This window comes from Manacus vitellinus, unplaced genomic scaffold (assembly GCF_001715985.3).
Source record: "Manacus vitellinus isolate BGI_N305 unplaced genomic scaffold, ASM171598v3 scaffold_5_pilon, whole genome shotgun sequence".
In the NCBI taxonomy this organism is placed as follows: Eukaryota; Metazoa; Chordata; class Aves; order Passeriformes; family Pipridae; genus Manacus; species Manacus vitellinus.
In genome coordinates, this window is record NW_021940682.1 from 10,324,004 (window position 1) to 10,468,182 (window position 144,179).

Consider the following 144,179-nt stretch of genomic DNA (forward strand, 5'->3'; position numbering starts at 1 on the left):
TGAAGTACTGAGCAGAAAGCATTCTTCACCAACCTTTTAGATGAGAAATGCTTGCAAACCATCATCAACATATGGAATAGTTGCCAGGCACTAGGTGTGGATCTGTGGACTTCTGAGTCATTATTTTTTTCCCCCGAAAAAAATTGGAGATCTCTCTTCCCTTTGTTGAGAATGGGTTAACTCAGATACATGGCACTGACAGTTTCAGAGTCAGCAAGACGGTGATGGAAAAAAGTCTGGCCTGAGGAATTCTGTGAGTAGCCAAACTCATTTCTATGGGGTTTGCTGCTACCCCAGTCAGCCAGACCGGCACCGGACGGGCAGGTGTTGGGGTGGGCTTGTCCTGCAACAGCAGACTCTCTTTGTGATCTCTCGGAGAGACAGCTGCAGGCACCGGCAGCTTTTCCAGAAATTTCATTAGCAATTGCTTTTCAGGAACCAGCAACAATTCAGAAGGATCAATTGCTTTTTGTAACCGTATAAATAATGCATTTCTTCTATGTACTCAGATGTGTACTGTCTTTGTCTCTGCCTGCAAAGCTGTTAGCTCAAGTGATCTTTTCATCATAATGTATTTCTAATTGATTTTCTTGTGGTGCTCTTAGAGCTTCACAGCATCCCTAGCTTTAACACAGTTGATTGCATATTCATGCAAGTGTTCTAGGCTTTCTATTAAGTAACACCTCAGCAAGTTTTCAGGCTTTCTTTTAATTTACTGGTGCCTAGTTTGACTTTCCAGCATTTGTAAGAAACCTTTTTAACAATTTTGAGAGAATTTATTACAGGACAGCTAAACTGCAGAAACACAACGCTTGATTGAACATGCTGAATGAGATGTTATTTTCCAAAACACTTAAACTTTTAAAAATCAACCTGAGCCCCATAACCTGGCACAACCACTGTATGGGTGCCAGGTGAAGAAAACACACATATTGTTCTTGGCATGACATGCTCAACAATTGCATTATTTAACAAGGCTGTTTCTAGTTCGAGGGAATAATTATCCCGAATCACTGTGTAGCTGTGGTAATGATGGGGGCTGAGGATTTGGGAAAGGGCTTTAGAGGCCTGCAGGAGACAGATCTGTAGGAATCAGACTCTTATGTCTGAGGGAACAACTTTTTCTATTTGTTCCTGTTCTCTTGCAGTCCTGTTTCTTTTGATGAAGCCTGTTGTCTGGCATGTTGAGTGCTAGGCGCTATTTCCCAGAGCAGCTCAAACTCTCTTTACAGAGTTACTTTTACATCTTGCTTACAAATGGGAGCAATAGGGAAGGCTGACCTGGTTCTTATCCATCTGTTCTTAATAAGCTTAGATTTTCCTTCCAGATGGTTTGCAGGAATGTCAGAGGGCCTATTAATTGGTGTGCCAGTGCTCAACTTAAAAATACTTGAGAAGTATCTACACACGATATCCCCACCACTGGAGGAAGCTCTGTCTTTACCCATCCCCAAAGAGAAGATTTATTTCAATGTGTGTTCTCTGAATAATTTTTCTTTGTATCTTCAGCTTTGGTCTCCTTAGGTGAACATGGTTTTCTCTTTACTAAGTCCAAAGGAGATATTGGAAATCCCACTGGTCTCTGCTTTAACACTTTGCTTCACTCTTGCTTCTTGCAGGCTTTTTCTGACTGCATTTTGCAGATAGCCCCTTGCACCTTCCAGTTGGTTTTTCTTTTGAAAATTCTTGTAAGTTTATGGGGATTTTTACTATGTTCTGCAGATCCATCTCAAGCTGTGATCCATTCTTCTGTCCTGAAGGCCAGCTGACCTTTATTTTGCCTCTCAGCTCAAGCAGGTTCTTCTAAAAGTCTTTTTCCATATTCTTTTTCCTCTTTTATCCTCATACAATCTGACCTCATTTTTGCAATTACACAACCTCTGCCTTCACATAACTTATTTGACTAAATGTCCTCATATCTATCATAATGTCTTTAAAAAAAAACCAAACAACTCCCTTTTTGTTTTGCTTTATGGTGTTTTTTGTTTGTTGGTTTGGTTTGGCTTATTTGTTGTTTTGTTTTTTTTTTTCTTTTTCACTGAGCAAATCAAATTCTTTACTAACAGAATTCTCTCTCTTCATTTCTTAAGTCAGATATGTGATTAGTTTCACTGCATGAAACTGTAGGCTGCTAACTAAACCTAAACTTTGTGACAGTGCTACCAAAAATACATTTCTCCCATCAGGACCTCCTCCAGCTGCTGCTATTTCTGTACAGTCTGAGTAACTCCATGATGTGTCCTGCTCACCGAATTTTCTTTTCTTTCCCAGATTGACTTTTGGATTGTTTTTCTTTCCCCCTCCCCCTCAACTTTTAGTTCTGCTTGCTCCAGTTAACATATGGCACCTAGGCAGTTTCCTGAGCTGAAACATGATTAATAAGACTCATAAGTAATGCAAAAGCTTCATTACACAGCTGGGAAGACAATTTGCAGGACTCCTGTCTATCTAAATGTTATCAACTGACATAAAAATTAACATAACCCTCTAACGCCTGTGAATTGAAGATCATTGTGGAAGTTTTTGTTCTCCAAGGGAAGCAGCTCCTTGCAGTGAGTAGTACCAGGGCCATGGACTTGGTAGCTGGGGGATCTAGTTCCACATCTGCAGAGGTTTTTTGGGGGAACCCAGGCAAATTCAGAAGTATTGACTTCTACAGGTGAAACATAGATAACAGCCAAATAATACTATTGTTATCTAAACAGGGTCAGGCGTCTGCTCAGTGTATGTGGGCTGGCATATTCAGAGGGCAGAAAATTCCATGCCTGGGTTTGAGCACAGGCAAAAAGAAAATCCAAACCTTTTAGGACTTTTTTTCTTCCCTGAGGATTTGGAAACTGGACAACTTTCTGGGCTGTGAAATGATGACAACAGTCCAGGAATTCCTGCAGAGTTCGAGTTTCCCTGTCAAGATTACTGTTAAGCAACCTGCCAGAAGCTGATAATCTTTTTCTTCTTCCTCCCTTTCCGTGTGCTGGCCTCCACATTGGGATGCCATTTGTTTCACTCCTTGCATGTCTTGCCTTGCCTCAGTGTCTCACCAGGGTGCACGGACATTTTGATGTATTCAGCAGCCTCTCATAATTTTACTTGTATCACTCAGGACCATAAGAGGTTGAGGTCTGACTGCTGTTTATTTTTTTGACCAAATCAGAGCCTTTCAAAATTGCTTTAATTTATTTTAATTTTTTTTTAACGCTGTGTGTGCATCTGTGAGGAGAGTGTTCTTTTCTTTTGGAAATCCTAACAACTTACAGCAGAGGACAGTACCAGAAAGCTGTCCCACAGGCTGATGAGGACCATTTTGAGAGCTGTGGTGATGTTCTTCAATCCTGTGTGAAGGGCCTGAGGAGAAGGCAGCAAGCACCACAGACTGCAGAGATGGATGGGACTCTGGGAATACACCACCCTACCGGCCCTCAACCATGCATGCTGTGATGAGGAGGTAGCAGTGTCCAGCAAACACTGGTGGGGTTTGGCTGGGGTGCACTGGGAAACTCCAAGTCATAGGCCATTACCCCTGGCTAGCAGATAAAATGCTGTTCTGCAGGCCCTTTAAGCCAAAACTTTTTTTTTCTGATGAATAATTCATCTTTTTCTAGTCTCCAAACGACTGTGCTGCTCCTTTAACCTCTACACAGGCAGAGAAGACGATTCAGGCTGACCAGAAAGGCAGTCTCCAGTTTCAAGACGTGTGTTCAGAATCATTGCGATAGACCCTGAAGATGGAAATAGAAGGGATAGAAGGGAGAAACAAACTAAGGGTACCCCAAAGAGAAGGTGACCCGAACTTCCACGCGTTGCTGCCGGTGCCGACGGAGAAGGTGTCCCGGACGCGCTGCCAGGCAGCCCGGTCCCTGTCCCTAGGTGGCAGTGCCAGCCTGGCCTCGGGAGCCTGCGGGAGCCCGGGAAGAGCCAGTCCTGCTCTGGACCCCTCGGGCTGGGGCACGGCATGGGGATGGGGGGAGAGATGCGGGGGTCGCGGTGCATATGGGGCTGAGCGGGAGCGGGGGGCACCGCACACGCCCAGCGCTGACCGTCAGCAGCCGCAGGATCTGCTGGGTCCTGTTCCTCACGGGCGTCTGCACCACAGCCCGGTCAGTGCCCCCGCCCCAAAAAGTCACGGTTTAGTCACGGCTGCTGAGTACTACGTGCGGATTAGTGCAGGGCAGGACGCACCGCAGGCAGAGCTGGAGGAGGATGTAAGAGGCAGAGCACGCCGAAGGGTAGCTTTTGGGAAGTGTAAATGCTTTTGGGACTGCCAGAAACTCATCTGCCTCATTCATTGCCCGTGCTTATCATTCTGCACTATCTGTCCATCACTGACAGGATGGAAAGCTGCCGGTATCGGCTGGATGGGCACATGTGGATGATTCAATATGGGAAGCAGGTGAGCATCTCCCTTCTCATGCCAGCACTCCATGCCAGTCACTCCCTTCCTGCTCTTACCCCAAAGTGTAGGAAAGACTGTAGCGTACCAGGACAAGAGCTACAGAGAGCCCTTATCATACTCATCACTGAATGACAGAGGCGCCCAAAACCATCATAAGCTCAAGGCAGACCTGTAGCAATACTTTCCCAAAATGCTCTCCCTACCTCCAGCATTTTTTGGCTTGGGAATCTCCTGCATCAGAGTTGGTATCTATATATGTAATAATCCCAGATGCGTTCTTCTTTCAGTAATTATTCCATTGCTTTTTAAATTTATATAAAATTTTAGCTTCCACAATATCTTGTGGCAAATATTCTTGCAGCTAAATGGGATATTTTTTGATCGAGACTCTCCTTTGCCTTGCTTTGAACTTAGCACTTGCTCCCAGTGTTTTCTTCATCACCTCGCACATTTTTGTCATTTTTTGCTGATTTTCCTCAATGCTACCAGGGAACTCAGCTCTGAAAAGAGACTGCCTTTACAGATGGCTTGGGAATTTTTTGAAAAATCAGTTTAATTTGAAAGTTCTGTGTATGTGAGAAGGGATCACTTTCTGCAAACTTCTGCTGAAAAACAAATTCCAGAAAACCACCTGCTTTTCCCACCAAAGCCCCTGGGAGACACCTCCATCTATAAGCTGACTTGGAAATAATTCCAGAGCCTGAAATCACAGCTCCTTCTTCTGGGGAGCCTCTATTCCACCCTTTGAGGACAGTCAGAGGAGAGTGAAGGGCTTTTGGGAGCAAGGAGGTTGGCACAGTGCAAGGATGGTGAAGGGAGGTGACACTCACAAGTGCTCAGACTGCACTGCAGCCACCAGCAGTCCTTGGTGGGAGACACAGAGAGAAGAGGTGGACATGAGAGAGCCCCTCCAATCTGCTGTGGTGCAGGGACTGGCAAAGGGGATGTAGCGATAGGACAATGTCTTTGAACTGAAAGAGGATACATTTAAATTAGGTATTAGGAAGAAATTCTTTAGTGGTGAGGGTGGTGAGACACTGGAACAAGTTGCCCAGAGAAATTGTGGATGCCTCATGCCTGTAAGTGTTCAAGGCCATATTGAACAGAGCTTTCAGCAATCTGGTCTAGTTGAAGGTGTCCCTGTCCATGGCAGGTTGTTGAAATTAGATGATCTTTAAAATCCCTTCCAACCCAAACCATTCTGTGATTTCATGATTCCATGAAAGGCATCAGAGAGACCCTGATGTAGCTTGGAGATGAGTCCATGACCTGACTGGTTTAAATCACTGGCTTTTCCTCATAACTTGTATAGATGCTAAATCCAACCTGTCTGTGACACCACTGTGGCTCAAAGCCAATTGCTAGCAAATATTTCTCTCCCGTGTCCAGAACAAGGTGCTGCCCCTATAACTTCTGCAGGTGTGGAGCCGTGGTTTCAGATTCATCTGTGCACTTCTGAATTTCAAGTTGGTTCACAGAAATACGAGAAAGATATCAAAGGTAAAAAAATCTGTGTGCTTACCTCTTGACATACTTACAGGGGAACTAACTGTCATGCAGCTTCTTTTGCAAAATGCCATTGAAAATCCCTTTCTGCTTGAATGTGAAAGCAATGAGGGAATATTTCATGGAGTACAAGCAGCCTGTCAGCACAGGAAGAAGGGGAAGGAAGTGAAATATAAAATATAATGTAAGCAGTTTTTGTAAACTAATCAAAACTGGTGGCTGTGGTCTGAATAGAGACTTTTTAAAGTAGTGTCTGTGTCTCCTTGATATTATGGCACGCTGAGCTAAGGTTGTAAATATGGGAACCTTCTTTATGTATTTATAACTAGGAAATCAAGGGCTGAAATAAAGATAAAAGTATGTTGAAGGGAATGATAGTGGTTAAGTCATCACAGATATGATGTCCCTCTTGTGCACACACAGAGTAGGTGGTTGTTGTGTACATTGTAATTTGACTTTTTATATGTATTCAATTTACACTGGCACACAGTGAGCATGACATGCTGACATCTCTGCTTTCCCTTGGCTGTGACTGTGCCATGCAGCTAAGCCTTTTCCAAGCAAAAAAAAAAAAAAACACCACAAAAAAAAACAAACAAAAAAACCCCCCACAAACTGGTGTGACTATTGCCTTGGGAGAGAGGAACAGGGAAGCAAAAAGTCAGGGGCATAATAGCTTAAGCCAACTGTGGACTGTATTTGAGTTTCTATGGTATATATACATCCTATGCAGAGCTTAAAAAGAATAATGTATACAGTGATGGTTGCTCATGATATATCATATTTGAAGGAGGCTGTAAGCTGTGGAAGGCAGCCTTGATTAAAAGATTAAAAAGTGTTTATGTCATGCCTAGAGCAGGTAGTGTGCATCACCATACAGGATCTTCCAAAACTAGTTCAAGGGAGCAAGAGGGTGGTAGGATGTCCCCTTCTTATATCTGGGGCTGGAAAAAGAGTGTGGCTTCTCTGATGGCTTTCTTCAGCAGCTGAAAAAAGAGAGAAGTTTGTTCGAGGTCTCTGCAGGGCAAGTGAGCTGTGAGCTGACCAGGGAATCAGTGCTCAGACAGTGCCCAAGCACTGCCTTGGTAGTTCCTTCTGGGCTTTACCTTCTCATAGCTCTGCTCCATTACTGTGCTCTGGTAAGTGAGTGTGTGGAGCTCTTATCCTTATGTCTTCCCCAGCAATAAAGCTGAGCCTGAGTCATCCAACATAATCTGGGCACGTCACTGCATGGGAGCTGGTGATTCTGGTGCTCACCAGAGGGGCTGCCAGGCTCCTGAGGCCTCTGCAGGCAGCACACTGGGCTTCCCCAGCCTCTGAAGCATCATCCTCCGCTGAGCTGCTGGCGGGTGGGCAGAGCCAGCTGCCAGGTTGTGGGGAGAGGCAGGAATTATCCTGAGCATCTCCGGCAAGCAGAAAAGAGCGCCTGGGATGGGGGTTGAAGTATGAGGCACTATGTCACATCAGTGGAAAACAGAAAAGATGTAGTGCAAGGCAGAGTCTAGATCCCTGGAGAAGGACTACATGTTTCAGAGGAGCCTGTTTTTGTGATAGAGATCACACCACTATAAATGGATCAAAATGTTTGCTGGGTATCACCACCTGGAGTGAGGCACAGTTAAAAGAATGTCCACAAACCTCCACAAAACTTTCACAGGCAGCTCTTCAAGTGCCTGTGTGTTTTCCCTCTGCTATCATCACAGGTTCTGAGGGGAGAAGGTCTCTTCTCTCAACACCACAAGAGGAGCTAGTGCTGGTTGGAAGCCAGGTCAGCAACTCTCAAAGAACTCAATGACTTTGGAGACAGATGCTGTGTGAAGGGAAGAAAATATGAAGCTGGGATAATCAGCTCCTCAGTCAATCACTACAGCATGAAAAGACTACACAGATCCCTCCTTACTGATGGCAAAAGACCTGAAGAAGAAACAGTGGGGAGCAGAGGAGGGGCTGGATGTAGGAGCAGCACGAGCACTGTGTTGCACAATGACATCTGCTCTCTTGGGCAGCATTCCCAGAGAACAAAAACCTCCTTTCTCATTCATAGTACATTTATTTCTCTTTCAAAAAATGGTCCAGAGACATCTGAATCCTCAGACTGATAAAAATCTGCAGAATTTCTAGTATTGCAATGTGTGGCAGTAGGAAGCAGGACAAGGAAAGATATGGGATGTCATGCTAATTATTTTCCTAGCTGTGGAAATAATGTCTGTTTATTGAGTCCTCTCCTGCTTCAGAATGACTCATTTATCTGCTGATGTAGACTTGGTGCAGGTAGGCTGGGCAGTGGGTTTGACAGTGTTAGCAGGCTGTCACTGTGACAGGCATGCTGGAAGGGGAGTGCACTGAGGAGAGATCCTCGTGGCCTGGAGACTGCCAGGGCAGCTTTCCACTTTATGCTGAAGAAAAGTTACATGGCTGGGGGTGTTCAAAGAAGTCTGATGGAGATGGAAAAACTCCACTGTAATGGAATTTCTACTGTTGTGTTTTATATTCTTCTATTAAGGCTGACACTGGTGACAAGGTGAAATAGCAGGTCCAACTGAGGGATGCATAGTCATAGAGCCTGGAGAAAACATAATTTTGGTTTGCCACACAGCCTGCTAGTGAGCTGGGAAAATCAGGGAATAAGGTTGACATCCTGTTTTTTGGATGCTGTATTCTGGAGCAGGAGGAAGAGTGGGACTGGAAGAGCAGAGACATCAGTTCAGGGAAATTTGTGCAGTGTTGTTGGAGCAGGGATGGGTAGAGTCTTATAACAGTCAAGAGAAATAAGAGAAGAAAATGAATTGATCAGAAGAGGTCAATATGGCCTACTGGTGGTAAGGAGAGGTAATGCAGGGATCATGCCTGTAGAGCTGTTGGTACTTACTTTAGGCAGGTCTAGGATATGATATTATTAGGTATGTTTATAAGCATGTAGCCAAGCAAGGATGGAAAAGCTAAAAGGCTTGGTTGAAAGCCTAGCGTGATGCATCTTGCTGTAAAGCATCACTGTTACATACATGGACATTCTCTACTTGTAGCTTGCATTAGTAAGAGAGAACAATTTATACAGAATATAAAGACAGAAGGTTTTCTGAGGCAGTCTCTGAAATATGACCAGGAGACTCTCTCGTGGAAATCCCTTGAGTTTGTTAATCTTGGTCAAACTTGTTTCAAACAGTCAGTCAGATGCTGTTCACATACAACATTTCCTTCGGACTGGGGCCATTCAGCACTGCCTGAAATAGGATGAGGTAAATATCTGTTCACACCTGCTCACTACTTCGGGAAAAATTGTACTCTGTAACAGCTTGCATCAAATAATCTCAAATACATGCCTGAGTCCAAGAACTAGTTTTGTTAGCTTACAAATGCATCACTCCAAAATGTACAGCAACAGAGAGACAAGGATGGTTGTTTAGAAGAGCTTTGCTGGGGACACAGTTTTGTCCATTTACACCATAGCACTGTATTTTTAAATGGCCAGTGCACAGAAATGTTGGTTTATCCATTGTGCTTTTGTTTTGACCTAAATGACAGCTGATGATCTGATCTGGACATTAAGCCTATTCACAGGACTGTTTCTCCTTTAAAACACTGTCACGCTCTGGAATTTCAAATCAAAGCATGACCATCATCTCATTTAGTACTGCTATAATAAGGTTTAGGTCTTGTGTGTTTTTGAAACATCAGGCAGTGTGATTATAAATAAAGTTGCTTTGATGACTCACTACAGTAACACCAGGGCTTGTCTATAAAGATGAGTCAGAGTGCCAGAAAGTTAAGTGTGCACTTGATATAGAAAAACAATTTCACCTTCTCTTTTCCAACTGGGCACCTGTTCTGAACTCCCAGTGTCTTTGCACAGCTTTGCTTCTGCTTGTTTAGGACTGCAGTGTGCTCTGGGCAAAAGAAATGTGCTCCATAGATTGCAATAGCTCCTTTCCATTATGGACAAGCTCTCAGAGTAGGAGTTTAGAGCCCACTGGGACAAGAGTGAGAGAGAGGAAAGGAGCATGAACAGGGGAGAGAGGGCTCTGAAAAATCCCAGGCCACGATTGCCTGGTGGGTGTTGGCTAGGCCCTCGGGAGTGACCAGGGAGGTGTGACTGAAAGTGCTGTAACACATTTGTTTGTGTTGCGTTAACATTTTTCCAGCTAGTAGCAAATAGAGGGAAATTAAAAACCAGTAAAGGATTACAGCATCCTCAGGCTCTGGAGGACTCAGAGCCCAACGCTTTGGCAATTTTTCCAGTTGTTTGTGTCCACTTTACTTCATTCCCCCCGTGGCAGCGGAGCCATTCAGATAATGGCTGGGCCCCCCTCCCATTCTCACAGCATGTGGGTGGTTCCCCCTTGGCAAAAGGCAAACCCTCTTCTGTGCAGCCCCGTATCCCAGGCACATTCCTCGGGAATGGACCAATCTGATCCTCTGATTTATGATGGAAAAATAACCAAATCAAAAAATGGGAGGGGAGATGACAAAAAGGTTGGGGCCTGTGGAATTAGACCCGGGTTTATAGAAAATTTATGTTTTAATTAGGAAAATCCAGCAGCTGAAGAGGTTTTTTGTTATGATGATGGCTTTTATAAACCTGGGGTTTATATTCAGGGTGCATTCAAATTCTGTTTTGTAAGCCTGGCTTTACATAAGCCATATTAAAAACTGTCAGATTCTATGACATTTTTTAAGGAAAAAACCAGCAAACCCAGGCATTATAAGTTCAAGTTATACATACCCTCCCTGTTGGTAGAACAACATGATTTGGAGAAATGTTTTCTTTACTGTTTGGCTTCTTGCAACTGCGATGTTCTCATTCAAAATGGAGAAGGCCAGAGTTTTATTTGTTTTTGAGAAATCTGAGAGGTTGATTAACCACAGCTGGAGGAGTGGGTGGACTGTTTCCCCAGGACATGGGAGACCTACATTTAATCCTATACTTGAACTGAATCTGAAGCTCCCTGTTTTGGGTGCCTACAACTATCATTTCACAATTGGAGACAGGATAGGGTCACTTGAGCTCAAGTGTAGCAACCAGAGGTGCCAGTCCAGCTTTGAATTTTCCAAGTTAAAAACAGCACCAAAACTGAATGTTTCTGGAAAAAAAAAAAAGTGTGGTTCCAGTTGGCATGAGTATTTTCTACAAATTCAGAAAAAACATTCAGTCAAAACTCTAGTGGATTGGCTCTTTGTTTAGTAGGTATAACGTGTGGTTTTACACATTTTCTTGCGTCAGACTTGGCCATGACTGAATAGAGCATGAGAAAGTAGTAGACAGGTTTGATTTAAAGTGATAAGATAGATATAAGTGGTTAAATGAATTTTACCCCTCTGATAGAGAGTGGAACTGAAAATGTTTCAATACATCTAAAGAGGTGACTGCTTCAGTTCTTGTTTGAGAACAGATATACTAAATTTGTAGAAAATGTGGTCTGCTTGCTGGCCAGTGTCTTATCAGAAAAATTGTGGTCTGAGACCAAAATTTAGAGTGCTATTTCTATTTAGACTTAGAGTTTAGGGCTGCAGAGGAGCATGAAAGAGCAATCTTTGGCCTGTGGCCTATTGTCTTTATCCCTGTATGAGATGTCACTATCAGCTATTTGCTATATATCAGAAACTCAGTTTTCTTCTTTTAATTCTCTTCTTCCCCATCGAGACAACCTTGTATTTCTGAAATAGTTCCTGTTATGTTAGCAAAGTTTCTTTTAAATATATCTGAAGCACAATGGAATTTTTTTGTTTTGCAAAGACACAGGGATTCCTTTTAGCCCCAGCTCCAAGTTCCCTTGTTGCGTCTGCTGGTTTTGCAGGGAAGAAGATCTAAGACACTTTCCTTAGGGTGGAGGTCAGGCAAGGAAAAGGCAGGAGTCAGGAAGACCACTTGTCACACATTAATTATCTTGGCCTTTCTGGTGGTGATATGAACAGGAAAGAAGAAAACTCTTGTTGAAGGCCAGCTAAGGATTAAGCCACCCCTTCAGACATGCCATCAGTTCCAGCCATCTAGCTCCGTGTCAGGCCATGGTCTACTGAGATCAGATCTAGCACCACAGAAGAAAGAGATTGCTTTTCTTATTCCCCAAGTACACCCTTTTTCTCTGTTGAGGGATTTTTGCAAAGGCGATGCTCAACAGAGAGTAGCTGTGGGCACTGGCACACCTGCCTTCTCGTGGCACGCAGGAAACCACCACCAGCCAGCTGACTTCAGGTGGAAGGTTTAACCTGACAAGTGAGAGGGGAAGGCTTGAGTCAATGTGTGCAATATGCATGTGTTTCACCACACACTGCGATATGGGTCGTATGGCCACACCGTTTTTTTTTGTTCCATGTACCATGTTATTTTGCATCTGGTGGAAAAGTGGGTGGAGAAGGCAGCCAACCCCTAAAGATAAGTGCTTGTGCATGGGTGTATATGCATATGCTAATCCTCTGATATGTTTTCCTGTAGGCAGAAAGAGCACATGGAAAAGAGAAGCCCAGGACAGGAAGTCAGTGAGCAACTCCTGTTCCACAGTATGAATCCATCTCATATACCTGTTGTCTGTAAGCAGAATTTTGGCTGGAGGTTTTGTGAGACTCGTGGGACAATGTATGGAAAAGGTGTAAGGGTGTGGGCTGGACCTACATCAAAATTCTTGGGGAGGTTTCAAGAATGCAGGGAAAATGCTGTGCTTTCTACTGTGTGGGTCTGATCCTAGCTCTTTAAACCTTTCACAAGCAGTAAAGCAACAAAAATCAGTGGTGAAAGCTGCTAGATCAGCCCCATCTGTTGATGGCTTAAAATAAACTCAAACAGAAACACCTGGCAAGGATACGTTTAGAGCTACCTGGATAAGAAAGAAAAGAAGGTGCTTGTTGAGGAGTTGGCTGCCAAAGTGCAGATAGCAGGTTGTTACTTTGGTTTATGCATTTTTTACCCATGGTTTTTCTGGTCCCTAGGAAGCTGCTTTGCCAGAGATGCCACTTATTCTAATCAATACCATCCACTCCTGTGTGGAGAGACCACCATAGCATGTTTGTAACTGAAGTTCTTGTTGGAGATTTTGTTTCAGAGAAATACTGTTGCTCTCCAACTAGACCTGGGATTTCAAACAGACTTTTGAACAGCTGTGCAGGTAATGAAAAAATATCCTTTCATCTTTGTCATCTTTGAGAAACACCAGATTTACCTGGCATATATCTTGGAGGATACACATTCATTCTGATGAAGATGATGTTGGAGGTAACAATATCTTGCCTGGAAACAACACTTTAAAGTTTGACTTTTTTGAGCTCTGTGTTGCTTGCAAGAATCTCATGTCTGACATTCAGTTATACTGCAGCTGTTTCACTTACAGGAATGAAACTACAAGTACAGTAACTTGGGGAATGGCTGGGTCCTCTAAGAGTTGTTTTCCTCCCAAACTGGCTGGTAGCAGTTAAATCTTAATAAATAATATAAGCATAACAACATGGTGATGATTTGGGTACAAGTGCAATATAGATTTAAATGTGAATTGTGGTTAATTTCTAAAACTAATTGCTTCCATGTAAAGTATGGTACATAAGTAGATGTTTTTTAGGACATGGGGAAATGAATACAGAAAATGGGGAAAATAGAGTATAAAAAGCATGTTTGAGGGGTGACTCTCTAGAGTTGTTTTTCCACAGAAAGAAAATCATCAGTATCTTGTCAGTGTAAGAAAAGTAGACAATAGACTCTGAGCTGTTTTTGTCCTGTGGTTTGGCTGCTTTAAATTTTGTGGCAAGAAAAGGCTTTTAGATCATATCCTAAAGGACTGTTACATCATGTTCCTTAATTTCTCTGCTGGTCCCATTTGGTTATCTTGCAATAAGAATCATAAGGGCTCCAATTCAGATGGAAAAAAAAAATGTATTCCTGGATAACAAAGAAGCAAATGACTCATTGGTCTTCCTCAGTCTGCCTTGGCCACTGACTGTGTGCTGAAGCCAGAGTGATGGGACCCATCTCCCTATAACCCTTCTGTGAGAGTGGGGAGATGCCTCAGGCTATACTGCAGTCCAGTCATACCACAAATCAAAACAACAGTAATTTCCTGCTCTTCTAGAAAGAGCAAAGTTGTTATTTTGAGCTGTCTGTGCCCTCCTGAACTGCAGGATGGGCTGAGATCTCACTTTAAGCTTATGCAACCTTCCTATGCTGTAAGATTATGTAACCTTCCTCCCAAAACTCGAAGTATGAGTATGAAACCTTCCTTGGGTTCACACCAGGATATCATAGTTGACTTTTCATAGGTGTTGCCACACAGGTGTGCAGCAGCCTGCTGTGTGCTTGGCCCTCCCATGCTGTGGGCAGCTCTGGCATGTTTGGATGTTAAACTAGATCAGGGAAGGGGGAGCAGAGCGGTGGTGCCTTTGCAGACAGCTGTTGCTCAGGTTTTGCTCATGGTGAGGAAAGAGCAAGTAATGTAGAAATGAGGAGACAGCAAGCTCTCCTGTGCTTGCCTGAGGATTGGTCATGGACCAGCTGGAAGCAGCTCCCTTGAGTTCTGCCCTGGTGCCTGCCCTTACACTCAGCTGTCCTCCATGTGCAGCCCTGGCCCCTGTGGGTCTCGAAACACTTCAGCAGACCCATAAAGGGGCCAAAGGTGCAGGGCATCATGGCTACTTTCAGTCGCATTCTCTCTTCTGGGGATGTTGTCTCCCACTCTTGCCCAGAGCTGAGTTTGGGATTATAATGTCAGAAACACCTGAGTGCTGGTGGCCCCATCCTGACTGTCCACTGGGAAACACCGTGAGGAGTTCTGCAGCCTCCATCAGTGGGACACCCTGGGAATGTAGGATGATGATGTTAGAAAGCATCCTGGGAACCCCCTAACTAATGCTGGAGATGGAGTTGGCTTTATTCCCTGATCACTGCCAGGACTTCTCACCCTGTTTTTCTGTGTCAAGTCGACCTGTCCCGCTGGTGACACCCTATCCCAGACCAGAGCTTCCCTGGGCTTGCCTCGAGAGAAGCAGGGATATTGCAGCTTCTGAAGTTAGATCTCCACTATGCCATGACACCAACAGTGAGGAAGTCTATGGTGAGCTGAATAATGGCACATGACAGCATCCCATTGGGGCTGTACAGCCAGTGGCTGCAGCAGTGAGGGGTGAGGTAAAGGGGCTTTGTGAGGGGTTGACACTGGCACAGCCACCCCCTTCCCACCCTGCAGGCTGAATCTGGCAGTGATTATTTGGAACTACCCTGTTGCTGCCTGGCACTTCTCTTGATGATTGAGAAGTTTCCCAGTGATGTGTGCTCTGACTGGGATGGATGGGAGATTGTTCTGAACTTTCAGCTTACTTAATATTTTCTGTAGGAAATCCCCAAAGTAAATTAGCCCCTGGACCAAACCTTTGCATTTGGTTTGGTTCCACTGTCTTATCTTTCTGAGGGGAGTTGGAGGATTTGATCAGAAACTGAAGGTTTTCCTTAAGCAAACTAGAGCTCACCAGGAGCATTTTGGACAGAGGATGTGGGTCTCATTTATCACAGTTAAGCACAGGGCTTTTGAAAGCACAAGGTAAAAGTACATTGGAAGGGGTGATATTTACTATACAACAACTCCAGTTGGTGATAAGGCTGTTCTTTTAACTGTCTCTCCAATAAATAGCATACCAAATCCAAATCTGTTCTTGTTCTAACCCACCTATCTTGCTTGGTGGTGTTGGGGTTTGCTGGGATGTAGGTGCTTTGCACTGCACATTAATCAACTCTTGTATTCGTAATCCTGAAGTGTTCCTGTCTGTATGGATAGCAAACATTTCTATGCGTGACACTCTGAGGACCCCATTCTACTGATTCTCTAGTTTCTGACTAAGGGCTGGAGGTGCAGATGTGTGGGTGTCTGAGATGGACTCTTGCCATTACTGGGTACAAATATTTTGTCTGCGATGCAGAATACCCTCAGGGGTTTTTAGTTAACTGCTGTCTGTGACTGACTGCACACACACACACACACACAGGAGTCTGCTGCTATGTTTTTTATGGAAGTCACATTCCAGATTCCCAGTTTAACAAAAACACTCTGCATTGACAGGCTTGTAACAGAGCAAACACTGTTAGTTAAATCACATACTTGCTTCCTTCCTGCTCTGTTGTTAAACCTTGTAACTCAAAATCCAGTCATCTCATTTCAGGCTTTTCTGAAAGTGAGGAGGGAGATGAGTATACTTTAATTTTGCAAAATGCTATTGCATAGAGCATTTTGTACTTTTCAGTGTTTGAAGACTTCTTTGCTAATGAAGTGCTGGAGAACTGAATGTAATATCTTGCTGTTTTGCTGTGCATCTTCCTCACTCTCCGGAAAGCTTTCATGTGAGGGGTACCACAGCATTGGAGGATACTGTCCTTCCATGTGGTCAAATCTGAAAGGGACTATTAAAAATGTATTGTTATACTTTGATTCGATTATTGTGTGATAAAGTTAAACAGTGACTTCTGTTCATTGAGGTGCAGGAGGAAGTGAAAGAGGTGAACTTTGATTGGTACTGGAGAATACCTGCTGACCACAGATGGCACAGCTGGTTCCAATGTATTTACTGGAAGAGGGTTTGGTGTTTGACAAGTAGATAAGACGTTGTCTAACCACCTGGAAAGCCCCATGTAGCTTAAAATGATTACTTATTTACCCTGCCAACAAATAAACTCACTGTCCCTATAATAGAGAGGTGACTGTGATAAGTGTAACTATTTTCACTTTGTGGGATTTATAACTCTCATGGGAAATCATTACTTTTTGTTCCTGCAGGCCTAGATAAGTTTTCTGCAAGTCTAGATAAGGTTAATAGAAAATGTTCCAGTTTAGTATTAGGGCCTCATAAAATTGTGTTACTTTTCTGGCACCGAGTATAGTTTGGAAGTTCAAAAAATACTTTAAAACAATTAAAATTTTCTTTAAAATAGTTCTGGGTAAAATAATAATAATAAAAAAAATAAAAATTGTACTTACAGACCCAAAAAGTAAGGCAGAAAGAGAAATAAAACCAGTGGTCTTCCTGTGGATTTCAGAATTCCCTTCGCACTCTTTAAATTGTCTTTTTTTTTTTTTTTAAAACATGTCTCAAGCCCAAAACCACACAATCAACAATTCCCCAGTCATCTTTTATAGTGAGGTGGCAGCCAGAGCAGGGTTAAGGTAGTTTAATGTTATTCCTTTCTAATTTAATGACTGTTTATTATCAAATACTCTGTTGTTTAAAACAGAATTGCAACTTCAGTCCATATTGTTCTCTCAGAGGGAGTTAACTTTTCAGGGTAAAATTAAGCTCCACTGATTGAGGGGTTTTTTTTGAGTACTTTGTATTACAACAGGAAGGAGCAACACTAAACCCCTCAAACCTCTGCCCTCTCAAAATTGCTAGCAGGTTAGAAAGCTGACTCAAATGTTGGGTTTCACCCAGAAAGCTGACTCAGGTGGAATTGCTGTAGGTCAAAGCCTTTGCCAGGATGCCACCTGCATGAACAGTACCAATTAGATGTTAGATCTTGTGTGAATTACTCAACTCTCATTTGCTGGTGTTAAAATGTAGGTGTTGAGATCGCTATCATTGATACCACTGGCGTGGAAGGTTCTTTGAATATAAAGGCTAAATCTGCAAAATTGAAGTTTACAGCAGCAAATTTTAGATTTTCAACAACCCTCCCTAGTTTTCAGAAAAACAGAAATCAAGTTTTTTAAAGCCTAAATTGAATAGTAAAAAAAAAGTTTTCTCAAACCAGCCAGAGGCATTTATTTGTTCCTTGACATTTATTTACATCTGGTCCTCTCCAAAGGATCTTGGAGACAGAGCTACCTAAATGCGAGCTGTGATCTGAGGTCTGAGGTGCATCAAACACATTCATTAATATGTCATTGTGGCTGTTTTATACAAATTTGCTTTGCCATCAAATTTTATTTGATGTCTACTTATTTTCAAGTAGACATACTGTAAATACAAGGACAAAACACTGCCTATTTCTCAGAAGGTGCAAGGTCTGTAAAGACAAGCACCTCAGATAAGTTAAGCAAGACAATCTAAATGTCAATATTTAAACTCTAGAAAATGTATCTCCACCAAATACACCATGTTCCTTCAGAACATCTAATAAGCCAGAGCAATATTACTCTTTGAAGTGCACCTCTCAGTCTCTACTGTTGGTCAGGTTGGTTCATTGTTCAGAAATCTTTGAATATTCCATGAAGCAGAGGCTGAGATTCAACAGACCATTGCACAGGAAGGAGGGCACGGTCTATATAAACCTCAAATACTTATAATATTTTATGGAGACATATTTTCTAGAGTCTAAATATTGACATTTAGATTATCTTGCTTAACTCATAATAATATCTAATAAAATCCAATCATGCATAGTTTTCTTTGCTATGTACATAGTTTTCTTTCTTGTCTCAATGGTTCTGCAAGCCTTTCTGTCCTTCTGTGAATATTCTCTGTACGCTGTTTCTTTCTTGCACAGGTTACAAATGTGTTGTCTTTACACAACTTTTACTACTCCATAGTTATTACCAGAAGGAAAGGGAAGGATATTTAAACACACACTAAAAAAGTGCTGGTTTTTTTTTCCAAATATCATTTGAACATATTGAAAAAATATGGCAATTTACTAAATTAACTATGAATTAATTAAAAACAATTTTTATTTGAATAAATTCTGGAACTTTAGTTTCAGAGTAGCATACATATGTACATAAGCATGTGAAATTCTTCAGCCCTGACAGGACAAAATACCTTCTGGCTGAAGAAATGGATCATTCAATTTTCAATTTTTTTCTCCATTCTTCTTATCAAGCATTTAACAAAGTGCAGACCTAAATAAGTGACATAGACAAACATCTGACCTTAAATAGCACCAATTCCACCTGCCAATAAAATTGTTTTTCTTCCACCACACTGGGCCTTGAGTTCACAATGCAAGGGCTGAGTGAGCAGATGACAGCACATAGAAAGATCCCCATTTATTGAGACTGGGGATTACCATCTGGTTTTCTCCTCCTGCTACAAATTGAGTCTTAATAGTAGAGGGGGTGGGGGTGGGGGTGTGCTTAAAACACAGAAAGAACACAACATCATTTCTCTACCTGAGCAGATCTTGCAACGATTTTTTAATTAGTATTTTAAAATACTCAATCCCTTTTAGGACGATGTATTTGCATCTTAATTGCTCTTGTTTTGCAAAGTTGCGTGAGAACAAGTTCTGTGTCTCAGGTCACACTCATCTGGATCTTATTTCTTAATGTTTCTGAGAAACCAATTAATGAGTGCCTCCTTACTGAATGAATTAATGAGGATTCCCAGTTCATTATACATTTATTGAGGTAATAGCTATGTTTGCTTTGGGTTTCTTAGTGTGGGCAAGGCTCCCAAAAGTGATACTACTGGTCTGAGGAGTTCTGTGTGCCATTACAGTGATGCTCCTGCCACTTCACTTGCTATTTGTTTTAGCTGCTTAGCAACTGTAACAATGGTCCATCAGATCGCTGGTAACTCCAAAGGTTTTGAAAACTCAGTAGTTTGTAGCTGCTGGCCAGAAACGCTTTATTACCTGCTGGCCTTTCTAGGCCTTTAGAAATAAACAAAACATTATCTTCGAGTTTCAAAAAGCTTAGCCTGTGGTGCACCTTGTCTATCTTCCAGAGGCATGTTTTGAATTTTGGTGTGTCAGCACAGTGCTATTCCTTTTATTTTAGCTCCTCTCTAATCTCTAGAATCAGACACTTTCTTACCTCTCTCCCTCCTTCCCTCTCTTTCTTCTGCTCAGCATGTTTTTATTTTTTCTGTCTCCTGGCCCTTAAAGATATTAATTTTATTAGATTAATTCTGAAACTTTGTATACAATGATAGGTACTCTTGAACAAACATATATAGATAAGCACAAATACAGTGTGAATGTTAGTACATATTAATACAAATTTTTATGCAAATGAAAAATGAGCATTTTTTTATTTGCAGATTTATTAGTCAAAAATACATTTACTGTACACTGTTAGGACTTTACATTTCTGTGAATGAACCTGAGATTACCCGAGGACTTAGAATAAATCTTGCGATAAGGGCATAAGACAAAACAAAGAGGGTGACTTATGTTACTTATGTTTTAAATGTTATATGTTTAAATGGAAAGCTCCCATCCGCAGGGGTCAGTCATCCATTAGCCTCTACCCAGATCCCCCTCCTAGGAAGCATGCCCAGAGTGCTTTCTGATGGATCACAGTGCTGTTCTCTCTGCCTGCAGGGAAGCAACTCCTCAGGCTTGGGGGCTATTTTAATGAAACAGCTGAAGAGGGCAGGCAGAAAACACCTTCCACAGTCCTTACTTCTCTAGAAACCCTCTGCCACCTCCCTCCCCAGCCTCCCCGCAGCCATGGGTTTGCATCCTGGAAGCAGGAGAAGAGAGTACAGCAAGGGCCTGTCCTGCTGCAGTGTGTTTCACAGGAAAAGAAGAATGAGACAGACAACAATAATTGCAAAATATCCATGCTCTGAAATCAGGCAAACTGCCAGAGAGCTCTTATGCAAAAAAAAAAAAAAAAAAAAAAAAAGCTAGAAATTCAGCTCTCCCATGTAAACAGCTTCCTTTCAAAGTCAGAGTCCGGAGCACACAGGCACACATTCATATAAAGCTTGTATTTTCTGCTGTTCCCCAGCAGTCTTTAGACATCAAGTATGTACCACCTGTCCAGTGTCAGCATTGTTTCTGTCATAGTCTCCACCAAAGAGTGCAATTGGGCACTGCAATAGATCTGTTTGTTTTGAGTAATTAATTAATCTTCCCACGTTCTGTCTTCCCATGCAGGAGGAAAGGAATTGTTATCAGAAGGTAGTGCCTGCCAGAACACAGGGCGCCCTCTGACAAGCAGGACCTCGGCCCCACCAAACATCCCCACGCCCTCAGAACAGAAAACTCAATGTTCTGTATTCTTAAGGCTTGGAACAAGCAAATATTTCATCACAAGCTGTACATTTCTAAATTGATCTGTCTTGCACAATATCACTATGCATTCAGGCAGTTCACTCTAATTACCACATTACAACATTTTGCATCTGCTTCTGTTAAGTCACTGAAGTTCCTAGTATGTTTTCTTGAGTTGTTTTATTTTTAAACAAATTGTTTCTGTGACTGTCTGTCAACAGCTGCACTGTTCATTTTACGCAGTTTGAATACACTAATTTTCTGCAGCGTGTCCTGATACTGCAGCTCAGCTTCAAACCTGAACCCACAGAATTCTTTTGATGGGCTGTTGATTAGGTTTATGGGTCATCTCTAATTTCAGTTTTTCCCCCAGACTCATAGAATTTGCTCTTGAATAAAAAATAATACAATTTATGCCCTGACAGAAGTATAACAATGGTTAGTGGGTCTTTTACAAGGTTTTCTCACGTGCCAGAAAGATCTCCAGCCTCAGCCAGAAGCAGGCTGGTGCATGTGGGTGAGATGTTTCACTCTTTGGAGCTAGCTGGTGTCACCCACTGCATCAAGGTGGTGGTTGGTCTTTTCTTCCAGGTAACAAACAACAAGACAAGAGCAAATGACATTAACTTGCACCAGGGAAGGTTTAAATGGGATATTGGAAAAAAATTTCTTCACTGAAAGGGTTGTCAAGCACTGGAACAGGCTGCCCAGGGAAGTGGTGGAGTGACCATCCCTGGAGGTATTTACAAGATGTGCAGATGTGGCACTTAGGGACATGGTTTAGTGGTGGACTTGGCAGTGCTGTGTTAATGATTGGATTCAGTGATCTTAGAGATCTTTTCTAACCTTGATGATTCTATTGTAGATTCCATCCCATTTGGAGTAAAATAATGGAAGTTCAAAGAAAAAACAGAATAAAAGTACAATACTTCTAAAAAGTAAGTTTATTTTTATAGTTCTAAATTAAATGCATTTTCTATGATATATTTCAATCATTTTTAAAAATAAGTCAGTATCCAATGGAAAAACTGTCTAATATATCTCTGAAGAAATACCTGTTGAACAGTCTACTGCAAAGTTTCTGATGTTCATGTTCATAGATATCGTCCTGGTTTCTTTCTTTCTGTGGTTCATCGGTGCATGTTGTTAAGTGTGAATTTGTTAAATTTAGTGGGTTCTTTCCTCCCTAGATTGTACCAATAGTAATTTCAGATGGCACTACATTGCCACAAGCTTGGGCAGACTGGCATCCATTAACGGTGACGTGCTGAGACTGGTTGAGGTGCTCAAATTGATGAGGACACTTGTATGGTCCTCCATTCTTCTATTGGTGTTTAAGAACATTCAAGTCAACAATTAAGCAATTAGATACATGTCAGTATTTGTTTAGTCTTCCAGAGAAAATACCTAGGCAGTATCAGTTTGGACAAAACTCAGAGATTAAATACTCCAAGTGAAAAAGATGGAAATTTGTATATTTATTTATGCTGGCATTCTCTCATGTTTTTCTGTGTGACAGTGTTATTGCTGACAGCAACATCAGTTGTTCATCAGCAGCCAGCATCATTACTGTGCTCTAAGCAGTAAGGCATAAGCAAACCACCAGTGACGTATATTGCATTTAATAATTTTCAGCTGCAAGCAGGACTCAGACACCTTGATTTTAAGGTTTAGCTTTGGTAAAGTATTATTTTGAGACTGCTAAACAATAAAGTCATAAGTTGTCATATCGTGGTGGGATTCCACACTTTTCATGACTAGGTGGGTGACAAAGATTGCCCTGTCCCTGACAGGTGGTGTGTCCGGAAGGCTGCGATGGTGCGTGTCCCTCGGGCAGAGAGGGTTAAACCACGGAGACTGCCACTTTAAACAAAGGCTTGATTCATGTCTTTTCTTCCTTGAAGGGAATGAGAGAAAGAAATGTAAGTAAAATACAGCAAAAGCTGTTGTGAAACAAGCCCGTTGCTGTTCTCTGAAAAACAAGTATGTGAGGATTCATTTTTAGAGGCACACTGAAGCAGCGGGACACCAGGGGGTGGCCGCAGCCACTCTTCCTCCAGGGGCTGTCACTGCCTTGCCAATGCCAAGGACTAAAATTGTCCGGCTTCTTAGAAGAGGACGTGGTCCTGACTGTGTGCCACAAAAAATGTCTGCTGTGCAAAACCACAAGCTATTTCCCACTCCAAAGCAAAATCTTTAATAGTAGCTGCTCTTGCAGTAATTGGTAGATGACTGCTGTGCAAAGAGGACTCCTTTCTGTCAGCATATAGAGGCTTGCAGAGTCTGAGGGGTGTCTGCAATCTCAGACAGGTGTTTTGTCTGTGAAAATGAACATTTATTTCATGGCCAACTGAAAGGTCAGTTTTCATCCAACAATTAAAAAGTCAAAAAAGCAAATGCCTCTATGGAAAACAGCTGATAATAAGTTTCTGTGGCTCATAGCAGTGTTGACAAATTTTACCACAGACAATGAGTTTTTTGATTCTGGCAGCACTCCTTGACCATCAAGAAAGTAGCTATTACTGAAATTTTTGGCATTGATTTATTAAGGGATTTTTATTTAGAATTTGGACATTCAGAAGCGTGGGACTGCACTTCTTGAAACTGGAGGAATGTTATGAAACTGCAGTGTATTGCTCTTACCTGCCTACATGGTTGTCAATACATGCATCTTAGCATACAGCTCCAACAGTTTCTTGCAACTGCACCAAAATGCACTTCTAAATGAAAGTCTGGAAGTAATAATTAAAAATTTCAAATAGCGCTAGGTAAGATCGTGAAAAATAATTTTGAACATAGAGAGCTGTGGACTTTATGTTTCATTGTATATACATATGCATATCTATGTATATATAGATATGCATAATTGAAAGCTGCTAAATGAAATCACATTTCATTAGGCAAGTTCTGTAGGAACACGGAGGAATATATGCCTTCATACTTTGAAAAAATGTGTTTGTGATACTGCTACATCACAACTTTTAAAATTACTTTTATTCTGAAACACACAAACTTTAAATGAGACTTTTCAAAACAGGATTCAACCTTTTCAATCCAATTGCAACATGTTTTATTTGAATACACATACTGAAACACAAAATGATGACAATAATTATTCCTGGAATGTATTAAAAAGTTGATCCGTATGCATAAATTGAATTATGGCTCTGGCAAAGGTGCAATATAAGCAAACAGACATAGTATAAACACTTAATACTCCTCTAGCATCTACTGCCAAGGTCCTCTAATGATTTTAAATCAGTTCAGACTGTTGCTGTTAGATAGCCTGCCTGTGCTCGATTACATATGCACAAAAATAAGAAGATTAAAGAAAATTTCAAGAGGACAAAAGGGATTTCTTGAAAAAGTTAGTGAGGAAGGGCCAGGAGCAAACTTAGTGAAGATGGCACCGGCTGCAGTTTCAAGGACTGACTGTTCAAATTCCTTGAGCAACACAGAGAAACCAGAGGGGAACCCAGCTGCCAAGAAGTCTAAAGGCATTTCAACAGCACATTTGTGAGGAGTAATTTTGCAAAGACTTATAAACTGACCACACTGGGCAGGTTTTCCTGGGATTAGCAAAAGACATGGTCTTGCCATGAAAACTACTGCTCTGCCAGACCTGATGTTCTGCTACAAAGCATAGTTTTCCTCATGGAATAGATGTTATAATGTTCCTTGGATATTAACGTTGTTAAATAACAACAATAACCACAAGGAAACAGCTCTCCAACATGGAAAGTTTCAATATTTGCACAGAACAAAGCTAGCTGCAGTGGAAATCAAGGTGTTACAATGGCAGGCATGAAGCAACCCAGTAGTAGTAGTAGTCAGTGTTGTGTCCTCCACCCACTGCAGGGACATACAAGTGTGTATGTTTTGTTGCTATGCCAGCTACAAGTCAGCACTGAAAACTCACTGCTCATCTACAACTGCGTGCTTCTAGTAAGTAAAGACAATTAAAAAAAACTAATGGAAAGGTCTGTCATAAAGTGGGGTCACTGCTTTGACCCAGATGAATGCCGTGGGGGTAGATGCATTCAAGACTGGGAGACACATCCATCTTGCAGTAATAAGGAACCACCAAAGCCAATGAGAATGGCCTGGACTGTCAAAGCCTCCTTGCCTCTATCAAACAAATTGTGTCATTCAAATGAGTGTTGATCTTGTCGCAGGACTCAACGACTTGATCAAAAAAAAGGGAGATTCCCCCAGACACTGAATTTAAATAACATGATGGTCAGTTTGTGAAGAACAAGGCGAATGACCTAATACAACTTTTTACCTTCAGTTTGTGTGAGGTTTACTAAGAATGCTGACAGAAAATGTAGGATGCACTGTGATGTTCCTGGCCTGGGAAAGAGGCTTCAGTTACATTTTGTCCCATGTCTTTGGAGTCTTTCTCTCTAGGACATCCTCCACAAACCATGTCCAGAGTGCCAACTGCATGAAGAAGAAGAGGGATCCTTGGAAACCATATACAGATGGGCTGAATCAGTGACAAAAAAAGGGAGAGAAAGGACAGACAGCCTGTAGGTGATGGAGCATGTATTCTAAAGATCTAGACTGCCTTAAGCTAAAGCAAACAAAGCAAGCTGGGGAAAGTTACAATGGTTTAGATTTTCTAAGTACAGTGATTTTTTATTTTATTTTGAAACAATTTTCCTTTAAGGAATGTCCTTTCGTTTTAATTTGCAAAAGGCTGACAACTCATCCTATGAAAACTGTTCCCTTTTGCTGGAAGGAATTAATCTTTTTTTTTTTTTTGGCTAATCCAAAACGTTATTTTCTGCTCTCGTATTCATCACCCACCTTTCAGTATAACTTCCTCACCATTTCAGTCCGGTACTTGATGGGTATTTAGAATAAAATTTCTCCAATGGACAGATTTTCTCATATTTGTTCTCTTATTATTTTTACCAAATAACATGATCTGATCTGACATAGCAGTTTGTGTGCTTTAGGAATATAACTTTCTGAAGTGCTCAGATAACATGAAATGGAAATGGTGTCTAACTCAAGCTGCTCAGTGCCAAAACACAGTGCTGGAGGGAGAATAGGCAACTCAGAGATCCATCCTCCTGTGCTAGCAAGCTGTAGATGTTCATTTTAAAAGTCTTTGTAGAGCATGCACTCCAAGCAGCTCAAAAAGCTTCACAAGGCCCTCAAGAAAACCTGGAGGTCTGTGGTAAAAGACCCAACAACTTCCTGTGTTATTTGATGAGAACAGGAGAGAGTGAGGGCACCCTGACCAGGACAGTTGAGTCCCTGTCGGGCAGAGCAAGAGGCAGAGACTGTGAAGGGCAGTAAGAGAAGATTTGGTTTAGACTTAGGTAAAATGCTTTGTACCAATAAAGACAATTCAGCCCTGCTACAGATTACTGGGGAGTGAGGATCCCATTCAATAAACTCCTTAAGAATATCTGTCAAAATGGTATGGTTGCTTCATCTGGAATTGGATGTTCTTCCATGGTCCTGTTCAGATTCTTCTCTGCATTTTTTCTATAGTTCACAAACATTATTAGCTTTTTTTTTTCCTCTCCTGCTGTGATTTGTCTACAGTACTTCTGAAACAATTTTCAACTATTTTCTCTGAAAAAGCATTCCCTGAATGTTAAAACTCTAAACCTCTAACTGGAGGGAAAAAATAACAGCTGGAATATCTCCTGAGATTGCATCCACAGGAACAGGAAACCCTTAGAAGCTACATGGACCCTGGGCATCTCCTGAAACTATGGCTTTCAAAGAGTTTAGCTGGATCATGCCTTCACACCTCATCTCTGTAACCATCCGAAATTAGCCTGGGGGCCACTTAACCCACTTCTGGGAGCACATCTGTCCTAGCCATGCTCAAACCTGTCCCTCTATCCACAAACAGATTCTCCAAAATCTTGCGTTGATTAGCAGTTCTCATAAAGGTGGAAAGTTTCTGTGATGCTTGATCCAGGAGTGTGTGTTTGCTAATGGACATAAGGCCAATGTTTGGGGGCTCATGAGTGCCAGTGGCACAGAAGGGACTCCCAAGAGAGTGTAGACATCCACGTGGTGCTGGAGGTCGGTGCAGGCAGAGCACAGGCATCAGCTGCAGCCCGGAGAGAGGCATTACAGTGTTTTGCTCTTCTGACACTAGCAAACTGAATCACTGAGGTAAAGTTTGAGATCCATTTGTGTATTTTGCTGTGAACAGGAAGAGGAGTAAGTAAATAAGACTGGATGTGTTATGGCTAGCTGTCTTTCATCCTGTTTGATCACTTGAAAAGACAGATGACTGCTTACTTTAGGCTATTAGGCATGTTTGTTACACATAAAGATTCATGGGCTTTGTTATGCCTTTTTTTTTAAAACTTGCTAGAATTATACTGAGTATTAATTAATGGGGAATGAAAAAAGGGTAAGTATCAAAGCACTAGTTCTCTACACCATGCTAATATAATGCTTCCTTATATTAAATGAAAACACAAACTCACAAAAGAGAAATGTAGATAAATAAAGTGATAATCAATGGCAGATTTAAATATTGATATATGCATAAAGAAATAAAATCTCAAAACTTTATTATAATTTATTGCCAAAGCAAAAATATTGCCAGAGGAGCAGTTTTTCATAGGAGGTAAAAATACTGTGGAGCTGTAACAACATATGATCAACCTTTACACCTTGTTCATAAGAGGAAAATTTTATTAAATTACAAAAGGCCAAGTAATTTTATTCCATTAATAACTAGAAATGCAGAAAACAACAACTCTCTGTGGGAAAATCCTGAGAACTGACTCATCTCAGAACTTGTTCAGAGAAATGATCTGAACTAATTTATTCACAGAAGGTTCACATTGAACATCACACTCAGTAACTAGCAAAATACATTTTTAAATTATGATCACTTATGGCATAGAAAAAGGAAACAGTTGAAAAAAATAAAAATAAAAAAAGAGGTCATTTTGCACATAAATATCTTTTGTGCATCTCTCTGTCAGGACCTTTCAGCAAAGGGCAACTTGGTGGGGCAACTGATCCCAGCAGGCACGCAATCTTCGGGAAATTAGACCAGATGGGTGGAAAGTCCCATCTTAGTTCATCATAGTAGTTACAAATAGGCAAGAACAATTGCTTGTAGGATCCTGGGAGTGCTCTTTGGGTTTCCTGCTATAAACAAGAGACAGTTAAAGGCAAGCCATCTTTAAGCTTCGTGATGAACTGAAGCACTGAACTGGGTTGCTCAGAAGGCTGCAGGGGTTCTCTGGCAGAGGCTGTCGAGATTTGTCTAAACCATGTAACCTGAAAAAGAGCTGTGGAAGCACAGGTTCAGCAGAGCTCCTGAAACCTTATGGGAGAGCACTTCCCCCAAAAATGTCAAGGAGAGCAAACATTTAAGGTCAAAAAAGGCTGTAAACCAAGGTCTTCTATGCTCTTGCTTAATGCTCTGCTCTGTTTATTGACAGGAGAAGTGAGTTGGCTAAAAGGTGGTGGAAATTCCTTTTGTTCTTCTCATTGAGTTTCTGAAAGACCAAATACTTATCCTCTGGATTTTCAGAGGGAAAACCTTCATGTTCTTCTTGAGAAGCAAGGTACACTGGAAATGGAAGCCTTCCTACAACTGAGACATTAGTGTTTAATTCACTCTGGAAATGGACTGAGGCTTACATGCCTTATTCTGACACCCGTGCCCCTGCAGGATCCCTCAAGTCCTGCTGTCCACCAGAGCCAACAGAACCTTTGATTCACAAATCCTGTGGGACCAAAAGTCAGTGATGCAGCATTTAGTACTACAGCATCCAAGGCCCTCACCCTGCAAATTGAGATTGTAACTGATCTTCCACCTACTGCTCTCCTACAGTGGGTAGGATGGCTCACAAGATCATATCTGAATGGCCCTGTGCAGAGCATGGATTTATGCCATGTACCCACATGTAGGAGAAATATAGAGTGTTAAAAGCTATCTGTCTCAAGCTTCTCTTTTTGCCTTTTCTTACCTGCCTGCTTTAATTTTCAAAATCTAAGGGACCTGCAAATACAAAGACATCCCAGCCCCAGAGGCGGGGGATGTGTGTGAGGTGTGCCTGTACTGTTCAGTGCTTACAGGCATGGATTCACCCACTACCTCCTGATTCTGTGGGGGCACATCCAGGCTGATGACCAGGCGATGGGGCTGACAAGGCTCATGAGCACGAGCTGCCCCCACCTGCATGAGAAGCAGAGCTGTGCTCAAGTTGCTTTCCTGCAAAGCTGCCTGGTGAGACAGTCGATGACCAAGACATGCTCACTGCTGTAGGCTTTGGCTTCCTCAGCTTGGGAAATACAGGAAAGTCAAGGGGGGAGGGAGTTACTTCACCGCAATGCCTGCAAAGACAGTGATTTGTTTATTTATTCTTCTATGATCACCCTAGGCAGATGACTAAGGCAGATCTGCAGACTGATGACCTAGAAAGAGTAGAGATAAATTTCATATGTAGGGAAAAGATAAAATAAATTAAAAGCCATATACAGACTGTTCCTTTCCCAAGTTCAGTGGTTTACCTCTCAGCCCAAACCCTGGCCAACACCAGGAATATAGCACAGAGGCTTGCTCAGAGGCTTTTTTTTTTTCTACCTCTTTCTCCTCTCAGGGTGAGGTAATTGAGGTTATCTACACCTGTGACTTCTGAAATTAGCAGTACATAAGCTCATTACAACTCTGGGTCTCTCAGGTGGGAGTGTTAGGGTGACTTTTTTTTTTTTCTTGCTGAAGTTCAAGCTGCTGAGATGGAGGTTCCTGGTTTTACTGCACCTTTTCTTTCCCTCAGGTAAGACATTTGTCTTTGCAGTGGTGTGGAAAGAATGGAAGAGTGTCAAGTGTAGTAAGTCTGCTCTGGTAGCTAAGGCTGCTGAGCTCCTGCAGGGGAGGCAGGAACCTGTGAGGTGGCTGCAGTGACTTCTGAGGAACTGAAGGTAGACTGGAGGGCTGTAGGGGGAAAAGTGTTTCTTGTTGTAGCTTCAGGCCTATTTGTGAAAAACCTTTCTGTGAACAGAAAACATCAAGCTACAAAGCAAAGTGGGTTGAAACAATCTACTGTAGACTAACTGGTTAAACTGTGACTAATATCAACCTGGTGCTAAGCTAATGCAAATGACTTTAGTATTTTGTTTGATTTTTTTATTGATTTTTGACTGCAGTGATATTCCATGGGAGGCTCTCGGTGGTGCAACTGTTGTGTTTGGGCTGTTGGGCTGCTCTCAGCCTGTGATTCCTTGGTGCCAGTGAAGTGTCATACATGTGGCTCTAGGACATAGGTTCTTTGGGTGTCTGTGGAACCTGCTGTGCCTCATCCCAGCACCTGCTTGTGGAAACGTGTCAGGACTCTGCAGAGGGCAGGATTTCTGGTCTGTCTGTGTGTGCACGCCCATGAGAGGCTGCAATCGTAAATACCCTCAACCTCCTGGCTGAAAAGATCCAAATAGCTTTTCTAGCTTTTTATCAAATGCAACTTGAAAGTATTAAGCCCTGAGCAGCATGTGACCCTAGCACTAGACAAATCTCTTTAGAGTCCTCGGTCATATAATCCTATGTGCAGCATGCAGGGCAAGGTGGGAAAATTCTCCTCTTCCCATCACATTCATTTCCAGCTAGCCAGGCAGTGTCTAACATGGAGGTATTGGCCACTGTGTTCAAACCCCAACACCCTTGTTTGACTCTTTAATGACTGTAGCCATGAATTCCTGAAAGTGGCCCTGCATAGTTAAAAAGTCACATCATGACCAATCATATGCTCTTTGATTTCCTCTTTTTTTTTGAGGAATATTTCCTAAAATATGTGACTATTTCCTTGTTCCTATACCATGATATAGGCTGTAAATGTAGAGGCTAATGCATCTCCCTTATTATATTGTTTGTAACAGAAGAATATTGGCTTCTCTTTCTACCACACTAAACAAGCTAGTCTTCATAATCCATCATCTGGCTTCCTCGGATACCCCACCACAGTCTTTACTCCTTTCCAGTCTTGATTCTGCCAGAGACTCTGTTCTGTGGAGTACCTTAGGCCTTTATTCCACACAAAGTTCATAAACCTTTACAGGGTCAAAATTACTGAAAGGCATATAACGTGTTTTCCTCGTGCTTTCTCTCTTCTAATTAGTTTTGGTTTGTAACTCTCATGGTCTAGCACAGCCTATCCACGTTTACACCATAAATGCTACAGAAAAGGCATACTTTACACCCAGTACTTTATTTAAATGCTGAGTTTTACCAGAGCTGGGAAATAGCTTAGGTGAGTGACCTTTCCCTGGAGATGGGTCACATCAGGGCCTCTTTCCTCAATGGACAGGAGAAATCTAGAAGAATGAAGACAAGTGTCTGAGCAATCTTTGCAGGGACTGACAGTGGAAACCCGTGCTAAGCAGTCAAGTTTGACTGAATTAGTTGTTCATGCATTCGACAAAGTGAAAGTTTGGAGAGCAGAGAACAAGAATGGATGTATTTAGCTGTAAAAAGGATCAAGGGATAAGGTTTGGAGGAGGCAAAGGTAATCACATGAGGTCAATCACTAATGCCTCTGGAGTGCTGGAGCAATTGGGTGAGAACGAGGTGCAAATCAATGTCTTAATTCAGTTGTATCTGTAATATCTCTGTGAAGCCTGCTGGGGTATGTGTTTGGTCAAGGGATGCTGTAGGGCTTGCTCTTATTATAGTAATAAAGCCTAGAAATGCAGTGAAACTCACATTTACACATATTGTGATGGAAGGGGTATTCTTCCAAGATGGAGAATCCTCTCTGATAATATAACTGGTGTTGTGTCCAAAAGAAACAGCAAAGAGAGCAATTTGCATGGTATAAGGAGGGAAGGTTTTGATCCCTGTTCTGCAGGAGCGTTTTCCTGTCACCAGTGACCAGAGCGAGGTCTGGACTGCAAGTGACCTCCTTCTGAAGAAAGTACATTAAGTTTCTCAGCTACCAAGCACTTCCCCCTTTCACCCCAATGGGTCTATCATTCAAAGTTGAAAGGTTCAGTGGGGTGGATGGAGCCAGATGCCTTCCAGAAGACTGTATTGCTTGGTAACTGGATAAGGTGAGACATGCAGGTTTAAACCACATAAACATTTGAACTTGACTTGTTGCATCACTTGGTGGTGCTCTAACTGCTAAGGAAAAGGAGCTATAATGTCCCTCACCCTCCAACCATGCTCTCTGAGAGTGCTTTTATGGTCTCAACATCTTGTACACCCAGAGACCAATTCTGGGAATGCAGGAGCTTGAGCCAGGACAGATGCAGATTGCCAAGAAACTTCATGACTGCTGGTGTGCTCTAAATGCCACAAATAGAAAAAAATTAGTAGAAGTCCTAAATCATGTGGATATTTCTAATGTCACCTCCTACATTCCTGCTTTGTTGGAGGGTACAGCAGGAGGGTACTCCTGCTGTGAGGTACAGTTCTGTACCCCACAGAGGACCAGAGAGGTAGCACTGGCTTGTTGAATGTGACTGTGGATTTCTGATCCACGATTTAGAAGAACCCTTTTGAATGTTGGAGATTTCTCTTTGAAGTTTATCAAGTACAGATCAATATAGTCAATGAAATGTAAAGGTGATCTTCTTATCATCCTGTAGAAAAGCCATGCAGGACTGCAGTCCCACCACTGTGGAAAAGCAGGGATTAAGTGTGCAAAATATGCTGCCTAACAGCTGGTTTGGGCTACTCTGGACTGTCTTTGTCCACCAGTACTGAACACGTGGGATGATGGGGTCACCTTGCTGGGAAACCTCCTTATTTCACATGGGTGGCTCTGGGTGTCACCCTGTAGGTGGAAGCTGAGCTACAGTGGCATGAGGAGCAAGTAGTTTTCCTAAGAGATCACAAAGTTCTCTTGGCAACCTTTCCCCAGCATCTGTCCTGGCTTGGGAGAGCAACACTGATCAGGCTATCTGGGGGAACAGAACACTTGGGATGAGTTTCCTTGCACTGAGGGCATGTGGCCTGTGTTTTGTTCATCTGTACCTTGTGTCAGCAGAGTCAGTCCTGATTTGTATGTGCTGAAATGTTAGCAGGATCCTTCCCAGAGTCCTCAGCACCATGCACTTGCAGGGACTTTTCCTTGTCATGAGTGAGGTTGCTCTGAGACATGTTCTAGGTCATTATGAGCTCTCATTTAACCTTTAATTGAGTTTACATTTGGTCTGGTGCAGCATTTTGTCTTTGCTATGTTCAATGACCTTGGACTGATCTGAGACCTCCATCCAGGTAACTCTGCAGTGTACAGAGCAGAAACTGAGCAGCTTTATCCAGTGGTGCCCCTCTGTGTGCATGTGTAAGTGTTTATACACACATGCATCCTCTTTCTTTGCAGCTCCTTCTCTCCTTCTTTTTCCATTTGGTTCTACTTTGCATTTTATTTGCAATGTGTTGTCCTGTTGTGAGTATTGCTCATGCATGTTGAGTTAGGGTTCCCTGAGGAGTCTGACTGGCACTGGAAAATTAACTTTTTTGGGGGGTTTTGCACTCTCAAAGCCCTTTCTTATAAGCTAGAGGTTTTGCTCTGGGGTAGTAGGATGTTGGGAAGAGCTGAAATATGGCATTGCTGAGAATCAATTAATGTAAAAACTGCACTAGTTCCCGACTGTGTGCTGATTGCTCCATCCCAAAGACAAATGTGTTTGCAGTTTAGGTCACAAGTGAAATAAGCATGTTCAATCTCATTCTAACATGTCACTCTTACAGACTTTCTTCTCCACCTCAGTGCTTATCTCTAGACTTGTGAATTGTGTCTTGTTGAGAGCTGTGCAAAATACGTTTTGAAACTGCAGATCCCTCCCTTCCCCTCCCCAAGGAAAATAAGGAAATTGTCTTGCAAATATCAAACCAGTTCTTTCAAAGTGTTTCAGTTTGGCAACACTGAACAAGGCAACAAGGAGATTGACACTACTCGCAGTAGAAAGGGGGTATCTCATCTTAAATCTACAAATTGAACTTACTTCTACAAAACAGATCTGAGTTTGTCCTCACTGCTCACTTCAGAGATCTGAGAAATGTCTTGTGTATCTCAGGCACGTGATTTATTTTCCTCTTAGAGTCCCTACAATACTGGCTTTGCTTCTGCACTTAAATGATTCACACTTTAAATTGAAGAAACAACTCTGGTTCTGGTTGTGAGATGATCTTAATTAGTTAAGGAAAGTAGCAACCTCTCTGCTGTTGAATACCTTTGCACACAGCAAGGATATAGTAATGGTTAAATATCCTGCCAATCTAGAGGTGAGCAGCTTTCAGACTTGATCAGATACAAGAAAGGAATGAAGTGAAGAAGCCTCATCAGGTGAGGACCCTGCTGTGTGTAACCACAGGCACTGCCTTTCGTGGCCACCTACCTCTCCGAATGTTTGCAAAACTCACTTTCTGTCCTCCGTTGTCATTATGTTTTGACCAGGAGAAGAGATCTCATTTTGAAAGCAGAACACCCAGCAATTTGGCATCCAGGCCTGAATGGCAGGCAATGGAGGAAAACTATAGGAGGCACTGTCTTCCTTCCCCCTGTGTTCTGTTCTGTCTACCCAAGATTGCATCCTAATTCTAGCTGATGGCTTGATACGGCTACTCCCCCCTTCCTCCACAGGACACATTATACACTCTTGTAAAACCTCTTGGGTAGCTTTGTGGTACAAAAATATGTGACATAAATCCAAAGGGCATTCTTTAATATAAGACTGTAAAATGTACACAATGCCGATCCCACTTCGCCTCTTACTGTTTTCCTTAGTCCTCTTATGGGCACCTGGATAGTATTAGGGAAAATTGAATGCATGTCCCTTCTGAGATAGGGTCCTGTTCCAGATACGTAGTCTTGCAGAAGATGAAGCTCTGCCTCCCTGTGGGGAAACAAATTTAGCTAACCACACAGTGTAGGGTGGGAGTGATGCCAGCCTACACACCATAACTCTGTGGCGGTGCTTTCTTGTCGCTTCACCGACTAAACATGAGCGTGCACATGTCCAAGGGCCTGGGTGCTGCAGCTTCAAAGCACTGGGCTCTGCCCTGAGCTTGTGTAACAACAGGGAATGCCAGGTAAGCCCACGCTCTAACAAACAGCTGTGGCAGCTGCTTTGCTGCTGTGGATGTGTGCGTGTCACCTGGCTTTCTGACTAGACCAGAGCAGCTGCTGGGCTGCTAAAAGAATCTAAAACACTGCATCACTTCTTGTTCTCTTCGCTGAAAATTCGCTTGTGCATAGCTGAAGCAAACATCTTTGGTCTGGATTTCACTTCATTTTGCAGCTATAGGAAGAGGCACAAATGATGGGTTACTTACTATAGAAGCGAGTAAGTTTTCCCAGTGCCCAGTTGTCCTTGGATGTATTGTCGTGTGTGAGTGCTATCACAGCAGGAGGTGCTGGAGCCCTCTTTCCTTGCTGATCCTTCCAGCTGGAGCAGGGTTCTATGCAGCCATTCTAAGTGATGAGTTTCACACCAGGCAGCGAATCCAGTAGGACTCTGAAATGTGCTAGATGGAAGCAGATTTTACATGGGGCCGTGGTCTGGGGTTTCTCTCTCTCTTTGTGCAGCTGCTGGTGGAATGGGTTTCCCAATTTCCCATTTGTAGGCCTGTTTATTTCCCCTGTCCAAACATTTTCTTTGTAGGGCAAGTTGGAGAACAATGGGTGGTCTGAAATTGTGCAAAGATGGGGGGGAAGTAGGCTATACATCTGAAGCAGTCTCATAACTAATGGGAGTATTTGCCCCTGGGAAGAGGCTGAATCTTTTTTCATCAGATACAAATGAGGCAATGCAAAGGAGGAGGAGAAGGATTCTATTAAAATTAGAGGGGGGAGGAATTTGGTGGTATGACCTGGGCTGGAAGAACTGTTACAATTTGTCCTGCCTTGTTTAATCAGTATGGATTGAAGATTTGATTATATGGTATTTCCTGTTAGAGGGGTTTCAGCATATCATCTTCCTTACTCACACTTACAAGGTCACCTGATTTATCAGAATCTCAAGTGCTGCCTAACCTCTGGGAGAGGGCTGTCTGGAAAGAGCAGTGAGCTGTGAAGGGGCTGGTGTGAGCATTTAAGCTTAGCATTAGTTGACATTTGCAGTTGTAGACAGCAAGAGCTTTGCCAAACCTGGCCCGAACGTGGGCTGTGACTGGAGACTTGCACCTGGTCAAGTTACAGTGCAAAAATTTGTACAGTGCTACTGTTAAGCAGTTGAGCCCTGTGAGCTCTATTTAAGGCTTGTACTTATGAAGCAACTGGAATAACACATTGGGTATGGTGGTAACTGCTCCTCTCTGGCACTTGAATTTAGACTTGGATTGTTCAGACTTTTGACCAGGACCTCAGCTGTTCGCAAAGGGTCAAAGCACGGCTTTATATAGTGGTTCTGAGCCCCTCTGGGAGTAGAGCTCCACCTGACCTTAGGATTGCCCTTAGATCTACACCAGCAGATTTGTTATGTGTCTTCTTCCTCCTCAGCTATCTCTCCCCCTCTTTTTTTATATTTCCCCTTCTGGTCTAAGTGGGTAATGGAATAAAATGGGAATTGTCCTTGGATAACCTCCAGCAACCAAAATGTTCCTTTTTTTGGCATAGTTTCAGGGATTTACAAATGCTATGTGAAGGCCACCCCTGTTGAAGGAACCAAACTTCTCTAGTGGTGCCCACTGAGCTCATCCAGGGATGCATTTGCACTAGACCCATTTGAGAGCCTTTCCTGTTTCTCCTGTGAAATGCTCATCCCTGTCCCTCTTTGTCTTGGTTCTGAGGAGCACACCATGACCAAACAGAAGTGTCTCCATGAACTGTACACTCTGGCATTTTCCTGTTCCAGTCAGGGATAATAAATAGCAATGGTAATAAATAAAAACAGATGCTATAGACTGAAGTTTGTGTATGACACATTTTCCAGTGGCAGTACTCACGTTCTAGTACATGAAGTACTCTCTCTGTGTGTGTGTACATTTTAGTTTCTACTCCAATATCCCTCCAATGTACCCCTTCTATGGGAGGAAACTGGGGTGCTTGGACACAGGAGGGAGGGAAAGTAGCCTTCTGGAGATGTGGGTGTAGGCTGATGCACCTATAGGCTGCAAAACCTGTTGAGCAAACAAGTGGTCTAAAGAACAAATTCATGCTGAAGGAGTCAGTCTTGCTTACTCTGGTGTCCATCCTTCTGCCTCCCTGTTTCAGAGAGCTGAGGACAGATTGAAGGAAATGTCCAGGTTTCAGCCTGGCTGTCTCTGTCTGATTGGTACCATTTCTTGGGCCTGCCAGTGTTCTGCTGTCTCCAAGCACGGTAAAAAATTGTATTTTTTAGATAACGTTTTCTCTTTCTTTGAAAATTTAGCTTCTTAATTCAGTATTGTCTTGGTCAGGATTTTATACAAAGTCCATGTGAACTTTGAAGTGAACAGAAATTTTATTGGGTTAATATCAATTTGTGGAGCAGGAAAGAATTTTAAGGGGTTTTTAATCTTGAGATGAGGATCTCACTAGTGCTAGCTCCAGGTTGCATATGTGATGCTGTGCAATACCATCCTTGAATAGCAAGTACAGTGTAACACAAGTGTCATACGCTTTTCCTATGTTTCACTGAGGCCCTCATCTGACAAGTGTGTGTGTGTGTGAATTTGAACATGCTTATAATGCTTTATAATGCTTTATTTACATGTGGAGCCAGCTGGGGTGTTCCTATGGAAAGACACTCATATATGCAGCTGAAGAATACTCTGGTTAGAGTGAAATGGGCTTCACTGCGTGAAGCAGTGTACATGCCTATCTAATATCAATAAGCATATGTTCATATATGTCAAATTCAGTTAGTTTCTCACTCTTGACTTTCCGTTACTTTAGCTGTACAAGAAAATGATGTTGGGTTGGATCAGGGTTACCTCACTGTGGTCTCCTCCAACATTATCCATTCTGTGATTCTGATTCTCCTTCACTCCAACTGAAATGGAATGTCTTGTTTCAAATTGAGTGAAGAATGTGCTATTCAGTGAAAATGATTTGGTTTGAACTAATTAGCCTGTTTTTGAGAAATCTTCAGTTTTACCAGCTGTCAGTTTTGAAGCTTCAGTTTTCAGAGTTAAAGCCTCCTAAGCCAAAACCAGAAATTCAGTGGATTAAATAGATTTGGCCTTCAGTAGCAATAAGAGACTGACAAGACAAGAAGTAGTAAATGTCATGTATTTAATGCTCGTTTGAATAGTCTCACATGAAGTCAAAGCACCAAAAGTTGAAGCTTTCTCAGCGAAGCCTAACAGCATTGACTGTCCAGACCCACCTTGTTTTCAGTATTCATCGCTGAAGGGATACTCTGGATGGTCACGCCACCTGTGGACAGATCAGATTGAACAAGTGAGTTCCTTGGGTGAAGCAGAATATCACATCACTGATGCAGTTGTCTTGTGCCTAACAAACCTCTTCCTTGCAATATATATGTGACCTTCATGGAAGGCTCTTCTACTTATTCAGAAGCTGCCTGCTCTGGATAATCATCCCTGTAGAATTGGAAGCAAACCTCTGCATTTAAGGAGGTGACAGTGAAGCACCATTTTTTGGGCCTACTTTAGAGAGAGATGGGGAAAAAACAACAAGAGTTTGGATGTCAGGTATTGTCATTATTTAACTCAAGCTGATAAAGTGTTTTAGGAAAGGGGGATGGCTTCACTATGTGTGCATTGTGGAAGGCAAAGACTTCTTTGTTCAGATGTCTAGAAAGACCCCTAGAAATAAGGGATAAATGTGTAAGTGTGAAGCAGAGGTCAAAACATCAGACTGTACTACTTTGTCTTATGCCCTGAGCAGGTCTGGGTCTTGATGATGCTTTCTACAAGTGACTGCCACATCCAGACTAGGTCTGGCTGTCCTCTAGCTCAGTCTACATGTAGATGCTCTACCAGGTTAATAGCATCAGGGGCAGGGAATTTACAAAGAGGCTTTGGGGTGACCCAGTTCAGGAGACAAAGGGATGTTCATGGCTGCATGTGACCAATGGTAGAGATGTTTCAGGCTTCACTTTAGAAACTGCATGCTCAGGGAAGATGCACAATCCAAGATATTACTAAAGGCAAGAAGAAAATTCCCAAGGTCAACTTCTGGTGAAAAAATAACACTGTGTTTACCCATTATTGGCAGACTTGAGAGAGGTAGTTGTTTTCTGTTGTGGATTTTATTTGTTTGAGAAGGTGATGCTAAGTCACAAGCCCTGGCTTGTCAAACATTTTCCATTAGCAAAATGAAAAATTTCTGAAGAGCATTCTCAGGTGTACCATGGCAGCTGGCTGCCTTGCCTTACAGCAGAGCACAACAAATACTGGCATTTGTCCCAGCTGTGAATCGCTCCAGTCTGGGAAGGATACATTTCACAATATTGAAGGTAACTAATTGGAAGGCATCAAACATTTTGAATTGATTGTGTCAAAACATTTCATTCCAATATTCAGCCAAGCTCAAGTGTTAACACATTAACAGATTGATTTGGTTGAAAAAAAAAATAAAACAAAAAAAACAAGCCACAACACTTTGGCTTGTTTGACTCCAGTATAATTTGATGATGTCTGAGTTGCCAGTGTCATAATCTTTACTTTCCATCTCTGGAGGATGCTGGCTAATCAGATCTCACATACTCAATAGTCTGAATCTTTTAAGTGAAAATTATTCACTTGGAGGAGTCAGTGCAGCTTGGAATAACTGGTAAGGAAGAACAACTGTAACAGAGAATTGGGAGCACAAGATAAATCAAGCAGATAGATTAATGTAAAACTTGCCCTGCACAATACGTGTAGATTTCTCCAAGTGGAGAAGAAGCAATTTCAGATTAAGATTTCCTGAAGCACTCATATTTTTACAAAACCTCCATTTTCTTCTCAGATACTTATCTTGCTAATTCATTCCACTGATTCCAATATCCTGTTTGTATGGGCTTACTCATGCCGTCAGAACAACAGATTTGCACATGGGACCCATATGATATTTGATAATTGGAAGAGCCAGAGAAAAGCTGGATTTCTCCATTCTTGCTGGCATTTGCATCACAGCAGTCAAAGGTTTTGCACAAAATTGATGAACCAAAAGTCTTTCTGTAACAGGGTTTGACTTTTTCAGATACATATTGCTGGATGAAAAAGAAATGTCTTTAGACTGGTAACTTATCTGTTGCAATGTCAATTCCAGACACTTCAGTGTGAGAACACACAGTAGGCATACATATATATATATACATACATACATACATATATATATGTGTGTATATATATATATATATATAGCTGCTCCTTACATGGCAACATCACTTTTCCGATAAGGTTTTTTTCACAGAGGAGATCAGACTGTATTGAAGCATTTTCCTCAAACATGGCACTCCTGTGAAAACTACAGCTGCCAATGTGCATCCTGTTTTCCTTATCCTCAGTGGCCTCCTGTGACCAAATTTAGTCTAATAAAGCAAATCATTTTGTTTAGTAGTTTTTTGGATTGTTGGCTTAGAAAGTTCTTCTTCTGTGGGCATTTGCATCCTTTCCTGGAAAAGACTCTTGCATTTGCACCAAGATTACATTTTGCGTATATAATCACTAAAAGTTTAAATGATATTACTACTCAATTTAGCTATGTAAAAGCAAATTATTTTGAATACCAAAACACACATAAGAAACTCCTAGGCCATTTGTGAGGAGCCTTCTGGAACTAGATGCTGCTAATTGATGGAAGGCTATTTTAAGTTTCAAGAAACTAAAGCTTCGGAGCACTTGATCTTAAATCTTAAAAGTTAATCTTGAAAGATTAACTTCATCATGATGCTTTTAACTTAGTGCATATCTTCCATAAGTTATGCAGCACAGTAAGTGGTTTATTTGTTTCTTTGCAACATTTCCTCCTAACTTTTGAGCAATGGTCAAAGTTTTGGAGTGCTATTGATGCTGTTATCCTGCTTTTCATTATTTTTAGTGCTTGAGCATGCTACAGTTTGGCAGGACACAGATAATCCAAGACAACAAGAGAAATGCATGGAAATGAATCTCTAGCATTTGGCTACATATTGAGTGCCCTGAAAAGGGGAAAACAAGTTTAGTCATAAACTGTAGGTGCTCTTGAGCTGAAGGAAAAACAAACTGCCTCATCCTCTGGAAGAGGGGATGCTGGGTCAGTCTGAGCCTTCTGGGATAATGCAGCCTTCAGATGAAGCAAAACTACATTGGGTGGCAAGCTTTAGGTGACAAGCAGCAAGAGATCAAGCCTTGTTAGTTCTGAGAGGAGATGGTTAGAAGTGGTTTAGCAGTCAAATGAGCTGTGTGGTTTTCTATTTTCCTTAGAAGAAGGTACAACTCCCCATGACAACAAGGCAGGGAGATTGCTGTAGAAGATGGCATCAGAGGAAAGGACAAAACAAAGTTTCTGACTACTTGTGGTCACCCAGATGTATCAGCTTTTATAAGGAAGTGAGAAGGAGCAGAGCTCTCCCCAAATTAGCCCTGTTGTTTCATGTAGCAGTGTTCTTGATTCTTAGCCTCCTCTGTGGTAATTTAGGACAGGTTGCCTCTTGAAACACTAAGTTTACAATCCATAAGGCCTTGTACTTGAACAGCAAAGTGGCTTGCATAGCACTGAAGTGAGGGTAAGACACGTCGGGGAAAGACAAGAAAGTGCCCCTATTTGAATTTCAGCTGAGATGTCTACACTGCTAGACAGGGATGATGCTACACCTTATCACTGCCTGAAACTGTCATGACCACATACAATAGAAAGAGCTTAAGGAAATAGGGTAGAGATGAAATAGCCAGATACAGTCACTTTCTACTAGGTGGGCTTTTGGCACCTGAGCTGTAAGGAAGTATTTTACACTTCTTTTTGCAGTGGGTCCAGGAGCATATTCAGGCTGCATTAAAGACCTCCCATACTTAAGCCTTACCTTTAAAATAAAGTTGTTTATACAAAAGATAATATTAAAAGGAAGCTTTTTTTTTTAAATCCTCTGAAAAAACAGGAATGTTCTGTGAGGATCTAGAATTCCTCCTGTACTTACATTAACAGTTCCACGTAACGAACGTTTTTGTTCAGGGCTTCAATTTCTTTCATCTCTTTCTCAGTGAGGGAGAAGTCAAAGATCTAATGGAAGGAGATGTTAGGAATGAGTTCACATTTCTTGTCATAATCAACCTTCACATGTTCCAGATTTCAGAAGTACAATCCGTCCTTCTCCCCGTACCTCTCCCACAAATCCACGCACTGGTTGCATTTATAGTAAAGTCTCGAGGACATGAATAAGCCCAGTCACATTTGCCTACACTCTTTTGCAAGAAGGGGAAGGTAGTCTGGCAATGCTGAGCCACCAGCTTTGAAAGCAGCATGTTGCCAGGGAAAGTAGGGAGTAGTGTGGGTACTGAGTGCTGCAGGGGACACGAGAACAAATTCTTCATCTTTTTTGGGTGTGGTGGGTTGTGAATCTTTCTGTCACACTTGTATGCAGCAATCCTTCCCTAACAAAGCTGTCCCATACCTGAAGACTGGTCAGAACAATCAGTCATTCCTAAGTACCTGCAACCTTGGGCTACTGAGGTACTGAATTACTTCATCTTGCTTGTGCTGCTCACTGCAGCAACTGGTGCTCTGGGACACACCAGCTGGAATTTTAGGTACTCCAGAGAGTTACAAGACACCAAAAGTTCCTCTCTGCTTTGCTCTGTTATTGTCATATCATGTTACCTTTAAGTGAAGGGGACAAAAAGCATCAAATGTGGCAAAGCTTGCTATTGGTTAAGTCTTGTGTACATCTACAGAAAGAAATGGAAAAATCGCCTTCTATAGGGGCGAAGCCAATGTAAGTGGATTCATCCATGTACCACTGGAGTATGAATTTACCTGGAAATTCTCTCTGATGCGTTGTGGATTGAAACTTTTTGGGATGACCACCACCCCTCGCTGGACGTTGAAACGCAAAGCAACCTGTGCAGCAGTCTTGTTGTACTTTTTGCCAATGGCATTCAGCACAGGATCCTTCAGTAAAGGAGGGGAGGACACATTTACCCTGGAAGAAATTGGGGAAGAAAAAGAAACCAAAAAATCCCTCATCTTTAATATAAAATCATAGAGGCATCTACTTCTTTGTGAACAGAACACTGCACCTTTTAACAAGTAGCGTGAAAGATGAGAGAAAAGCTTTGCCACTTAAGTTGGCGGGCTGTCAAAGGCAACTTCCTATGCGATGTCCTAACGTTGACTTAGTTTCTACTTCCTCACCTAAGCCTCACACGTTCCCAGTTACAAACACTTGCTTTCTGTTAGAGGAGACCTAAGGCAACCTCCTTTACAGACACCTGGCATTCTTTGATGACAGCATGCAGCAGGAGTGTGGCAAGTTTACATTCACAACTGTAATATTTAGACATTGAAGTTCAAAACTACTGTGAAAAATGGGGACAAAGGTATTTTACACAGAGACACAGCAGTGGAGAACTATATTATTCTTTTCCTGGATATTGTCCTTCTGTTAGAAAGTGACATGAAGACTTACCATGATTCATCCCTTGAGGTTCCCAGTGGGCTGTACCCAACAATAACAATGTCATGTTGTCTGCAAAATTCTGAGAGTTTGGGTTGGGTGAAGTAGGGGTGGCATTCGACCTACAGGAGTAACACAGAAAGAACAATTATCAACAGAACCAGATATAGAAGCAGATGGTATCTCAATATTTGTAGAGCTGCAGAGCAGCTGATGCTTTCAGGAAAGGATATGTGTAAATTAGGGAAACTTAATCTGTGGTTACTGTTCTAATTGTACATTGCTGGCTGATGGATTTTTTTTCCTTTTTTTGTGGACAGCAGATCAACATCTGTGACTATAATTTGGCTGCAGGGAACTTCCATTGCCTCCCAGTGAAAAGGTGGAAATAAGTGGAGGTGATGGAGGTGAGGGAAGCTCACTAGAACAAATAGACTGAGAAGGCAGTCCATCTCATTTGGGTCAGTTCTCTATTTCTCTGCCTCTGGCATTCAGGATGTCTAATCTGACGTTGTTTTTAGGGAAGTGTTGGCACAAGCTGTCCCAGATAGAAAGGTGAGGGGGGCATACGCAAAAGATGAGATTCTGACCTTGTTGTGAGCTCTGCCCTCCCACATTGCAAATATGGTTCCCTTACAGGCAGGGATTTTCTGGCTGCGATCTCAGATTCTGGGAAAAGGATGTCTACAAGGTGACAGAGCAACCACTGTTTGCAGGGCAGTCTGAAGCTATCTGGCACATCTATGCTTGCTGGCTAGCTGCCCTAAGCTGGGCTTAATCTTTTGCCCAGTTTCCCTCGACCCCAGGAAGCAGCAGCAATGCTCAGCACGGTCTTAGGGCACGCCAGAAACAGCAATTGCATTTTGCACCCGCTAGGCATGTTAATACCAGTGAAGAGTGCTGGAATTTCCTCCTGTCACAGGCTGCCTTTCCCGCCAGGACAAATACAGAAATGAAGGCTGTGGCCAGCCACCCTGCCCTGCTCCGTGGCAATTCCAGCCCTCCAGCCAGGCACTGAGACTGGGAATTTGGTCCTGGTTGCTGGCCCCTTCTCTGATACTGCTAATGTGGATATCTGTTTGTGCCAGATGAGTCAGAAGAGCTTCCCAGTGATTTCTAGGAAATGCAGTGACCTGCCAAATGCTAGAGCCAAAGGTATTGGGCATTCAGATGGGTCGCTGCCACTTATCGCCTTCTCAGAGCCCTACTGCTGTAATTTAACTCAGACGTGCCTATCATCTTCATGGGCTTGTTCAGCTCAGGTCAGTCACTTAGTGGGGTCTCCTGTAATTGAGGTTTTTCTCTAACTCTTAAGAATGTCTTATAGGAAAGGCAAAAGAGAGCAAGTGCAGAAAATTTAGGAGTCAATTCTAATGGCTTTTAAACTCGAGAAGCTTAGAGTAACTCAGGATCCCCGATACTTAGTGTTGGGTTGGTGTCAGCTTCATCGAGGAATGGTTAGCTCTGAATGGTTTGTTGTGGGAATTTTTGGACTTGAAGTAAGGTACATGGCAAAGATTTAAGATCTGCATTGACTCAGTGTTCAACCTCGTTACGGAGCTTTGGCACGGAGGCACCAGTTTTATAGTCCTGGAGCAGAAACTGAGGAAAGCGATTGCTCCGGCACATTCAAATGTAGATCTTTAGCCTGGATAGGAAGAGTGATATTTTCAAGCTAGAAATGGAAGTGTGACAGTATGGAGGGCAGTGTCTGTGGCAAAGTATACATCACATTTCTGTACATGGCGGCCTAGGCTACGTGTGTGCCTCTGCATTCCCTAAAGGGTAGTGGCACTGTGGCAGGTATTGCTCTTGGCTTGCAGTCTTACCTGGTTGCTGACAGGTTTGTACTTAAGTCCTGGCTTGTTCATGATCATCTCCAGTTGCCTGCGGTTGAAATTGGATACTCCAATAGACTTTGCCAAGCCTGCATCCTTACATGCCTCCATAGCCTGCAAAGAAAGCAAAGACAAGAGGAGTCTCACATGTTGACTTGATTCCTCGTAGCACGCGTTTTAGAGAGAGATGGAGGATAGGCCATTCTTGAGACTGCAGAAAACCCTTTGCTGCAGCAGAAGTAACAGCTCTGTTAGCATGAGGGCTGGTGTTGTCCAGGTAGCCCAAACTCCTGTGGCAACATCCAACACTACTGTGTTTATCTGCTTTCCAGACCAAACCCTAATTTTTTATACCTCCTGTGAAGATAGAATCTGTCTGGAGAGCAGAAAGATTAACCCAAGATATAGATACTTTAATGCCAGGCATGTGCTTTCAAAGAGTTTTGCTTAATTTACGCTGCTTTAGCATAAAAGCTGGAGAAGGAAGAGTGAACAAAACATATTGCTTTCCTGATAAGTCAATTTACTCCTTTAGATTGTAAGACTCTTTTTCATATGAAGTGTCTATCTGGTGAAATCCCCTAAATGTCTGGCAAGGCAAATCACAAAACCTTAACAGAAAACATCAGTACAGTATAAAGTAGAAAAAAAAAAAAAAAGAAGGGTTGGGGGAGAGAGGCATTCTAGGTATTTTGCATTTAGACAAATCCTAATAGATGAGAAATCCTTATGAATACTGGATATGAATAGGTGCCCTGGTCTTCATTAGCTTCATCTGCTGGGTTGTTAAAGGAAAAGGGGGTCCTTTCATATGGTCTTCCCATTTGCTCCCAGAAACTCTGCACACAAACAATTTAGTGACTGTTTGAGGCAGAGCAGACCCCACTGTGCAGCTGGATGCCCCTCCTACTGGTTTTGTTATTCCTTTCTGTCTCACAGGAGCTGAAAGCAGGGAGGTAAGAGGCACTGTGTGTTTGATGACCTCTAGTTGGCCTCATATGCTTTATATCACTTGGTGACAAGTCAGCAAATATAGTCATCTGGAGCCATTTTTGCCTGCTAGCACCATACTGAGAGAGTGAAATTATCTGGATTCAGTTGAGCCATTTTTATTTAGATTGATGTTGCTATTTGCAGGCACTCACCACCACCTTTTTTTCTCCAGGCTTGTTAGCTGAAGAGAGTGGCCTGCTATAGCATAACCATTACAATAAGCACCAGCTCAAAGATAAAAACATTACAGTGCTGTGAGATCTGTTGCTTTCAACATTTGAGCAACCAGCCTGTGAAAAAGAGAGGGATGAACTGCATCAGTCAAAGACAAGAGTAACATAAGCAGCTAACTTGGAAGTCCCTGTTCCCCCTGAAACTCAGTCTGGATGGCTCAGCAGCCAAGGGAAAGCTCAGTCCCACTCCAGGCCTTCTCCTGCTGAAATTTCACTCAGTCTCACCATTCTCCATCTCTTTCTGCTGTACCTTGGGTAGAGCTAAACTGGCTCACGACTATCCAGATCTAGACAGTACAAGCTGAAGTGGACCATTTAGTAGCACCTATTACCTCTCTTAGTGTGAACTGGGCTGAATTAGCGATGCTTTTTCAACAGACCTGGTGCAGAAGGAGAGCTGAAGAGCTCTGGCCATGAACTAAAGAATGTCCACGTTCTTGAGAGAGAGAAATGTGAGGAGATTGCTAATTGCACTTTCTGCCTCACCCAAAATACTGAGACCAAGTGGCAGCAGGCTTAAGGAAACATTTGCCTACAGGTCTACAACACATCACAAACAAATTTAGGATGCAATCTTTCAGGCAAATGCTACTTCCCTCCAAGTTTTCTAACCAGAAAAATCTTGTGTTCCCATCTGATAGGTAAATTTAGAAGTGAGTGAACTTGTTCTAATGGCAAGTGATGGCAAGGTCTTGGGCTTTGGTGGTTTTTTTTGAGAAGGGAAGAGGTTGGTTCTTTTTTTTCTTTCTTTTTTTTTTTTTTTTTTTATGTTGAGCTTCAGGGCAAATTCTGTTTTTTCTTGAAGGTGAATTTTTTTTTTTTAAGAGGATCCAGTCTTTTCTTATGGCTCCAATTTTCTTCTTCTGTAAAGATCTGATAAAGGGGAAGGATTGGTAAAAACCTAATGATAAAAGCCTCAAGAAGTGAATGTAGAGTGCACTCTCTGAAAGAAGCAATGTGGATGTTGGATATTTCAACAATGTTCTGTTTTGTTATAAAAGTAATTAAATGATAGAAAGAAGCAACATCCTTAGGGACAGAAGTCAAATTCATACATAGGAGCTAATAGAACCTGATCCTTTTGCTCTGGCAAATGCTTCAACTATGTTTATGAAAACCACAGGTAAAATTGAGAATGAGAATCTGGGTTTTAAAGCATATATGGATGGATGTTGTGTTTGCTTACCTCCCAAGTGGCACATAAGTCTGTCTCATGGTAGATAAATTTTCCATTTTCATCTCTTGGGTAGAGTGCATCTCCAGGCTGAAAAGTAAAACCACATTTTTGTGCTTTAAAGAAAAGTTTTTCACCCCTAAGTGCAAAGATTTTTCCACAGACTCCCTTTCTACTAGCAAACAACAACAACAAAAAATATTGAAAGGCTTTCTGAAACACCCTGAGTTCAACAGGTCATTCATGCTGGGCTTACCACATCCTTGACTGCTGGATTGCCCTTGGACACACTCCTGAACTGTCACATGAGCATACACTCAGCAGTTCCCGGATAGCCTTGTTTTTCAGTAAATTTTGACCTTCATGTTGGGGCATCCAAAGCACTAGTCTCCTTCCAAAGGGCTGGATTAGAGTACCAACCTGTATTCTCTTCTACTTCCCTCTTTCCTTCCTAGCCCTTCCCCTGATCCCTACTTGTGTCCTAGGCACTGAGAAAGAGTGTTGGCTCAGTCCAGTTCCCAACAGCTGGATGGACCAAGAGCTACTAGGAGTAAAGGGTTACATGCATAGCTAACCTCTTAAGTGCATTATCCCCTTTCTTTGGGCACTAGAAACTCTTTCTTCTGATCTCTATACCCTACAGATTTCAGAGATGAGTTATGAGCTGTTACCTCATGAGGACAACTTTCTCTTATTTGCTGGTCATTTCACTGTTGTTGCAGGCAATGCATTAACACGTCCCTCCCTATTGTCTGATCACAATTTCACTCTTTTTTTTTTTTTTAACAACAACTCTTCATTGATGTTTGACATCTGATCTGACGTCAAACCGCTACATTTCAAAGGGCTGGGTACAAGATGTTGACATGGTAACTCCTTGGGAACGTGCAGCTGTGACTAATATGATCGGTAACTGGCACCTCCCAATTCAGTCAAGTTCAAATTCAAGGCATTTAATGGGAAAAGTGAGCATAAGGAAAACAGACTCAGATTTCAGAGGGCCAAGGTCTAAGTTACAGGCATAAGGCTCTATCTTCCAGATGTGCTGGTTTTCCCAGAATTCGACAAAGACAACTTGTTGCTTTTGTTGCTGTGTCTTGCTGGAAAAAATATCTTGACTAGAAGGAAGTAGGTGGCTGTTGGGTACCTTTTTTCTATTAGAAGGCAAAATTTGCCATCATAATGTGAGGTGGAGAAGCCCTTTTTACACCTCCCCCAGCCCTCCCCCATGGTATTTTGGAACAAACCATTCATCCCCATGATACTCCAGCACATTCTCCAAGGACTGCAAGTTCAACATACAGAAATTGTACTTCTTAAAGTTCAAGGGATGAGTCTGAATTCAGGACTTTTTTACTCTGTTCCACTTCTAATTAATTAATTTTTATTCAACATTTTCTATATGGTCAATATACAGCAATCATATTAGCTAATTTATCATCCTCTCTTTTTTCTCTATCGCTTGTGTTCTAACAAATGAACCAAGTCAGGATGAATGGTGCTTGAAGATGAACTTCCCTTGACTGAGATAAGTGGTGTCAACTATTGTGGATTTCTAGGGGGATCAATAGGTTTTCCTACCACCATAGAACTGTGCAAGGTTCTGAAGTACAGTTGCCTCTCCTCAATGGTCTCCAGGCAATACTTTCTCTGCCAAGCTACCTTTTTATTCAAGGGAATTCCTGAATGAAAGAACTGTTTGCAGATGCATAAAGTGCTGTGAGAAAGACTGATTTGACGGTGGTAGGGTGGTGGTTATGGGGTCTTTGAAAAGGTCTTTCAGAAGTTGATAACCTTTCTTAGCTCTAGGTTCTCATGAACTACACCATACCAGTCATTTCCACTAATGTTGTTGTCTTCTCTTGCAGTTCTCTTGGAGGTAGCTTCACACTTTACACTAAATGTAAGGTGGCTTCCTAAGATGCTGCCCCATGAGCACTGAAATAATTGTGGCAACACTGTACAGTCACTGCCACTATGCAGGGATCACATCTTATCATGTCATGTTCAAAGTCTGGAGGCACTCCAAAAGATATCAGACAACCTACTTGCCTATTTAAAACACAGCAGTTTTAACCACTGAGAGGAAAAGCCCTGCTCCCATTATAAAACTTTTCTCACCAACACAGATGCAGGAAGGCAGGTCTGCAAATCCCATTGCTTTCATAAAATGGTCTTTGACAAGCAGGCTTTCTCAAGAGAGCAATTTCAACAACTTGTGAATGCCTATTCTATAAGGAGAAGGCAATACGTAGTCAAATAGTGAGGCCGCTAGTCTCTCTCGGGTTATTCTTTCAAAATGACAAGATACTTAGATGAGACTTTTTCAATGTAAGGCTAAAATACCTGCTTTTCTGCCAGATCATGGAATAATTCAGCTGAGAGGGATTTGCAGATCATTTAATGCACACGTACCTGCTTACTAATAAATCAGTCATCTGAGCAGAGTCTCCTACAAAATCTGCTAGTGGGTATGAGCTCCCCAGGCAGAGGGCACGTGGTGGCCAGCAGGAGACCTGTTTCTGCTGGTCATCTACCTTGCTTGATTAGAGGGGCTGAGCACCACTGTTGCGGTCTAAAGGCAGTAAGGACAAAAAGTCCTAAATGGGGAATCTACATGAGGGAAAAATACAGGGAGGTGCAGGCTAATGTTGGTAGGTCAGTGAACAATGTCACCCCAGGCCATTCCTGAGCCACTGAAAAACGCTAGCGTGGTGGGGCTTTCCTCCTCTGAGTGGTGCTGTCTGAAACCAGATTGCTCTTACTCTGCCTGAAAGTCCCTATGACAGCTTGCACCAGTGGCTGGGCTCTGCAGGGGCATGTTTCTTACTGTTTTCAGAGCAGGACTGTAAATTCTGTCTCAAGTACTTCACTGGTTCCAAGCAGAGATTGCTTTTGCTAGAAGGCTTTGGGAGAGACAGGAAAGCACCAATGTTTGCAGATTAGAGGAGAGCAGGAGTTTGTTAGCATCACACCTGCATACCAAAGGCAAGCATCACACACAGGATGGGTGTGTTTGCGAGAGAGGGAGCAAAGGAAGGAAACCTGTCACCATCGCAAAAGGATGGGGTTTTTTCTTTCTGTATTTGGCACAAAAAAATGTATATTTCTCAGGCAGAAAGTGACTTCTTTTTTTCTCTCCTCTCATGGGGGACATGAATGAATCTCTAGGTCTGTTACTCCTTCAACAATTCAAGACTGTTGATACAAGCCTCAGGGAGTCAGATGTACATTACTTTAAAGCCAGCTGTCTATGTCTTTATATTGTGAGACAATGACCTTCACTATGTGGGAGAATGAACTACCAGAGAATACAAACACAGGCAAAGGGAAACAGGAAATTGCTAGTGGTGGGAAATTTTCAAAAATGTACCCAAAAGGATTCCATACATGTGACTGTATAAATAAAATTTTAATATTAGAGTCTGATTACTCCTATACAGGTCTTAATAGGGTATGGCTTCCTCAGGGGAAAAATACTGCAGATCTAAGGTGATAGCCTCGTTGATAAATTTCTTCCTATCTGATACTTCTGGTAGTTTGGAGTCTGTAGCAAAATATGATTTTAATAATCAGAGAACTACCTTCCTTGCAAAAAGAGGCCAGTTTAGAGCTTAAACATCTCTCAGAAACAATTAGCCAGCTAATTGCCTGACCTTATTCTCTCTAAGAAGAGGGATTTAATTAGTTCAAAACCACTTAAATATTTTGAATATCATACTTCTCATTTCACTATTATTTCGTTTGCCTTTATATCATGTACTTGTAGAGGAAAATTGTAAAGCAAGTTACAAAGAGCTGTGAAACCAGAGAGTTTGTGGACTTACAAGAGCTGGTTGCAAGGCAAGAGGCATAAAACTCTGATGTGAGCTCCTTGCCTTGAAAGGTTTTACCTACAAGTTGCCCATAGCCAGCAGTATGAAGGGATATCAGACTAACTTTTGAGAGTGAGAGATGGACAACCCATGTTTGGGACCAACTGTGGTCTAGTGAAGCTGTCCAAGAGGAGGAGCACTGCAGTTACAAAGATTAAGATCATAATCATGATTTGCCCAGTGGCTTTAATTTGGGACAGAGTAAAGAAACCAACTTGGTGGGTTTTCCCCCTTTTCCTGCTCCAAACTTTGCCCCTTGTATATTGCTGCTTTGTATAACTTCTTTCCTCCAGTGACTTGCTCCTCATGGCTCAGAGAGGATTCGGACACATACACTGTTCCAGCTACAGTATTTCTTCAGCATAGGAAGCGCTCTAACCCCAGTTAGGAGACCTGTCCTTCCACAGAAAGACTCTATGCAACAGCTGTCATTTACTGTTCTCACACCACCCATGAGCCCCTCTTTGTGTGGGTAGCACAGAGAAATACATGCATGCAGTATACACGAAGCATTATCTGGTCAAAGTGCTATTGTCAACATAGGCTGGAAGTTGCAAGGAATACGTGGGATGGAGACCCTGGCAGGAGCCAAGTTCATGCATTTTTTTCAAGCAATTTTTCTTTTTACCTTGAAAGCCATTGGCAGCTCAATAATGTAGAGGTCGACGTAGTCCAGCTGCAGGATCTTCAGTGTCTTCTCCAGTGTGGGACGCACCAGCTCTGGTGGGTGGCAGGTATTCCACAGCTGGAGAGGCAAGCACAGGCTCTTTTCTGGGTGCCAGCAGGAACAGTGAGTAGCTGATGCCCCCCAACACACACTCAATCCTTCACTCCTCAATCCCTCTTGTCCTCCTGACAGAGCCCATTATGCACAGTGCAAAGACATTGTGGTTTACATCACTGCAAGGCAAAGGTGAGGGGCCTTACCCTGTTCTCTGTCAGAGCCAGGTGCAGAGGTCAAGACAGGAATTCCTGCCCAGGGCTGATGTAGTGTTGACTCAGTAAAGCCATCACACATTTGTTTATTACAACACAAGTTCTTCTGAGCTGAGTATATTACAAACTCTTGCTCAATGAACTTAGGAAGATTCCTTTTGTTTTCCAAGCATATGCTTTCACTAGAAAACTTAGTTCCCACAAGGAATCTGTGGTCAGTTTTATGCTTGAAGGCAGAAGTTCAGATCATGTGAGTTAGCTGTTGAACAGCCAAGCACCCAGCACAGAGAGAATCTCTTGGTTGTCTCCTGTGGTCATGGAGCCCAAGTGACTGCCTGACCTAGTGAAGTTTTTGTTTACTCCCCAGTCCTCACCAAAAAATGTATTTGTGTTTAGTCCTTGCAACGCAGGTGTGACTAGTTAAAGCAGTCTAAACCTCTTTAATCCCACTTCTTCCTTTTTGGGTTATGGATTGTGCTTAGTTGGTTACTGTTCAGTACTACCTCTAACTGAACTCTGCTGATGCAAATCTCTTGCAGGAATAAAACCATAGCATGGTAATTAGTAATCAAGAGCCCTCTGTAAACTGATTGTTACAGTCAAAATCCACAAAACTCAAAATTAACACACAATAGAAGGTTTAAAGTGCCATTTGAATGCATAAAATAAGATGGACTATTTTAATTTCTTTTTTTTTCAATACACAAAACTGATATGTGGAGTCATGTTGAAGTTTTTGTCACTTTTGTTTGCTGGAACAACCTGTTGTTTGCTGGTGTGATGATTGTCTAGTCAGTTCAGCCTCCAAATCTGACAGCCACTGAATGCCAAGGTATAGAATGAATTTGTTCCTAAGACACAAAACACTTGAATTGCCATTTTTGGGAGAAGATGTTGATTATAGGTCCTAAAGGGTATAGCCTGGGTAAGTTTTAAGGTATTTAAGATGCTTGGCTTTGTTTTCTTTTGTTCTGTTTCCAATTGAGTTATAGTTATTCCCTGGGAAAACCACCTGCTACTTCTGCCAGCAGAGGCAAGAACACATTATCTTGAAGTTAAGTTGTACTGAAAGTAGCACATCTGACCCTGCCCTAAGCTGACAAACCAGAATAAGGTTTGGCACCTGGGAAGTCATACTAGGCCTTCCCTAGTTGTATCCTGCAAGGTGTGAAGAGTTTACAGTTAATAGACAGTGGAAAGAGACTGAGGTGTACTACAGTAAAGGGACCGAGGTCCTGTTCTCAAGTTTTAAGTTGTGCCACTGGATTTCCTGAAAGATTTTGGTCTATGTATTTTTTAAGTGTTTACATGTAAAATGAGCTTCACTTGTATTTCAGTTAGGAATTGTAGACCCTTCATGTTCAGTTTGTTTTGTTACTGTGGTTTAGAAATTTGATAACCTGAGGTATATGCTAGTTTAGAAGCAGTTTTTCCGAGTGCCCTTTCTAGCTCGGTGCTATTGAGCTCAGCACTTGCCAGTGAATATACTTCCCTTTAAAAAACTGCAGAGTTCTAAAGAAACAGCCTTTAAAAACAGCAAACATTTGTACTATGTCAATACATTGATGCCATGGAAACTTGAGAGTTTCATAACTGTTTTCATGATTTGTACAAGTTATTGTATTATCTACCTAAGTAGAACCCGTGTAGATGTTAGAGCAGTAGTCAAAGCTGCCAGCTGGCTTTGGCATTTTAGGACACCACATTTCCTGGAAATGTTACTTCTAGTTTAATGAAAGAAATATCCTGGGATGAAAGAGGAGACCAGAAAGGTCTTGCTGTATAAGCCAAGTGAGATGCTGGCAGTTGATATAAAACCTCTAAAATTTCTGGATGCTGAGCTGCTCTGCCTGATCAGCCAGCAAGAAGTGAGAGCCAAGTGCAAGTGCTGATGATTTCAACTGGCAGATGCAGCCCGATCACACCAGGTCACTGTTCCAGTAACACTGCCACTCAGCGGGGCTGCTCTTGTTAGTCCCTGCTGACACATCAGCCTTCCGTCTGCGTCATCTTTGCTTAAGGAAAGGTCTGCATGAGGGGCTTGAGTGTGAAGGGTCTTGGGAATTTCAAGTACTTGTGATGTCAATAAGGCAGAAAAAAACCCCAACTTCTGTTGTGCTTGACTGCTTCCAAGAATGCAACAGCTCGTGTCAGTCACTTACCAATCAATGCCTGATGTATCTACTGGTGGTTTGATATTTGCCAGTAATTTGTAAGACACATAAGTTTGTGAGGTACATAAAACTAAAGATACATAAACACATAAGGCAAGGGACATCCATTCCCACTCTTCCTGGGAAGTTCAGGGCTCCTGCGAAAGTGTTCAGTGAAACCTGTGAAAATCCTGGATTGTGATGGATTGAATAGGTTGAAGAATATATTCCACTTCTGCCCTTGAACTCTAAATTTAAAGACTACAGAATCGCTACAATGAACTATTATCCTGAGCACCTGAAATTTTGTCAGGCACAAACAGGACACAACAATAAGGTAAATCCATGTGTGTCCCATCTCACAGAGACAAGGCAGGCTGGGACCACAGGCACTGATTGTCATGTTACTCTGTGTTGCAGCCCTAAGGCTTACAGGATCTGCAGTTTTGCAGGTAACTCAATGTTTAAGTAGTGATTATCAACTAGAAGAATCATCTAGTGATTAGATCAGACAACTGAATATAGAAAGGCTTAATAATAAAGTAAGTTTGGAAAATTTACTGGGAGGTGTGCTTTTACAGACTTTAAAGGTTGATATGGGAAAATAAACTGCAGGGGAAGAAGTTGAAAAAGTTAAAATACTCAGATTTGTTGGGACATCTGATTCTAACCTTTTGGCATGATTTTGTGGTTTTGATTTGAAATATTACTGCTAATTTGCAGTAGTGAAACTATTAAACAGTCAAAACCAAATATTTTCATTGATCCAAATCAACATATTTGACATACGAGAGACTGACAAACTTCCCTGATAAAGGCAGAAAATTTGAGGACACGAAGTTTTTCTCAGGATGGCAAGGTTGCTACCAGCAGAATCAGGCAGGAAACTTGGAAAAGAGTTGCATATTTTACAGGTTGGAAATTGCTGTACTTGAATATTGTTCTATAGCTGCTGAAAATCCACTTGGTCTGTAAACTACCCAATACAAAGCTTAGTTTCCCAGATGATAGAACTTAACCAAATTGCTCACAGTGTTTTATCTCATGGGATCTTTCACTCTAGGAACAGTGTTTATTTGCAAGTCTGTTGAGTAACTTTTGTGCATTACGTCTTATTTGGGAAAGGAGAAAGGGAAAATATTAGGCTAATATGTTCAAAGAAGCACTGCAGGAAGGGCAATTTGAGGCCATAAGCTCCCTTAAAAACTGGATGGGAACCATCAACCCTTATTCGACAATGTGCAATGAGCTTTCTTGTACCTGGGATATAGTCATTGAAGTTGTAACAGCTTTTGTCAGACACCTCATTGGACAAGGGATTTGATTCTTCTAGGAGAAAGTAAATTTTTACAGCTAAGACTGTAAAGTATTAACTAGTTCATGCATTACTCCAGCCTTGTTGCTCTAGAGCAGGAGTGTAATGACATCTTCTCTCCAAGTAAGTTGATTCATCATCGTAGAACTTTTTAATGACAGGTGATACAGTAACTAAGGGTGTAGCTTGATGAGTAATTTTCTGGCAGTAATATCAATGTAAGCACTTGCTGTTCTCCCATACTTAGACACTGGCATGCACATGCTTGCTCCCACCCCTTTCATTGTGCAACCTCATGGCAAACCTGTACAGGGAATCACTCTGACAGAAAATAACTCATTGGTAGGATCATTGTCCATATCAGGCTCAGTGTGTGGCTATAAAAATGTGCATGACAGCACAGTGTGTGGTACAGTAACAGTTTAGGCAACACGGCTGAGTGTAGCAATGGTCTTAACTTGCAGGTACCTACAATACTAAGCAGAATGGATGTTGCATGGTTCCCGTTGCTATCAGAGATTTAAACAGAGAACAACAGTGATTCCTGTGCCTAACAGAAAAGCTAGTGTTCATAAAGATCTGAGGCATTATGGTAATGCTAGGAAAGAAAAATAAAGGATGTTGGATCTGGAAGGAAACATGCCAGATGTTGACCACCGGCATTCTTAAGAAAGACCATTCACGGAAATCCTGGATTTAGTGTAAATAATATGAGCACAGCTTCTCACCTTGCCACAGTAAAAAATGTCTTCTCGCTTGATCTTTCCTTCAGCAATCTTCTCCCGGATGGCTTGTCCCACTTCATGCTCATTGAAGTAGACAAAGGCACCGTCGATGTGGCGGTAGCCAGCATCAATGGCAATCTTCACTGCCTCCAGACAGGAACCCTTGGGGGTCTGGTGGGAGAAGAATAAACATAGCTTCAGCCTCCTGCTCACCTTCCCTTCAATGCTATAGAGTCACTGAGATAAGCACAAGATTCATGCTTAAATTCATCCAGTCTGACCATCCCTTACCTCCCCAGATATCTGTGTTTCAATTTCTAAATAAAAAAGTGCTGTGCACTTTTCCTCAAAACTGTTGTGAATGTGAAATTGGACTGGAAAAAGCAGCAAAGCAAAAACTTTTCTGTGTTGTGAAAGAGAGAGTACTACAATCCTCAGAAAGTAGAACTGAATGTATTTTATATAAAAAATTATTTCAGAAATTGTCACCTAGAGAGCAAGGACTTTCCCACAACAGCCATTTGATAAAATTCCTTACTCATTCTTTACCATTGGTGGTAGCACAATCCTAAGGGTGATAACTCAGGACTGTCTACTGATATTCCCAGTTCTGGACAGTTCCTTTATTGTGTAGTTAAGAACCAGTAGTTGTCTTAATATACATTTATATACATTTTATTGCTTCAGTTTAAGATGAGCCCAAGAAACCTAAAAAGTCCAAGTGACATTTTTGTACTGTGTACTGCATTTATATTTACTCATCACTGCCAAAATTCAGAATAAGCTTGTTTTTTCGTAACAGTCATATTTTCCATTAGCCACTGTGGCAAGCAAAATTACACGTAGGCTAAACCAAGCAAAAAAGCATAAAACTGGTTACCAAAATTATTTGTTCTGGACACTGGAATTGTACTGAAAACATCTTATTGTTCCTACACTTTGTATAATGAGAGAGCAGCTCTAAGGTGGTCAAGGGCTCTCAGCAACATGCAGCAAGACTATTCTCCCACTCTTTTCATGGGCATTGCTCTCCTATGACAGGGACATCTGATTCACTTTAAGAAACAGAGAAATAGGGGGAGTCAACTTGCTCTGCTGTGTTGTTGTCTGTCAGCAACAAATGCCAAGAGTTGAATTCTGCTACCTGCAAATGCAGGGCCAAAACCACATGGCTTCTCCTATGAAGAAAACAGATGTCAGAGACATCTGGAAATGAGAAGGTACAAAGAGAACGTCAAATTTGTTGGTTTTGCTGATGCCAAGGGAAGACGAGAAGCAGGACTGGCAGTAAGTGTTGTTAGGAAGGACCACTTTTCACCACAGCAATGGCTCTCTCTCCTCTCTGTCCTTTTACAGCTGCCACTGGCTTGGCTGTCCAGGAGTTTGCCATGAAATAAACAGCTGTTCTTCCATCACCTGATGAATTAGGTGTGAAACTCATAGCTGCTATAGGATGTTTCAGTGATCAAGGACATTGGTCTTCCCTTCCATGTTCATGTGAGAAGGATTCCTGCTGACACATGAGGGTCAACTTCTCTCTTTCAGTCCTAGAGCTGTGGGCTGGTGACAGACTATTCTAGGATAATAGGACTATATTCCAGCCTGCTTCCTCTGCTCTTCAGTGTCCCATCCCAACTGACTGCTGTTGGACACAAATGGACCAACTTCTGTTTGGGCCTGTGGGGACTTTCTGCTCCAGCACACAGTGCCCAGAGGTTACTTAAAATGCAAAGCCGCTCACGCTTGCCCTGATTTATGACAAACATGAGCGAGGGCTCAGAGGCAAAAATGGCACAATTTGGCACTCTACAGTATTTACAGCAGTGATGATGCAATGCTGTTTGCTTAATTGAGAGAGACAATGAAACACTTGTTTCAGTGCTTTGCTGCTTTTATTGTGGGAGCCTCCCAAAAGCACGCTTGGCCCCTGCCAGGGCCCTTTCCTAGTTGTTAGTAGGTTGTAATGGCAGCCAACAGCCTTTCAGGACGAGTCAATGGCTAGTTTTCACTTGGGGCATGTTGGGCAGCATTACAGAAGTGTGAGGCATGGAGTAGTGACAACCTCCAACATGTTCGCTGCTTTGTCCCTGCCTGAACCTGCAAGGAAAGATTTGAGAGAGGCATCAGGAAGAAAGCTCTGACATGAGTATTACAAGCCTGCTGTTACTGATGACAGTAACCTCAGACCTCTGCCCCAGCAATGAGCTGCACAAGGCTGTAGCCGCAGTTGCAAAGCTCAGACTGATTAGCACAGAACAACAGGACTCAGCTTAAAGGTCTGGTGAGCTCAGGTTTAAGTGGTGATTAGTTGTCTGAAAGAGAAATGTATTTCCAAATTGCGGTCAGTGTTTCCTCTCTGAAACCTGATTTTTGAAACTATGTGACTTTTAGATTGCTTCAGCCTGTTTCACTTTTACCATTCAAGTGTATGAAAGCAGAATATTTAGAGGAAAGTGATGCATTAACCTTAATGCAGATCTTAAGAATTTTTTTTTTTACATTTTCCATTTGTTGAAGAGCCTGAAAATGAGGCGTGAACCTGGTACCAGAATTTTCTCTCTTCTTTTCACATGCTTGAGAGATTGCATGAACACAGCTCCCTGTTGTTTCCTGAACTGTAAACCAAACTCCATCAAGTAAGGAAACATTGATTATTGAGTTGCGTCTTTTCTTGGACACCAGGGCCACTTTGGTCAGTAAGGAAAGCAGAAGGAATAGGTCGGGAAAGGTAGAGTCTCACATATAAGGGAACAGCACAATTGCAAACTTGGGAGAAGAGTAGAATAGAGAAAAATGAGAAAGCTTACAATTACTGCAACTGCTTTTGGCTGAAGCAGTTGACTCATGTTAGAGCTGAACTTCTACGTGTTTCTTAATTTTTGCATGGGACTTACATCTGTACAAACAATCTTGTGAAAGACTCCTCCATCTCAAGGAACAATCTTATTCTTCAGGGGCTTGGAGAAGCTTTTTTTGGATCAGACCTTGATTACCAATGGCTAGAGATGGGTTTACATTAAATATAAATATTTTCATTGCACCAGTTCATTTAATCTGATGTGGTGTATTAGTTCTGACAGATTCTGGTCTAAGGTGCTCCATATAAAAATGCAAAACAACCTAGGGAACAGTTTTTGGAAAATTCTGCCTCTATTGAACCATCCCAGCTGAAGGTCTGAGACATCTGTGAGTCTGGAAACTTTATACCATATGTTAACTTTCATTGTAATGGAGAAACTATCATTTCTAGGATTTCATGTGTTTAATCCTTCCAAATCCTGCACTAATAGGCTGTGGTAAACTGTGCTGATGAGTTGCACAGGCTAGTCATGTTGTGGTATTGCTGCTTTTTAGAAGTGTTTCCTTAAATGTCATATCTTGTTCCATTGTTTCCTGACAGACCATACTAAAGTTGGATGACTCAGATCACCACTGCTCATACATCTTTCTATCAGAGAAGGTACAAACCTCGATCTTTCCCCTCTACCTTGCTGCTCAGCCTGAGGAGTTTTAATCTCTTCTGTCTTTCATGGAATTAAAGTCTTTAGTAGTGACCAGATCAGAGATTAACAACTGAAACCTGGCTTTTATTTAAGTGTAGATAGAAGTTTATGATATGACTGTGTTGTATAAGGACCGGCACCACTCCAACCACAGCACCTGGTAAAGCAGTATCTCCCAGGCTATTTGGCCTTGGAGCAGCCACCTTTACTTGGAATCCCAGACCTCTTCCTTCTCCTTGCTGCAGGTTATACTCACTAGGGTCTGCTATCTAAACTGCAGTTGCCTATGCTGTCTATTTATTCCAGGTAGGCCTTTATTCTTGTACCATTCCCAAATAAGCAGGGCTCACATATAGAGAAGTAGAAATACCAGATGAGGTACTGAAATGTCTCCATGCCATAAACTCTTTGGGTTTTATCAGTAGTAATTCAGGACTCTTTGGTTTTGGCCTTAAGACAAATCTTTGCTTTTTATTACTTTTTATTTAAGTGTAGATAAGAGCTATGTTTGATCCTTAGCTATAATTAATGTTTCAGCTTCTAATCAGTGTGCCCTACAACTATGCCACTTTGATCAAGGACTTGTTTTAGAACTGGAATTTTGTACACTGGAAGTCAGATATTTATCTTCGGTGTTCTTGCAGTCAGTCACTGATTTGTGCCAAAAAAGTTACTAAATTTATCGCATGTTTTATGATAAAAGAAAAACTTCTTGATTGACTAGAACAATTTGCTCCATTGCTAATAAATTTTTTCAATAGCATCTGTTATTCTTAAGATCATAAAGTTTAAGGAAACAATACACACAGTTATTCCCTCTCTCAATCAATAGCTTGTAAACCTGCTGATTTACCACCACACATGGCAGATTAAACCAGTATCAGTTTCCTTCAGGCTCCATGGTAAATAAATGGAACAGAAGGGATGGGGGGGCAGACTCAGATATGCACCTTCACTGGAAGAAATGAAGCAGCAATTTGGCCCCTTCTCCATAGATGAAGTAGCCAACTGGACAGTTACCACTTTCTGTGAGTCTGAAAAAGCAATGTGCTTCATCAGTCCTGTCTGTCTGAAAGGGTCTGCTCTCTTTTTCCTCTGAGACCATAAACTTTCATATTTTTTAATGTTTATTCCAGACACCTTCCATCACATCCCATTTTGTCAAAAACTATTTTCCCTACCGTAGCAAATGAACAGTTGCAGTTTTGTTCATGATTGCATATGACCAAGCCACAGGAGAATATTTTTGTGCAGGCATACCCATGAATTTTTCTCTTCCCTCTCAAGTAGAACAGTATTTGCTCAGCAGTGTTAGTGGTTTTCCAAATTATTACTGTTATTTAAGTGTCACAGTTCAGCTGCCCTCCAATTCTTTTGCTTTTTCTACAGCATCTTTTTCTGGTCAGCAATTTCCATTGGCTTTCCAGCTGGTTAAGAGGGTTATCTCCAAAGACAAAGCTAACAGCACACATTGGTGGTAGACTCTAATCTTGCAAAACCACGCCACTGCTTGTATGTCTTAACATCACTATTGTAATTTATTTTTTGTTAGTCCACACAGTAAAGGAAAACAGTCTGACTCAGGCTCTCAGATTCTGCTCTGCCTTGTTTCACACGCGCAGCTCTATGGAGTTGCGCCAGTGTCAGCAGCAGATGAGAGCTGAGGAAGCAGCACTTCAGGGAAGTGCTTTAGGAGAAGTGCCCTTTACCTTAGTCCTGAGCATCTCACCTGGTTAGTGCAATGTTATCCAGTCCCTCAGCTGGAAATAACGATCCTAGGAAGAAAAGCTTGAGGTGTTAGGAGACACAGGGCCATCTCCTGGAAAAAATCTGAGCTTAACTGCAGCAGAATTATACAAGAGACCCAAACTGTGGGCCAAGCGCTCCAGTCCTAACCTATAATTTAAGATGTGGAGTTGCTGTTTAGGAATCTTAGTCAGCTAAATACAGGAAGGAGAAAGTAGGTACATTCCTGGGCTCAGAGCCTCCTTCACCAGAGCTCGGCACTCACACACAAATTCTTATACAAGTTTCTAGAAGCCCAATTCCTTATTTCCATTTGCCTGTTTTCCGGACAAACTGGCAAGAAGGATTGGCTGAAGATGTTAGGAACAGAGCATAGAAAGCATGTGTACTGAAGGCACTGCAGGAAAGCACAGGTTGAGTTTACAAAGCCAGAGGATATGAGCCACACAAGGGTACATTCTTAGAATTGTTTAACCTTGTAAAAGAGAAGCTGTACTGTACACCTCTTTCTTGGAAAATGCAACCGCCAGCACATCCCTCTCTCTCAAACACAGGAAAATCTGGCTTTCATCCTCCGGAAGCATTGGCAGCCACCATCCAGGAAGCACAACCCAGCAAAGGGTTCTCTGCAAAAGCAGGTATAGCTGGGAATGGAGGCAGAGAACAGAGCTGAGAGCCACAAGCTGCTATGCTGGCCCAGAAGTTTGCTTTATGTCATGCAGTGTGTTGCCTTGGAAGGTGGAGGACAACAAATATGGATTCCTAGAGAAGATGGGGGGAATGGTGACACTTGTGGCCTTGTGTCACACTGTGAATGAGCATGAACAAGGGATGCCCTTCTCCTCTAACCTGATGCTCTATCAGTGGCCTAAAGCGTGAGGTTTGTCCGTACAACAGAAATTAGATTGCATAACTGCAGATTTAGCATTTCTAGAATTCCTCTTACATTGTTATTCTAGCATTTAGCCGAAGCTGTCTTTAGGAAAGCTTTATTATTGTAGCTGGCAGAAATTGCTGGAGTTATTTTTATCGCTTGATTGCAGAATCCTCTGTTTTAGGATCGCTGCAACTTTTCACTTGATGCAAATTCAGTTTATGCAAACTGAAGCTAAAGAGCTGCCTTTCCTCTCTGCTGGCAGCTAGAGGATTAAAGCAAACCAGGCAAATGATGTGCACGTGGGTTCCCATGCTTGCAGTGCTAGTGGAGTGGACTGAGAAAGTTTCCTGAAGAGCTGGAGGACACAATAGCCTGCTGGCAGGCCCTGGAAAGCATGAATCTAACTGGAAGGGTGGATGTTATCAAAACACCCTTCAGACAAGAAATGCAATCACAGGGATGTGTGAGGTACAAGCAGAAGGCAAAGCACCAGCTTGTGCAATAAAAGAGAAGAAAAGGTTGCCAGTAGTTCTTCTGCTTCGTTCCCTAGAGTTAAAGGGGAGAGGTTTCTGGCGCCAGTCCGAAGAAGTGTTTGCAAAGGCAAATGTAAAACTTGGGGAATTCCACCACCTAGTTAGCTGAACTAAAAGAAGTCAGCTTTGATGAAGCCTAGAGAGACATTTTCTGCACAACGTTTTCAAGTTTTGACAAATCTGGCCTCTTAGGTCAACCAAAGAGACAACCCAGATGTTAGCTTCCCACAAGAGCTGCAAGAACATGCTTATGCTGTTCTTTGGAGGACTGTGGGGAGTCAGGGACACATGGGAGTGTACAGCCATATTTAACGTATGGAGTCAGTCTGGGACATTTTAAAAATGGAGCTTTGCCTGGAAAATTGGGCTTTAAATGTGCTTGCCAAAAAGCGTATCTCTCAGTTGCGGTAATTCCGATTACTCACTCATAGGGGTTCAGCTTTTCCCCTCTTCAATAATGCCAGTGACTCCCTGTCCCATCTTCTGTAAAACAATCTTAACTTTTATTTAGATAGGAGGGCTTTCCCTGTAGCTCTTCCACAGGGTTAAAAAACCCAGCATGTTTAGAAAGGCAGAGGAAAAGACAAGAAAAAAATTACTATTTTTTTGGTGTCAGTTTTTGGCCTTAGTATCATTGCATTGGTAACAGCTAGCTTTGTAGTTTTTGGAAGAAGGGTGTATTGAAACAGCTATAGTCAGTGCAATACACAGCTATGGAATGGAAAAGATCTGTTCTCTGTTTGGTTACTTTTCAAACAAGAATCTTGTGACTGGGTTTGAGTAATGCTACTGTCCTAAAAGCTTATCTGGATTAACCCTCTATTAATTTTGGATCTGGACTGATTGAACACAACTCTACCTTATGTCATAGCTGGACATGTACCTTGGTGGGTGATGCTGGCACCTGATATCCACCATCCAAGAGCTGTACTGACCTCCAGACAAAGTTGTCATCTCCTAAATGTCACACTGCTCTGAGAATGTTTTCCTCTGGAGTGCTCTTGCAGTGTCCAAGTCTGCATGTCTTGGTACCATGTCTTTGGGAGCCAAATGACGTGGTGCCAGGTGGGCTGTAGGAGCCAGGTCACCTGCTTGGAGTAAGCAGGCATCACTACACAAGGCCAGGCAATTATCTGGCTCTCAGAGGTTCCATTAGTAGAAGTCTTCTGCTCTGCAAGGGTGTATGTCTCTTGGTCCTGGAGTAGTCTGAAAGTGTTTTCACGCAGCAGCTGAGATGTCAGCATAGGTTGGAGGTACTATCTTTTTAAGAAGAGGGTTTTTTTGGAAGGCTTATAATTTAAGGCATTCTCAGGTGGTAGGGGCGGGGGGGGGAAAGAAAGAAGTCATTCTAAGCACAATCTACGCGTCAGAGCAAACTAAAAAATCCCCCATTTTCCAGGACTAGCAATTTTGTGGTCATTTTGCTCAGAAGTCCTCCATAGGTTAATGAAATATGTAGCTAGAAAGCTAGTCTTTCATTCATACTCATCTACAATGCTGGGCCCATCCTCATTAGGAATTTTACATTTTGACCACTTCAGTAAGTGCAACTTTTAGTCTGTCACACGTGATTAGACACTGATTGTGTTCACAGCTGGAAACAGAAGCCATTGGCACAAAGCAAAGATTAGTAATACTGTGAATTTGTTTTCTATTAAGCTTCAGGTTTCATAGAAATGAAGAACCGCAGAGATTTCAGCAGAGAATATATGTGGAGGTAAATGGGCATTTTGCAAATTCAGCAGTGTCTTAAAGCCATGGGTTTTGTGCAAATCAAAGTAATAAGAACAAAGCTTGTGTCCTCAAGAATGTTAGGGACAAGAATCTTTCCTCCAAATTGACAGAAAGCGGTAAGTCATTTTGCCAAATCTGACTTTAAAATTTGAAATTAATGGTTAAAGTACAGTTCTTACACAAAAGCTAGAAGTTCTAGAGTCTGCCATGTTTCAGAACAAAAGCATCTACCTTTTCTAATTACCTGTTTTTTCTTAGGGTTTTTTGTCTTAGTTTTCCTTTCTTAATGAGATAAAGATACAACCTTGCATTTATGAAAGCCAAAAATGTTCCACTGTATAACACGAGATTACAGAGAGGTAGCAAGAATTGAGGTGTCAAGAGGTGGCTGCACACAGGGGAGGAGAAGTCAGTGCTAAACACCGAGAAGGCAAAGTGTTAAAGACACAGAAATGGAGAAAGACTGCTCCAGTGGCAGAACAGAAAAGTTGTATGGCAGAGGAGAAAAGGAGAATGCAAGATAAATGAGCTCTGCTTTTCAGAGGCAGTAAGCATGCCATTAAAGCATACATGAAAGGGATCTTTAAAATGTGTCATGCAACACTGAGTTTTTAGAGAAAGGCATTTATGAAATCAGAACTTGTTGGAGACCCTTTAGATTATTCTTCTAGTCTATACCCTCTTCTCTTTGCTATAAAAAAATCCAATCTGTGAAAACACTATCTTATTTGTGGAAGGATTTATCTTATTTCCTGGCATATTTTCCATCTCTGTAGCAAACAGCAGGGATGGATTAAGGCAATACTACAGCCCAGAGACACTACAGTGTCTTGAATCTCACACAGGCTCCTGCCCAAGAGCCATATTGTTCTGCTGCCTGCTAAAAGCTGATGCCTGCCACTCCACCTCCTCAAGCCATCTGGGGATCAAATACCTAGGCATCCTGCCTTTATCTGCTCTTGGCAACTGCGTCTTGCCAGTAACTGACTTAGTAGAGGAATAAGGAATAAAAACTGAGAGATTAATCAATGAGGGCATCACTCAACACCAGGATGCCAGCCACCGAAGGAAAGGTATGCCATCTGCAGCCTGTGCAAGCAGAATCACCTGAGTATGGTTTAAATCCTTCAAGCATGAAACTAATTGAGTCACGACTTTGTGAGTAATCTGGCTACAGATATTTGGTTTCAGGACAAATATTGTTTAATGTGAAGGCCAGGCTGAGTTTACTAACAGGCAGGCAAGGAGCCCTCTGGGACACACAGCAGATTAGGCACAGTTGTCTTCCTGGGATGCTGTAATTTATCTCCTTCCCTTCTGCCCTTGACTCAAGTGCACAAATCTCCATTTGGAAGCACGGTTTTAGGATATCCTCAGACACCAAGGGAACATAAGGCTACCCTCTGAAACATCTCAGAAATCCCAACCCTGAAAGACCGCATGTTGCTACGTGTCGGGTAGCTGTGGCTCTGCCGCTCCAAAGCCCTCCCTGAAGACAAGAAGAACTAGTACTGCATGAGGTAATACTGCAACTTAAAAACCAAATGGCTTGAGAAAGCCAGTGGTGGTTACTGAAAGGGACTCTAAAGTGCACAATGTCCTTTGGAAATGCTGGTCAGGGGATATGGCCCAACAACTTTAAAAAAAATTACTTTGTTTTGGGAGCTTTATTCTCTTCTTAAGTTCAGGGCATAAATATGAGGTTCCATAGCCAAATATCCCAGCTGACTTCCACAGATCTGTTCAAGTCAGGTTCTCAATACTTTTTTATGGGAGAAAAAGGCAAAATATTTCCCTGGTCTACTTCTGTGATGATTTTATGTAGGTTCATAGAGATCGTTTCAGTAGAGAGCTAACTTCCGACTCAGTACTTGCTGAGTTCAAACACATATTCATGTGTAATCATTCACATTAAATGGATTGATGTATTTTCTTTACATATTTATTTTACTAGCATGTCATGGGAAATAAGCTAAGGCTGTAAGAACACTTGGATATTAGGGCAGTCCCTGCTCTTACCACTCCCTCTCTCATCTCTTTCAAGAAAAAATCTAGAAGCCAAGTGGGAGGTTTACCTCAGGAGGAAGACAGTTAGTTGTCTGAGCTGGAGGAGAAATTTATAGAGAAAAGATCAAGAAGTAGAAGCCTTTAAGATCAACACTGTCTGCAGAGATCTCAGATGTCACTTCTCCCTGGTACCCTCAATACATGCTCTATTCTGTAGCTTTGGGTCAGGCCAGGTGACTTTCTTTACAAGTCACTTGAAATCATTGCTGTCTCCAGCCGATCATGTTTTGGAAGCCAGTGACGACCAGGAGGAAAATGGGGAATTAAATTGTGTGTAATGCCTCCCTTGCTGCAGCTGAGAGATCCAGATCCCACCATGGGGACAAATCACTTATTATCTCTTTTGACTTAACAGTAGCCTACAGCAGCTCTGAAGGCAGGCAGCCTGCAGCAGGGGTGCAGCCAGCACCGTTAAGAGTGATTGAAATAGTTTGTGCATGCACATCCTTGTGTGAGGAACTTTTTGGCATAAACGATCCTATGAGAGCACTAGAAGCTGTTAGACCTGTACAAGGAAAAGTTACTCTGTTCAGCTTCTATCTTGGGTGTAAAAAGTAATTCAAGGTGCCAAAACAGTGTTTTTACTTATGCAAGACAGATTTTTTTACTTGGTCACTCAGACTGGATACAGGAGCCCTGGATGAACTTTTCCTCTTTCCCTGATTCAAACCAGCAATTTCTTCTTAAACAAAACCCAGACTGTCTGGGCACTCACAAGGGTTACTTTGTGGTAGTTAAAGATTTGGGGAAATGGGTCTCTCTCCCTCCTGGCTAGAGGCCATACCAAGTTCTTCAGCATCCAGAGCTGTGGGGCTAGTGGGCAGTGTGCTTTCCCATGGGGAGGGTGCTCCTCCTGCTCCAGCCTGTGCGTGTTTCTTCTTGCCTCTCTCTAGCTATCACATACCCCACGATCATGTTATATCCCTGAGCTGTGTGATATGAATTTAATCCCCAGAGGCTGAGAGGAGGACTGAATCTGGTTTCCCACCACCCATGTGGATTTCCTTACCAGCGGGCTATTCAGGGAAAGGCAACTGCTACCTCCAACTGCTTTAATAATTCTTTGATTCCTCAGCTTGTACTGCCAGTGCCCAAAATGAAATGCTTTGCCATTTGTTTTGCCTGAAACTATTCCACAAAACTGCTTCCAATTTATGAATGGATTTGGCTACCTCAGAACCTCATTTTTAGCTAAGTTGCAACTTGCCAAAAGCCCTCACCCAGTGCTATTCTTGAGTGCTTTGCCCAATCTTATGTTTCAGAAGCAGCGCCTGTGTACAGTGTGGTTGCTACAACCTTCCCTCCAAGCCCTGTCCTCCCTCAGTCAAAACAGGAAGGTAGGAGAGGAGCTGCGGCCAAGGCCTCTTGACCTTCCAGGGAAACAGCAAGTATTTATGTGGAGACACCGGACTGATGATCTTAGCTGTGTTGACAGGGATGAGTTATAAAGTGAAGCAGGCATAAGTGCAGTTTTAACAAGGCATAGGATTTCCAGGATTTAGGAGTGTTTTTAGCACCTTTACCCTCTAAGCTTGCTCATCCCCACATGCCATCAGCTTCTAGATGGGTGCCAGTACCACTTGACGGGCGGAGCTGGGAACTAAGCATCAATGCTGGGAGGTGTGGGAGCCCAGGGTGGGCTGATCTGGTTCTGCTGTAGTGCAGGGCGATGCCACAGGCTCATCAAGGGGGCTGTCCTCCTCTACCACCCTCCCCTGTGGGGCTGCCCTCTCCCTTCTCCCCCATCTACTTAATACCCTGGAGAATTGGGTCAACGGCTTGGGGGCCCTCAGGGAGGGAGAGCTGGACACGGTGCATCTGCTGGAGCCTTGGCAGAGCCACTCCTCCACATGTGGGGTTTTGCCAGAAGGATCCACAGAGCCAGACAGAGGTAGAATTGGCCTCTAATTTTAAATGCCTGGAGTGCCTTGATAGTCCTGATTCACTGTTCCCACTGTGCTTCCCATCCAGACCCATGAGAAGAAGGGATATTTGGGAAAGGAAAGAGAGAATAGGGGAAGGTGTCAGTGACTGAGATTTCCAGTTTTTCACTTCAGTCCATCCTGGCTAGGATAAATAGCCTAGTTAATATAGTCAAGAATCCAATACAACTCACACATGTCCTTCCACATGTGAAGGAGAATGCAAATCCAACTTGAAGGCACTGAAATCTGCACCAAAAAGAAAGCTAAGCTTTATAGTTATATGGCTTTAAAAATAAGGATAGGGAATACCAATTAAAGCTGCCAAAAAAAAAAAAAATTAGGTTCTTTTCTTGATAAACAACCCAAATTTATGACTAATTCCATGACCCAGTGAAGACTCTTTTCTTTTGTTAGCAGATGAGCTGATAGCCAATGAATTTATTGTACTTTCTTGCTGTGGTAAAGAAAAAAAGAAACCCCCAGCATTGCATTTTCAGTCTCAAAGAATTAGCTGAATTGTCATCATGACCTCCATTAAATCAGAAGAAAAGCTCTGTTACATCTAGAGGGAAAGAGCATTCAATTAAAATGAATCGGATAATCAAACAGACTTTTCCACAGTGGTCCAGCTCTGCTCCAGTTGACTGATGTACTACACTGAGTCAGTAAATTCGTACAGGGGACCAAATTTCAGTCAATAGGTTTATTTTTTGTTCAGTGTTTCACAATCAGAGAAGCATGACTTATCTCCCAAAGTCGTCTTTGGGAGAACAATTAAGTTATTTAAGATGAGCAAGGCAAGCTGCTGACACATTTCAGTTTTGAAGGCACTGCTGTTCAGTTTATCCAGACAAAGCCTGAAACGTGAAAGCTGGCCTCCTGCCTTTGTTTTCTTGTAACCGACTGCCGAAGAAGCAGATTTCCCTGCTCCGTGGCTAACTAGATTTGCCTGGTTTGCTTAACCAGTGAGCACATTCCTGCACTTCAGGAAGAACACTCCGGACTCATTACAAGCTACTGGACTACAGCACGACATTGAGAAAACAGATTTGTTTTGGACAAGCTGCTCTGATGTGGAGGTGCCAGGGTGAATAACCTTTGGAAAAAAAAAAAAAGAAAAACAACAAAACCCCCAAAAACCTGCCTCCAGGAACAAGATGAATAATCTGACAAATGAATAGCTCTGTATTTTATATCAAAGCACAAAATGAGTAGAAGTTGTGGAGATCTGACTCATGAGCAGAAATAGAGTGCTGGGGACGGCTTGAGCCGTTGCTACCACCAGCTGCCTCCCCCCACCGCTGGAGAATGGGTGGCTCAGATGCTGCTTCTTAAGCAATTCAGCCACAAAAGGCTACAGTTGAGCATTTTCAAGGAAACGTGCCAGCGCTAGTTTTTAGCAGCACTCGTTAAGATAAACCTTGAAACGGTCCCGAGTTGCTACAAAGCCTTTCAGCTCTTGAGGCAGGAGGAACTGGACAGCCACTTTGCCAGGCATCCCGGTGGAAGTCGCACCAGGCATAAATCAGTACTCAGCAAAGCAGCTTGTCCTAGCTAAGTGGCACTCCGCTGCCACGGCAAGGTGTTGATAGAAGCCTCCTCCCCGCCCCCTTTCCCAACCCTCTTATCAGTAAAGCAGCCTTTTTGAGATGGGCAAATTTTAAGCCCGTGACCTATTTAAACGTCCGGTCCCATCACCGACCAGCAGCGCAATTCTGCAACAACTCCCGTAGCACTCTGCTACTGCATTTCCCCAGCTGCTCTCTGTGACAAGTTCCCCGCCTCAAATAGAAGCCCTAATCCTAGTGTAAAGCTCCAGCCTTGCACCTTCAGATAAACATACATTGTTTCACCTGGTCTTCTGCGAAAATGGGACTGTGGCAAGGGCCTTATCAGTGCTGCTTTCTCTACCTCTTCTCAGCTCCTCCTCCCACCCATAACTTTCTAACGTGTTTATCATGCAGAAAGAGAAAGACAGCTCACAAAATCAAACTCCTACAAACGCGGGGGGAGGGAGAACGGGTGGTTGGGGATGTGCACCCATCCCCACTGAGGGTACAGTTACACAGCAGCTTCAATTGCTCTAAATTGGAGTTGCCGTAGCAATGCCTGCCCTGCCTGCATCATCCTGCCCTCCCCACCTTCTGTCAGCAGAAAACAAAGGAGGTACATGTGAAAAGCAAAAAGTCACTACCTGTGGCTGATTCTTCTGAAAACCAGCCCTACCTAAAAATTATTCATTTTGGTTGGTTGAGCTCCATACAAAGGCCACTTTGAACTAAACCGAGGATGAAGGAAACATCAGGATTTTGCAGGATAGGGGTAAAAGAAGCAGCACTGTTGCTCTGTTGATTTTAGGACAACTGAATTTCTGTAGAATGAATTCTTAGCAGGGTTATAGCAGTGCCGAGAAGCTGTCTTCAAAAGCGGAATTCCCATCCACCTCCCCTCTCAGCTCTGGCAGGTTACTTGCCGCTTTGGGCTCCCTGCCTGAACCTTGGCTAATGCCACAGCATCGGACCACGGCTTGTCCCGGCTGCAGGTGGGAAGTGCAGCAAGGCAGGAGCCCTGCTGCTGCATGTTTCTTAACTTAAAACTACTGTAAAATTGCAACTCGAGGGTTAGGGGCACAATACAAAAGTATGGAAAGAAATGCTTCAAGTTCACTCAGAGCTATTTTGTCTCTGAATTGTGCAACATTCTGCTTTGCTACATTAAAACTCCTATTAGAGACCTTTAATTTTGTTTCGCTAACCATTATTCAAAGAATGCTCTAGCTGAAAATATCTCTAGAAAGCCTAGTGATGTGGGGGATGATGACCAGCCTCTGAAGTTGTGAATTCCAACTGATTCGCCGCATGTGAACCAGCGCTGTTGTCCTGGGGATTTCTTGCACTCTGTCGGCATCACTCATGCAACAGTGTTTTTTGAAAATCGTCAACACCGTTATTTATACACCACAGTACGTTTAGCGGTTTGCAAATGGTTTTAATCAAGAGTTTTCTTTAAAAAGGTAATTGTAAATACCTGTGGTATATGGAGTCATACACACAATATTGCATCTCAACTGATACTATTCTACACGAAGGGTCTGGCCACGATGCCCCTTTTCCACCCCTTCAAACAAACAAATATCAGGCAGTTTAGGAGAGCTTTATAAGGCAGTGGCTAGCGAATTGCGTTTGCGCTCCCAGGTGCGCAGAGGCAAGAAGCATCAGGTGTGCTTCCATAGCCTCCACACAGCCGACCAGCTACGGTTAGACGGGATGCCTGCCCAGGACACGCAAAACCGAAGGATGCAGAGTATTTGAAAGTGGTTTGGCCGCTGGCAGTCAGCTGTGGGAGCCGCAGGAATCAGAATGCAGGAATTTGGGTCTTTGTTTCAGGAACATTCCTTGGAAAGTGTCGAGGCCAGCTGCAAGACAGTCCGAAATCCCTCATCTTATCTACGGTCGGCGCAGGGAGCTACCCGGGGGACCCGGCGGTACCGTCTCTCCCGGCTCCGGGAGACCGGGGGCTCCCGGCCGGCTTGCCGGGGAGCCAGCGCTCGCTGGGTGTCACATCCCTTCCCAACCCAGGAGTTGCTCTGCACCGCCCCGACCCCAGGTACCCCAGGACCGGGGCGGTGGGCGGCAGGGGCAGCTGCATAACACCGCAGGCTGGGCGGGATTTTTTTATTTCTTCCGATCTTTTCCTCATCTGCGCGCCGCGCACTGCCCGCTCTGCTCACGGGAGAGCTGGGGCTTTAACTTTGCACGGGGAAAGGAGCAAAAAGAGAAGCAGCCGGGACGGGAGGAAAGGAGGAAGGTAGCCCCGGTTCGGGGTCCGCAGCGAGGGCGCCGCCACCTGCCCCGCCAGCGGCGCGGGCGTCCCGGCGCCCCCGGACTTACTTTCTGGGGTCGGCGTAGGTGCCCAAGCCCCAAAAGCGGGATGCTGTTCCCGTCGCTCACGGGATGCCGGTGCTCTCGGCTGTAAGGTTCAATCGTGCCTGCAGGTAGGGCCGCCCGGACCTGGGGCTGACTCCGCAGGGGGCGGGAGCCGCGCTTCACAGCCAACCCGGCCCTGCGCTCCGGCACCCACGAACGGCTGGACGGAGCGGACAGGCGGCAGCTTCTGCAGGGGCCGAGGTACGGACTGCCCGCTCCGCCGCGGGGAAGCGCCTTTGGGGGTCTGAGCCACGTGTGCCCGCGGCTGCCTCCAACCGCACCCCGCCGCGCACCGCCCGCCCCCCGCCCGCCCCGGCCACCGCGGCCCCGCGCACCGCCCCGCCGGGACGGCCCCAGCGCGACCCCCGAGGTCAGGCACGGGCTGAGTGCGGGATAAAGGCTGCTCCATGTGAACCTCAAGGCGAGCCGGTGGGTGATCTGCACCCTGAGGGGCTTGGGGTGGTGCTGCTGCCCATTGCCAGGGACCCCCCCCCGGCCCGCCGTGCCCGGAGGTACCGGCAGCAGGGCACCGACTTCACACGGTTTGGGGTGTTCGGTTTTGGAACTTTTCCCACAGAGGTGTAAAACCTGGGACAGTTTCCACCCCTCTTTTCCAGTGGCTGAAACCCACTGCTGTAGAGGCAAGGAGAGAATGAAGGAAATTCCAGATTGCTGAGTAGTTCCTCTGCCTCAATGTGAGTCTCAGATTATGGTGAATGGGCTCAAGTTCCTCACTATCAGGTTCTGCTCCACTGTAGAAAAAATGTATATATTTCCAAATGCTGATAGCCCAGAAAGGGGTAATGTCCTTTATGAAATTCAATACATGGCTTTTACTCTTCTCTGATCCTCATAAAACACTCAGGGCCATCCATGCTTTTACACCACTTTGCAAGATGTACCCTGTCCTAACCCACCTGCTTTGTGTCCTGTATCTATTCTGAGTTCTCCCCATTTGATTTTGAAGTGTATGGTCTTCTATGTCTTCCCAGATCAATCTGAAATTAAACCCTCAGAGAGCACTATTTCTTAGCCACAATGATGTGGCTTAGCCTGGCAGATTATTTTATCTCTTCTAATACCCCACTTGGCTTTCTGTGCATGGTAATAGTTCAGCGGGTTATGCAATTCCAAGAGGGGTTGATGGATCCATCGTGATAAGTTATCTTTGCGAGGTTCTTGAAATCAACAGGTGTACTCTAGTTTGCATTTAGGGAAAGGGTTAGTGGCTGCTAGGGCTGGGAACCTAACTTGCAGAATACCCTACCAAGAGACCCTTTTAGTGTTACTGGTTAGATAGGGTATCCAGTGAAGATGGAAAAATTGCCACTTTCACAGGTAGGAACGTGTCAAGAAGCTCAGGACTAAGTGCAAGCCAACTTGATCCCAGCCCAAAAATTTCTAGCTAACTAGGATGCCCTGCAGGACAAAGGGTGTTGTAAAATGCTCCTTGGAAGGTGGATTGAGTGTGACCGAGGCTTTCCTGGCAGCCTGTGCTTTCCCTGAACAACACAATGCAAAGAGCTATCTGTAAGGTGACTAGGTTCCATCTCAAGGAGGGGAAGCTGGGGCAAACAACTGTGGGCACACTCATCCTGCTAGACCCTGTCTGCATGTTACTGCAAGCTCTGGGTACCTGCAGGTCTGACGTGGAGGAAGGAAACCCAATTACCACCTCCATGCCTCATTGTTCCCATGTAACTGATTGCTGTTTTCTTGCTACAGGAGAAGCTCCTGTCTCCTCTCCCCATGCCAACCACGCTTAAACATACTCTGTGTTTGTTGGAGGACAAGTTGATTCTAGCTGTATGTCTGAGCTACAGCCCTCATCCTTGTGTGTTTCCAACAGAGGAGCAAAAGCATGGAGAGAGATGAAAATGGGGTGAGTAGAGAATTGTCTGATGTGGCAGAGGGCACTCAGAGACCTCCTTATTTTCAGTCCACCCCAGAACCCATTTTTCCATAATTCCTCTCAATCCAGTACCTTGTGGAGAGTTTTTAAGGCACAGTTTGCTCATTTGCTTTGGGATCAGAACACATCCAGTTTGCTCACATGCTCTGGGAAGAGAGTGATGTGTGTGCCCTAAGCTGTGCGTGATCCTGAGCTAAGCAAAGAACGACTGCCTCGGTGGTGCCTGTTCTGGGCAAACAAGTGAGCCTCTCTGGCAGGAGTACAGTAGTCTGATACATGATAGCCTTCAACAGCAACTGTGAAAAAAGGATTGATGGACCTGCCATAATTCAGAGAACAGGGAGCTTGAACAGGAAAAGGACTTGTGTTTCTAGGAACAGGCAGGCAAAGCAGACTCTCACCCACGAGGCAAGACAAGCACCCTTCTCTGCTACAGCACCCGTCAGGGTGTGGATAACAAACAACCTTGAGGTAACAGGCAAAAGTCATCTTACTTGTAGCTTCACTGCTAGACCCGTCCTTATAAAATTCAGCCAATGTGTTTGTCAGAGAAATTGCAGAGGCAGAGGGTTTTACAAGTTGTTTCCCCCTCTTCTGCACCTTAACTGACAGCAAATAGTGTGAAGACTTTTTATATATGAGACTTTTTAAGTCCCATAGCACCTCTGGCTCCCTACCCTGCTGTTCTAATGCATTTTCAGGTTTTATATTAAATCCCAGAAAACAGATAGGAAAATGCATTTTTTCCCGTTTACATCTGAGTTACTAACTCAAAAGAGCTTTATTTCACAGAAGCTAGAAATACTAGCAGGTTTTGAGCTGACAGTGAGTATCCTTTAAAGAACAAAGGAAGCCAAATAATGCAGCCCAGAGCCTATCACATACACTTCTTGTTAGTAACAATTTCTGTTAGCTGTTCAGGGGAGTGCATGCAGCTCTCAGTTTCAGAGCTTAAATGACTTAGCCAGACTTTTTACGAGGACATGGTATCTAGCAATTCCAACTGCAAAACAATGCAAGTTTCTTGAGGCAAAGCATTGGCTGCTGGTTGTGTCGGTCAGTAACTATTCAGGAGCTTTTATAAAATGCAGATGTGATTTCAGTTCTTTCTCTAGGAAATAAAAACAATGAAGTCTCAGCCTGATCTTATTAGCAAGTAGTGAGTGTTGCCATCCTATCAACCCAAGTTTGCCTTCTCTAGCAAAGCTCATAAAGCACACAAGAACACCTTCAAAAGCAACTAAGGGAGGTTTGTGATTCCTGTATTGATGGTGTAGAGTTTTATAGTTACATTAGTCCTCTCAGACAAGTAAAGAGAAGCAGCATCTTATGCTTGCATGTGTTTTGTTCCCTGTCCCCTGTATCCAGACACAAATAATATAGATTGAAAATATAGAACGTTAGATCTAAGTTTTTGGAGGAAAAGTGGGTCAGACATCTGAAGATTTTTACTTTAAAAACTTGCAGAAATCCCAGGTAAAGAAAGTACTTAACGGCCTCCTTACCTGAACAAACCTTGTCAGCGATCTTTTCAGGTAAAGAGGTGACCCTTTTACTCATTTTATCTCAAATTGCTGAGTATCCTGGGAACATGGGAAAATGTGCGAGGCCTTTAAATATAGACTCCCTACTTCTTGGAAGAAGGAGCCATGGACTGAGAAGGACTGGCCTTGCCATCTTCTAGGTTTCATATTTTCTTGGACATTTGTAGATTGTCTTTTTTTTTCCGAACTTTTGGTTTGGATAAGGGAATATGTTAAAAATAGTATTCTGAATTTTCTCAATCTGGGTGTGTTTACACATTGTAGATTAGATTAGAGAGATTCTAGAGGTGGCTGACCTGTAGCACCTAAAAATTTGCTTTTTTAAAAAGGAAAATTGGAAGTACTTTTATAATACATGTATTTATTAGATTAAAAGTGCATGTTGCTACAGTTTCTGTTTTTTATATGCATTGTGCTCCACTCTGTGCAATTATCTGCTAGAATGCATACTCTGCATGTGTTTTTAGTTAAAATTTCTTAAAACACGGTCTTAAAGTCTGCATATTTTCAGCCTAGTCCTTTAATAACTCACATAAAATAGCATGTGTCTGTCCTGCACGTGGAATATCTACTTGCATATTTTCAACTATTTCACTTAGAGATTTTGGTAGCATGTGTTAAGACTAATACTTCTTTTGCATTTTTGCCATTAAATATGATAAACTAATGCATCAAGGAAAAGCTCTAGCTTCACTTTCAAGCTCTAAGAAATAAGGTCTATGTAGTGTTTAGAAGGTGGCTATACATGAAGTGAAGTTGCTTTTTTTCTTCTTGCTACGTTTTCCAGTGTGGTAACAAATTATGTAAGCTGAACTGGACAACACTTCTACTAGTTGTTTTAGCATCTTTTTGTTTTATATTCACATCATCACATGTGTCACAGTATAGTTCTTAAGGACACCCAATGAGATGAGGGTTACATCTCACCTTAATCTTGCATTGTCTGCACGATTCCTTCTTTCAGTGACCAAGGAATTTTTCATATGGAAGCATCCATGATCTTTTTGATCATGCTTATTGCACGAGGGTGATCACCGTCATGATAACAGCCTTGGCTTTGTGGGAAGTGTGATATAATAGGCATTCTTAGCAGTTTCTGTGCAAAGACCTTTTTTCCCTAGCTCCCATGGTGCATGTGAGATACTTGGCAAACAATGAAACGCTTAAATAATGTGTTCTTGTTTTATTTTGATTATTTTTATGTCTGCTAAGGACTTGTTCTTGGTAAGTTCTTCTTTGAAAGACCAAAGTTTGCTTTCATACTCTCAAGACTTACAGCTTAGCAGTGATTGGAGTATAATATATTTATACTTTTAGTGAAACTCTTCACTGCAAGTCCCATAAAGCAGTACCTGACCTCCAAAGACCTCGTCTGGCCCAACTTTTCCAGAACTGGTACAACACTTCTGCTGGATCCCTAAGGAGAGTATGAGGACAGGGAGAAAATTGTGCCTAATGTCTGTGTCTGTAGAGAGATTTCAGAAAATACTTGATGACTGGATCACTTATCCCTTCTGCTTCCTATAAATGCTCTGTGGCTCCAGCTGTGATAAAAGGGAAATTCCTATGTATCCTTGACACTGTTCCATTCTTCTAGTAACACTGAAAAAGTGAAGCCACTGCAGGCCTTTGATCACTCCTGGGGTACAAGAGGAATGTTGCAGCTGCTCCAGATTATTGTGCCACTGCTCCAGTGGCTGTGGAAATGTGCTCGCGCTGCATCAAGGCACAGGGGCTTCCCCACACGCCAGCCTGGCAGTGACCATCCTGGTCTGTTCTTCTTCCCATGACACCTTGGAATAGGTGCAGAGCCCCAGGCTGTGGCATCAGCTGGAATGAACATGGCGACAGCCCTGGTGCTGAGTGCTGTGGGGTGCCATGGTGGGTGGCTGTGCAAATAGTAAGAGTCTGCTCAGCACTTTAATCCCCCTCTTGTTTGGACGGTAGTAGCTGAATGCATTTGTGGAGGATGCTGTACCAGAAGCAGCAGCCACATGGGAGAGCTCCCACATCTGATGGGAGTAGAGGAAGCAAAACTTCACAAGAGTCAAAAGTAGCCAGACTATATATACACCACCACACATTTCCTATGGCCCAGCAGAAGGGCAGCCAGCACCAGCAGTACAGCCCGTAAAATGTATCCTTTTTCCTGTTGGGGTCCTCTTTTGTGACTGGATGTGGCACTTAGTGCCATGGTCTAATAACTGCAGTGGTAGTGGATCAAGGGTTGGACTTGATGATCTCAGAGGTCTTTTCCAACCCAACTGATTCTATAATTCTATGATTCAGGAGCTGAGTTGATCCATTACCTTCCAAGGAGTGTTACTTATGGCCTGAAAAGCCCCATGGAGAACCAGAAGCTCCTTTGGAGGATCAGGAACTGTGGGGAGAGCAAAAGAGAGACTCGATTTGAAAAAGTAATCCTTCAGAAAGGTAATCCTCTGGAAAGGTAATCCTCTATTTCTTTATGGGTGTCATTTACATAGGCACTGTCTCACGAGCCTGCTGTCCTTTGGGCACTGTCCTCATGCTCCAATTTGGTGTTAGCAGGGCTTACAACAAACCGAGCCAGAAGTCAGCTTTTTTCCCCATCATGATCTGTTTACTGATGTTATCTCTTTCTTCTAGCTATAGTATCTCAGTTTCTGCTCCAGACTGTCTTTGCTGTGGCACATGCCCGACCTGGGAGCTGGTGAGCACTGCCTCTCAGATCTCGGGGCAAAGGTCAGTAGCTGCATAGTGGCCTCTGGATTCTTCAGATACTGACCCTCATCATGTGGGGAGGCATTAACCTTTGGCCCTGAGTAAGTGTCATCATATCTCACCTCAGTTAGTCTGCCCTGCTGTTTGATTCTGTTCAATATAAAGCCCTTTCCTTTGGCATCCTGCAAATCTAAGACCTGTCTTGAAGTTTTCCAGCATGCTATCCCCTGATGTTGGTGGGAAATACCCTGTGTGTTGCACCCAAGGCTAAGTAAGTAGTGGCAAAAGGGGCAGCCTGAGAAGAGGTGATCATACATTCACAGCCTCTTTTACTTCCAGAGAGAGCAGTGGTGGTGGCTCCCTCTGTGTAACATTTCTTCCTCACCCAGAAGAGGGATAGACACCATTGGAGGTTACTGTCTGTATCATGCAACTAAGGCGTTTTGAGAATTTGAGGTTTGGGGTTTTTAACTCATGATTCAGGGGGAGGGACTCACCGAGAGTCCTTTAATTCAAATCAAGCTCTTGGGACAGATCTTAGTGCCTTCCAAAAATGCGAGATTTCCCTTGTCTCCTTTTAATGCAGAGCTTGGTTGGGGTTCACCTCAGTACATGACTCCTATTCCAGCCAACTCCTGTGTTTACCTTGTGTGTAACTTCACACGGCTCCCTTGGGTCCATCTCAGGGCTGTACAGGAGTTCTTAGTTCAGCTCTGATGAATGATCATTTTACTTCCTTGCACTGGATAAACAGCTGTTTTCCATGTTACCTTCTTTAGGAGCCTCACTGGCATGTTGTTTCTTTCCTTGCCTCCAGCAACAAGCAGACATATCTGACTAATTGCAACAGGGCTGCACCGGCACCTTCTTGCAGTCGGGACTGCACAAAAGTCGCACAACATTTTTCCTCAGTGCACCACATGGCAAATAGCCACAAGAAAACATAGCAGGGAGCAAGCACTTGAAGTTTCTTTTTCTTGTCTTTTACTCTTCAAAAGGGTGAAAGCAACACAGGCTTGGAGATGAGGGTCCCATAGTGGCCTGTCCCCGTTGGTGACTGCACTTCCAGCTTCGAGTCTCTACTGGGGAAGCTCTTCCTTTGAAGTACATCTCACTTGGACAGGAGCCAACGTCACGAGGAGGAAACTAATAGCTTGTAAAGAGAACCCCACAGGTAAAATCTAACAGCCTGCTGGTTTCTTTGCTTGTAGGTATTTCCTGTGGATGCTTTAAAAACAGATGGTATTTTGGGTTTTGCTGGTGCTGCCTGCTAGTGGGCAGTGCTCTGTGTCAGAACGAACAGGGATTTAGAAGATTAGACTTTAAAGCATCCCATTGATGCTCTTTACCCTACCTGTACACTTTTCAAGGTGTTCCAGAATACTTTAAAAGGACAGATAAACTCATCCTTGTCCTGGAGCTGTCATGCCAGAAGGGGACCATCACGGCAGCCCAGGAGGAGGGCAGTGCTGGTGGGAGCAGAATGGTGCTGCCAGAGGAGGTGAAGCCCCACCTGAGTGCTTGTGCTTTATGAGCAGAAATTTTATCGGGGCTGGTGGGATTTACAGCTGTGTTCAACACTTCATTCCACATTTAGTATCAAGGTGCTGCATGCAGACCACAAAGATGGTTTTTTACTTTCAGTACACTCTCAATTTGCAATGGCCATTCCTTTTGTCTGCTTTGCAGCCCAGGTAAAAAAAAAAAAAAATCATCTTCTGCTTTTCTTTTCCCACATTGCCACTGAATTTTTGGTGTTCACATGTACATTGGCGAATTGAGAAATCTTCTGATGTATTGTGAAACCCACTTATCATATTCTGCCAAGCTCTACGAGCCTATTGCTTGTCTTCCCCACCACCTTGCCTGCTGGAACTTCATTGGCATCCTTATTCAAACTTATGCCCAAATAGCTACCTTTTATAAAAGTCTTGACCTTCTACCCTACCATTTTTCCATGCCTTGTGTCATCTTGTGCAATGAGGCAGCATGATGTTAAACCTGCTCTCTCCGGGGCATTGTGTGGCATCTCTGCAAATCAAATAGTAGTGATACAATTTGGGATTAGGAAACAGAAATAAACGAACTATTCCTTGTTTGCATAAGACTGGAAAAACAGCTGGGGCAGAGCTGGGGCTAGAACCCAGAATAAGTCATGGGGCTGCCTGTCATAACAAGAAAGGGGAGCTTGCAGCAACTTCTTTTTTTGAGATGATTTGTTAAATCTCCTGTAATTGCTTTAGTAAACACTATAGACTGGAAACAAAACAAAAGGTTCTCTTCCAGCTTTCATAGGTTACTTGGTATCTCCCATAGCCATGTGGGATTAATGGTCGCTGTAGGGTAGGATTGTATCATAAAATTTTATTAAATGTTTTAAAGCCAATTTGAGCTTTCTAAAATTTTGCAAAGTAAATTTCTTCTATTGTTGGCACAGTGCCTTTGAAGTGCTAGGTCCTGAAATTTTTAATAATTTAAAAAAATAAATAGCTATGTATTCTCTGCAGACCTGACACTGTGACAGTGATTCCACTAGTTATGCACAGTACTGTTGTTGTAGGCAGACAACAAGTAAAATTCTCCAAAGTGGAAATTCACTTTTTTTATCTTCCTTCATTTACAGAAGTATTTTATATCTTACCTGTAGGCTCATTAAATGACAGTTTTGACAGGAAGGCTTGGGTTCTCCTACCAATTCAGTATGTCTTTCAGATAAGCCTTCCTTAAAACTTTTGAGTCTCCAAACTGAGAAATGGGAAAATCCATTTGTGAGTATAATAATGATTATTAGAAATTCCATGTGTCTGAATTTTTGACTTTCCTGAAAAACCAAGCTTCCATTTCAGGTATATAGTTCCACTTACTGTAGGCACAGATATAAAATGTCTTTCTAATCCATGGAGAGCATGCAGCCTATATTTCAAGGAACAAGCAGGCCTATGACAGGAAAAGGATCTGCAGGGCTCAGTGTCTAGGGTAGAAAAGAAAGGGCTGGATGTAGACACAGTCAGTTTGTTTTCATAGGTAATGATGTATTTGCAGTAGTGTGAGAATGCTCATCTCTTGATGCAGCCCAGGACATGGTTGGCTTTCTGGGCCACAAGCCCACATTGTCGGGTCACGTCCAGTCTTTCATCCTCCACTGCCCTGAAGTCCTTGACAGGGTTGGTCTCGATCCCTTGATCCCCCAGCCTTTATTGATACCAGAGGTAATTCCTTTTGAAGTTGTTACTATGACTGGAACTGCAGGATCCTTGATCTTTACATATGAGGCTGTCAGGGCACCTCTTGGGCTGCTGTAGCATCCTCTGATGGACAAAAACACCTCCTTGGTACCTGTAGTCCCTTGAGTGTGGTCCACCTCTGTCGTGAAAGGGCAGCAGAGGCTGGGGCAGCAATATCTCGCCCCTCCTGCCCAATCCATTTACAGGGTTCTCTTGGTGCACATCCTCAGCTCTGCACGTTGCAGAGGGCAGACACGTCCCTGCAACGTGCCTGGTGATTTCTTGCACACTCGCAGGGCTGATGTGTACTTCGGGGAGTCCATCGAGGCTGGAGGTGAGTGAGCCTTGGCACTCAGTCACTGCCTGGTCTCACAGCTCATTGTTCACCCGCAGCTGGGACCAACAAACTTTTTTTGTCTCTGTTTTGTATAAATCCTCGTCGCTGTAGCACTTCATCTGATATGACTAACACGCATGGTTTTTCTCTGCTCTCTCCCCTGAGGAAGGTGGGGGGAGAGTAGTGTAGGCAGTGCAGTATTTCTGCTTCAGTCTGGTTATTTCAGAAACAAACTTAAAAACATATGTTCTTTTCAGTTTGTTTATGTGACAGAGACAAGGTCGAAGAGATATGCCTGGAAAGTGGAGCTGAAACCTCCCTAAGAGCTGGACTAGGTTGAGGGATCCTGTTACATGGAGTTTATTGCAGGCTGGTATTTAAGTTCACTATAGCCTGCCCTGTCGTTGTACTTTTAAAGGTCCCTTTCTTTTAGAAATATCTTCATTTTGTCTCCTCCTGTTTTTATATTTTCCATTTGTTTTTTTTCTTTCAGGACAATTTAATTTTTTGAAATACTCCCTGTTTTGCAGAAATCATCATGTATAATATAGAAACACATTTGTACAAATATTGATAGCCCAAATTTTCTCCCTATCTAGATCTTCATTGTGTTGCATGTTGTGTCCTTGCTCCAAAATTCCTATCTAAATTTCCACTACCGGTGAGGCAGTCTGTACCCTTGAAATATATGCATGTTAATAAGGCAACAATTGGGGTTGGCAGGAAATGGTGATTTCCTCATGAAAAAGTGAGGATTAGCACGTCTGGTTTTCATTCTTCATCAAAGCAAAAGGAGAGTTTTATAAATGATGTTGTGAAGAAACCTGAGGAGGGGAGATTTCAGGAGATGAAACCCTGCCTGCTGGGCAGGGAGGTAAAGGGGCAACTGGCTTCAAGCCACAGCTCAGTTAGACCTGGATGTAGACCTGAAGCCCCTGCCTCTTCGAGCTTGCTGGGTGGGGCTGTTCCCCTCTTGATCAACGTTTAAAGATGTAGAAAGTGAGAAGAAAAGTGAAAAAACAAATGGCAATTAACTTAATCATGAGAGGAGAGCACCTGAGTGTGATGCAGGAGACAGAAGTTCAAGCCTTTGCTGAAATCTCTCACAACAAGGAATTAAATTTTCTCCTTCATGTTCTCCTCCAGCACCATAATCCCTGTGGTTGCTGAAGTTCATCCTGCTTCTCACTGGCCAGGTTTTCCCTGGGGCTGGGAACTTGCAGCCATTCAAGCACTTCTTCTGGGAACAAGTTGCCATAAAGTGCTTCCCAACACTTCCAGGACTGCAAAAGGGATTTGATGAAGACAGCTGTCATTTGGTTATACCTGTATGCAACATCTTCTGGTCTTTTGCACAAATATAGTTAGAAGCTTGAATTAAAAGGTGGAAAAAGGTAAATTGGGAATTTTGGAGGGATTTTGGTAAAGTCTTGCACTTTGTCGCTGTGGCGATGCTATGGAAATGTGATTTGTGGGGCCAAGGGGAGTCTAAGTTGGATATCTTTGTGAAAAAAACTCATGGTTTTGAGCACTCCTTTTTAATCTTGCACCTTGGAGATATGGTTAATTTTAAAGGGAACAGGATCAGTGTATAAACCATAAGCCCCCATTAACTGGAAATGGAAAAACACCTACTGAACCAGTTTTGAAATGTCTGGATGCAAGTAAAAGGGATCAGAGGTCTGTTTGTTGCTCAGAGAATGTATTTGACACAGTGGACTAATAAATTTTCTCGGATTTTCTTTAAAAAGTTAGTTAAATGAAAGGTCAGTCCCGTTTGTAAACAAAGCTGTCTGAATTTATTGTAAAGTAAAAGCATCAGGGGCTTTTGCAGTGCTTTCTGCTGTGGCTACGTTCCAGTACAGTTGCTATTTAGAAAGCTTAGTGTGTATGATTCTTTTTTATTAGAAAATAAATGGAAAAGACGCGCCAATCAGTAGCTTCGAAAGGTCCTTACTGCAATATCAGTGTTAGAGCTGTGCAACAGCCTCCTAACGAAATGGGAAAGCAGAAAAATTGTTTTCAGGCACTTTGGTAGAAAACTGAAACTCTGGATAGCTTAGTGGAAGGTTTATGAACCTTCTGGGGAGTGTCCGCTATGTTTACCCAACCTATACTGATTTTTTGCTGCTTTTTTGAAACCAGCTGAAAAACAGTAGTTTGAGGAGTCAAACCAAACAGAAAACAGGAGAAAGGGACACTCTGAGGATGGGAAATCTTGTACAGACACCTGCAAAAATCAAGCAGCTGTTTGTTATGTTGCACTGGCAGGAATGCTGTGCCGATCAAGGGTAGTGGTTGCCTCACGAACTTTTGGGTGATGACATCCTACTCGCTCTCCACCTACCTTGTGGCTGATGTTGGCAGTGCTGCCTAGTTCTGTTCACATTATCTGTCCAAACTAGAGATCTATCAGGCACGTGAGCCCCCTGCAACACAGTGGGAAAGAGCAGCTCTGCGTAGGGACCCAGGCTGTGCGAGCTGGGCAGCTGCAGCAGCGGGACTGCCTCTCCAGCTATCCCTAATTGTTTTGCCACAGCAGTGCCAAGTTTAGAGTAGACTGCATTCTGCTTTTTGGACAGGACCTGTAGCAGTAGTCTCATCATTTAAGGCTAGTGTGGATATCTCTGTGTCTGGAGTGCTTCGTATCCCATGCCTGTGCCTCCTTTGCTTTTTATATAATGTGGCTTGTACATGGTGTCGTTTTACTAGAACAACGCTTCTTAGGCACTGCTGTAACCAGAGATACCCTGACCTTACTGTCACATGCTGCCTATTTCTTGTGCCAAAACAAAAAGGTGAGAAAATAGATATAAAGGGATACAGCAATTGCCATGTATGTATTTGCCTGTAAATAATCTAGTCACAATGTTTCTGTTTGGGATTTCTGCTTCATTTCTGCTTGGCAACTGGCTTTGGAGAGGCTCAGGGGGTTTTATTTGCTTTTTCGAGGGAGAGAGAATAAAGATAAGGGGAGGCTGACTGAGGCTGTCGTGAGACCAGTGAAGCTGCAGCACATAGGCTGGGAGCATGGCTCATCCTTCACGTGTGCTTAGGGAGGCAGCCAGGTTCCCAGACAGGATGGACAACTAGTTGGGAAGGAAAGGATAGCACAAAAATATTCTATGGTCACATGGCCAGGTTTTATTTGGGCTGGCCTTCACCCCCTGTCCCCATCACCTTTCCTGGGCAAGGCTCTCTCTTGAGGCTTGTGTAAAAAAAACAAAACTACACCCTTTTAATTAAAGCCGTGTATTTAAGCAGGTTTCCAGTAAACTACTGCAAGTGCCTGGACTCTTATTTCAGCATGAAGGTGTGTTTTGTGGGGGTTTTTGTTGTTGCTGTGTGGGTTTGGGGTTTTGTTTGTTTATTGTTCGTTTGATTTTGTGGCTTTTTTTAAATAATTGACTTTTGAGTTATTTTAGCTTAGGAAAAACAATTAAGAGCAGACGGCAATTAATACACTGTCTTCACACCTCCTCAAAAAAAAAAGGGTCACCTGAGATTGAATGAAAATCACTGGAACATTAGCTTGTATGGGAGAGTGTCCCACCAGATGGAAAGGCCTCATCACAGCCCAAAGACTCTTCTGGAATACCTGGCTGAAGGAACACAGCTTTTGTAATGGCCACCTCTTGGCTCTAAGAGAGCTTATTTCTCTGAGCAGCAGAGCCCTTTTCTGCACCACTCTGCCTTTGAACCAAAGAGCATGAGACCTAAATGATGCTGTGTGACTTCCCGAGTTTTGTGATATGCACGGATGGTTTGGCCAGCATTGTTCATGCCAAGTGCTCAGATAGGCGGAGGGGCTTTGCATGCGGCGTGTCCCCTCCGAATTGTCCCACAGCGGCCCGTCCCAGCGGACCACCTCGATGGCTGAATGAACAGCAGCTGTTCATTAACACGGAACAGAGATCCGGCGCTGGCCATAGGAAGTAAAAGCCCTAGAGCACACTGCAGTAGCCTTGTTCTCCCTTTACAAAGCTGCTCTCTGTTAAACTGTGGTATCGACCCTCACTGGCGTACAAACGCCCTTCGTTAGGGTTTGCACGCTGTGTTATATGAGTCCGCAGTTAAAAAGCAAATGAACAAAACCTGCTTGTGGTAATTTACTGTAATGGCACTGGAAGTCAGTTTAATCAGGGAAAAAAATGTTTGGGGCGATTATGCTTAACTGTAGTGCTGGAAAGAGAGGGATGCTTGGGCGCTGAGGTGGTGACTTCATCGGTGACTGGGGAGGAGATGGATTATTTGCAAAATCTCAGCCTGACATGGCTCTCCCAGAACAGCCTGCTCCTAAGACACAGATCCTTATACGTTTAATAAGGTGTTAAGAGCAGAACTCGAAATGTTCATTCGCATTCCTCTGTTCTGGATCATTTCAGTGACCACCTGGTGCCCCTTTCTTCTTTTTCTTTTCTTTAAAGACGCTTTTGCATCCTGTGTATTACTTTCTGTTTACCCTTTGGGCCCCAGCTTGGCAGAGTGCCTTGGAATGTGTTTGGTGTCCTGTCCTTTCCTAACTCAGCAAAACACTGAAGACAGTGCATAAGGATAAGCTGTCGTGTTTCCGCTCCCACCTCACTGGGAGAGCCTCATTCTACCAGCTGCTAGAGTAGCCTTTGCTTGGAAGGTGGGAGAAGGATGTTAAAGTTTGTACAAACAGTACTTTTATTCCCAGGGAGATTTTTAACATTTATGTTGGTGGCTTGGTCAGATTTGCGTACTCGAATAGTGATAGCAGCCTGGTATCAAAGTGGCAGGAAGGAGTTCTGTTCAAATAGAAAAATAATTTGCTTTCATAGGTCCAAGAAAGTTTGCTCTCAGACATCAGGAGCTGAAAGACTTTCCAGCTGAGGTGCCATTTTCCCTGTGTTAGTGCTACAATTGTGAAGGTAGCTGTGATTTGCAAATTCAGTTAATTTGCTTAGCTGGAAGCAAAGTAATAACTCTACCCTTTCTGAAATGATCAGAGTGAAAGTCTGTATTTTAACCTTAAGAAGAGGTAGCAGGTTTGGGGAGTGTCATTAGAAAGTGGAACTCACGAAATAACACTGAACAGTGAATTGCCTGTCTTTTTAGTGTTTCTGTGTGCGTGGATGTGATTGAGAGAGGGAGAGAAAGGATGAATCTGACACAAACTGTATTAAGTTTAGGAGTGAATGCAGAGGAGGACGTAGTTTCAGACTGATTTAGGAGTGCATTTGAGTCTGTTGAAGGAATCTGGTGTAAATGACTGTGGGCTGCTGCCATGCTGAGGGCCCCTTTGGCCATCAAATCTGCATCACCTCCAAGGGACATAGGCTAAGGCATCTGAGCCTCCTTCCATCAGCAGCACCGCACATCCCACCCAGCTTCTGCCAGGAGAGGTATTCTGGTGAGGGGACAGAGCTGGGGTGATCCCCATGTCCTGAGTGGGCCCTGCTGTGATGGTACGATACTGCTCTGTAAATTATCTAAAAAGATAAACCAACTGAACTGTTTTAAGCTTAGTTTGTTTAAGCCTTTTAGAGTGGCGTGAGCACACTGAATCTTTCAGTTGTCCTTCTATGGATATCTTTTGCTTTGTCATGGTGATGACGTGCTTATCTGATCTATTTAGCCCCAAGGTATTTTGGCTAACACTATGTTGCCCTCTGCTCCGGGAGGCCTCTTTGATTCAGGTGCCACCACAGCTTCTGCCACCACAGCTTCTCTAGGAAGCAAGCCAGGATTTTTCTGGTAATCAGAGTGCATTGCATTTGTTCGCTGTTGTTCCTCTTCCCTTATCTCTGTTTGTATTACGTTACCATTCAGGGCGTTCCCGCACTTGTCCCGTGCTTGTATGGTGCCCAGAAGATGGCACCTCTGTGAGCTTGTGATCTCTGTGGGGGACAAAAAGTACTAGAGAGAGTAGCTAGAGATTGCTATAAAGATCTCAATGTTGTATTTTTCTGCCCCAAATGAAATTCCTGCTGTAGGTCTTCCTGCATGCTGAAGTGAGGAATCTGTGTGAAAGTGTCTTCACTCCATGCGTGTTTATTGTCAAAGTCCTTCAGGTTTTGTTTGACTATTTTGATGTGTCCAGTTTCTTATCTGATGCTTTCTGGTTACCTTTCAAATTCATGGGCAAAGTCCAAAGAAAGATTGGCATATACTTACGGAGGGTGGAGTTGGCAAAGAAATGGTTTAGCTCTGCCTCCTTTTTGATTGGAAAGTTGTCCCTGTAAAATAACCCCAGCTGGTGTCTGAAAGAGAAAGAGTTTCTGCATCTTCTGTAACTGCTACTGTCACAGTACCCAGAGGAGCATATCTCATTTTAAACTAGAGGAAAAGACTGTTCCCACTGTGTTACTGTGGTACCAGAGAGGTGATGGGGCTGGGGACATGTTCAAAAGGAGAATCAACTTCAGGCAAATGTCTCTTGGGGTTGCTTTTGTGACCTGTCCTCAAGGATGTCCAGTGTTCAAGATCCCACACCATCCCCAAGTGCTCCGCTCCACTATTTCATTATCCCTACTGCTGGAAAAGAGGCCTTTACACCTCACCCGAACCTCCCTTCCTGTGATTTAAAGACTTACTTCTTGCCCTAACCCCCCAAAAACTCCAATGCATATACATTATGATGCTCTGCCTGCTTTAACATATAATGTTTGAATTTCTGAGAGAACAGAGAAGAAAGCCAAATCACATCTCAGAAAGTGACTTAGGGGCCTTTCTGGCTGAGCAGGGTCTTGACTGGAAGACAGAAAACTCCACTCTTACCATTCCAGTACAGATTTAAATCACCTACATGTGTTCCTGACTGATAGTATTCAGTGAGTGGCAAGGCTTGGATACTGTGAAGGGAATATGAGAAGGAATATAAGAAGGTGTGTTACAAAGAGATTGTGTTTTCTTGGTATGCATTTGCGATCTGCCATCCTCAGGAGCAGGAGCAGCAGTGATTCTGGAACCTCATTCTGATTAGAGTGACAATTACAGGTGTGTACCAGAGTCAACAGTGAAATACCTGAGCGCAGTAAGACAGCAGGAGATCTTGTGGTGATTATTAGTGGAATATTTGTAACTATGTCCAAGCAATTTACTTGATGAGTTATTCACAATACTCCCTGTTGGCAGAGAGATTATTGAATTTATATTAATGAGGAGCGAAAATTATTAGGGAAAAGGTTAGTGGTTGTGGCTTTAATTGGGGAGCAGAAAGAAAATCCTCCCTTGGGTCATTTACTCTATTCTCTTGACACTCTGATAGAGCGGAACTTAACTCTCAACTGATCCTTCTATCCCAGCTTGAAATGCCTGAAGTGATGATGATCTCATTCTTTTGAGCTATGACATAAGGTGTGAGTGTCAGTCTCGGTAGGTGACCACATCTCTCAGGGAAGTTTCCTTGAGAACTTTTTCAAGCAGCTAAACAACCCACTTCAAGTGGCTGTGCAACAGATGATTTTTCCATGTTTCACCAAAGCTTCAGGAAAAGCAGTGTTTTTTAATGGCGTTCCACAGCCGTTGTTTTGATTTTGGAAAATCCATTAACAACAACAACAACAACAAAAATCATTCTAGCGAGCTGAATAAAGCTGAACTGGCAAATCGCAGATACCCAGAAGGAACAGTGTCTTGTTTATAAGGAAAGAGTGTGGTTACTGTGGTCGGACAGCTGGGCTACAGGCCAGGTCATGCCTCCTAAACATATTTTATCTAACCTCATGTCACAGGCAGGATGTGGGGAATGTAAGATCTTCTCTTCTGAAAGGTAAGGACCATTCACAGAGAGTGTAGACTGGCTCCCTTGACAGCTGCTTTACCTTACACCCGCTGAACCTCTACTTCTTCATTAGGATATCAGAGGAAATTTCTAGACCTGCTGGGATCAGAATTGGTGCATATCCACCTCAGTGGCTTTCCCCAGGCAGTCAGAAAGGCAAAGACAGGCTGCAACCAGGCCTGAATGGACCCATTCTTCTCAGCCAACCGCTAACACTTAAGGTATGTTTCTGCTTGGCAAGCACGGGGTGTGACAGTAGTACATAAATCATGGGTGCAGCTAACATGGTCTAAAAACTGTGAGGTGGTAGGTAGAGTCCCTGGAGAGTCCTTGCTCCTTTCCTGGCCGCTGGTGTTGCACAGGGTGGCTGGAAGAAGCCATCAAGGCTACGGAAGGACCTCGACTTGGTTGGCTAGAGCTAAGGGGACGTCTAGTAGTGACATTTTAAAATCCAGATTTCCCTTTAACTAGAGGCATCTAGTTTTTCCACTGTTGCTGCAGCTTCCTTTAAAGTGATGGGCAGAGGCAGCAGTGAGATTAAAGGTGTCTTGTGTCAAATTTCCCCTGTGAAAGAAACCGGCAAATTGAATTACTGGATACAGGCAAAGCTCAGCTCTTAGACTCTGTGCTGCAAACCCGGGGATGGTGGTGGGACTTCCAAATGCAGAATGGGTATAACTGGTGTAGAACTGATGCTGTCTTCCTGAAATAAGCTGATGGGTTTTATATTACCTCTGTCTCTGCAAGTGGAGACCCCAGTCCATAATAAAAAATAATTTAAACTTTGTAATTTGATTTTTTAATGTGAATTTACAGAATATGTAGGACATTCATGACTTACACAATGCAGTGAGACCCTGCTGTATGACACAGACTTTCAAAAGTCAGTGCTGATTTCTCAATACAGTACACTGATTTTCGCAGTCATATTTCATGTCCCCTTGGACAATAACTGGGGACTTAGCGTGGGGTAAAACTAAAAGAGACAACACTGTATCCCCTTTATCCATATGCTTATATACTGCTGTGACTAAGGAGAATGTATGTAAATATAGATATCCATGCAAGGCAATGCAGTAAATAAATACTGAACGCAGATTAAAAGAGGTTCACTAATATCATCCTGTTTTCTTTTAGGATTTATGAAAAATTTCCTTGGCATTATGTGCTTGGTGGTAAGCTTGCTCTGATGTGCTCGCAGAAGGACAACTCTTTGGCAAAGTTATCTTTGAGGCTGTGCCAATAACAGCTAGAGGAACTCAGGTGCAGCTCCAAAAAGGCTGCTCCCCCACTATGAGGACCATTGCAACAGGCAGACATGGTAATGTAGTGCTAAACTGCCTTCTCTTTCTCCCTAGTCTGAGAAATGCAAAGTTTTCTCAATGCAAAGGAACTAATTACTTATTTTTCAGGCCATTGAACCAAATGCAATGTATACATGCCACCCGATGTACTCTGGCATTGCTGCTGCTGCAATCACAGCAGAAAAGGATTTTGCTGCTGCTGTTGTCATATTTTTCTTGTGGCACGTTTTTAGACAAAGCTGTGTCTTGTTTTTGGATTTTTTTTAATGCACTGGGAAACTTCTGCTCTCGCTCCTTGGCCACTTTACTTTTCCAAATCCCAGAATTAATTTCTTTGAATGTTTCTTTGTTATTTCTCAGCAAGTCTTCTTTTTTTTTTTCCTTTCTCTTTCTCATATCACGAGGTCTTTTTCCCCTCCTCAAACCAGTGACCAACAGAAAGACCTTGAGTAACAATCTCTCATCCTTAACCATCTAATTTTTTTAGCCCAGAATTTTCTCCACCATTCTATCTTTTTTGTGTTCAAAGCCAGTTATTACCTTGATTACAGAGCATCCCATCATGATGAAATAGCTCTGGTACTGAGCAGGAGCACAGGCAAAGCTCAGATACCTACCCTTTCTTCAGACAAGCTTTCATGCTCCTGTGCTTAGAGATTGATAAAATTCCCCATGTTATGTACTGAAGTACTCATGTACTGGTTTCCTTTTCCATGGATCCACAATGAAATGTGGTGGGTTTGTTCTGTTTTGTTTTCTTTTTTAAAGTTCCCGCCCAGATGTTTCCAATTTATTACCTTTTCTTTAAATTTAACTTGTTTCTATTTAATTCTTACATATTCTTCCCTACTTAACATTTTTGCCAAGACTTTTACTACTAAGGGCTAAGAGGAGAAGGGCTGTGTGTGGAGGCAGTATTTTTTTCCCAGTGAGATTCTCTCTGCCCCTGCTACACAAGTGTAAGTAGTTTTAACTGTCTTATTTTATTTTATTTTTTTGAGTGAGGAGCAGGTAAGGTAGTTGTAAAAAAACAGGATCTGAGTTTTCCTTTTGCTGTGCTCTGACTTTTCCAAGCCTTGTGAAGTACTGAAGGGGTCTGGGATGGGAAAAATCAACAAATGCCTCTTCCTTTGTAACAGCATGTTCTGCAAGGGCTGCCTTTCCGTTGTGATATCCCCTCTTTCAACCTTGCTTTGCTCATCTACACTAACTACCACTACTTTGGGCTGCGCTGCAAATAGCAAACCACTGAAGGAGAGAAGAGGCCCTCTTATTTGGAAAAAAGCTTCCCTTTACTAGATATTCTTGGAGTGAGTTTGGAATTATCTTGTTGCTTTTGTGAAGGATTTTGTCATTTGCTACTTTGTGACATGTGGCAAATCAATCTGAACTTCCCAGCTCTTCTGCAGCACATCACTCTGTGTTCCACCTGTCCTGCCAGACAGATTAGATTTGCACTTGTAGAGTCTGAGCAAGCATGGTATTTGTATCAATGATGGAAATATTTTCTCCTTCCTCATGACATGACTGGGCAGTGTGTGTGAAGAGTGGGTGTGCTCAGGTACAGGCAGTGTGTGTGTATCAGGACTGTGTTTACAAGTGATGCTCAGAAGACCAGCCCCTGGGCTTGCGCTCTGCTGCTGCTGCTGCTGCATCCCTGGCTGGTGCTGCCCGTCCCCTCTCCCGTGGAACAACAGTGCCAACTGCTGGCTACCGAGCCTCGCCTGCCAGAACCGGCTGTGCCTGCGGGTGGAACTGGTCCTCTTAAGCTTAGTTTTAGGGTCACCGCTACCTAAAACAAAGCATCCCTTTGCTGATGGTTTGGGTACTTCGCAGAAATATCTCGGTTTGGTGGTCCTTGTTTCCATACCAAAATAATATTCTACTGAGCTCAGGTGAGCCTGGGCCGGTTACCTTTCCTTGTGACATTTCTCACATTCATTTCAAAACTAATTTTTAATGATGTTTTAAAACTGTGTCTCTCCTCCTCTCCCAGGACTGGCTGCTCAGAGTGAGGAGAAGGTTTCTGCTCTGAGCAGTGGAAGGGCCATGAAAGGTGTTGTATGCTCCCTGGAAGATTTTAATCATGGAGTTGTGGTAGCAATTTGCCATCTACAGGTTTGAGATACACATAGGTGTTATAGCCACAATGAACTCTGGGGAAAATGAGATGGTGGTTTATGTATTTCTGCATAGTGGTTTTGTTCAGGGAAAAAAGGGAAAGAAAATGGGGAGGATAAGAAAAAGAAGACAATATGCAGGTGTACACGTAAGCGTCATTTTGTTTGAATTTCAGTGAAATGCTTTAATAGAAAAAGTAGTTTGTTTGAATTGTTGTGTTTTGTTTTGTTTTGTTTTGTTTTTCGCTAAGAAGAATATCAAATGGGAAAGACAGGCCTGTTTCTTTAAATATTTCCCGTGAAAAAGTGCTCACATTATTTTTTTGCTCTATAAGGCTCTGTGTTCCCTGTCTCCTTTCCTTTTTGGCCTGTGGTCTTATTCTGGGAGGGTTACAGTGTTTGCAGGAGGTGGCAGTAGAGAGGACACATGTATGTGAAGTAGGAAACAGGAAGGGAAAAAAGTATTAAAAAAAGAAATTTAGAGAGCTTTGCAGAGAAAGGGGAAAGACGGTGAATGGGTAAAGCAATAAACCTGGGAGAGATGATCGGGGGAAGTTTGCAGAGAAAAAAAAGGGTAGGGATAGGAAAAGACAGGCAACCAAACAAACTGAAAGTGAGTTTAATGAGTCAGTGTTTCTGTGTTTCTGGCGCCTCTCGAAGGGCCATTTTTTACTTGCTCCCAGCCACAAATGTTCTTCATAATTTTTGGAACAGAACATAAGAGGAAAACTAATAAATCAGCTATTCTTAAACATATGTGACAAGTCCAGGCTGAGATGCAGGTGAACCACAGCCATGTGAGGTCTCTTAAAACCAAGTTGGAGAACTTTGGCCACCACCACCAGTTTAGCACTGCTTCCAGCCCTCTGTTACTCTTTCACTCATGTGATGCTGTGTTCCTCCTCCAGCTCCAATGTCTTCATAAGGGAATCTAAACGAGGCAGAAAGGAGAAAAAAATAAAACCAAAACCCTCAAAAAACCAGCAGTATTTTGATGCTACCGTGAAAGACAGGAACATCAAAACTCCTCCTGTGGAACTGAAACCTCAGGTTTTGGGGAGTGTGTTTTCAGGTGAAGCTTATAAATCCTACGAAAAAAGTAGCCCTCAGGCAGTCTGTCATTGTAGCCCCAACTGGGAGCCCCAACTGGGCGCTGTTGGGGATGGGAGGGCCACCACACTCCACTCAGCAGCAGAGAAATTGTGTGCAAGCGCAGTTCTGCTTGTGTAGCGGGTTCCATGCCAGTCAGGTGTTATGCTAAATGTCAGGAGTGGGAAATTGGAGCAATTAGGGGACAATCTCAGTCAGTTTTTCAAGCCATGCAACAAAATATTTCTTGTGAAAGAAATTGACATTCTGTGAAACTCATTTCTTAAGTATCATAAATCACAGATTTTGGGTTAGAAAGGACCTTAAAGATCACCTAATTCCAACGCCCCTGCCATGGGCAGAGACACCTTCCAGTAGACCAGGTTGCTCAGAGCCCCATCCAACATAAACACTTCCAGGAATGGGGCATCCACCACTTCCCTGGGCAATCTGTTCCAGTGCCTCACCACCCTCACGTTAAAGAATTTCTTCCTTATACCTAATCTAAAGCCACCCTCTTTCAGTATGTACTGCTCTGTTTCTAATGACAGTGTGTTGAATTTTTATTAGTGATGTGAATAATTAAGCCGGATGTCATGCCATTATTTGTTATTTCTTTTAATTAAACAAAATGAAAATTTTGCCAGGACACGTGGTTGCAATTTTCAAGAGTCTTGTTCTAATCACACACTGATTTATTTTACTTTCACACAGACAGGCATTCCTCCTACACTGTATGTTTCTCCGAATAAAGGGAGCAGGCTACATGCTTTCCTATCCATGGCAGGCCTTTGTCACTGAGATAGCCAGCCTCTTACTGAAAATATATTTATATGTATAATATATTATTATATTATTAAGGAAACTTAATGGTGGAGCAGAACTGAGCATACTCAACGGAGAGAAAGTGCACATAAAGGTAGGATGAGAGGCTGGGGAAGGCAGAGAGCTGTTACTCCCTGTACCAGCCATAGGTTTTTCCTGCGGTGGGGTGGGATGCCATGGGGACAGGTGAGGTGGCTGTGTTTGCTGTCCCTGCAGCCTGAGCAGCGGCAGTGGTGCTGGGAGCTGCAATGCCGCTAGATGTCCCTTGTCACCCGAGTGAGGTAGGCGGCTCATCCCCACCCCTGAGCTTGAGGCATACAAGATGTAGTGTTATAAAGAAGCCTGTGTTTTAAGTATTAAATATGGAGAAAAGTTGTGTCTGTATTAAAAAAAATGTCTTGTATCAGCCTGTGAGGTAATGTTGTAGGTAGCAAGGAAAAGGGTACTTCTTCAACCACTTTATATTTAATTTTTGTTGGAACATACTCCACCATAGGGAAGATTTCATTTTGAAGGCGTATTTACGCCAGGGCAATTCAATATTTCCTGGTGGAAAAGAAATCATGCTAGGAAATGCTGGTTTGGTGAGCCTCACACCATGATTTCAGCTAACTTTTCCCTGCTGACACAGGCCTGTCTGGTGCAAGATGGGATCCTGGCATCCTGCACCAGTTGAGCTGGTGGAGGGGTTTGGGGGGAAAAGGACCTACAGGCTTTCCTTGCACCTGCTTAATGATTTTGCCATTTTAGGCATGTTCATGTTGAAAAAGGCCAGAAAAAAAGGTCATTTCTTTGAAGAACTCAGCCCCTCCACCTCACTGGTGCAGCTGTAGCCCCAAAGGCTCAGTGTGCCCCTACAGAGCGGGGAAAAGGCTGGTGGAAGAGGGAACAGCTGCTGAGGGAGGTGGACTGGTGTAGGCATATGGCATGGAGCAGGCAGAGCTAAGGGCAAGAGGCTGCAAGCTCTTGGAGGCAGTGTCTAAAGGGGGCACAAGGAAACCTCCCAAACCTGCTTCCACCTGGCCTTCCAAAACCTTTCCTTATGTTTCCCAGCCCTTGTGTCACTCAGTGTACACAGATCCATGTGGAGCCCATGCTGCTCAGCCACATGGCTTGTGTTTGCCTTGTGGCTTGATCCTCTCTCCAGCCAGCTGTGCTGGTGCTGCCATGCCAGTGGTGCTCTTGCCCCTCCAGACCAGTGTGGCAGCTGAGTTTGAAGGGCAGCCTCCAACAGCAGGAGTGTGCCAGCCTCTCAGCAGTCCTGTAAGAGTTAATGCCTCCCTGTGTCCATGTTTTCACCACAGTGGAAGCTGTGTTTCCATATGTCCCTAGCTTCCATAGCTGGCGCCTTGGCGTGGGCATCTGTGCCACTCCGCATGCCTGTGCCCTTGCAAAGACTCACCTGAACTTGTGCTGGGCAAATCCTCCCGCTCCTGGTCTCCTGCAGTGCCCCGTGCGCCCTCTGCACGTACCATGGCTGCACAGTGGGGTGTGCATGCCCCTAAACTGCCCTGAAAGCAACCACACGGCTCACCTGACCAGCTAATGCCTACCGTGTTATGGACTTTTCTCCAGTGTAGGTAATAACTGATTGACTGTCACCTGTTTCTCAGAATGAGCTGCTGCGGTGCGTGACTGCACAAACCAAGCTGTTGTGTATTCAGAGTCATAGCTGCCTGCCTGGATGACAGAAATGAAGCATTTGCTGCTTTCTACTTCATTTAAACCTGCGGGAGCCCATCGGGCGCATCCTCCTTGTGCACCGAGGTGTCCATGTGTGCCACTTGTCAATCAGGGACTTCTTCACCAAGTGACATCTGAGCAAATCTCTTAATAACAGAGGGACTACACACAGATTATTGTGATCCTAATTTCACCAACACAGCCTTTATTACTAATGGTGATGTTGGAGATGGAAAACCCAGCTCGATTCTCAGATCCCTGCTGGAAAGTAATAAAATAAAGAGGAACAAAATCTGTGTGTGTATTTGCTACCAAACCTTTGAAAAACACAAAAGTGGAACCCTGCCAATGCGATTGCTGGCAATTTTTCAGAGTGGAGCCTCATTCTGAGGTAGGACTAGAAGTGGAAGTGCATTTTGTGTCTCTAACATTAATGTCATGTTGTTGTGTACAAACGGAGGGCTTACAGTCATTTGGCATTTGTCGGTCTCTATTTTAATTATTGTGTGTCACTCTTAACACCTTCAGAGTGTTTTTGAACACCTTCTGATAATAGAATAATTAGAAAATAACTTCATCAATCATAAAAAAATGGTGCCTATTTTGTTAAGGCAAAGAACTGACAAAAGAAGTACTTCAGTGGAAGTGGTCTGATAAAAATGGAGCCGTGTTTCATTTTGCTTTGTTGCAAACATGGATGAAGGCAGGCTGGCTTTTGTATAGTCTTTTGTTCATCCCTGGGCAATGGCAGAACTCGCAGCTAAATTGTGGTGTCAGAAAATTCTCTGACGGTAGCTGAGAACGATATAATATCATGTATACTCATAGCAACAACAAAAAAAAAATCCTAACCCATAGCTCGGATTTTGAATATCAGAATGAGCCTTCAGTACTAAGAAATGAGCCTGCAGTACTAAGAATACAGAAAAAAATTACTAAAATTTGTCAAACCCAAAAAGAGTCACTTGATATAACCAGGAGCAAAAAAAAAAAAAAAAAGAGGAATGCAAGTGTAATTTTAAATTATTTATTTCATTCTCTCTCTTTTTTCATGTTAATATATCCTTGGCTCCTAGTTCACAATGACATGCTAATTACGAATGTAAGAAAACCTAACTTTTTATTGTGCTAATTAACCTGTATGTCACATAGACATTTGGGGAGAATTTCCCATGCTTTCTAGTGTGAATGGAAGGAAAGAGCAGCGGTGCTCACTTAAAACTGAATTTTTTTTCCTAGTACCTTGCAAAAAGGCATCATTGTATTTTGATTAATCCATGCTTGGTCCATCTCGGATGTTTCCATGGAAACAGAATTTTTTTCCTTGATGGAAACTGTTAGGCTCAGGAAAGCTCCTCATTGCACAAAACCATCAAGCTCCTAAAGAACCACTTGTTGGAAATTTAATGTGCATAAACAAAACTCCCAAATTCCTCCTTAGTGTTATTGTTGTCAATGCTAATAGAGAACTGTTTTCTTAATGACACACAGTGGTGCCTTTTCACTCCACAAGAAAATAGCATAACAGTAGTATTCTTTCCACTGCAAGAGAGTACTTTTCCTGGTCCAGAAACAATTAGCCTGCAAACCTTCCAAAATTAAATTTTAAGAGTTGTGATGCGTGTATATTACTTATTTCTGGATCCAAATAATTTGGCTTAATGGCTGTTAAATTGTAATTGATTTTATAATGAAGATTATTCTTGTGTGCCTCAGTTTGGGTTATGGAGTTTTGTTGGGGTTTTTGTTTCATTTGGTTTTTGTTTGGTTTGGGTTTGGATTTTTTCCTCCCAAAAAGTACATACTCTCTTAATGGATGCTACTGTGATATTCGGAATACCATTTGAAAATCAACCAACAGAGGGAGCATTTTTCTGTTATTATTAATTTAACCAAGTAGTTGGAAACCTGACCATGATTTCTCCCATTATTTTTGGACAACATATTTATTGCGTAAAATTAGAGGATTTCTTGACCATTAAAATGTCTTGGTTTAGAGTGTTTTAGTTTTAAAAAAGTCCAGTCTTAACTTCTGCTGACAATGCAAGTAGCTATTTTAAATTGTTGGGTTTATTGCTTGTAAATCTAGAAGTTTTAGACCACAGAGTATTTATTACTTTGATTAATAGGTAATTGCTGGTTAAAAATACATTGAGGAAAACAGTTCAAACTCCTGTAATTTATATTTGCCTTTTATTACATTGGCATTTAGGAGTACTACCCAGACTCCAAGATCCCATCATACAAGAGCCCATAAAAACACAGAATGTAAATAGTTTTGTTACAGTAATGCCCTGATGCTAGTGCTTGTGTGAGGGCAGAGAAAGAAAAAAATCTATTGACTTGTTCACCTTTTTTTTTTGTTTGTTTCATCTTTGTTCATCATGGTAGGGAATCTGCCAAATGGAAAAAGGAAAATCACTTTGAGAGCTACCATGCTTTTTAAACTTCTTTGAGACATACCAAAACCAGCAATTACATATCAACTAGAGGAATAAAAAGTGGAAGCCTAGGTATTTCTCGATACCTCTTTTATGTGTTCCCTATTAGAATCTGAATAATAATAATGATGATGATGTTGATATGTTCACTATCAGAATGTGCATGATGATGATGATGATGATGATGATGATGATAATAATAATAATAATAATAATAATAATAATGTTTTGCACCCTGTGTTCTATCCTAATCTTTGCTCTTAAGATTATGGGGTACTGTTACTTTTAACTACTGTAACTGCACTCTAAAATACTTCTCTACTGTCAGCATGAGATGTAAAGCAATTGCTGCTCTTTGCAGTGTCTCAACAGGTCGGAGTCAGGTACCCAACTGAGTGACAAGGGAGGCTATGCAACACTTTAGAACTATTAAATAAGTAGAAGATACCAGGACCTGGCTGCAGCAACCTGAGACTTGATGTAGGTTCAGGGCTGAGCATCCCTCTTGGCTGGGAAATGTGACAATGCCCAAAATGGTCACGTAGTCAGGGTCTAGTGGTGACATACCACAAGCTTGACTTTGCAGAACTGTGTTGCCCAAAGACCAGGGTTTCTTTGAGGACGATGTTTCTCCTTTATAGGTGGAGCTGCTTTAATGAGTGTTCATTTTGAACCTCAAGAGAATCATGCATGAGATACTTTGAGGTAGTAAGGTCTTCTAGTTACTGAGATTTTTTTTCCCTTGATATTGCTTTCCCTGCTGATTAAATTGAGATGGAACTCTTTGGATTGCTATTTGTCTAATGCCCAAGAATGAGCAACCCCAGGAACCTGCAGTGTCTAGGCCTCTTGGGAACAGGAAGACACAGTATTAGCGGCATTAACAGTGCCTTAAAATTAAGTGTAGAACAGTACAGTCTGCAGCACTGCCATGTGCAGGAGAGGGAGAACCCTATTTATACGCCAGCAGGCTATTCTGGGAGTGCTAACACTGGGAGTGAGCAGCTGTGAGAAAAACAGAGAATAAGTGACAGTACACTCTGAAATGGAAATCATAGCAAAGCGCCATATGTGTTGACTGAGTAGTACCGCCAGCGCCCTCGTTTCAGTGCTCTGAAGTGATAGCTTACAACTTGATGGATGAATTTTCCCAAAACTGCTGTTCCACACAGTAATCTCCAGAATTGCAGCTGTTCTGACTTGTATACAGCACATGGGATAAGAGTGGTCAGCAAAATTCAGTCTTGAACGCTGCTGGAAGACCAAGCAGGAACTGAAATATTTGCCTTCCCCATTGCAGACCTCATTAACACATGTACATATCATCCCCTGGGAATGCAGTTTCCTGATCATGAGGTTCTTCTATGAGCAACAACGCAGATGGATTCCTGCTTGCAGGAGTCATGCATTGCAATGTTTACATTCACCTCCTAAAGCTTTCATACAAATATGAGAACAGAATATTAATTCCCTTGACAAGGCTGCTTTTTCACACAGTTAGGTTGTTTATTTGCCTACCGTGGTTACTATCAATAGTTTCCTTTCAGTTTTGTTCTTGGGCTCTTTAAAGATTTGAGAAGTTCCTGTGGGCTGTGTTTGTCTGTGCAATGGAGTAACTCCTGCCAAGCATGTGTATGCAGCCAAGGGCAAGCCAGGACTTGTGATAGTGGGGATCTGAGGTGGGCTTCCTAAAATATGTGAAAAGCCAGACTATTAAAAGAAGTCAGGGCTCTGTTATGGCCTCATCTCTCAAATCACTCTGCACTTAACATGGTAAAGCCTTGAAAATCCAATGGTTCTTGAACACTTTGGCTCCATCACAGGTGTTAAGCCCTTCACAAGTGTTAAGCCCTTCTCATCATGGCAGCTCCAGGCATCAGTTTGGAATCACTGGAACTGGAGCCATGTGTCCATCCTGGAAGGGTGTCCCAGACCCAGAGGTCTGTGCCACAGCTGTGACCCCACTTCTGTGCCCTCCTTCTTCCTCACCCTTGCAAATCCTGGAGGAAATCCATCCTCAGATCAGGCATTGCTTTGAGAATGTCTCAGTTCTCCATCTTTGCTGCATGTGCATTGCTCTGCCAGCACGCCTGGTGGTGTCTCAAAAATGCCACCACGCTTTCTGATATTTCCTGTGGGGGAAACACACTGTTCCCTTCCCAAAAACCTTGGGAGGACATGGACATACTCACTACCTGCATGCTCAGGACCCTGGAGTGACCTAGGCCAGGTATTTGACAACTTCAGTGTCAGTGTTTTTTCAGTGTTCCCCACCTACAATCTTCTTTACTTTTCATTTTTTATCTGAGGTTCATGTACTTATGCATAACAGTAAATTGTGCACCTAATATCAGAGGTTTTCCCAGTAACTCTTGTGTTTAATTAACCCTGGCAATTTTGCAGTCTATTAGCTTTTCAAAAAAGATATGCATTTGTCTTGTGGGAGACACCAGGTAGATGCCAGATGAACTAATTCTGCCAATTTATTCTTCTGGATTATTTGGAAGAAAGAAACAAACAGCTTTGTGGTTTGGTACCAGAATAAGTTAGGCGTCAGAAGCAACTAAATCCTATTTTCAAAACTGAGGTTTAGAGATATCCAACTCTGTGTGTCTTACTGAAAATCCTGAGGATGCAGGAACATAGTAAAATATCTAACAAATCTGAGAACCTAATGGTGCTGTGAGCAAGCCAAGAGATTTCCAATTCTAATGACTGTAGGTATCCAGATCTCACTGATTGTTGAGTTTATGTGCCTTACCATGGCTGTTTAAAGGTCATGTTGAAAGATAAAACACAAGGGGTTTCTTGCTGGTGTTGATGAACAGGAGTAATTTGCTGTCATGATGCAGCAGCAGCAGCTGTGCATGGGAAGATTGTCAGTGGGAAGGTGCTCTGGATTAAGTTAAGCACAGGGTTTGGGGCCACAATTTTGGAAAACTCTGCAGTCGTTGCTTTCATCTTAATTGGCTTCTTATTTGGGATTGTCCTCTTCCAGATGGTAAACTCCGAGATTGTGGAAATCCAAGGTGAAAACTAGGGCACTGAAAACAGCTCCTGACCAAAATTCCTCTCGTGACTCAGATTCCTCTCACCTCGCCGTGGGCAAAGAGCACTGATGCAAGAACCTCAGTTCCCACAAAGAACCACAGTTCAGAGAGCAGAATTATAGGCACACACACATAGCTGTGTGGTTAATCGAGAACAAGTGGAGTGTGCTTGGAAAATGTTGCATAATGTAATTACTCATTTCTGTGCTGCAAATTCCTTGGGGAAATTACTGTTGTTTGAATGTACACGTTAGACATATGGCCATTGTATAATGTTCTGTTCAGGAAAAAAATACATTGGTCAATAATTTGACCTAAGTTCACAGTTCTCTTATGGGTCATCAAATTAGTCAGAACCGTATTTGCTGAACTTTAAAGCATAGTTATTTTGGGGCCCATGGGATTTGAAGGTTTTGAGTCAAGGAAACAAGCTCCATAATGTTTTTTATTGACACCAGTTAAATATTCTTTCCTGGTGCATTCAAATGCAGATAATACTTTTGTGTGCCTCCAACTCAAAAAATCCAAAGAATAATTAATTTTTCTAAATATTCACTCTTTAAAAACTAGTTGCTTTAAAGTGTTGTGAGCTGAGTACAAAAATGGCTTCAAATCAGAATAACTAAGGCCAGGAGTAACCTTTGGAATTATCATTCTTCAAAAGCTATTGCCATGCCAGGGCAAGGGAAATAGCTGAGAGAACTTTTGGTAATGGTGTTTGAAAATACAGTATGTATGAAGAAAAGAGAAATTGCAACCTAAAAAAAAAAAACAAACCAACAATAAAAGGAAAGGAAATTCTAAACATAAAATACCAAGTGGTCTTTGATCTGCTTCATTCCAAGCTTTCTTAAAAGTTGGCCTATTCCACTTTCAGTTCAGACTTTTTGACCTTGTTTTGCCAAATCAGTTTGAATGTAAGCATAGGTGCCTGGGAAGGTTACAGAAGTTCATAGGTCCAGACTCTTGAGGCATGTCCCTTAGCTGTCTTGTACTCAGTTACTTCTACAGAATTTTGCAGGCAGTGTAAGCCATGGCTGTGTAATCAGGGTCTTTCACAGCCTCAAGAACAACCTGTGGAAATGCCTAATGAGAGTTAATAGGCCTAACAACCCCATTGGCCAGTCTCACCTGGACCCTCCAACCCCACCATGGGCAGGGGGGTCATTTCACTTCAGCCTGGAGGTGCTGGTCCTCTCTTAAGTTTCTGTGAGGCTGTGGTTTCCTCTTCCCCCTCCTAGGTGGCTCCTGGCTCATCCTTTGCTGTGCTGTAGACTGTCAATGGACACCACTACCATGTTTGGCATTGTAAGTCTCTGCCTCTTAGTGAGGACCTGGATGGTATGATGTGACCTTCTTCTCCTGCTTCACCCCTGTTGTGAGAAAGCTGGGCTTGTGTCTCTCCAGCGGTAAGAGGCTGATTCCCAAGCCAGTTTCCACCAGGATGATGATGTGGCTGTTGTTACCTGCTATTGCTTAGCATGTAGGTCAGTAACCATTTTTATATCCCGCACCTGAAAAATTTTTAAGACAATATTGTAAGCTTCAACCCATATTGTTCTGATGCTCATTCTTGTTTATCATAACTCATGTGTTTTGCTGTATTTTGTTGTTATTTGGTGCTTCCTTTGTTGACATGAAAATTTTCATCCAGTTATGATGGGTATTAACTAAGTTAGCTCTGTACCATCTAAAAGAGCTTAAATTGAGGGTTCTAATTCATTTTAACTAAAGCTTATTTGATCTTTTGTAGCTCTAAAATTGCAGACTTCAAAACCAAAGTCTATGTTTAACTTTAGTTTCAAAAAATATTCTGTAATTTAACTCAAATTCCAGGTTTTATTTTGCTGGAAAATATTACTGTGTGCCTATAATGGGAGTTTTTTATCTCAACAGTCACAAGACACACAAAAATAAATAGTTTTTCATGCCAAACATTCCTGTTTACACTTAAAAAACCTCAAACAACACAAAAATACAAACAAAAAAATCGAAACAATCACCTTTTTTATAGAAGGCCACAGCAAAATAAAGGAGGGATTGCCAGAGGTTCTTGGCAGGACCAAGCAAACCTACGTAGCTTGTATAACTTCCTTGACTGAAGGTACAATGCTTAGGAAGATGGTTTTGTTGGCTTGACATATGTCCACAAAGTATTCTGCAAACTTGGGCTTGTTCAGCACTCCAGGAGGGAGCCAGCTCTGGAGTGAGATTGCTGTAGTCTGTTGGATGTGGTACTTGCTGGAGATGTGAGGCTCTGTCTCGGGCCTTACCTAGTGAACACAAATGCTCTTTTTGCATGGTTTTGTTTTGGTGGAAAATGAATCAGTTCTGTGGAGATCTGGTGAAAGAAGCCTTCCTGGCAAAAAGTGTAAGTCTGCTTCATGATTTGACCCCGTGTCTTGTGGGGCTGTTGTGTCCAAGCACATAGAGCGTGCATTTCACAGCTGTCCAATGAACTGGGGCTGAATTTTTTTGTGTGTGCATCAGCCTTAGCCTGCAATGCACTTGGTGACCCTCGAGATGATGTGTATGGTAGCTCCTGTTGGTATTGTGAGGGAAACGGGTGTGCTGAGGACTGATGGGGTACTCTCAGAGTGGGGGAAAGTACACCCAAAAGCTGGTGTAGGATGAGCTCACCGCAGAAACTCAAGGACTGTGCAATTTAGCTGCTAACAGTGACAAAAGCGTGATTGAATGTGAACTGTGATGTTTCAAGGGCACATGGTTTTCCCTCTTCCTCTGTGGTTCATCATAAGTTTGGCAAGCAGCAGACCTCCCAGCTGAAGGCTATTTTCCAATCCAACTTTTGGTATCTCTTCTAAGGACTAGGAGCCCTAGGTCAATTTACATTAAAGGTCACTAAGTTTTTGTTCCATAGGAATTTACCTCTATTGCCCTGCTCTCTGGAACTGCTGAAGCAGAGAAAAAGCATGGAAAAATCTCTCCAAATCTCTGATTCTTACATCTGATATCTACCAACTTTGCTCATATGTGACAAATGGTTTGTTTTCTTGAACCAAAGGAACCCTTTGTAAATGATGCAGTTTTCATAGGAGTTAAAAATATTTTTGCCTTTTTGGTTGTGATTTTTTGGGTTTTTTTCCAAGTACAGTTAATTGAATTTCTCATATTAGCTTTATAGTCTTTCTGGCATCAATAGAACATTGCTGAGCTATTAAAACATGTGACCAGAGCCCAGTCATGGCCTGGCTGGTATTGATCTTGTTGGCCAGCAGCACCAGTGCAAGCAACCCTGTTGCTCCATCTGTGTTCTGTCCCTTGTCTGTTTGGGAATTCTGGCCAGTGCAGGGCACTGCTGGAAGAAAAGCACTGGAATTGCTGAGGAACAGTGTGTGCAGGGGGAATAAGTGTGCTGGGAGCTGCTGAATCTGATATTGCCACTGAAAAGGAAAGTAATGGTCAAGCTACAGCCTTAACTCATGCATGCAAAGAGGGCTTAGCATTAGTGCTGCAGTGGTCAGAACCATTTATCCTACAGCATGGAAACAGAACTGATGTTCTTGCCTCTGTTAACACAAAGAGATGTAGAAATGCTCCCACTGCTGAAGCCTGGGTGAATTATTATGCTGGCTGATGAAGAGGTTTGTACTCCAATTCCAGTGGTAAGCCACTGAGAAAATAAGTTCAGTTTCATCCTAGACCAATTTATTTCCACCACACTTGGACTGAGTCACTTTTGGGGACACTTAAGAATATTTGTGCTCTATAAAATGGCACAAGTAATAGATTTTATAAAGGTATAATACACTGGTTTGAGGCTTTCAGTGACTCACATGCCTTATGACTGTCTTCTACCTAAAACATTCATAAAATAAAATCTGGTGTAATTCACTTCCCAGATCTTACTGATAGTGTGAAACCACAGTCATCCAAAATGCAAAATATTTATGTCAAGCAAAATTCCCACTTTGTCCTGTGATTTAGATCTCCATTTCTTCTAACTATAGTTATTATCCATCACTCTGAGTTATTGCTTGTTAATGATGTGTTTGTTTCTTTGATTAAAGGGTTTAATGTCAATAAATTTTCCAGTCACTGTTTATCTCAGACTTCTTAATCACTACAACAGTCACCACAATGTCTAGTCAAATAAATCCCATTTTGACCTTATTTTTTTTTTCCCTGAGGGAATGCATTCTCAACTAAACAGTTTTTTTAATATGTTGCACAATATTAACATGCCTTATCATTCTCCCCAGCATAAAATAGCTTCTAGCACTCCTCAGATAACCAGTTCAGCATCTCTTTTTCCTTAAGCCTAAAGCAGAGTTTTCAGCACCAGTTTGTTCTTGATAATGTCACTGGACATGAGGCTAAAGGCAGGGAAGTTGGGCATTTGTCGGTGTAGTGTGCAAGTCTCCCAAAACAAAGATTCTGCAACTTGAAAGCAGCTCTCCTACACCTCCCAAATGCAGATCTGCTCTGTAACTGCAGGGACGACCCTCTGAAAAATGTCACAGTTATCTGCTTTTCTCCTTGAGCTTGTCTACAGGCAAAAATAGTGCTGCTTAACATCTCCTGCTATCCAGCAAGGCGTGTACGTGATCGCCATTTTCTATTCCTGCACATAACTATTAAGGGCATCAACAGGAATTTTTTTCCTAGTAAGCATAGGAGAAAATGCTTGATGGCACTTCTGGGTTCCTCACTGAGCACTTGTAGCAATGTCTCCATGTCCAACATGGGGGATAATCTGGGTAGTCAGCAGCTTCACGACTCGGACCAGTACAGAGAGAAAGGGTGGTTTTTTAGGCACATCGAAAAGCTGATTTAGCTTGAAACTTGCTTGGGTATTTGTAGCAACCAGTTCAACACAATCTGTAAAATTTACCAAAGGAGACAGGTTGATATCTGGGATGCTGGTGGTAATGTCCCCAATTTCTGTGGTTAAATTGCTTTCAGAGTCCGACTTGCTAGTGTAAGAGTAACTTGGTCAGGTCCAAGTGAAGGGTAGGCAGGACCATTGAGATCTACTGTCTTGTGTAACATGGTAAAAATTATTTTCCACAACTCATTTCTGAAACTTGCTTTAAACACACTCATTCCTAGGTTAGCTGTGTACTGCAGTGTGCACGTGCTGATGATTGATGGAAAAAGATGGGGTATATTAAACTGTTACCAGGCACATTTTGTCTATAGGTCTGCTCAGTCAGTATATAAGCATGAAGAGGGCCTATGTTCCTTACAAAAGGGTATCTGGACTTTAAATTCCTACCAGAACTGGCCAGTGTTTGATAATCTGTAATTCAGAAATCAAATTGTATATGCATTTAATACATAACAAAGCACTGGGTAATTTACTTCTTGCTACATTTTTTTTCTGCTCTATACAGGAATCATCTTGGCAAGAGTGGTCTTAAAGGGCTTGTTTCTTACTTCCTCAGTTATCAGTGGATGGTGTGGCAGGTATGAAGGGGTGCAGCTGTGCAGCCCCCTGCTAGGAGGGACCAGGGACTTCTGTACTTTAACAGAGAGGCAAGAGTATCTTTAGTTGTCATTTCCAGGCAGCAAGTTCTTCTCCATGTACAGTTTTCCATATCATGTGCTGGTGGGTCTGTTATTGAGTGAGCATTTCCCTCTAAATGTGAATATGAGAGGTCTCTCTACTCTTTCTCTATTTTTTCCACACATCTATTTTTTCTATTTTTTTTTATATTTTACTTTTTCATGAAAGTATTGTGCAGGAAGCACATTTCTGTCCTGTCTCCTCAGCATTTGCCACCTCTAGTGTCCTGTCCTCTCCAGATCCCATCCCATCTCCGGAAAGTTATCTGCAACACAGCTCCTCACTCCTCCTTGTCATGGTTACTTTTTATTCTTATGACAACCCAAACTTAATTTCAGCTGACTTGGATTAGATATCTTTTGTGGGAAGTTACACTTAAAAAAAAAAAACAAAACAAAACAAAATTGTCACTCACTGTTTGACAAAAGCTCAATAAATCATGTCAGTTTTCCTCTACCTCCATTTCAAATAATTCAGCCTTTGTTTACCGTCCTTACCCAAGAAAATACTGCAGGGGGTTGTTATCCTGGGTGTCTTCTCCTTAAAAGACACACAGGGGACTGTTGTTTTGGTTTGAGTTTTCTGTGGTTCAGTTGGTTGGTTTATGTTGGATGTTTGGGTTTTTGCTATTGCTATTGTTGGTTTTGTGGATTTTTTTTTTCATTACACCTTAAATATTGTTATTCATTGATTAAAAGGAGGTCAATTTTTTAAAAATCAGAATAGAGCTAACACCACCATTATGTTCACTGTTAGAATTGCACAGGTGCAGCTCTTACCATATGGATGCTGTGGTCCATGCTCACCAGAGCTGTAGAAATCTGCCTAAGTCTATTCATCTTATACTAAATGTGAATGTTGGATGTGTGATCAACAAGGCTGGTGTTACATCAGAAATGGAAGTACTTTGAAGCTATGCAATAGCAAACTGTTTGTGTGTGAGAGGGAGGACAAACACCAACCAGATAACATGAGCCACTACTGGAATTTTTTCTTCTTTGTCCAAGTCTTCATTACCCACCATAAAATTTTTTAGTAACTGATCTGTAGGAGACATTTCTACTTTTCTATAACTCCGTAGGTAGAATTCACTTACTTAGTATGCATTAGTTCACCTGGCAGGATCGGACGTGTTTATATTTCACAATTATCAGGACTGCTGTAGTTGGTGATGGTTAAGTCATTCGCCAGTTGTCCAAGTTCCCTTTGGCATTGCTTTCCAGCTGTGCACTCCAAGTCCATTGGATTCACATTTCAGGTTCAGCTCTAAATTCTTGCTTGTTGTTTTGCATAAACTCCGACTGGATTAAAAAGTTTCTATGGCAGCTAATAACCAAGCTCTTTGGAAGATCTGATAAGGGCATTCATTGCTCTCAATTTTACTTTTGCAGGAATACAAGGTGGAGTCTGAAATCCTGAGATTTCTGAAAGATCTGCTAAAATCTCACTTGTTTATTCCCTTGGGAAAGATTTGCTGGTAATTTCATTCCTTTTGCTGAAGCTTCACATCTTCCAGTTACTCTTTCCCTGCAGAAGTTGTAGTAGCATTGTAGAACAAAACCTTGGACAAGCCAAATGCTGTTCTGCACAAATTAATTCCAAGGCAATCAGTTACTTTGTCAACATGAGTAAATCTTCTTTGGTTTACCTTCCAACTTTTTGGATATACTGCAAGATATATGATTGCTGAACCTATTGCTAGGGGTTCCTAAATCCAGATGTCTGATAGGAAAGAGGCTGCCAAAGCTCCACCCCCACAGGTCCAACTAGCTGTGTAGCTGAGCATGTAATCCCAATAGATGTGTGCACAAACTTGTGAGCACACAGAAGGACTCACAGGTGAACACAGGCAGAAACACTCATCGCTCATGCAAAGGCAAACAACGCCGACAGACTCATACTGTTCCCATTTCTGGCTGATCAGGTTGAAGGTCTGTGAGTGGGAAATACAAATATGCAATGTGGGTCCATCCAGGTGATGATCTTAGACATTCCTTCTACTCTGCAAATGGCTCTTGGACCATATAATCTCCAGCTGCCTCATGCATGGAAACACCTATGTTATCGCACATAGATGTGTGTGTACGTTCAAAGGCATCATTCAGTTCACCCAATGGTCTCTCTGCCATTAGCTCTGGGTATCCTGCTCCCGCTGTTTTTGCCTCAGAAGCACATCTGTGTGCATCTTGGCTCCCAGCCCACTTATCTTCCAGTGGCTGTCTGGCTTGATATTCACTAGTGGTCACGCACTGACATGTGCACCCTTGCTTACTGCAGTCACCTGTGCAACTGTGATGAAGACTGTGGTGATCTGATGCTAGACAAGATGCCAGCCCTGCTTATATGTGACTGGCCTTCTTTTCCCCTCTTATCCTTCTAGTATACAGAGCAGGTTTTTCTACAAAACGTCTTGCATCCTCCCTTCTCCCACCTGCAGTTCCTCTGTTCTGTTTTAAGTCTTGTGCAGTCCTGGAATGCTCTTCCTCTGTCCCATAACGAGTCTCATGCTCCTGTAGGTGATACCCTGCCCCTGTGGATGAGGATCCCTTGAAGCAGCCCTGAGAGGGCCCAGGGCTGGGGCTCTTCTCTCTGTTATCAGGTGATTGAGGTTTCATCTGTGCTCTTTTTGCGTTCATGGATATGAGCCTCTTATCACATAGCCTAACACCTAGCACAGCTCGAAGACTTTATTAATGGTTGTGACTTGCTGGATGAATGGATGCCTCCTTGGAGGCACTGAGTTGCACAGTAACTTCATAACAATTAGTAGGTTTCTGATGACAACAGTATCTGAGTTCACCCGAACTGTACTTTTTTTTCTGTTGTACAACAATTGTAGGTTATTTGAGAAGCTCAGTTTCCTCGACTGGTTGCTTGGTTAACTCAAAGCAGAGAGATTTGCTTGTAGTACTGCAAACTCTGTGGTATAATGTAGTCTTAGTCTTATTTTGTTGTCATAAATGGTTGTCTGTGGGTAACAAATGAAAACTTGCTGAAAGGTAACAGACACATGTGAGTAAATATTGGGATTTTTTCCTGCAAAAATTTTGAATAGTGAATCTTCCCTTTCTGGCTGAGGTGCTGCACCTTATGCTTGTTCATATAATTAGCAAACATAACAGAAAAGTTCAGTAGTAATTAAGTAAGTAAAGAAGCAGTTGTTGCAGGGTTGCAATTAAAGCCAAATTAGGTTCTTCATTTGATTTCACATCCTGCTTCCCAACTTCATGGAGAAGAATCCTGAAGGAAAAGCTTCCCATCTTCTGAGCCACAATCCCTTTACTGGCAAAACCAGAGGTTTTGCTGTCTGTCTTTAGCACTGTAGGACTTGGTACTATCCCTCTGCATGTGGCATCTTTACTTACCCAGTATTTCATGAATCTGAATCCTCTGGATTTTTTTTAAGGTACTTGTTTTTCTCCCAACAAAAGATGTATTCTGCCTTGTAAAATAACATATTATCACACTTGGAGCATGGTGACTTCTTGAAAATTTCTCTCTTGTTCTTTGTCAGGGTCATTGGTGTCCTGTTCTTTCAAAACAGTGTCATCAGAAGTATGGGGTTTTTGCATATGCTGCAGAGTTTCTGATGGTGTTGTTCTGTGACGTTTTGTCCTATTCTAATTTTGGTAATAACTGACTGAGATCATAAACCTGAGCTTGTAGATGGAGAACATTCATTCAATTTATATCCTTAGGTGACGCTGGATTGGCACAAGGATTTTCTGAAGAGATGTGACTCATGACCCTTCCATTATTGTTAGGAAAGGCATTGACTTGCTTGTTCCACTCTCCAAAGCTTCACAGATATTATCTATGCTTCAAGTTAGAAATAATTATTTCAGAATAATGTACAAACTTATCTTTGCTGATCAGAGATCAGAAGTGCCAGCAGGTATGCAAGCCAAACTGATATTGTGACATATTTTATTTCGGCAACCTTTTTTTTGAGAAAAGCAGCTCTACCTAACCATGTTAATAAATCTCTCTGCTTTAATTCTTTTTCACTTTAGAGGATGCTACCAAGAACTAAATGTAAAAATAACTATCCTGGTTGCTGTGTGAATGAGAAATTTTTCTGTTTTTTTCTGTATTATAGGCATGAGAAGCATGATTAAGGCTTTTTCCTTCTTGGGAAATAAATAGTGTTTAAAATCAGCATGCGAAACAGCTGGAGTGGGTAGTGTCTCGGGAAAGATTTCTACAGAATCTCTGACTTCCCATAATTAATTTCTTCAATCTAATAATTATTAGGTATGTTTTGCAGTCTTTCTTTAGAGCCTGGGAACACTCTTTGTATTTATGAATAATTTCAGTTTTCTAGGCTCACATTTGAAAAGCCTACAAAAAATGCTTTTTTAACCAGCTGAATTGTTCAGTTGGTCTTCTCAGGAAGCTCAGTACACCTGAAAAATCTCTTTTCATTTAAACTGTTTCCTACACTGCCCAGTTCCCAATCCAAGACCAATGGTACAGAATATACAGGAAATAAGTCATAAGAAATCCTGCAAGGGCACTTGAATTTGATAGAGAAAAGGCATTTTGATGGTGGAGGATGGGTTGCCACACTGCATGCCACAGACACCTTTAACACTTACACATTTGAAAGATAAGTATCCACAAATCTGTAGCAGTCCTGCAGTGGAAACGTGGACTTCTCATGGGTAATAAAGTAGAAATACTTATTATATTGAGTACCACAATCCTGGACTTTACGACTTCTACTGAAAAACAATGGCTTCTGCAATTACTTCTATTGATGGTGTAATTGACTTTTTTTTATTTATGAGAAAATAAGGACTAGACAGCATATCTTCATGCAGGAGGTTGTAAAGTGTGTAACAGCCCTCCTCCCCATGCTGATAGATTGATATTCACCCTATAATTCTGGTAGGGCAGCTTTCTTTGGTAGTGACCAGAGACAACTCCGGTACTGCAAAGGTGGAGCTGCTACTAGAGACTGTGGTTGGCCTGTTTCTCCCTTTCTTTGGTACCTTGTTCTCACAAGTTATATCTTGTGTCAGAGTCACCTCTTTGAGAAGCGAGGCAAGGACACTCAGCATGACACTAATCAGAGAATTTATTTTCTCATACTATCTATATGCAAAGTGGTGTCACAGCCCAAAGCATGAAGGAGCCTTATAATGGAGTGAGGTGTGTGACTGATCTAGTGCCAAGGTCTCCTTAGACAAATATCCTATTGTGTTATTGTCTGCATGTGGCGTTCTCAGCCAGTGAGTCTGTTTAGGTCGGGTCTTCAAGTCATGCTGGCCCTGAGGTTTTAAGTTCATAGTGCTGGGCAGTGTTTGTTTTAAGTAAGTCATACAGCAAAATTGCCTTGCATTTCCTATGTGACTCTGAAGAGTAACGTATTTCTTGCTCTTTCCCCCCTAAATGGCCATTTTTAAGGTTTGTTGTACTGCATTCATTGCTAACATCCATCTGTACTTTGGAGTAACTGCACTGCTGCTCTTGTTTTCCACTATGAATCATGCCCAGAGCATATGCCTTTGAAGAGAATGAGCAGAGGACCTCCTGTCATGCACAGACTTGTCTTGGCAGAGTCAAGAATCTGGTGTCTTAATTTCTGCTCAAAATTTTTTTTCTAAATAAAGGTCATTGGGAGAAATTGCTAACAAAAAAAGAAAAGAAATATTTTATTTCCACATGTGTGTAAGCTGCTCTGTGAGCATGCAGAGGTTTAGCCATTACTGCTGGCAACTTGACCCCCTTTCCAGAGGGTCAACGTTGTGGTTTGTAGTAGGTCATGTGAGAAATTTATGTCTCAGTCCAGACTTGCAGGACACTTTCCACATCTGTGGTCTCAAGCTGGTGAAAACAAGATAATAAAATTGAGGAGAGGTGAATCTCCTCAGTGGGTAGCCCTCTACATGCAGAGACATCAAATGAGTCAGTAGAGTGCTAAAAATAGACAATGGTGGTGTCTAAAGATCTGGAAAAGTAGGTCACGATGCTCACATATAAAAATTATGGATGCTGCTGACAAGGATCAAGGGAAAACTTCGCAGGTGGTAAGGTATGAGGAGCAAGTGTGTAGCAGAAACTATAGCATTTTATCCAATAATTCTTGTGTGTAGAGAAGATGAGTCACGTGTGGACTTAACCTTAAGCATGTTCTGAAGTATAATTTTAAAAGAAATTTTGCTTCTTTTCAATGCTCTGGTTTTTTCTCTCTCCTCTTTTCCTGGAGCAGAAAGAGGGAGAGATTAGACAGAACCTCTTGATAATTCTTAATTATTTAGCACAGTTAGAGAAATGAGAGGCAACAAAGAGAAGTGAAATTTCTGTTGAAGTGAACTGTTCAGTTCACAGTCTCTCTTACCTGCCTTGTGCTTAGCTTTACTTTGGTAGTATGTTTTCTAGATTTGTATCTTGTGGCATTGGGATGGCCTTTTTGGGGAAAATGTATTAACAGAGATAAGGTAAAAACAACCAAAAAAAATCACTTTAAAGAGATCTCCTTTGATTAAACACTTTTCTTTCTAAAGGATGATCAATTGAAAAGCAAATAAATTTAGTACTGTGATGTAAATATAGTCATTTCCTGTGTCTGTTCTTGGTCTTCATCACTACCTATGACGAGAAGCTCAAATAGAATAAATAATAGTTGGATGACATGCAATATAAAGAACATTTTGCATGTAACATAACTAAATGAATAAATCCATCAGAAAGCAACAACAGAAAGTAAACACACATATTCAGATTTATCATACTCTTTTCCTAAAAGAAACATGTTCCAATGAATAATTGAGAACTGGTTCTTTGGGATTTGTCCACAGAAAGGAGAGAACACTTCAGAAGCATTCAGTAGTCATTTATTTAATAACAAAACCAATTCAAGTTAAGATTCAGGAAAATTTTTCACAGGTAATGAAATATGCAAACTCTAAATAACTTAAGAACAAAGGGCTCAGGCCTGTATTTGCTTAGTTTCGTAATGTGTATAATGCCATCGAGGTCATCAACTTAAATAAAACCACTGAGGAGTATCTAAAATGTAAAAAAAGCAGCATAAGTTCATAAAAATATAGTAAATGAACAGGTGAAGAAAGCATACAAGTTTGTCAAGTTGAACAGGGAGAAAATCAACCTATAATTAATGTGAATGAGCTAATGCATAAAGCAGAAATATTGCTCAGAAAAAAGTACTAAAAAGCTTAACACAATAATATGACATATTTAAACACCCGGAATTGTTGATGGGCACACAAAAAATATTTTATATAAATTAACACAGTTCAGGAGAAATTAGCACAAGGTAAAACTGCTTCCAGAAACATCTGAGGATATATTTCACAGAAAGGAAAAAGTACTGTGCAAATCCTGTTTAAACACCATTAGTATACGACTATATGTGCATATTTAAAATGAAAATACCTGTGTGCTCAACATCATGTTCTCTTTTTGGGAGCATATAAAGTACCTTTGAGCTTTTTTTTGCTTATTTTTATAGTTGTTCTAAGCCAACAATGATTGAATTTCACAAGAGATGTGAATATATTGTTTCATCATAGAACTAAGTTGGATGAACAAGCATTTTTCCATACCCTTGTATGTAAATTTTATTCAAACATCTGAGTTACTTCAGGTGTTTTCTTTCATCAGTTCCTCAGTATTCAGAGGTATATCTGTCAATGGTTTACAATCTTTTAATCACTTTTGAGTAGAAACTATAACAGTGAAATCAAACTTAGCAGATAGAGTTTAGGTTTGTGCACCTAGTATGTAGTGTGATAAACTGAGATGGTTAATTGTGGCTGCAGAATACTGTTTTATTTACTTTTACTTAGAGATGACATCTCTGAGAAGAAGTCAATAGCAAGTTTGATATGAGAATTACACTTAAGGTCTATGTTATATACTGTCAGTATAACTCAAGGTTTAAATTAGCATATTTTCTCTTTTCTAGTACTTAGCTCACATTTTTACTTACCAGCTTGGATTTCTTAGATGTTATTTTGAGAAAAGCGTAAATTATATGAAAAGAGAAGAGGAGATAAGCTATGTCTGATCGCTCAACTTTTAGTTGTTTACAATTGAAGAAGTTTACAACTGGTAAAGAACAGCATGTCTCGCTCTTTTGGGTGGGGGGCTTTTTGTTTGGTTGTGTGTTTTTGTCACATATTATGGATCCCAATCTAGAGAATTCAAAGGGCCTGCACATTTTACAGGGTCTTAAACTGTAATGATAAATTAGTGCAAGGAGAAGTATGTCAACCACAAAGTTAATACTTGTCAGAGATCTTTAATGTATTTTCTTTTAGAAGTGACAGGAATGCCATAGCTTAAAAGACTTCTGTATGGCAAAGAGTCATTCCCTGTATGTGTTGATAATCAAATTCTAGTCCCAGCACACGGAGAAACTGCCTACAACACAGGACAAAAACAAAACTTTTTTTTTTTTCTTTCTTCAGACCAAACCTATAGCATTAAATTCAACATGGGAAGGATATCTTTGTAAAACAAACAACAACAACAATGAAAACAATACGTAGTAAGAAATTAATCACTGAAGGGTTTTCCTCAAGCTTTGTGATAAAGAATAACTGCCTAAAATTTCCATTGTTTTATAGAACCTTAATGATTGAAAAGTGAGTATAGGGGATTTAGTGAGCTTCGGGATAGCAATAGATATTTTTTGAGGTTTAAAATGTTCAGTGAAAAGCAGTATGTAAAGCTTTATTCATTATGTTAAAAAGTGACTTCACTTGGCGTTATCTACTTAGAGCAACCTTCCTACAGTTAATATGGCCTTAAGCCATATTAGTTAGATAATTCTACAGTTCTTACAGAAGTGGGAAACTGTTTTAACAGTAAAAAAAGTTATATTTTAGTACTGGAAATATTTTAAAGTGTAATCTGTTATATTAATGGAAATAATTTAGTAATTTAGTGTAGAAAAAGATCTGGGATACACTTTCCAGTGCTCGAGGCTAGAGTAGATTAAATTTATTTGAAACAAAAATCATTTAATAGTATATATGAAAAGTGAATTTAAAAACTCATAATCAAATTAACTTTGAGAGTTTTGAACATGGAAAGCAAGGTCAGACAAGAAGTAACAGTGATTGCTGGATGTTATGAGTGGAGTTGAGAATAAAAAGTGGTGCTGGAACACCTGCATCAATTTTGTTAACAGTTTATTTTTAATTAATGCAACCAGGGTGTGGAGACGTGTAGCAAATATTAATGACCTGGGAAGGGTGAGGGCCAGTGGCTCATGGCCATGGTGACTATGCTCAGTCGGGTGTCTAGGCAGGTGGTGGTGCTGAAGCATCCCATGGGTGAGGTGAGAGACGCCTGGGCAGGCAAGGCTCTGGGCTGGGCAGGAAGCTTTCCACAGCACAGGTGCAGTTTAGGTGAGGACCAAGGCATAGGAATCAAAGTCCATACTGAGGTTTCTCACAGCTTCTCACAATTTAGCTGTTTCCACCCAGTCTGATTCAAGAGTACAGGTGCCTTTTATCAGGGCTTACCTAGAAGAAAAGGCAACAGGGCCTGTTGGTGGGCCAAGGGCCACCCTAGATCAAATGGGGACGTCTGGGTATGGAATCATCTAGAAAAAAACAAATGCAGGGGTGTACAAGAAGTGTGCTGATAGCACCTAGATTAGCAGGTTGTAAAGATCCCAGCCCACCTACATTCCCTTTCTCAGGGCACTCCAAGGAAGAAAACAAAGATCAGCCAAAATAAAGGCCAGTTTGCAGCCATTTAGAGATATAATGGGAAGGTAACAGGACTGGAGATAAGACAGCCCTATAAAGAGAAGAAGGAGCAGTGTGGAAATCATAGAATCATAGAATGAACTGGGTTGGAAGGGACCTCTGAGATCATCAAGTCCAACCCTTGATCCACTACCGCTGCAGTTACTAGGCAGTAATGACTGGCAGAGGTGAGATAGAGTGAAAAGAGAGAGAATTACAGTTGCTGTTCCTGAAGGGTACATACATGCAAAAATAACTTGAGAAGAGCCCTGAAGAGGTGGTGAGGATTTGTTAACTGTACACCTCGTCCTCCTCCACAGCAAGTAATCGTGACCAGGTGTCTTGAAGACCTGTGAGCCTGATGGTCAAAGGCATCAGGCCTGTGCATCTTAGTCCTTGTAGGTATGAGTGTCAGTGGGTGAAATCTGTTCGGCTTTGAAATGGACGCCTTGCCCTGTGCCTCCTCCAATACAGTCTTGAAATGAGATTTACTACACTGACAATATTGTGTTGCAGCATTAATTGTGTTCCTTCAGCTATGTGATGAGAAAGGCAAAGATTGCAGAGCTTTCAGGCAGAATAGGTACTCTGTGCTTGTGTTGTGATTTTACTCCAGCCAGCAGCTGAGTCCCATGCATCCACTCACTCACTTCTCACCACAGTGGGATGGGAGAGCGAATCAGAAAAGTGAGAACTCACAGGCTGATGTAAAGACAGGTTAATAGGTAAAGCAAAAGCCATGCATGCAAGCAAAGCAAACCAAGGAATTCATTCACCACTTCCCACAGGCAGGCAGGTGTTCAACCACTCCCAGGAAAGCAGGGCTCCAGCATGCATAAAGGTGACTTGGGAAGACAAATGTCATAACTCTGAATGTACCCCCCATCCATTTTCTTCCCCCAGCTTTATATGCTGAGCATGATGCCATATGGTGTAGAATATCCCTTTGGTCAGTTGGGGTTAGCTGTCCCAGCTGTGCTCCCTCCCAGCTTCTTGTGCACCTGGTGGGGTACTGTGAGAAGCAGAAAAGTCCTTGGCTCTTTGTAAGTGCTGCTCAGTAATCATAGAATAATTAAGGTTGGAAATACATCTAAGATTATCAAGCCCAACCCTTAACCTAACACTGCCAAGTCCACCACTAAACCATACCCCTAAGTGCCATGTCTACACATCTTTTAAATGTCTCCTGGGATGGTGACTCACTACTTCCCTGGGTAGCCTGTTCCAATGTTCCACAACCCCTTCAGTGAAGAAATTTTTTCTAATATCCAATCTAAACCTCTCCTGGTACAACCTGAGGCCATTTCCCCTTTCCTCTCACCTGTTACTTGGTAGAAGAGACTGACCCCCACCTCACTACGATCTGATTTCAGGTAGTTGTGGAGAGTGACAAATAACTAAAACATCCCTGTATTTTCAACACTGTTTTCAGCAACAAATCTAAACATGACTCCATACAAACTACTCTGAAGAAAATTAAATTTATTTCAGACAAAACCAGGAGAGCGTGAAAGCATAGCCACAGCAGATTTAGAAAAATCTGCAATTAGTTTTCACTCTGGCATGGCTAAACCATAAAAGCAAAGAGAGGACAACAGAGATTTTAGCCTGTGTTAGTCACCTGAGATACATTACCTATTTTCGACAGTCGTGCAAGTGGTGAATTGATCATTGAGAGGTTCATCTTCAAAATGTTTGGGACAGTGATAGAAGAATTAATATCAGGAGCTTCCTCCAAGGTAGTATTTTTTTCATTCCCAAATATATCAAAACCATCAATCCATCTGAGCTGGAAAATTACATATAAAAGAAAAAAAACCAAGCTGATAGATTCAAGCAAACTAGAAGTTAAACAACCCTACCCAAGTCTTGATCCTGATTCAGAACCTATATTCATTCTCCCATTCATGTAGTTCTAGGAAACAAGCATCTTATCCACAGGGATACAAAGCAATTTCTTTAGCTGAGCTCTTCATAGAATCTTGTATGAAACAGCCAGATTTTAATCAAACTTGCTTAGGAAAGAATATTTCTCAAGAAACTCAGAGAACTTTCAGCCTTATCTAAGCTCTGCAAATTTCACGAACTGATCACGCTGTCCTATTTAAGTGGGAAGAATTTGAACAAGCCCTACGAGTTGCTCAGATGCCATAAGACAGCCCCATGTTCTGAACAAAGAAGCATTTATCCCACTAGTGAGTGGGATGTGCTGTTTCTCTACAAAGCAAGGAAAATTGGGACAGAAACCTTGTAACATAAACCTTCACCCTTTGTGATGATGGGATTCAGATTCTATATGAGATATATTCAATAACCTAAGCAACTGCCAGACAGATTAGATAAATATTCTTCTTCAATTAATGAAAGGGGTGCTGCAATAAAGAACATAGAGAAAGCAATGTATTAATTGGTGCTAAACCTGGAAACATGTACTTTTGTAGAAGTATAATTTTGTCACACCCTTAGAGGCAAACGTCTGTGAATCTCCAATTCCACTTTGGTGCAGAATTTCCTTATCTTCTTGGCATACTTTAAGGCCAGATGCAATGGCAAAATTTTATGATGAAGTAAGTCAATTATCTTGAAATGGTAGTGTGTAATGTCATGATATTATGGTAGGACTGTGATGCAGCGTTGTGTTTTATTGCTGTTTGTCATCACATTAAGTTGGCTTAGTTGGGAATTGCAGTAAGGACATTAGCATTCACAACCATTACTGCCTTGAACACTGTCCAGCCTTTTCACTTCACTCTCTCTCTCCCCACTCGTTCAGTAATTCTGCTTTATGCCTTTTTTGAATGCCAAATAGATTCTATCAGATTTTCTCCCCTCTCCTGACTGCCTTTGCTGGGAACTGCTGTAGAGAGGAAATCTGCCTTTAAGTTCTTAATCTTGTTTCAGCCCTGTGATTATGGATGACCAGTTGTTTTTTGCACCTTTGAGTTTTTTTCATTTTCTATATTGGTGAACTGTGAAAGCCTTTATAAATTACAAAAGTTGCACAGCTTTAAGCACTTCCATTTTCATTTTTTATGTGTCAGAGAATCTGAGGACTCCAAGCATGCAACTATACAAAGTACAATTTAGGACAGGTCAGACAGAAGATTTATTAACTATGACCATAGGGAGAGCACCTGCTCCTCTACTCCCCTGTTTCCCTCCAAGTGATTGCAGAAAACCAATTTTTTGTTTCAGAAACACAAGAAAGTGGTGAGGAAGTCAGTTCAGTGTTAACAAAGCCAGGTATCCATCCCTCCCAGCGATGGGCTCCTTAAGTATCTTGCTAACTGCTACAGTTTTAAGGAATCAATAGGACATTAGGGAGAAGTGGCTTTTGATGGAACCTATAGGAGTGGCACACCCAACACAATAGGTCAGAAATGCGGAACTGGAAACAATCACAGACTGTCAGCTTTTGTCAAAAGGAACATTCTTTTAGTAAAGATGACTTAGACCTCTCAACCTTAAATATTAACAACTTTATTCCCACACATGCATATGCTAGTAGAGATTAGAAAAACTGGGGATTTCAACACCTCTGGAATTGGACTAACAAACAAAAATAAAATGTTTTGGTTGGGAAACTTTTAAAGAAAATGTTTCTTCCTTTCTGAATATTTTTTTTTTTTTAGTAAATACATCAAATTTGTTTTCCATTTTAAGCATAAATTTTAACCTCATTTTCCAAGTGTAGTGAAATAGAATGCCTAGAAAGTCCACACTGAAGTTGGTGGAGGTCTAAAATGGGCCTAGTGAAAGCTGAGTGAACCCTGAGTTGCACAGAGACTTGTGGAGGGGACCTTCTGGTTTCACACAGCCCTGCCTTCTGCTAACGGCATGGTGGGATGGGTCAGGTTGTCATAGTCCAGTTGAGTTTTGAGCTCAAAGACATAGACTTTGCAGCTTCTCTGAGTGTCTTTGCCAACAACTGACCACATCTAATGGGGAAAAGTTTTTGTTAAGATCCAACTGGAATTTCTCTTGTTACAACTTGTCTGTTGCGTGTTGCACAATTTTGCCTCTTGTGCTTTTGCTGTGTACATACCTCAAGTTTCTCTGCCTGCTCTGCAAAATATCGTTAGATTGTTGAAAACAGCTATAAGATCTCCCATCAGGGTTTTCCTCCTCTTACGGCTGAACAAGACCAGTTCCTCAGAATCTTCTTATTCTTGTGTGAGCCAGGCCTGTGTTACTGGCCCTCTACTGGTCTCATTCCAGTTTGTCAATGTCTGTATTCTATCAGAGATTCTAAAACTAGACGTGGTACTCTGCATGTGGTCTCACAAGTGCCAAATAGAAGGGAAGAGGATAAATTTTGTTTCAGCTGCTGGCTAGACTCTTGCTAATACAGCTTGGTACCTGGTTATTCATCTCCATCTCATGGACTCACAGCTAAACCACAAGGGCCATATGTGTCAGAGATGACAGATAAAGATGTTACCAACTGCTCAGGGTGATTTAAGCCTGTCAGTGCCACTGGGGACCTGAGAGTTGGACTGTCCTACACTAATTTAAAGTAAACTTGATGAAGATTCACTATCAGTCTAGACTCACTTTTAGCTACCAAAATTTAAGGTATCCTTTCTGGATGTCCCAAACAGGTGGATTGAATCATCTTCTGAAATACTTATGCCTGCCTGCAGATATCAGGGGAGAGACAGACACTAAGTTGAGGTTCAGCATGTAGGCAGCTAAATTCAGATGAGATGACAATTCAGATGGGATCATACCATCAGATGGTACTCTTGCACCCTTGGAGTAGAAAACAAATGTTTATGCTGAGTTTCGCTTCAATTTAGAAATTTCTTCCTCAGCTTCAAGCCTCAAGGTCTTATCTTCAAAATACCTGGATGCAAACCGTGGTTGCTTCTTGCTCGTGTTAGGGCACGGTAGAGTTTTTTTGTTCACTGATGTGGTTACCTGTGCTCCGGATAGGCTTGTAAAAGTCTCAAAGTTACTCTTCAGGGGTTTTCCAGCTAAAGCTGTGTAAAACATGGCTTGCTAGCGTACCAAAGAAAGCTCCGTCTTGAATGAGATTTTGAAACCATTTAGTAAAGATAATAGGAGCGTGCTTATGGTGCTGGAGGCTCTAAACAGATGCTATCCAACATCCACCTAACCTGTCTGGTGTATGGTTTGAAACGAACTGATGAAAGAAAAACTCAGTAAAAAGCACTTGCTAAGAAGGGCTAGATGGCAGGGTTGGGGGAGAAGGAATTTAATCTTCTGAGGACACAAGAAAATGTAAAGGTGTTGGATTCTTCCTCTCCTCCTCTTCCCCCCCTCCTGCCCAGATAATACCTATTTGGGAAACTTTCAAATTGACTTTTTCAGTGGCAAATTTTTTTGTCATACGAAATTCCTTGTCTACTCTACATATAAAAGAGGTAGATTAACGGCCCTTGAATAGAACTCCTGTACCAGGTTGTAAATCTCCGATGCATCTGAATATGCTAAACTATTAGTCTTTGCTCAGCAATGGAAGCAGCTAAGCCTCTTTTTCTGCAGCACAAAACACAACTGGAGCCACCTGGCAAGACCATGAGATGCAAAGGGAGAGTGTGGTAATGACAGAGTTTCCTGGATTTCATGTTCAAACATGAAGAAGGCTGGAGAGAGAGGAGCTGGGGAGAAACCACAAGTTTAATTTTTCTCAGGAAATTCCATGATTAAAAAAAGAAATCCATTTTGGAGTAGAAGGTCAGATGTAGACTCTTTGTTTGTTTGCTTTAGAGAAGGTATGTTGTCCTGGCTGATTGCAAAAATATACTTTGATGCCTTGTTTGGCATTTCTGAAAGTAGGACTACTGTAAATATATATTTGTTCAATCTAGTTTGTGGCTCAAATGTTGCTCAGAGAAGAGAAGGAATACTGGGTTGGCTTTTCAGAGGAGCTATGCAAATCCAGGTGTCTCTGAGTTTAGCTGAAATTGTGGGTATTGAACACTTGAAAAATTAGGGCTGTGACAGTCATACATTGTGTGCATGAACTGGAACAATCTTTAGCTTGAAGTGATGCATCGGTCAGACTATAGAGAAAGAAAAGGGCTTTTTCCTCAGATGTCTTCAAGCTTTGTCGGTAAAGGTCTTCTCTATTACTTTGGAATTCAAAATCTCAGGTTTGATTAGCAGTTTTCTCTATTGTATCTCAGCTGTTGATTTTTTTACTGTAAAACTCCTCTTTCTGTTTTCATGAAGTGCTGAGAATATCATTTAATTAGCAGAACAGGGATTGCTCTTGAAGCACTAGTATCCAAGACTCTTGACTGTGACCACCTGCAGTCAGCTTTGTGAAAGACTGTGCTTTATTCCATTAACAGTTATTATGAAAGCTGGGAAGAAAGAGAATGGGAATGACATGATGGTTAATATCTTTGGAGAGAGCATTGATGGGGATGAGTGTTTTCCTTAAATTTAGGGAGGAAGGAGGGCCACTGACACAAACTCACTCTAAGACTGTAGGATGCTGGCAGTCCTTACCAAGGAAAGCCTCTCCTAGTCCAGGCTGGGGGAGGACATTACAGTGCAAACACTGTGAGTGCCTGCCATCGGCCCTGACCCCTCTGGTTTCCAGAAGAGCACAGCCTTTTCCTTCTGTAAGCCCTGGGAATGGCATCACAGCAGCCAGCACAGAGTTTTAAGGCTTCGTACACCCAAGTTGCTTTCTAACTCTTCTGAAATCACACTTAGCAGTAAAGATGAAAGCAAATGTAAATGAGAATTTGTTTACATAGCACAAATGTCTGCAACGGTAATTACAATGAATTTAGAGACAGAACTAAGAAGAAAAATGTTCTTTTATCCACCCATACTTTAATGAACTCAAAGAGGTCTTTCTCTATGCAGTGAAAAACGTTTAACCAAATTTGTTGCCTGGGATCCTTTCTGGATATAATGTTTACACCTAATTTATTCTCTGTGGTTCCATTTAAATGTGGTTTAATCAAAATGTTGATTTCAATCTTTTCCCAAGGGTTTGCCTCCCATCTGCCACCCCACTTTCAGAAATACTTAGTTTCACGTAGCCATGCCCGAAAAACATATCTACTGCTTAGATGATAAACAGTCTCTGCTAGCAGACCTTCTTCACTGTAAAGAAACCCCAGATTTACTCTAAGCAAAATACTCTTGTTGGTTTGGTACAGTCGCATTCATGGCTCAAGGCTAAAAGCTTTTCTCACATGCTGAAACTTACATTTGCATACATGTTAAAGTTTGCCTCCAACTCTGCAACCCTATTTCAAATAAGCTGATACACAAAGTTATATGTGCATGCAACACATTTAGTGCTTGCTTTTGACTGGCATAGCTGCCAGTAGGAAACATGTTGGTGTGATATCATGTTAGTGCCCAGCCCTTGGGATAGCTGTCGTGATTTAATAAATATTCTAGTTTAAGTAAAATATTATAGCAAGCACGGTGTCTCCCAGTAGCTGCCAGAAAGTGCTGGATACAGAGTGATTTAGTGAGTTTGGTTTGGGGGTTTTGGTTTTTTATTATTGTTTTTTTCTGATGACACAACTTGCATTGAAATGAAGTCATTACTAGTTTAGGGTTAATCTGTTCCTGATACTGTTTATTTGCTTTGGAAGCTCAGTCATAATATTTTATTTGCAGATTTATCTCCATAGCAACTAATTGTGATTTATTAATAATAACACTAGTAATTGAAACAGAGGTAGGGAAACTATACTATGTACCAGACATGTTGATAAAATTGTTTCCAAATAAAATGTCTTTCAAATCTTTTTGAAGAAGCAATGGGTGATCTTAAGGCAATGATTGCATAGAGGAGTGGGAGGTTTTCTAGACTCTTCCTGTAGAACAGAATGTGTTTAGATATTAGTACAAAATTTAAGTTACGCAGTAACTGATCCAAAACTCATTGAAAACATTGATTTTGGTAGTCTTGGGATCAAGACCTTGTTTAAGAAATTTCTGAACCCACTGTCAAGCAATCATTCAGATTTTACATCTTTCATAAGAAAACAATTCAATTGGGAAAAACTAATTAGATTTAAATCTGCTGTTGTGATGAGGAACAGGAAATTAAAGATTAAGGATTGTGTTTGACTGTGGAATTTATTCAGTAGTCCTATAAACTCACTGAGGAACAGATTTCTTTTACACACTGAATAATCAGGCTTTAATAATTTAAAGAACTTATTCCTAGAGCCTACAAATCCAAAGTCTTGTATATTTTCTTTAGAGATGAGGAGGGCAGAGCTAACCAGGATTGGATTTTTACATGTAAATCCCAGGGATTACAAGAGCCCTTCCTGACTCTGTGCCATCACTCTTCCAAGTAAAGCCTACAAAAGTGGGGCAGGAGACCTAGAAAACATTTCAACACTCACTTGAAATTTTTTTTCCTACTTGTGACTTAGTTGTGGGTTAGAGGTGGGGAATGAAAGTCTTCTGGGGCCCAAGGAGAGGAAAACATGAAATTCTTGAGAACACAGACATGCCAGAGAGGTTATGTTAAATCTGCCCCTGAGCTTTCAGGTCTTGTCTGCTCAAGAAGGCTGCTGCTCATGTGCAGCCCCCTCTCCCTTGAGATCCTCAGCAGTTTTTCTTAGCAGCAATAGGGCAAAGCATGTGAGACTGCTGGTAATACACCAACATGTGCCTTCAATGTGAAAGACTTGCTCTGCTTCCCATTGTGGAGTCACAACTGGCAGGGCTGTGCTAGTACTGAGATCCCTAAAATTCTATGCTGAGAGAGATTAAAACAAACAAACAAAAAAATCCCCCAAACCAAAATAAACAAATCCCCGCACAACGACAACTAAAACCCCAGGTGAATTTGTGATATTTGTTGCAATCGTTGTAGCAATAAACACCTGCATAAGTGGCTCTGGACAATAAGATCCTACAATAAACATTTACTCCATATAGAAAACCCTCTTCCCATAGCTCACCCTAAAAAGTCCTATAGACCTGTCATGTTATGGTAAGGTCAAAGACTTGACTGAGGGATAGCACATGACTTCTTTTCCAGGCTGCTGCTTTAACATACAGGAGAGGGAACCTGTCCAGAGATTAGGTTGCCAGTCTTGAACTTGGAAAATTTGATTCAGTTTTCTCTTCTGCAGTTGGTTACTTGTAAGACCTTGGGGAAATAATTTTGTGTCAGATTCTTCAAGTTAAAACACCTATTTGTCTTCCATGGAAATTGGTTAAGGTTAGATGCTAACTATCTTGACATTCTCTGAGGTGTATTTGAATTCGTACCCGAAATATGGAGATGGGATGATTCATATACTTGATAAATGTACTAAAAATTGTGAAGCTGTTATACCTAATAGGTTTCTAAGTCATACTCTTACTGCAGATAAAACCTTATAGTTCCACATCTACCTTTCCATCTTGTTTGAAAGGATATTTTTTGCTGTAAAGATGAGCTTCTTTAAATATTGACATCAGTGGTAAATTGTATCATTGCCTTCCATGGATCCACTGACTCTTTAAGGGATTTTATTCTTATTTGTATTTTTTTCCCATAATAATTGAAATAATACCTACATCACTAGGCCTGTAAATTAGCCATACAAAAGAAACATTTGGCATCAGTCAAGGCAACGATAAGTTTGTCTAGATGGAAAAATACTGTACCTTGCAGATGGTGCACAAGAACCCGAAGGCTACATTTTTCTCTAGAGCTTGAGAGATTTATATTCAATCATCCTCTCAGGACTAGGCACAGACTAGCCAGGATAAAGTGATGTTCTTAATGCACTTCTCAGAAGAGCTTTAGTTGCTTTAGCTCTTTGAGTAAGTTCATTCAGGGTCCCTGTGTAGCCTGATATTGTGCCATGAAGATGTACCCTGAGACCCTGGACAGAGTTCAGAGGTGTAAATAAAGATTGCACATGGTCACAAGCTAATCACTTTCCACTTAGAGCTTTACTGATGGAGGGTTTCTGCCCTGAAACACCTCAGAAGTTGTTGGCTGTTTTAGTCCTTTCATTTGACCTCTGCTGTTTGCTGCCTTCTCCTTCTGTGGTTGTCCTCTTCTACCTGTCAGATGGTAATTTTCTGGCACAAACCTGCATTGTTTCCTTTTCATTTCACAGTGCACAGGTACTACAGGGAACTTCATTAGTAGGAGAATTTACCACCCTGTGCAAAACACTTCTTATTCTTTATTTGCTGCTGGAGTATCAGTAAAGGAAAATTGGTATAGGATTTTTCCCCTACTCTTTTTTTTTTACCTTTTTCTACTGAATTTATTTGTAAAAAAATAAATAAATACATTGGTTGATTCATACCTCCATCCAAGATGCATGACTTACATTAATGCACTTGTCAGAATAGAATTAAATGCCTTGGTCATGATGAACCAAGAGAATTCTCAACCTCGCCTTCCGTGAATTTTAAGAAAGGAATATTTATTTTTCTTGCATACCTTCAGTCTAGGAAAGAACTGAAATTGTTCCTCTGCATTGTGCTGAATCAATCACAGGAAATAAATAGTGGTGTCAAACTGCCTCTTAAAGGACCATTGGTGCTTTATCTCACCTTAGAGACATGAGCAGTTTTTGAGCAAGTGACAGAATGCTATGGACTGGTCAGGACAGGATCCAGGCAACCAAGTGTAATCCACTGGTAGCAAATAAAAGAAATCAACTCTGTGTTCATTTTCTGTAAGCATTTTCAGTATCAAGAAAGTAGGATCTGGTAATAACAGGCTGTTGTTGTAATGAAGGAATCCTGACAGCCATTTTGCTCATATTAACCTTAATGCTCTTAGTGTTCAGAGTTGACCAGACTCGGACTTACGAGGGCTGCTGTGGGATGCTGACACTTAGTTACATCTCTGTCTGAAAGACTGTGAGGAGAGAGGGCATTGAGCAGACCAGCAGGACAAGTGGTAAAAATCTATACAAAAAAGAACAACGCCTGTGTGCAGACTTTCCCAGACTGCCTTAACATTCTACATATTCAATATTCAGAATTATTCCGTGAATAATTTATGCAAACATATTCCAGTGGTACAACTGTTTCTCTGGGTATTTGCTATTTTGGGACTTGTGGTTGGTCAGCTATTTCCATGTGTCAGTCACCAGTTTCTGCATGTGTGATTCTTACATGTGGCTCTTTTGGGTGAATATATTTAACTATTTGCTGAGCTTTCCTTATGCGTAAACACATTTTGCTTTCACCAGTGTGCACACGAAACTCAAATACAGATAAGGGTTGCAAATATTGTCAGGAGGAATGTCAGTACCAATGAAATGCATCGCTACAGCAATTTCTGGTATTATGATGTTCCAGTTGTAAAAACTGCGTTTCCAAGAGGTTAGGAAGCTACCCCTAAAAGCTACTCCCCGAGTCAGTTTGCGGAGTGCCTGGAGGGGTGCCTGGAGCCCTCCTGGCAGCTCTGAATCATAAACTCATAGAATAGTTGGGGTGGAAGGGACCTTTAAAGGTCATTTAGTCCAAAACCCTGTATTAATCTTCAATTAGATCAGGTCGCTCAGAGCCCCCTCCAATCCAATCTTGAGTGTTTCCTGAGAGCAGCCCAGCAGCACTGGGCTAGTGCTCTAGCCCTCATCAGCCCAGGGAAAAGAAAGCCATGCTGTGAAGCATGAACTCTGGTTCTCTGCACTGCAGCACAGAGCCTGCCTGGCTGCAGGAATGAAAATAGTCAGGAATGGTGGTTTATCATGATTTATGAAAACGTGAAAAAGGCATTGATTTTTTTTTTCCCCTTCTTTCTTCCTCTCCATTATTCTATCCTTGGTCTTGGTTAGAAGTATGCTTTCTGGGAGGGAGAAGGGAGAGAATAAAAAACCAAGACACCAACACATCATATGGACATGGCTTCTTATTTCTGTGCTCTGCCATGCTCAGTTGCCACCCCTAGAGCTTGGAGAATTCTCTGGTGCAACACTTTGCCGTGCAGGACCGGGCAATAAAGCTCCATGTCATGGCCGTGTGGTGCTGCCCAGTGCTCAGGAAGCAGCATGCAGGGCTGCAGATGGAAGGGACATTAATAAACCCAGTGAATTTTCAGTTTCCTCTGGGTGTGGGTTTAGCTGTGCTCTCTCCCGCTGTGCGAAATGATAATGAGGCAATCGATCGTAAACAGGTGCAGGCGAGGAGCCCTCAGTGCACAGCAAACCTTCGCACTCCATTGCCGTGCTCGGCGTCTGAATCTTAATATCATTCCAGAAGGAGTGACAGAATAATAACTCTCCTCTCATGTTAAGGTAGAAACTTGTTAAATGCAGAACCTTCTAGAATTAATGCCATCCTTTTCATAGGTTCTTTGCATTTGCCAAGCTTCATTTCAGGAATTCCTCGAGCAAGGAAATGCACCCTTAGGAAGTATTTGTGTAATGAATTATTTATTCATTATCTGAAGTTGCACAAGATTTTATAAACCTTCAAGTACTTAGAGGTTTTATTTTTTTTTAATGATTTTTTACTATTCCATGTTTTTAATTAATTTTAAAAACCCAACTGGGTTGCGTTCACCTTTAGTCTGACTTGATGCTGTGGTCTTAAGCACCTTGCATTGGAAAGCTAGAGCAGAAAACACACACATGCATGTGTACACACCTCTCTAATTCTAGTGTATTTAACCCGTGGACAAAAAGACAAGACTTGATGGATAATTGCTGAGTTTCAGTAGGACAGTGTTCTTTTTCCACAGAGGGGGAATGAGGATCCGCTTTGGATAAGTATTGACTGGGCACAATGCTGTTACTGTTGGAGAGAGGGGATAGCACAGTGCAGGGGCACCTCCTCTTACCCTGCTCTTCCTGTGATCCCAGTCTTGCACAGGGTTTTTTTTTCTACTTCCTTCTCTTTTCCTCCTTTATGTTTTCACTGTATAGGAGATTTTTTATACCTATTTAATAGCAGTTCCTTGTTCCCTTTTACATGTCTTCTTTGTTATGCCCCAAAGCAAGCCCTACCCAGCTCTCAGGGTTGCAATCCTTTACTGACCATCCTTGACCATTCATATTTGTGCTTTTACCTCTGGAGTCATCCTGTGCCTATGCTTTCAAGGGCTCTGCTGTTACTCTGAGTGTATTCTTGGAGACCCTGTGACAACTTGCCTAAAAACTCCTAAAAAGAAAAAAAAGGTGCAAAGCCTCACATATTTATTTGTGTCTCAATCCAGGAAACTTCTACTCAGCTTTAAATATATGCTGAAGCAACTTTTCCAGTATTTGATTAATTTATTTTAAGTTGTCACTGGAATGACTTCTTTTCCTCTTGCTCTTTGAAAGGATTTTATCTGATCTTCTCCATGTTTTTGTGCCTAGAAGCTTCCATAGGAACCTCTTCTGCTGAGAAACATATGTACACATGGCTCAAAAACCATCTGCTTCTTTGTCACCTGAAAGACTTTGCACAGAAAGCTAATGCATAATTTATCATAGACAGTTTTTGTCACATTTCGAAGTTGTAGCTTTTTTACCTCAGCTCTGCAGAGGGGAAGATGCTTTTCCTGGACCCAATAGCTTAGGATCCAGTGTTAGCACTGCAGATAGAGATTTGCATGCTTGGCTTGGCCAACATCTGTTCTGTACCTGACATGCTGGCCATGTAGTGCTTTTGAAGGCCAAGTCACTCTGTAGCTCCAGCTATGCATGCTTGACTTCTTGACTACCTAAAGAAGTTCAGGTCTGTGGGTTTCATCTGCCTTTACTGGATGCAATGGACAAGGGCAATTGTCTTCCTCTTTCAGTACCATATTAAGGATGTTATCCATGACTCCTCAGTTTCAAAAGAGAAAAGTTCAGTAGATATAAAAATAGTTTTATATACCTTATTTAGGATTTGTTGAAAAGCAACTGCCCAGGGTACTGGAACCGCAGTGGGTGAATCTGAGATACAGCTTGGCTATAGAGTTTTGACTTGTGCTTTCATTATAAACCTGAAATACATGAAGTGAAACCCTCACCTGTTGTTTGTGCCATGTGCTGAATAGTAACTTGATATACATCATGTTTCTAAATCTGAACTTGTTCTTTTGGGAACTGTATACAGCAGTGGGGGAATGGGGGTGAGGATGCCAATATGAGCACATTACCCATGCAATGTGCTTCATGTAATGCTTCATGTAAAATCTTCTTTCTAGGAACTTGTTTTAGCCAATGGCTGTGGTGCCTTTGCCTTTTGACATTCATATTTCTACTTTAATACTGCCCTACTACATACCATATGGAATATTTTTATAAAATATAACTAGAGTACCAATATGTACCATTACATATTTGGAAGTTATTCTGTCACCATCCTAAATATGAAAAAGCAAATGTTTCCCTCTTAGTTTCTCTTTCTCTCTCCTATATCTTTGGACCTTTCTAGTAAACTATAGAACACTAATTTGAGCTTCACTAGACTATTAAATGTTGTTCTAAATCACTTTATCCCCTCCCAGGTGGTCTTAAGCAAGTCTTCATAACATTGTCAAAGTGCTTGGTTGTCATATGTGCTGTTGAATGTGACAAAACCCACTGAAAATATTGCACCTTATTATATTATTCTACTTGGAGTTTTCATGACAATACAAAAATAATGTTTTTAAGCTCTTGCATGAGTTTCAAAATGCTATGCTTCCTGTCTTAAATTTGTCATTTCTGTTATTCTTCCATTACTTCTTTTGTTTACTCTTCTGTCAGAAAGACTATATCTGATTTGGCAGTAATACAGACTGTATCTTACTTGTGTTTTCATGAAACACTTAACCAGCGGGTTTGAGGGGGTACTTTCCAAAGGGATTTCTTTTATTGATGCTTATATTAGTTATTAATTTATTTCTACATAAGATAGAGACATTTTCTGATGGTGCCATAGCAGAAATTGTAAAAGGGGTATGAAGCAACTCTTTACCTGGCAGCAAATGCTGCTCTCAGTCCCCCAAGGCCCAGACAGGGACCATCATCAGGATCAGGGCAGATCACTGCTGCTGGAAGCAGAGTGCTGTGAGTACTCCTCTTGCATTAACTCCTTTCTTGGCTCCCATTCATTATTCTTTATCTGTGCTCTGTATATATGCATTTTCTGGTGAAGACAATATGGGTTTTCTTTAACTCTGAGAAAGGAGCTCTGAAAACTTAGTTTTTCCAAACACACATGAAAGGGACTGAAACATGCTGCTTTTCCTGATGCTGGCAGCAGTTCAGTGATCCCAGCGGTGGCCTCAAGGGTGGCAGGAATGGTCACAGGAGCTGCAGGAATGGGAGCACAGAGAGCAGCAGGAGGCTGTGCCTGTCTCATGAACAATCACATCTTGCCTACCAGAGAACATTCACCATTACAAGTGAGGGCACACAAAAATGTAAAGAACTTTACAGCTAAATTGATTTATGTCTGAAATGAAGTATGTTGCAGCACAGCACCAATAAAGAACCTGTGAAGGCCAAGGCAATAATTGTGCTGGCAAAAGGCAGCCACTGTTCATCAGTGAAGTCCATTTTTAAAAAAGTTTTGGAAGCACCTGTCTGCCTCACTAGCAGTATATCATTGGTATGTGTGGCCAGAAGCCCAGTGAGAAAATGCAAAGGACAGAGGGAGAGAAAGCTTCCACCAGCTTTGGGTTCTAAAAACATAGCTGATATTCCAGAATTCATTACATGTAAGCATTGCATCATTACTTCTGTATTTCCTTCAGCAGTCAGCAAGCATAAAACAGCATACAGTTGCTTTGGATTAATCTGATACTTTAGCATCTTCATTTTGCTATGTTAAAGCCATGTTACCTTGGCATAATTTCATTCGGTGACTCTAATACATCCAGCCAAATACTGATTAGGGGTTTTTTTGTTCAGAAACCAAACCAAAAAAGCAGGAAAAATGTCTTGTGTCAGAATTTTCTGAAGTTTTCTTTGGCAAAATGAAACCAAAAAGCTTATCATGCCAAAACCTTGAATGAACCAAAGTGTTTCATTCCACCAAAGTTGAATTGTTTGTGTTCTGATTAGTCTTGTGTTTTTTGAATTGAATGGTATTTTGAACAAATAAGTTACAAAATTTTTACTTGCAAACGGTTGGAGTGGAAATATTTGCCATCTTCAGAAATCTATAACTTTACTCTTCTTTCAGCCAAGAATTTAACTGAATTCAATCTGAATTTACTCGTTGTTTCAAGTTTTTCTTCAAATACCTGTGGAAAAATATCCCCCAGAACTTTTCTTCTTACTAGTGAACTGATTCTTAATTTTTCTTCCTGCCCTGTCAGTGAGATATTCTCCTACTTTTACAGGTTTTCTTTTGACTTCACTTTTTTCTGATGAAGAATATTTTAGTTTCGGATCTAAAAGTTCCTGTCATTTGCTGGGGAGTAAGGTAAATTCTGTCCCTGCCTTTTTTGGAGCAGATGTTGCTGTCAATACACTTTCCTCCTAGGTTTGCTCTGATTTTTCTTTTTGCTTTTTTTTCCCCCTCAAAACCTTTCCTTTTTCTCTAAGGAACACTCAGTTAAAGCACAAGTGTGAAACTGTGCAATGAGAGATGAATCAAAGATTCATATTTAGATTGGCACGTTGCATGCTCTCGAAACACCTCGTGCCACAAGGATGCTCGGCTCTGCCAGGGGAGCCCACAGTCCTTCAGGCAAGAGTCCATCTCTGCCCAGAAATGTTTCTGTTGCTGTTTGTTTGTTCCTTGGCCCAGAAGCCTGGTAATGTACTTTTCCCAAAGTACATATACTAGTGGGCATGGGCCACCATAGTGCATCCAGTGCATTTGGGAGATGTCTGTTTTTTGGTTTTATTGTGGAAATAAGAATTCTCAACAAGAATTTCCAATGAACTTCTCTACAAAGCTGGAATCTGGGTTTCTTCCCCAAGCTCTGCACAACATATATCCTTCCATCCATTCACCTTTAATCTTCTGCATGTGCATTATAAATATCCAGTAAACAGTGTGATTAAAATGACATTATTTTTGGAGGATGACTGTTGTTTCAAAGGCTCATAATTAGCCTCTTCGAACCCTGAAAAAAATCACGCTTTTGAAAGAGGTTTTCTAAGTCTGCTTTGTCTGCAAAAGTGAATTTTAAATACTCCCATAAAAACTGTTCATTTCCTGTGCCATGTGCATGAAAACACACTGTTTAGTTTGTTGGGGCAAGGGAATTTGAGATTTGAAAAAAATGCTGCATTTATATAGAGTTAAATAGGCTTGAAAATAATCCTTGTAAAAATTTAATTTACATGACCAAAAATAATCAAGATCTGATTGTTTGAAAACTGCAGTATGGAATGTCAGTAATACTTTAACAAGCAAACTAATCAACTGTTCCTCCTACTGCCTAGTACTGAAGAAATAAAGAGGTTCTTATTAATTCTGCACTTAAATGCTTGGGAGCCATGCAAATTCTCACTGGTGAGAGCCAGATGGGTCCCTTGATAGCGAAATTCTTTTATAGGCTCATTCCTTGTTTCTGTGGCTAATGGTTTTCTCCTAAGGAGGAGATCGTCCCCACTAATCCTATTTCTGGTAACACTGTTGTTCTCAGAGGCAACAGGAATAAAAAACATGGCTGGCATGTCATTTTGGTGGCTGCACCGGGCACTTAGATGACGCTGAGACTTGAGCCCATCTCCAAACCCTTGTTGCTGCTGGGAATGAAACCTCACGCTGGACTGAGGATCTTCACTTGTGCCTGGTGTCTGGCCCCCTTCCTGGCAGCTCAGCTCTCAGAAGAGAAAGGGAGCTGGGGTGGGTTGTCCCAGGTGGCTGGTCTGGGGGAGCCTGCAGGACCACTCTGAACTTGGTTACTGGGCTTTTTGGTTGGATGAAATCTTCCTTTGTAGCTTAACAAACCTAGAAGTCTCTAACACATTTTAGGTGCAGTTACATCCTTTATGACTTGTCATGTTTTGGGGTTTTTTATGGCAATTTCCTTCCATCTGTGTTTATGTCCAGGATAAACTTATCAACATGCCTCCTGCAGAGCTCAGGATGGATTGGCAGATTCACTTCTTGCAGATCTTCTTACAGAACAACCTATTTGTGGTGGGGGCACAAACCATGACACTATTCTAAGTTTCTCAGACATCTTTAAAACCCAAATTCCAAAACAATTGTTGAACTTTTGATTCAAAGTGGTTGTGAAGGGGACAAGAAAGAGTGAGCCAGGCAACAAGTTGTCTCTTGGGACTTTAGGTCATCGAAACTCTCTTACTTTCTTGTTTTCTTTAAAAAAATTATCTGCACTTGGCTACCTCTGATTTGACAGATGGGGGTTCCCACAGCCAGGGCGAGCTCAGCACCAGAGATCGTAACAGTCTTGGCTGGGGCCTGGGAAAATGCTTAGCACCTAGAGAAAGCCAGTGTCTCTGGGAATCTGCTTCCTCAGCTGCCTTTGCTTGCACTTTCAACAGCACCAAATACATCCTGGGCTGAGCATGGGCCTGCATCTGTGTGCCAACCTTCTACAAGGCTCAGGGATAGGGAAGCTGCAGACCTCTCTGCTTGCTTTTACAGCTGAAATGTTTTTAGTGGTAGAGGAAGTAAAATCTCCTAGAAAATGCCCCATTATTAAGCTGCAATGGGGAGCCTTGTTGGAAGGGCAGAAGGCAGGTTTTTGGCTATTGCCATCCCTTCCAAGGGTGGAATTTCTAGCCTGTGTGTGCCTGTGCATTACAGTGTTCCAAAAGAGGCATGGGAATTGCAATGTGAGCTCTCCCAGCCTTGGCAATTGGCCTTAAGCAGAAACCCCACTGGAAAAGCATAGATTATGGGAATCAGGTCAGCCTGATTAGCAGCAAAAGCCTTTCCAGGGATATAAACAGCCATATGGGACAGGCTGGCTGAGCCCCCTGGCTATAGAGACCTGATTGCATATCAGCAATGGAGAGCCTTGTGCTGGACTTCAACCAGAACTGGATGTCTGTCAACCAGAACAAATCCATAGCTGGAAAGTGTCAGATCCTGAACCTGGCACTCAGGAGTGGCAATGCAAGGAGGGAAGGATGAATGCAATTTAAAAGGCTGCAAGAGGCAGGGAAAGTGCCAGCTGGGTGCTGGTGGGCTTTCATGGGAACAACAGTGGATCCTCATTTCTGCAACCAGGAATGTTGAGATGAATTGTGTATCTTTTTTGGTAAGAAGGATCAGAGAAGTGCCCTGACCAAGGTTTGACATGAATTACTGAGGATTCCATGAAATTTGAAAATGCTTTGGGCACCGGGAAATTTTGGAAGCTAACATTCTGACAAGAACTAACGTCGCGACGGAAAGCTCTAGACACCTCAATATGAGAATCCAGGAACTTCGTTTATTGTAGATTGACAGTAGCTTAATATACACTCTATAATAGGTTCATGAATATTACAGAAATCAGGCTCATTATTGGTGCTCAGTTAGGTGGTGATATCATCTTAACTGCTTCCCATTGCTTACACAGGTGGCTCGTTAAGTGCCTTTGTTTTGGTAATGCCTAGCTCTGTTTCTCAGCTCAATTTAGGATACCCAAGGACACTGCCGCTTTCTCATGGCCCTGCTATCTCAGACTTTCTCATGGGCCTAGTCAGACTGCGTCTTATACTTTAGCAGCTCATCCATAGCCTTAGCCATGTTCATATGTCCTCGCATTTCTAACCAATCCACTACAATTTCCCCCGTTTTTATTTCGTGCCAACAATGCTTTCTTTGTCGTAGTATTTAGACGTCTAGTAATACAAGAAAAGGCAACACGAGCTATTACTAAGATTACAATAACTGTCAATATCCATTGTATAACTTAGAGCCCATTCAGAATAAGGAATCACTATGGTTCAACAGAATCACGTTACACATCTCTAAAATCTTGACACCGGCAGAAAGTATTTTTAAGTTTACACATTCACACATTCATGTAGCTTTTTTCTTTCACACAACATTCAGGTGGCCACCTCAGACACACTCCTCAATCACACACACATTTTCAAGTGGTCATTGGCTGTGCACTTCTTGTCAGTTTCATAATTCAAAGGAAATTTATGGCATAGCCGCCATCAGCAATCTGCAAATCCTGCATAACTCTCCATGTAAAAGACAAATACAGTAAGAAAGAACAGAATATTATCTTGGAAATCTTCAACGCTTCTTATAGAGCAATGATATTTTATCATAAAGGCAATAAAGCTACTTTTGCAGGGGGAAGACTATATCCCCTTCTGTCTCATCGTTCCGTCTCCAAATCTTCTACCTGCACCCTGCCCCTTGGGGAAACAGCCAAATTTCATGTAAGAGAAGCAAAATGGCAAACTATAGGAAATTCTTAACAACCTTCTGCAATATGCAAAAGCTAAGCACGGATGTCGCGTTATTTCTAATCTTACTTCAAAGGATTTTTCGTCAGTCTCCCTTTCTGTTTTTGAAGAAAACATTTGAAAATGCCATGAGCACACTGCATGCTTAACACCTATTGCTGTAAAAACAATGCAATCTTATTTGATTTATAAGTTGGGATATTGTTAGTTTTAAGTTGTTTTTTCTCTTTTCCCTTTTTTCCGTGTTTTACCGTCTTTGCCTCCCCCCACGCTCCTCATTGCCGAAGGACGAAGGAGGGGAAGGAGGGGCTGGGCTCACCCAGAGAGATCAGCAGAAGGAACTTAATCACAGGGTCTGCTTAAGAAAAGACAAAAACATAGGAGAGGGAGAGAACAGCTGCAAACAGGCACGTTTCAGAGAAGGGGTGATTGGTGTAACGGGGAAAAAGAGAAACAGCTTTCCCCCTCCCCCGACTGCACCCCCCAATGTTTTTGCTACCGTCATTAACTCTAGGAAGAGAAGCAGCACCAGGGAAAAACCACTCGCTGCAAAGAAGGGAAGGGGAACGCACACCCCCCGGGACCATGGCTGTCAGCAGTGCGGGGGACACAGAGCCCCCCCGCCGCCCGCCGCGCCCGGGGGCCGCCGGCGTGCACGTGGCGCGCGGCGCACCGCTCCGAGCCGGGGCCGCGCACCGCTCCGAGCGATATCACCGGCCCCCGGCTCTGCGGCATCCGGGAGCGCTCCGAGCCGGGGACACGCAGGCGGCGCGACCACCGCCACTGCCCCGCTGCCCGGCGCAAGCACCCAGCGCCATGAACACAGCCACAAATGTGCAGCGCAGTCCCGCTGCACAGTTCAGATGAAAAGCTGGAAGTGTCTTAAGGTGGAACTCAGTCATAGTGTTCGTAAAGTTCATCTCTGGTCCATCAGCAGTACTTTCACGCCGCAGCTGTCGTCTCCGATCGTCCTGGATATGCACTGCCGAGACGCTGGCACCGCGTTCATGTTGGCGGGGCCGCTCCGTTGTTTCCGGCCCCGTTCCGTGATCTCTGGTCCCGCTCCGGCTCCCTTCAACTCCGCTCGACTCCCTTTTTACACGATTTCTCCGTATGATGGTATCCAGTAGCATCCTAATGTCCTCAGACTGTGCTTTAATGCCTTTGACTGTTCCAGATAACAATCGCCAAATTGTAAGGAGGGAAGCAGCAACTTTTTCTCCCTTACAGGCAGCAGTAAAGAGTTTATCACTAAGTTCTTTCCAAGTAGAGATAGTAAAGGCAGTTACAGTGTTCGCTTCATATCCCTGGCCCTTACATGAAAGCAGCATCTGCCGCAAAGCCAGTTCGTCTTAACTCCCCGCTTTCCCAGAAAGCATTGGAGCAATGATAGTGCCGCCTGTCCCTCTATTACCTAAAAAACGTGTTACCACGCTTTGTGCAGCCCTTACCACGAGACTTTGCGGCTTTGTCGGCGGGCCTCCTTCTTCAGGAGTCGTCCCGGGCGCCGGGCCCTGGAAGCACGGAACTTAACTCTTTCGCCGTCCGAAATCCCCGAAAGGGAGGCGTCCGGCAGCGGCAAGTTGAGCTCTTTTTCGTCCAGCCCTTTCGCCTTCTTGTGCTGCACAGCAAGACCGACCGAAACTCCTACGTCCGACCACGGCTGCGAGAACCCGACTTGGCTCTCGGGAGTCCGACTTGACTCCAACCCAGGAGATCCGACTTGACCTCCTAGGGACCCCCACTTGGTCCCTGTTCGGGCGCCAGAATAACGTCGCGACGGAAAGCTCTAGACACCTCAATATGAGAATCCAGGAACTTCGTTTATTGTAGATTGACAGTAGCTTAATATACACTCTATAATAGGTTCATGAATATTACAGAAATCAGGCTCATTATTGGTGCTCAGTTAGGTGGTGATATCATCTTAACTGCTTCCCATTGTTTACACAGGTGGCTCGTTAAGTGCCTTTGTTTTGGTAATGCCTAGCTCTGTTTCTCAGCTCAATTTAGGATACCCAAGGACACTGCCGCTTTCTCATGGCCCTGCTATCTCAGACTTTCTCATGGGCCTAGTGAGACTGCATCTTATACTTTAGCAGCTCATCCATAGCCTTAGCCATGTTCATATGTCCTCGCATTTCTAACCAATCCACTACAAAGAACTGCATGCAGATTAGAGCTGAAATCAGACGGAGCCACATCATGGGCTTTTGCTGGTCAGTAAATTCTGGCCCCTGAGGTGCCAGAGGCCCACTGCAGAGTAATGGGTCCCAGCTGAGTCTATGGCAGAGGTTTTGTCCCTGGAGTATGTGGAAATAGCCCTCCTCCAACATATTTCAGAAACCTCTTCCTTTGAGGATTGCAAGCCTGCCAGAAATGCATGCTGGATGTAGCAGACAGTTGTTAGACAAATTGCTTTGGGATTTCACAGTGATGTGAGACTTTTCTCAAAGAACATAAATTAGGACTAATTTTCTCTAGTGAGGAATGGAACAGATGCACAAGGCCTGACATCTATTTGGGAACTGCATCCCTTGATTTTTGGTTGCTAGGGGTATGTAAGGTACCTGTAGTGGAATATATAATAATAAATGCTGCAACAGGGGAAAGAATATTACAGCCCAAGCAAAAACACAGTAGCTGCAGACAGCCAGAGATGCCTAGTGAGTGACTTTTTTTACTGAGAAGGCAACACTGGCTGTTGACTTGCTGTTTTGGAAATACAAAAATAGCTGTACCTTCCCAGTCAGGACATTTAGCAGCAGAACCTCTATGAAAATGCTGCTAAATTAGGAGAGATCTTATGTAGTATTTCCTGCTCTGTAGAATAATATAAGAAGTATAAGAAGACAAGTGTTGGCCAGCCTCTCCCATGGTGGTGCTGGGAAACCTGTAGGTCCCATCTCTCTGTACTGCTCAGGGCAAGTGACATGGCACATTGTATCTAACCAGCAGTGTGCATACTTGGTCAGCAGGCTTGTTTGGGTTGTCTCTTCTACTTGTTTTAAACAGAAGTCTGCACAACAAAAAAGGTGCTTTTAGAGGTGGAGCAACTGAAGAGCGTGGGCATAGTAATATTCATGTGTGTGCATGAATTTGCTCAATTTGCTTCTTGTCCATCCAGGGAAAAGGCCATTAACAGCTATAGACAGGGAGCTGATTCTGTGTGGTGTGTCTGTCTGTTCATGTCTGTCTTACCTTGCCAGTGACTTTTTGCTTCTTTTGCCTACAAGAAGGAGACCTGGGATGAGGTTATAAAACCAGATGTTTATCGTTGCAAGTCATGTGACAAACCACCTGTTTAGCTTTCTCTTGCCACATTTCCTCAGCTCCGTTTATGTGCAACCAGGCAGTGTGTCTGCAAACAGTGCGGGTGCCATTCCCTGTGCTTTCTGTGTAGATGGCTGTCTTTGTGCCACAGCTCCGTCCCTTGGCTAGGGAAGAAGAGCTGTCCCCTGTGCCATACAGCACTACATTAGCTGACCCTTTCTTGGCTGTCTTCAGAGACCTGACAACTCTTCTACCACCCCAAGGCAGACCAGGTGCACAGCAGACCACCAATGTTCCAGCCACAGACCCATGGCTGGGGCTATTGGCACTGGTGTGCCTGGTCAGGGCTTCCTTCTTACCCCTGACTGCATTGCCTTGGGATACAGGAAGCTTTGAGGGCCGGGATCTATTTCTTCTCTGACAACACAGCACCTACTGTCTTGGTCCACTGCTGAGAACTGTCACAAGACATGTCATAAACAACCAGGTATATTGACACAGTATTACAAAGAACAGCATCCTAACCTGGCATCTGGATGCTCTCTGGTAGCTCTCAGGGACCACTTGGTGTAAAACTAGTCTATTCCATGACAGGAGTACCAGTGGGGCAGATCCCAGTTCTGTTTCCTGCCTTTTCTTTACTGTGTCAGTAAAAATTCACTGTCTCAAACTCAGGGGTTTTTTCTTAAGCATTTTGCAGAGAATTAGTGTGCTGGTTTAAAAGTTAACCAGCAGGGGGAATGAACCCAACTCAAAGGAGAGATTATAAGTCAGAATAACAATTTATTAAAATAATACAGTAAGTACAATAATACAAACAAACAATTGGTCTCAACCCACAAAAACCCAAATGTATAACCCAGTGCCCTGGGGCATGAACCAAGTGGTGTTCCTTGGGCCCTGTTTGAGTCCAAAGTAAAGGGAGAGGGGAAGAACCTGCTGGTGGGAGAGCTGCTGCAGTCTGGCCAAGTGGTGATCGCAGTCCAGTGGTGGTCTAAGTCTGGTTGAGAGCGATGAGATGCAGCCGTCCTCTGGATCCCACGAGTGGGTTGAAAAATGTTCCAAAACTCCAAGATTATATATCCTCCAGTTCAGGCAGGAATGTTCAGTGCTCCCCTCAGGGCGGGGAGTTTCACAAAGGGTGTGAGGACAGAAACATCCTCCTATCTCACAGGCCTCTTAACACCTAGTTTATAGCCTGAGGAGTCAGGCTCTATGGGCAGAGGGTGCGAATAGTCTATTGACAACAATAGTCTAGTTTCTGGGAAATGACATGGAAGGCTATAGAATACAGTTTTGGGTTACACCCACCATGATGAACTGATCTCAGCTGTCCTAACTAGGACAATTAGTAATACTCACAGGCTATATGCCTAAATAAAGACCATACAATTATCTACAAATTCTTGGCCTGAGACCACGCTTGTAAATAAATCACAGATGAGGAACTGAGTCTGCTTTAAAAAAGCACTCCCAGGGTCTTGCAATGATAATTATTGTGATCAAAAGGGAAGCTGTTACAGACTAATAAAGCACTCTATAAAAGAGGTTAATCGAGACGGTTCACCCTAGTCTAACTGTATAAAGCATGAAGTGGTATAATTAAATTTGGAGTCTCTACAAGCAGCAGTCCTGTGTTGTATGAAGTTTTGACAGCTCTAGGAATACGCAATAGAGAAGTCTGCTAATGTCCTGTAGGAAACCCTACAGTGAAACTTAGACCAGAAATCATTGGATTACAAACCTCAAAGGCAGATGTATAGTAGATTGGGAGAAAAAAAAATGTCTAGTCCAATCTGGTTTTAAATAAGTTTATTTGGGGCCTGTAATTCCTTGGCTTCAAGGGTATCTTATGTAATCAAAATAATTAATATGTGCATCTCTTTGGCTCCATGGGCACCTTAGGTGATCGAAGTAGTGGATATTTTGATTTCCTAGGTTCACCCGTCTAACTCTGGGCAAGCTTTCACATGGATCAGGCTTCAGCTGTTGAGATTTCTGCAGTTATTTACTTTTTCACAATAAGTTGAAGTTAGTTAATTCAACTTTTTATTCACTCTTCTGTGATGAAATAGATCAAGTCATGTTGAAATGAACAACTTTTGAGGACTGCTGTCATGGTCTGTCTGAATATTCCAGATTTACAGGACAACATACTCTGTATACTGAAGTATGTTATGAGCTCATTGAAAAAGAAAGAAACACAACAAATAAGGGCTCAGTCCCCTTTGCACAGACTAATCTACCATGTGAATTCACTAATTCATCACATAAGTCATGAGGTTTCTTTCTAATTTACAACTAGCAATGGACAACTTGTAACTCAACCGAGGTGCTGATGAGCAAAATAGTTACCTAACTTGTGGTGAGATGCTCATCCTTCCTCTTCTGTCATGGTGCCGGTATCCCTGCTATCACACTGGTAAGCACAACAGTCCCAGCAGTGCAACTGCTGTTGGATCAGATTCCAAGGCTTTTTGCTTTAACTGGTGTTTTTATACCTTCCAGCCTGGAAGTTTAGTCTGTGCCATTTCCATGAGTCAGTGGATTCTGACAAAACTGCCAGAGAATCACCATACAAAGACAGTGGCTGCAGGAAACAGCAATCTGCATGTGGTAATGGTTCTTT

The 144,179-nt window shown here is 42.3% G+C and overlaps 1 protein-coding gene and 1 long non-coding RNA gene across 2 annotated transcripts; one reads left to right on the plus strand and one right to left on the minus strand.

Annotated features, from left to right (window-relative positions):
- Nucleotides 1-37,934: 37,934 nt before the first annotated feature.
- AKR1D1 (aldo-keto reductase family 1 member D1) lies at nt 37,935-74,496 on the minus strand. Its single transcript, XM_018080692.2, has 10 exons — nt 74,452-74,496; nt 72,780-73,448; nt 56,508-56,675; nt 52,004-52,120; nt 47,513-47,590; nt 45,092-45,214; nt 43,275-43,384; nt 42,623-42,788; nt 41,787-41,869; nt 37,935-38,098 (listed from the first exon to the last, which is right to left on the minus strand). The coding sequence occupies exons 1-10, from the start codon at nt 74,494-74,496 to the stop codon at nt 38,056-38,058; spliced, it is 1,602 nt and encodes a 533-aa protein (XP_017936181.2). The 3' UTR covers nt 37,935-38,055.
- Nucleotides 74,497-74,544: 48 nt separating this feature from the next.
- Nucleotides 74,545-91,485, plus strand: LOC108641071. The gene is made up of 5 exons (XR_001921743.2): nt 74,545-74,697; nt 78,561-79,075; nt 79,973-80,148; nt 90,359-90,506; nt 91,423-91,485. It is a non-coding gene; the product is annotated as an uncharacterized LOC108641071 (long non-coding RNA).
- Nucleotides 91,486-144,179: the final 52,694 nt, after the last annotated feature.

What these genes read in the sequence shown, in the direction of transcription:
- AKR1D1 (XM_018080692.2), bottom strand. Translation starts at nt 74,496, where the DNA reads ATGGAGGTGGTAATTGGGTTTCCTTCCTCCACGTCAGACCTGCAG. An exon ending in ACAAACCTGTCAGCAACCAG is followed by an intron (nt 43,385 to 45,091) that starts GTAAGACTGCAA and finishes TTACTCCTGTAG; the next exon opens with GTCGAATGCCACCCCTACTT. An exon ending in ACCTCAAGGGATGAATCATG is followed by an intron (nt 42,789 to 43,274) that starts GTAAGTCTTCAT and finishes AATTTCTTCCAG; the next exon opens with GGTAAATGTGTCCTCCCCTC.